At 49.0% G+C, this 121,896-nt stretch overlaps 26 protein-coding genes across 26 annotated transcripts; 15 read left to right on the top strand and 11 right to left on the bottom strand.

The window, feature by feature from the left end:
• Positions 1-45,349: 45,349 nt before the first annotated feature.
• Positions 45,350-46,637, top strand: HRG_00697 (glycosyl hydrolases family 18 domain-containing protein; the record flags this gene model as incomplete). The annotated part of the gene is made up of 2 exons (XM_044859168.1): positions 45,350-45,391; positions 45,555-46,637. The coding sequence occupies 2 exons, from the start codon at positions 45,350-45,352 to the stop codon at positions 46,635-46,637; spliced, it is 1,125 nt and encodes a 374-aa protein (XP_044725568.1).
• A 553-nt stretch (positions 46,638-47,190) lies between these two features.
• HRG_00698 (uncharacterized protein) lies at positions 47,191-48,375 on the bottom strand (the record flags this gene model as incomplete). The annotated part of the gene is made up of 1 exon (XM_044859169.1): positions 47,191-48,375. One exon carries the CDS (start codon positions 48,373-48,375, stop codon positions 47,191-47,193), a length of 1,185 nt encoding a protein of 394 aa, XP_044725569.1.
• A 901-nt stretch (positions 48,376-49,276) lies between these two features.
• On the top strand, positions 49,277-49,897 carry HRG_00699 (uncharacterized protein; the record flags this gene model as incomplete). Its single annotated transcript, XM_044859170.1, has 1 exon — positions 49,277-49,897. The coding sequence occupies one exon, from the start codon at positions 49,277-49,279 to the stop codon at positions 49,895-49,897; it is 621 nt and encodes a 206-aa protein (XP_044725570.1).
• A 132-nt stretch (positions 49,898-50,029) lies between these two features.
• Positions 50,030-50,897, bottom strand: HRG_00700 (nucleoside diphosphate kinase domain-containing protein; the record flags this gene model as incomplete). Its single annotated transcript, XM_044859171.1, has 7 exons — positions 50,030-50,295; positions 50,351-50,416; positions 50,473-50,517; positions 50,571-50,629; positions 50,684-50,727; positions 50,781-50,811; positions 50,875-50,897. The coding sequence occupies 7 exons, from the start codon at positions 50,895-50,897 to the stop codon at positions 50,030-50,032; spliced, it is 534 nt and encodes a 177-aa protein (XP_044725571.1).
• A 949-nt stretch (positions 50,898-51,846) lies between these two features.
• HRG_00701 (glycosyl hydrolases family 31 domain-containing protein) lies at positions 51,847-54,811 on the top strand (the record flags this gene model as incomplete). The annotated part of the gene is made up of 2 exons (XM_044859172.1): positions 51,847-51,931; positions 51,990-54,811. The coding sequence occupies 2 exons, from the start codon at positions 51,847-51,849 to the stop codon at positions 54,809-54,811; spliced, it is 2,907 nt and encodes a 968-aa protein (XP_044725572.1).
• A 2,710-nt stretch (positions 54,812-57,521) lies between these two features.
• HRG_00702 (mechanosensitive ion channel domain-containing protein) lies at positions 57,522-60,150 on the top strand (the record flags this gene model as incomplete). The annotated part of the gene is made up of 3 exons (XM_044859173.1): positions 57,522-59,668; positions 59,717-59,980; positions 60,060-60,150. The coding sequence occupies 3 exons, from the start codon at positions 57,522-57,524 to the stop codon at positions 60,148-60,150; spliced, it is 2,502 nt and encodes an 833-aa protein (XP_044725573.1).
• A 1,441-nt stretch (positions 60,151-61,591) lies between these two features.
• Positions 61,592-64,027, top strand: HRG_00703 (uncharacterized protein; the record flags this gene model as incomplete). Its single annotated transcript, XM_044859174.1, has 1 exon — positions 61,592-64,027. The coding sequence occupies one exon, from the start codon at positions 61,592-61,594 to the stop codon at positions 64,025-64,027; it is 2,436 nt and encodes an 811-aa protein (XP_044725574.1).
• Positions 64,028-64,502: 475 nt separating this feature from the next.
• HRG_00704 (DNA damage repair protein (Rad9)) lies at positions 64,503-67,960 on the top strand (the record flags this gene model as incomplete). Its single annotated transcript, XM_044859175.1, has 3 exons — positions 64,503-64,583; positions 64,651-64,806; positions 64,871-67,960. 3 exons carry the CDS (start codon positions 64,503-64,505, stop codon positions 67,958-67,960), a joined length of 3,327 nt encoding a protein of 1,108 aa, XP_044725575.1.
• A 2,270-nt stretch (positions 67,961-70,230) lies between these two features.
• HRG_00705 (PAP2 superfamily domain-containing protein) lies at positions 70,231-71,709 on the top strand (the record flags this gene model as incomplete). Its single annotated transcript, XM_044859176.1, has 3 exons — positions 70,231-70,617; positions 70,728-71,235; positions 71,342-71,709. The coding sequence occupies 3 exons, from the start codon at positions 70,231-70,233 to the stop codon at positions 71,707-71,709; spliced, it is 1,263 nt and encodes a 420-aa protein (XP_044725576.1).
• Positions 71,710-72,513: 804 nt separating this feature from the next.
• Positions 72,514-75,185, top strand: HRG_00706 (rab-GTPase-TBC domain-containing protein; the record flags this gene model as incomplete). The annotated part of the gene is made up of 5 exons (XM_044859177.1): positions 72,514-72,669; positions 72,724-74,074; positions 74,131-74,712; positions 74,809-75,029; positions 75,081-75,185. The coding sequence occupies 5 exons, from the start codon at positions 72,514-72,516 to the stop codon at positions 75,183-75,185; spliced, it is 2,415 nt and encodes an 804-aa protein (XP_044725577.1).
• A 665-nt stretch (positions 75,186-75,850) lies between these two features.
• On the bottom strand, positions 75,851-76,636 carry HRG_00707 (sec1-binding of mso1 domain-containing protein; the record flags this gene model as incomplete). The annotated part of the gene is made up of 1 exon (XM_044859178.1): positions 75,851-76,636. The coding sequence occupies one exon, from the start codon at positions 76,634-76,636 to the stop codon at positions 75,851-75,853; it is 786 nt and encodes a 261-aa protein (XP_044725578.1).
• Positions 76,637-78,095: 1,459 nt separating this feature from the next.
• HRG_00708 (uncharacterized protein) lies at positions 78,096-79,055 on the bottom strand (the record flags this gene model as incomplete). Its single annotated transcript, XM_044859179.1, has 2 exons — positions 78,096-78,555; positions 78,631-79,055. 2 exons carry the CDS (start codon positions 79,053-79,055, stop codon positions 78,096-78,098), a joined length of 885 nt encoding a protein of 294 aa, XP_044725579.1.
• A 992-nt stretch (positions 79,056-80,047) lies between these two features.
• Positions 80,048-82,046, top strand: HRG_00709 (biotin synthase-like protein; the record flags this gene model as incomplete). The annotated part of the gene is made up of 3 exons (XM_044859180.1): positions 80,048-80,375; positions 80,452-81,040; positions 81,107-82,046. The coding sequence occupies 3 exons, from the start codon at positions 80,048-80,050 to the stop codon at positions 82,044-82,046; spliced, it is 1,857 nt and encodes a 618-aa protein (XP_044725580.1).
• Positions 82,047-82,994: 948 nt separating this feature from the next.
• HRG_00710 (ribosomal l28e protein family domain-containing protein) lies at positions 82,995-84,022 on the bottom strand (the record flags this gene model as incomplete). Its single annotated transcript, XM_044859181.1, has 2 exons — positions 82,995-83,880; positions 83,961-84,022. 2 exons carry the CDS (start codon positions 84,020-84,022, stop codon positions 82,995-82,997), a joined length of 948 nt encoding a protein of 315 aa, XP_044725581.1.
• A 672-nt stretch (positions 84,023-84,694) lies between these two features.
• On the top strand, positions 84,695-85,260 carry HRG_00711 (vacuolar protein sorting 55 domain-containing protein; the record flags this gene model as incomplete). The annotated part of the gene is made up of 2 exons (XM_044859182.1): positions 84,695-84,953; positions 85,127-85,260. The coding sequence occupies 2 exons, from the start codon at positions 84,695-84,697 to the stop codon at positions 85,258-85,260; spliced, it is 393 nt and encodes a 130-aa protein (XP_044725582.1).
• Positions 85,261-85,638: 378 nt separating this feature from the next.
• On the bottom strand, positions 85,639-88,290 carry HRG_00712 (chorismate binding enzyme domain-containing protein; the record flags this gene model as incomplete). Its single annotated transcript, XM_044859183.1, has 2 exons — positions 85,639-87,686; positions 87,747-88,290. 2 exons carry the CDS (start codon positions 88,288-88,290, stop codon positions 85,639-85,641), a joined length of 2,592 nt encoding a protein of 863 aa, XP_044725583.1.
• A 622-nt stretch (positions 88,291-88,912) lies between these two features.
• On the bottom strand, positions 88,913-93,257 carry HRG_00713 (transport protein; the record flags this gene model as incomplete). Its single annotated transcript, XM_044859184.1, has 3 exons — positions 88,913-88,973; positions 89,016-93,030; positions 93,092-93,257. 3 exons carry the CDS (start codon positions 93,255-93,257, stop codon positions 88,913-88,915), a joined length of 4,242 nt encoding a protein of 1,413 aa, XP_044725584.1.
• Positions 93,258-93,871: 614 nt separating this feature from the next.
• On the bottom strand, positions 93,872-95,428 carry HRG_00714 (short chain dehydrogenase domain-containing protein; the record flags this gene model as incomplete). The annotated part of the gene is made up of 4 exons (XM_044859185.1): positions 93,872-94,336; positions 94,394-94,674; positions 94,723-95,043; positions 95,296-95,428. The coding sequence occupies 4 exons, from the start codon at positions 95,426-95,428 to the stop codon at positions 93,872-93,874; spliced, it is 1,200 nt and encodes a 399-aa protein (XP_044725585.1).
• A 2,085-nt stretch (positions 95,429-97,513) lies between these two features.
• HRG_00715 (sugar transporter domain-containing protein) lies at positions 97,514-99,694 on the bottom strand (the record flags this gene model as incomplete). Its single annotated transcript, XM_044859186.1, has 11 exons — positions 97,514-97,711; positions 97,770-97,810; positions 97,870-98,000; positions 98,064-98,113; positions 98,175-98,411; positions 98,470-98,668; positions 98,722-98,787; positions 98,846-98,881; positions 98,948-99,028; positions 99,091-99,136; positions 99,187-99,694. 11 exons carry the CDS (start codon positions 99,692-99,694, stop codon positions 97,514-97,516), a joined length of 1,593 nt encoding a protein of 530 aa, XP_044725586.1.
• A 3,183-nt stretch (positions 99,695-102,877) lies between these two features.
• On the top strand, positions 102,878-103,388 carry HRG_00716 (asx-like domain-containing protein; the record flags this gene model as incomplete). The annotated part of the gene is made up of 2 exons (XM_044859187.1): positions 102,878-102,997; positions 103,053-103,388. The coding sequence occupies 2 exons, from the start codon at positions 102,878-102,880 to the stop codon at positions 103,386-103,388; spliced, it is 456 nt and encodes a 151-aa protein (XP_044725587.1).
• A 480-nt stretch (positions 103,389-103,868) lies between these two features.
• Positions 103,869-105,020, top strand: HRG_00717 (elongator subunit iki1 domain-containing protein; the record flags this gene model as incomplete). The annotated part of the gene is made up of 3 exons (XM_044859188.1): positions 103,869-104,024; positions 104,100-104,259; positions 104,323-105,020. 3 exons carry the CDS (start codon positions 103,869-103,871, stop codon positions 105,018-105,020), a joined length of 1,014 nt encoding a protein of 337 aa, XP_044725588.1.
• Positions 105,021-105,734: 714 nt separating this feature from the next.
• Positions 105,735-106,570, top strand: HRG_00718 (regulated-SNARE-like domain-containing protein; the record flags this gene model as incomplete). Its single annotated transcript, XM_044859189.1, has 3 exons — positions 105,735-105,768; positions 105,866-105,900; positions 105,989-106,570. 3 exons carry the CDS (start codon positions 105,735-105,737, stop codon positions 106,568-106,570), a joined length of 651 nt encoding a protein of 216 aa, XP_044725589.1.
• A 347-nt stretch (positions 106,571-106,917) lies between these two features.
• On the bottom strand, positions 106,918-108,017 carry HRG_00719 (uncharacterized protein; the record flags this gene model as incomplete). Its single annotated transcript, XM_044859190.1, has 2 exons — positions 106,918-107,711; positions 107,798-108,017. 2 exons carry the CDS (start codon positions 108,015-108,017, stop codon positions 106,918-106,920), a joined length of 1,014 nt encoding a protein of 337 aa, XP_044725590.1.
• A 987-nt stretch (positions 108,018-109,004) lies between these two features.
• Positions 109,005-111,129, bottom strand: HRG_00720 (cleft lip and palate transmembrane protein 1 (CLPTM1) domain-containing protein; the record flags this gene model as incomplete). The annotated part of the gene is made up of 3 exons (XM_044859191.1): positions 109,005-110,161; positions 110,227-111,007; positions 111,061-111,129. 3 exons carry the CDS (start codon positions 111,127-111,129, stop codon positions 109,005-109,007), a joined length of 2,007 nt encoding a protein of 668 aa, XP_044725591.1.
• Positions 111,130-112,520: 1,391 nt separating this feature from the next.
• HRG_00721 (uncharacterized protein) lies at positions 112,521-112,971 on the top strand (the record flags this gene model as incomplete). The annotated part of the gene is made up of 4 exons (XM_044859192.1): positions 112,521-112,535; positions 112,614-112,675; positions 112,744-112,815; positions 112,899-112,971. 4 exons carry the CDS (start codon positions 112,521-112,523, stop codon positions 112,969-112,971), a joined length of 222 nt encoding a protein of 73 aa, XP_044725592.1.
• A 4,242-nt stretch (positions 112,972-117,213) lies between these two features.
• Positions 117,214-119,142, top strand: HRG_00722 (uncharacterized protein; the record flags this gene model as incomplete). The annotated part of the gene is made up of 1 exon (XM_044859193.1): positions 117,214-119,142. The coding sequence occupies one exon, from the start codon at positions 117,214-117,216 to the stop codon at positions 119,140-119,142; it is 1,929 nt and encodes a 642-aa protein (XP_044725593.1).
• Between the last annotated feature and the right edge of the window lie 2,754 nt (positions 119,143-121,896).

Consider the following 121,896-nt stretch of genomic DNA (forward strand, 5'->3'; position numbering starts at 1 on the left):
TAGGAGCGCCGGTCCTATTTATATACAAACTAAGGGGCGGGATATAGTTTTATTATAACTATAGGGCCCTAAACGTAATTATAAGGCTAGACCGCTACCCCTTACCCTTAATCTTAGATACGCTCTATAACCTTTTAAAGGCGAAGTAGTTTATAAAGCTAGATATAAAATAGGCGTTCTATAAGGTATAGATCTTAGAGGGTAACGAGTAAAAGACAGCGTTCTATATACGCTATAGCTTATTTAAGTAGCTTATAACGCCCTTTAGCCTCTTAAGAGCGCCCGCTACCTTCTAGCGTTATATTAATAACGTACTTTAAGACTTCCTCGATAAGTTCGCCTCTATATATATAGATAATATCCTTATCTATACGAGCGGCTCCTACGAGGACTATATATAGAAAGTATAGAGGGTCCTAGAGCGCCTCTAACTTTATAGGCTCTACCTTAACTTAGATAAGTGCGAATTTAGGGTTAAGAGGGTTAAGTACCTAGGCTTTATTATCTACGTAAGCGTAGGTATATAGGTAAACCCTATAAAGATCTAGGCGATTTAGGACTAAGCTACCTTAACTACGTAGATAAGCGTATAAAGCTTTCTTAGGTTCGCGAACTATTATAGGATATTTATTAGGGGCTTCTCTTATATTATAATACCTTTAAACGAGATTACTAAGAAGCGGACCGCTTTTTACTAAGGGCCTATATAAGAAAGAGCGTTCTATACGCTTAAGGACTTATTCTCTTAAGCCCTAGTACTACTCTAGTAGGACTTCGACTAGTCTATATTAGTTAAAGCGGACTATAGTAGCTAGGCACTTAAAGGAACGCTCTCCTAGGAGGTAGATAGGCGGAAGTAACCGGTAGCATTCTACTCCTATAAGCTAACCCTAGCGGAGTAGAATTACGTTATTTACGATAAAGAGATACTAGTAATTATTAGCTACCTTAAGTAATAGTAAGCGGAGCTCCGAAGCTATAAGAGCTTCGAGGTTCTTATAGACTATAAGAACCTCGAGTACTTTATAACTTACTAGCACCTCTCGGAGTAGTAAGCCCGCTAGGCGGAGTATCTCTTACGCTTTAACTTCTCGATTAAGTACCGCCCTAGGCGGGACTCTATAGTCCTAGACGCGCTTTCCTAGAGGGATTAAGACTAGCTAATAAGAGCAGATATTAAGGCCTAGGATCTATAGCTTATCTTATAGGAAGTACTATAGACTTATATAAGAGCTTCCTTAGTAGAGGAAGATATAGTACTAGTAAATAAGCTTCCCCCTACGCCCTTACCTCGGTCTAGCGAGGAGGGATAGACCGGCCTAGGGGCGCGCGCGGCGAGAGTATTCTAAGATAAGGCCCTTTAACGCTTATAGGATAGGATAGCGGCTCTAGACCGTACCTACGAGGGCGTACGCCGCGCCGTTAAGTCCGGCGCTCGACGCCTAGATCCGAAGCTAAAGCTAAAGGTATAGGTAGCTAACTACTATATCGACCTATAGGGGTATCTACGCTAGTAAGGGAGACTATAGGTACCGGGCGTACTATATACTATAGAAGCTAAGGAGAAGGAGGGACCGCCGGAGCTAAATAAATAAAACGAGCTTTAAGGGAGGCTAGTCTAACTTATCTATAACTCTAGCATCGTAGGTTACCTAGGTAAATAAGGCATAGTAGTAGGCCTTACGAGGGACTTTTACTAGCCCCTCCTATAGTACTATGTTCGTCGCTTCCTCCGTAACTACGATATCTACGGCCGTACGAAGATCTAGAGGGCGTAGCTTAAGGGGCTACTTAAGTAGCTTCCGGTACCCGACCGGTTCTATACGTATATATAGATAGACTTTATAATAGACCTCCTACTTATAGAGGGCGGCAACCGCTATATATAGGTAATTAAGGATTAACTTAATAAGTCTATAGTATTAGAGCTAATACTATTTATAGATATAGAGTCCTATATAGAGCGCTTCTTATAGTACTAGGCCCGCTTATATAGCTAGCTAGCCTTTATTATAAGCAATAAGGGATCGAATTAGACTAGCTACTTTTAGTAGTACCTATACTAGCTACTTTAGATTATATAGTTACTTAGTATAGTATATTACCTATAGACCGATAGAGGGCCTAAGAGGGTTAACTAAGAAGTATAGGCTTACCTACGGGCTATCGTAGCCTATAACTAAGTAGACTAAGACCGGTAGCTCCCCGTGGCCTAACTTATATTAAATAGTAAACTATATACCTTTATTAAGATAGCCCTTTTCTTTATAACGTATAGCTTCGAACTACCCTTACTAATTCCCTTTACTATAGATATAGTAGTAAAGTAGTATAGTAATTTATTACTAAAAGGCCGCGCCTCTATATTTATACGAAAGCTATAAGAGACTATAGATTATTACTAATCCGTGATAGCCGCCGTAGCGTAAGATTAAGAGCGGTACGCTAATAAGACTAGGGCCCTAGTAAATAGGTTCGCGGTAAGAGATAAGGTATAGCTAGACCTCCGTAACTATAGGTCGGCACGACTAAAGAAGAAGCTTAACTAGCTATACGCGAAGTTTACGGTATAGAGGGTTATTAGCCCGTAGGTTATAGAGCTCGATAGTCTCTTAACGGGGGTTTATAATAAGATTAATATAGACCTCCTTTATAGAGCCTCCTTTAACCCGCTACCTAGATAAGAAGTAGCGGACGCTTAACCGCCTATAATCGAGGTAGAGGGAGAGGACGAGTTTAAGGTTAAAGAGATATAGGCCGCGCGCTAGAAAAAGGTCGGTAGGGGGAAACGCTAGGAGGTCCTCGTTAAGTAGCGCGGGTATCTTAACCCTACGTAAGAACCTATACGTAAGTTTACGGGAACTATAGCCCTTAATAAGTTTAAAGCCTTATTTAGAATAATAAACGAGAATAATAAACTAGTAGACTACCGATAATAGCCTAAGCTAAGACTATAAAGTAAGTAAAGTAGAATAGGTAGTTATAATAACGCGAGCGTAATTATATAAGCGGAGATAAAAATAGCGTTTATTTTAAGGCAGAGCCCCTAAACTACCTAGACCTACTCTTTATCCTTATCGTTATCTTTATCCTTATCCTCGTCGTCCTCCTCTACCTTATTAGCGGCGGCGGCGCTCTCTAGGGCGCTTAAGCGGCCTTTTAGGCCCGCGAGCTAGTCGGCGGCAGCGGCGGCTCCGGGGGCTCTAAGGGCGGGGGGGGCCCGGCTAGCAGTAGCAGCGGGGGTGGCGGCGGGCACGGCTAAGGGGACCGCCGATAGGGCGACGGAGGTAGTATCCTTAGTACTAGGAGAGTTAGTAGCGGAAGCAAAAGAGCTAGATAAGAGGAACTTACTTAGTTAGGGACGAGGCCCTAGCGCTCGAGGGCGCGGAGATTACGGTAGGCGGCGGCGGCGGCGCTTCTTAGTAGCCCCCCGTGCCTACCTATGCGCGCCGGCCTTCTAAGCCGACGCCGCAGCGAGTAGGACGGGAGGCGCCGCCTTATAGGCGCGGCCGGCACGCGCGTACTAGTAATAACTGCCGCCACGGCGGCGCCCGACTTAGTCGGCGTAGGGGAGCTCCTACGACGCGTACCGTATATAGGGGGCCGCGCGGGCGGCTCCGGCCTATACTTAGCGTTTATACTTTAAGAAGTTAGCGGAAAATAGCTACTACGCTCGCTAAGTAGCGGACTTACGGGGGTAGTAGTAGCGGAGGCGGGGGTAGAGGGGCCGGGCGTTACGGCCGGCGGCGGGGACGGCGTCGTTACCCGGAAGGGCGACGTAAGGGCGGCTAGCGCAGTAGAGGCAAAGGCGGCGGCGGTGGGCGCGGTCGCGGGGGCGCGGGTAGGAGCGGGGGCGCGGGTAGGAGCAGCGGCAGCGGCGGAGCCGTCGTCGGCCGTGCCTAGCACGGCGTCGACGAACGACTCCGTATACTCCGAGAAGGAGGAAGCAGGGGAGGGGGAGGCAGATATATCTATCGCGGAAGTTAGTATTATAGATTACGGCCTCCCGCTCTATAGGGCGGAGAACTTACTAGTTAAAGTTATTATTATTAGGGCTATTATTACTACTATAGCTATTACTATAAGTATATATTAATAAAGCGGCCTATATAGCTAGGAACGAACTAATGCCTTAGGTAAAGCAGAACTTACCTATTACTACTACTACTATAGTTAAAGAAAGAGGAGAAGGAAAGGAAGGAGGAAGGGGGGGATGCCGCCTTATATACCCCTAGGTAGAGGAGGCTGCCTAAGGCCGAGGGGACGGGCAACTTAAGGCTTACGTAGGTCCGGGCCGGCCGCCGGCTACCTAGGGGCGTATATAATAGGTTGCGCCCTTATTTAAACGGCTAGCCGGCTAATAAGTATAGAGCCCGGTTCCGGCTACCTAGGCTAATAGGCGCGGGGATAATAGGGCTAGTAGGGCTAGCACGATTAACGGAAAAGGGTAGGGTAGAGCTAGCGGCACGGGCCCTATAGTACGGAAGCTATTAATAGGGCAACGCCGCGCCGCGCTTAAGGGAGGGTATTATATAAGAGTCTTTAACTATTATAGGTTATAGGCTTAGGCTACGGCCTAAGCCGTATAGTTACGTACGGAGGGCCGGATCCTATATATATATATACGGGCTAGCCGCGTATAGGAGAGCTCTATATAGCTTATTAATATTATCCTATAAATAGCACCTACGCGCACGCTTCTACCTACTCTATAATAATATCTAAGTATTTATATAGGATATTATTAATTATCTATTAAAAGGTAGCTGGTATATTTATAAGTCTAAATAGTATTACTAGATATTTAAATAGTTTAAATTTCGTTTAAAGGCTATTATCTATTTATATCCCCTTTTTATATATATTAAGTTATAAGCGCCTTTAAGGTTAAGGGCTATAAACTATTTTTTACTATATAGTCGATCTTATAGTTTTAATATAAGCGGTAATAGTATTTAGTCTTTTATTATAATATTATTTAAGCGTTTATAGTTAATAACTAGTTATAGCTTATTATTTTTCTTTAAAATAAATATAACTAGATAGCCTATTTCGGATATTAATATTTATATATATCCTTTTTATAGATTCTTATTAAGGTAGTCGCGTAGTATTTATAGTTACTTTTCGTTTAAGTTATAGATCTTATAGAACGTTAGCGTTACTTTATTCTTATAATAAATTTTATAGTCTTATTAGCTATATTTAAGTAACCCTATCTTAAGTTCTTCTTTAAGGAGTTTATTATATTTTTAGTATTCCTAAGGGATATTCTTTATTCTATTTTATAGGCTTTATTCTTTCTCTTAAAAGCTAGTTTCTCTTAACTTAAGCTCTTTATTAATTTATTTAAGGTCTTTCCTTAAAGTAATAATAACTCTTTAAATCTTTATATTATATCCTTTATTCTATTTATATTAGATACTAAGTTATATAGCTATATTAGTTAGTATATAGGTCTTATTAATCGATTTTATTATATCCGTTAGTTTAATTACTATTTTTATTTATATTGCTAAAGCCTATAATAATTTACTTAAATACTTATCCCTTTTATCTTATTTAGTAGCTAAATTATTATAAAATTTTACTTTCTTTTAAATCTATTAGTCCTAGAAACTTATATCCTTATTTTAATATAGCTAGCTAGTTTTCTAGTTAATTAATAGGTTGCTCTCCTATAGCTATAAAAGTCCTAATATAAGATTATATTCTTTAATATCTATAATATCGAAGTCGACTTATTTATTATAGCCTTAGATATTAATATTAAGGTAATTAATCTCTATATTAATAATTCTATTATTATAGTTAAAGGCCTCTCTTTTAATATTTATAAGTTTATATAGATCTTTTTTATATCTTTATATAAGTCGGTAATAATTAATAACTCTAAGTAAAATATAATTACTTATTATACTATAGTCTAAAAGTATATATATATAATATCCCGCGATTTAGATATTTAATACTATTTAGTTACTATAGCTTACCGTTACTATATATAGGGTCCTTAGATCTTATTATATCGTGCTAGTTTATAGCCTTTTTATAGATAGCGTACCTTATTATTTACCTAGTCCTTATTTATTTTATTTAAGTATTCTTCTTTAATTTATTATTAATATCGTTTCTTTATATTTTCGTCGCGTAGTATTATATTAAGGCTTAAGAGACTAATTTCTTATAGCTAATTAAAGATTTCTTATTTCTTAACGCTATATTATTTATATTATACTACTTTATAGTTAATTATATACTATACTTTATAATTTTATTTATTTTTATACTAAAGGTTAAGTTTTTATTTTATATCTTTCTATTTTTTATATAGTATTTTTATATCGATTTTTCCTTAGTTAAATATAGCTTATAGCCTTTATATATATTACTAATAATCTTTTAGTATACTATTATATTATTTATACTATACTTATACTTTTTTATATTTATAAACTCTATAGTTTAAGTATATATATTTATTATAATCTTTTTTATTATATTTAACTTATTATATAAGTCTTTAAAAGATTAAGGGTTTAGATACCTTAAAGTAAGTAGCGTTATGCTATTCCTTTATTTTAGCGTATTTATAGATTTTATATATCTTTAAAAGATATCTTATTAATAAGCTATAATTATTATAGTATTTAAGTAGTATACTATAATTAGGTTCTAATAATATAACTTAGTTATTTAGGTAGCGTTAATCGATTTTCTAGTAGTTTAGTTTTATACTTAGGTAGGGTTTTAAAAGCACTTATCCCTTAAACCTAACTAAGAAAGTATTATATTATACTTTTATCTAAAAGTATATTATATAATCTAGGTAAACGTATAATATCTATAAAATATACTTATAGTACTTATAAGTAAGTAGTATTCGTAGATCGTCTTTAAATTCTCCTTATAGTTACTATTCTTATTATAAAGCTATAAAGGTATTAATTATAGTAATAGCTATAGTATAGTCTCCTTTATATAATACTAGTTAATATTAAATTAATATAGCTTATTAGTTTTCTATAAGAATCTAAGGTATTTATTAGGTTTTAATTTTAAGTATTTCTTTAAATTCTTTAAAGTATAGAGCGTATTCTTTAATTATAGTATTTTCCCTTAATAGTAAGGGTAGTAGTATAAGTTTATTCTTATCTTCCGTTTCTCTAAGTATTTCTTATTTTTTAAAGCTTATATCGTCGATACTTTATTATTCCTTTTTAGGTTACTATCTAAGTTTTATAAGTATAAGAGCTATATCTATATCTTCTTTATTATATTATTTATAGACTACCTATTATTATTATCGATTTTTATTTTATATATCTTCCTAGAATTATTTACTATTCTTCTTAATTTAGTCTTAAGAGACTCCTTTAAGATAAGGGTATTTTAGTTTTATAAATTTAACTTATTTTTATATTTTAAGATCCCTTTATTATATTATTATAAGGGTCTTTTTTAGTAGCTTTATAAACTATCTAGTACTATTCTTATCGCTTAAGTATACTATATATTTATTATTATAGTATATAGTCTAACTAAGGAGTTTATACTTTAGTTCCTATTTATTAGTAGTATTTAGGTATTTCTTACCTTTTAGAGCTAGTACTTAGTAGGTTTTCTTCTCTTTATAAGGTTATCTATATTCTTTAAAGTAATATCTAAGTTTCTTATAGTTAAAATACTTTCCTTTACTTTTTTATATTATATTTAGATCTATCCTACCTAGGTTAGTTATATAAGTATAGGTAATAGGAGTTTCCTACTTCCTTTTATAGTTAGTATATTAGTTAAAGTTATTTTTATAAGAAAGGTTTTAGTTTCCTCTTCTTTATTTCTTTTCTTAGCGTCGTATATACTATCTATCGTCGATTTATACTACTATAGTAATATAGTTTAAGAGGCTATTAAGTCGATCTTCTTTATAAAGTTCGTCCTTAACTTCTTCCTTAAGTCTATTATAGAATCGCGATATAAAGGGTTCGTCGTCCTATTTAAGTTTTAAAGTAACTTAATAGAATTTAATAGTATAGTTTAATACTAAGGTCCTTTATTAAAGTTCTTAAAGTTTTTATTTAGCTTCTTATTTTTTATTAGTTATTCTAAATACCTTAGTAATAGCTTCTTTAAATCCTTAGAAACTAGTAAAGACTTTATTTATTTCGCTATTTCGTTATACTAATAGTTATTAAGATAGTCCTTTATAATAGGTCTAAACTAAGCGAGTGCCGTTCTAAATAAATAATTTCCTATATAGAGTACCTTTTCGACTAGGTTCGAAAGTTTCGTTAAGTAAAACTAGTAGTAGGCCTTAAGTTAAGTAAGAAAGTCTTAAAGAGTACTATAAGTACTATTAAATAGTCTTAGCTACTTTAGTTTAACTACTTCTCTAAGGTCCCTAACTTATTTATTACCTCTTTTATTTCTAAGTAACTATACCTTTTATCGAAGGGTAATAATCTCGCGTATTATATCCTAAGGCAATATAGTAGCTTTAGAGTTAGTTAATTTAGTTTACTATATAGGTATATTAATAGTTATAATATTACTTAGAGTAACGCGGTATTATACTAAATAAGAGCTTTTAACGTATAACGACCGATATTATTCTTAAGGGATAAACCTATTAAGGGGTTTATATTAGTATATATAATAGGGCGTAGTCTAAGTAATAATAAGTATATTACGTTAGTAATAAGTTAAAGGTTATAGACTATAGACTATAACTAAGTAATTAAAATTAAAGATAGAATCGTAATAAAGATCTATATTATATTAAAAGCTATCGAGCTATCTATTTAAAGGAGTAAAAGTAGGTAGCTATATATACCTATAGAGACTATCCTTAGATTATAGTCCTAGCTATAATCCCTTTTATAGCTTACTATAGCTTACTAGTAAGCTATACTCTTAAGTAGTAATTTATTTATATAAGGCTTACTTAGCTTATATATACTCTAGGTAAGCTAAGCCTAAGTAACTTCTTATCCTAACTATTATTCTAAGCCGCTTTATTATATAAACGTAGCTAGCTCTCTTTTAGCCCGCTAACTATAGTCGTAATAAAATATTAGCTTTAAAGGTAGCTAAAAATAGCTATTCTATATATAAGGATATTATAAGAATATACCCTTATATTCTTATTTTACTATTATAAAGAAATAATAGGTATAAGGAGGCTCTATAAAATAAGCTAGTAAAAAGAGGCTCTATAATATAGTTTAAAGGGATAACCCTTAAGGATAAAAGACTTTTACTAGATATCTATACCTTCCTTTAAGAAAAGTAAGTTAAGATAAGCCTATCTTAATAAATAAAAATATATATAAAATATATAAGATAAGTATAAGTAAAATAGATACCTTATTACCTATTTTAGCTTAGCGGTTCTAAAGATATCTATAATATAAGAATAGGTAGGGCATAGAATATTCTAGTTAAATCTACTACTTATACTAAAACCTATAGTCTTATATTAACTATTACGTTATAATTAGACTACCTATTAAGTTAAGAAGATATACTATAAATAAAGCTTTTTAAGTACTATAGAATATACTAGAAAGCTAAATAATTAGTCTACTAGTATATAAGCAATAGTCTATAAAAGAAAAAGGATTTCCCTAGGAGTAGTAGATAGAATAAGTAAGTTTATAAGTATCTTTTATAATACTATTCTTTTAATATATTATTTAGCCCTTTATATACTTATTATAAATTACGGACGAAATCCTACCCTATATTACTTTAACCGATCCTTTTACTTACGTTATTAATTACCTAATCCTACGCTTATTATTTATACCTTTTAATAGATATAAAGAGAGTAAAATAAAGGGTATATTATACTATTATAAAGTAAGTAAAAGTATAGGCTTAGGTATAGTTTATTAAAAGAAGGTTAATAATTTATAAAGGGGAAAAAGAAGAGAAGTATAGGCCTAGCCTATATAAGTATAGAGGCCGCTTATATATAAACTTAGCTTAGACCTTAGTCTAGGCCTATATAGGGTAAAAGCCTTTATAAGTAGTAAGAAGGTTATATTAAATTAGAAAATACTCTTAAAATAAGTAAATATAGTTAAGTTTACTATCGATAAGGAGATTATATTAATAAACTAAGGTAATGCTTTTATATATAAAATTACTAAGAAGGGCGATAGCGGACCTATTACTAACGTTATACTTAAGCTATATCTTAAAGGTAATATTAAGAAAACTAAGAAGAAAGTTACTTAGCTTACTACTTATATAAGTAACTTAATTCCTATTACTATAGTATTATTTAACTACCTTATTATAAAGAATAAGCTAAATAAGTTAAATATAATTAAGGATTACTTAATACTTAAGATATAGTTTTATAATAGGGCTTTTATTAACTATAATATAGTAGACTTAAAGCCTAAAGCTATTATTTAGTTTAAGCGTAAAAGGTATTATATCCTTAATAGCTTATATTTATAAGATAGCTTAAGGATAGTCTTTTTTAATATTTTATTTAATAAGTTATAGTACTTATCTTAAGTAAAATTCTAACTATAAAGGGATTAAACGATTATTAAGTATTACTAAAATATATTAAGTAGATAGATAAATAAATTTCTTAGCTTTATATAAGACGTCTTATAAGGCTATAGTTAAAGAATAGTAATTTTATTAAACCGTATTTCTAAATAATAAAAGCGCTCTTAAGTAAGTCTTTTATAATAATACTATTATATAGTAAATAGCTAGAATAATAGCGCTATACTTACTCTTTATTAAATTAAATTAAGTTTTAATATATAAATTACTTCTTAGTATTAATATTAAGTATAAGGCCCTAAGCCTCTTATTTAAATTAACCTTTTATAGCTTTAAAATAATACTCTTAGCCTTTTATACTACTATTCTTAAGGTCTTAAGAGCTTATAAGGTTTTTTTTTATATTATTACTTATATATAGCCTTTAAAGCTATAACGAGGCTAATAAGGGCTTAGGCCCTTATTAATAGTCTTAGCTAGCTATAAAGCCTAGGGGCTTATATACTAGCTAGAAAGAGCTTTTATTAAGAATTATTAGTTAGCTTCCTTAAAGATTTCTTTTTACTTAGCTAGGTATAAAAAAGCTAGTAGGTTCTTAATAGAAAAGGCTCTTAGGTATATTATATAGATCTTCTTAATATAGTTTATTATATAGCCCTTTAAGAGAGCTATTAAGCTCGTAAGCTTTAAAAGCTACTACTTAAGAGTCTTTTTTTCTTAAAAAGTAATTAGCTTTATAATACTAATAGATTCTATTATAGCTATATATATAGTAGTTAGTAGCTTTATCTTATAAAGGTATTCTTTATAGTAACTCTTATAGTTACCTAAGGTAATAGAAAAAGCTCTTTACTATATAGAGGTTAGCTTAAAGAAAAGGGAAGCTCCCTTTATAAATTCTATTACCCTAAGATAAAAAAGGGGCTTAAAAGGGTCCTACTTATTAAAGAAGACTAAATTATAGATAGTTTTATCTATATAAGCTTATAGCTCCTTTACCTACTTATCTTAATCTTAGGGCTTTATAAGAATCGTCCTATTAACTATAAAGGCAGTAAAGTCTTTTTTAATATTATTATAAAAGAAGGTAGAAAAGTTAATTAAAAATCGGCTTTTTTAGTAAGAAGGGTAAAAGAAAGCTATAAGGGATATAAGAAAAGTACCTTTTATAATAGCTAGAAGGTATAGGAATTCTATTCCTCCTAGGCTTATAACTCTTATAAAGAAAGATATAAGAAGTATATATAAAATATATAAAGGTAAAATTAAAAGTAAGGGGTTAAATAAGTAAGGTAGAGATATTTAATTTTTATAAGGGTAGTAATTATAGTAAGAGAGTAATTATTATATTGCCTTAATTCTCTTTCTTTCTTTTATTTAACGCCCTTTTTATACCTATTTAGTATCTTAATTAATAAAAAAGATCTTACTTAAAGAAGCTATTAATATCCTCTTAATATAAAGGAATATATATTATAGTATAATTAGTTAGGTAGTAAAGATAGCTAGAGGTACTATACTATATATATTATATTCTCCTTATTATAAGACTAAAGCTTATAAGAAAAGGAATTTTTCCTTTTTACTTAAAGTAATAAGCGGTTTATAACTTATAAGTAAGGTAAGTATAATTCCCTATTAATACCCTACTAATATATTAGTACTATATACTTAAGCGCTTTATTAGCTTATACTTCTTAGTAGCGCTCTTATAATTATCTCCCCTCTTATATAAATATCTTAACTATATCTTTAATATATATTACTTTTATTATACTATATATATTTAGTTAGGAAGAAAGGTAGTTTTAGTTATATATTGCGCGTATACGCCTATATAAGTATATATTAATATAAAAGTCTTTAACTATTATAAGTTATAAGCTTAAGCTATAGCTTAAGCTATATAGTTATATATAAAGGGCTAGATCCTATATATATATATATAGGCTAGCCGCGTATAAAAGAGCTCTATATAGCTTATTAATATTATCTTATAGATAGTACCTATATATATACCTTTGCTTACTTTATAATAATATAAGCTATTAACTAATAGATTTAATAAATATCTCTTTAAAGAGGGTACTACTTTCTTAAGAGAGTACTCTACCTCTCCCTAAATAAATAAGAAGTATTATAGCTATCTTAAAAGCGATTAAAAGTATAATAGCTAGTAAAAAGGATACGGTTCTTACTATACTAAGGGAGCTATTTACGAGACTAGCTTTAACCCTTATAACCTCTATAACGCTAATTATAGTAGCGATACTATTAATATAAAAGCTACTCCCTTAGCTAACTTAAGATAATAAGCTAAAGTCCTTTTACTTCTTTCTTAGCCGGCTATAAATAAAGTTTATAACTAATAAGAAATAAGGCTTAAATAGCTATCGCGATATAGTATAGTATTTACTTTTCTATATACTACCGGAGCCCTAGATATAGCGGATCTCTAGATTTTAAGATAAGGGCGGCCCTAAGGGTAAACGCGACCTATAAGACTTCTTTTAATACCTTATATATACGTTCGGTAACGTATAAGAGTAAGAGAAGGTATAAGATAGGCTATAGACCCTTAAGTAAAGAAATAGATAAACCTTTAGCGAATTCCTCCTTAATTTTAAAGAAACGCTCTTATAGGTAGCGGGGACTATAGTATAAGAAGATAGCGCGAAGCTTATATAGCTATAGAATTTAATTATACTAGCCTTATAAGAGCTACTTATCCCTATAATTATACTTATTAATTATAGCGAGTATATAAGCTAGTTAATAAAAGTAGTATAAGGCTATAAGTAAACGCTATATTTTTAAAAGCTCTATAAATATACGCTATATAGTAGTAATAGGATTACTACCCCTTTATAAGATAAATAACTAGATATCGATATAAATAAAGATACATTAATATCGGCTACTTATATAAACTAAGCTAAACGCGGTAAGAAGACGCTATTAACTACCCCTTATACCGCCCTATATTTTAAGTAGCGGGCAAAGTAAGTAATAAGCAAGGAAATTAAAAAAAGGAAAGATAATAGCCGCTACTTATATTATAGTATATTTATATACTTTATATTTAAATGCCCCTTCCTTTTAGCTAAGCGGCCTATAATAGTTTAAGTAATAAAGATAAAACCGCTCCTTACCTTAGATATTAAAGAGGACTCGCCCCCTTAGGCCTAGAGGAAAAAGAGTAGCTCTAGAGTAAAGATAGGCTTTAGAGCCTTAATTACTAGTACTAGTAAAAGAGAAGAAGGAGTTATCTACTTATATAAAAGTAAAGCTTACTTTAATATAGGTTATAATTAATAACTTCTTACTAGTCGCTGCCTTTATAGATAAGGGCTATTAGTACTACGCTATAGTTAATAAGGCGCTCGCGTAAGAGATATAAGTACTAGTAAAAAGGATCGCCCTAAGGTAAATATTAAAAGGTATAAGCAATAAGTATAGAATTAGGTAATTAATAACGTAAGCAGAAAGATCGGTTAAAGGAGTATAGGGTAGAATTTCGTCCGGAATTTATAACGAGCATATAAGGGGCTAAATAATATATTAAAAGAATAGCGTTGCAAAGGATACTTATAAACTTACTTATTCTATCTACTACTCCTAGGGAAATCCTTAGTCTTTTATAGGCTATTGCTCGCCTACTAGTAGACTAATTAGTTAGCTTTCTAGTATATTCTATAGTGCTTAAAAAGCTCTATCTATAGTATGTCTTCCTAACTTAGTATATAGTCTAATTATTACGTAATAGTTAACGTAAGACTATAGGTTCTAGTATAAGTAGTAGATTTAACTAGAATATTCTATGCCCTACCTATTCTCGTATCGCGGATATCTTCGGAACCGCTAGGCTAAAATAGGCAATAGGGTACCCGTTTTACTTATAATTAACTTATACATTATATATATATTTTATTTTATTAGGATAGGCTTATCTTAACCCGCCTTTCTTAAAGGAAGGTATAGATATCTAGTAGAGGTCTTTATCTTTAAGGGTTATTCCCTTAGACTATATTATAGAGCCTCTTTTTACTAGCTTATTCTATAGAGCCTCCCTATTCCTATTATTTCTTTATAATAGTAAAATAGGAATATAAGGGTATTTTCTTATAGTAAATAAAAAGCGCCTTAAGCGCGATAGAAAGTATTGTAATTAAGGGTATTATATAGCTAGCTATAAAGGTTAATAGCTACTATAAGCTTATTATAGCTTATATAATCCCTTAACTAAAGTTCCTCTTAATTCTTAGGAAACCCTAGTTATTATATATAAAGTTATACTTAATTTTATACTAAAAGAAGCTATAGTTTAGGCCTATATAATAATAGGTTTACTATAATAATAGTTCTATAGGTATAAGACTAAGCGTATAAGCTTTACGCTTAGTATAAAAAGTCCTTCCCTTTATTTTTATAAGAACTATATAATAATTAAAGTAAGAGGAATATTATATAGCGGTAGATATAGCGGTCTATATAGTTAGCTTAGCGGATATTAATAAGGCCCATTAAATAAAGAAGCTTAAGTCGCTTACTAAGCTATAGTAGTAAATATTAAAGCGCTTTTATAATCTTCTTTTACTATTTAAGTCCTAGGAAGTAAATAAGCTTAACCTATATAAGCTAAGGGTAGACTATAAGGTCGTACTCTATATTAATAAGAAGGGGTAGGAACTACTTATACTATTTAGGCCGCTATATAGTATATTATATATAGAGCTATTAGTACTAAAAAAGATACTAAGGGACTTTTTAGATAAGGGCTTTATTTAAGTAAGTAGTTTAATAGTAACTACGGTATATACCTAAAGATATACCTACGCTAACGGTAATAGTAGTAGCTAGATACTAAAGGACGAGGGGGTCTAAGGGGAACGAAGGAAAAGAGAAAGTACTAGGTAGGGTAAGGTAAAGGTAAAGAGGGCTAAAAAGGTATATTAGTAAAAGAGGATATATAAGAAGATAAAAGGAAGAAGATAATACTAATAAAAGAAGATAAAAGGAAGAAGATAATACTAATAGAAGAAGATAAAATAAAGAAGATAATACTAATAGAAGAAGATAAAATAAAGAAGATAATATTAATACTATTTACTAGCTAAGAAGGAAAAGAGACTTTTTTTATAGACTAAATTTTCCTTCCTTCTTCCTTAGACGAATAGGGGCTAACGTTAGCTACCTAGCTTATAATATACCCCCTTTTTAGTACCCTTTCTTACTAAAACGTAAGCTTTAAAATACTAAATAATAAATATAAGAAAAATAGTTATACTTAGTAGCTCTTAAAATACTATTAGTAAAATAGCTTAAGTTAGTATTAAAATTTACTTTTTATATATATTATATTTAATTATACTTATATAAAAGCTTAAAGCTAACTTAAGTATTTTATTAGTAATTTTTACTACTTTACTTAGTAAGCCTTAATACTTTAAAAAGTATTAAATTAATATTAAATAAAAATAACTTTAGTTATATACTTTTATTAAAAAACTTCTTATAAAACCTATATACGCCTATAGTAGGTATATATCGCGACTAAAACACGAACTAATACTAAGAATTAATTTAGCGGTATTAATTACCCTTAGTAATAATACTATACTAAGGCTAAAGGGTAGGTAAACGTAGTAATAGTTATCGATATACTAAGCTTAATTAAAGCGTATAGCGTAAAGAGATACTACTTAAATTTATATACCTTAATAAGGCGAGTTAATAAACCTAAAGTAGTAATATAATACTAGCCTAGGCGCTAAGTAACCTTATAGAAAAAGCAGTATACGATAAACTCGCGGGCTTTATCTTAAGTATATAGTTTAGTAAGGTATAGGTAGTAGTCGAATAGCTCTTTAAGGTAAAGAGCCGCGCTAGTAGCGCGTTATTAGCGGTACTCTACGTAGATAAGAGCTTTAAGATAATAATCTAAGAAGTAATTAAGGAGGTAGTTAAAGAAGAACTCCGCCTAGGTATTACTTTAGGCCTAAGGGGCCCTAAGCGAACCTAGGCCGCGGTCGTAGCTAAGACTAAGGGACCGACTTAATATAAAGCTATAGTAAAATAGGTCTTACCGCACTATAAACGTAAGATTATTATAGTCCTTACTAAGGCGCCGCTTAAAATCCTAAGCCGCGAACTAAAGGATATAGTAAAAGCGGTAAATATAGCTTTAAAAGCTATAAGCGCTATAGTAGCGAGGCGCCCTTAAAGTAAAGATATTATAGTTATATTTAATACCGCGGTAAGAGCCTACTAAAAGGACTAAGGCTAGGTTAAGGTTATATTTAGACTAGAGGCTATAAATACCTACTATATATATATAGTAGTTGCTAAGAATATCCCTTTAAGGGTAGCGATAGTAAATAAGGAGTAATTACTTTATAAGATTATAAAGGCGAATAAAGTTAAGGTCTTTTAGGCTTAAGCGCTATATTTTTAATCTAAGATATTAATAGCGATAACTATACTTATTAAGGTTAGTAGCCTAAAGGAGGCTAATAGGCTCTATAACCTAGGCTTAGTCCTTAAAGTATAAATCTTTTAATATAAACCCTACGATAAATCGGTCTAACTATAGAAGTACTATAATTATTATAAGTATAGCTATATTACTAGATAGTATATATTAATATAACTCTATAGCTAATATAAGAGTATAGTATATAATAAAGGTAAGGATAAATATAAAGCTAAGAAGAGCGAAATCCCTTTTAACTATATCTTATACTAAGGGGACTACTTATTATAGACCTAGACTTACCTTATAATAAATAAAGCTTAGGAAAAGGTAAGGGAAAACTATCTATAACGACCTTAATAGTTCGTAAATACTTAAACGTACGCTAAGTAATAGGTGCTCCCTACTATCGAAACCTAGGGCGTTCTTAAATTAACCGCGGTTTAAAAGTAAGGACTAAGTAGACCGCGCTAAGATAAGAGGTTAAGCTTAAGATACCCGCCGGCTAGTAAGGCTAGGGAGGCTAAACTAAGTATAAACGATATTTATAAGTATAGTAAATAAAGAAGCGTTAAGAGATAAAGCGCCTCCCTTTTTATATAAGAGTATTGCTATTTATATAATAGTATATTACTATTTATATACTCGACTTATTTTTAAGATATATACTAAAGCTAGCCCGCCCCGCTTATTTATACCGCGCGTGCTTAGTAAGTATATATACCGCTTAAATGCCTACACCCGCGCCTACGCCCGCCTATATATATAACCTATATATATATACTAAATTTAAAGCTATTATTAGCGCTATAATACTTAGTAAGAGATATAATAAAGGCGTTAGTTCCTTAGGTAGACTTACCTTAGGGATCTTAATATAAAAATCACTTATAAAGTAATTAACCTACTTACTATATAATATAGGTTTGCCTTTACCGCGATGCCTTTACTAACGCGGGAGCTATAGCTATTACGGCCTTATTTAAAAAGTATAATATTCTCTAATAATAGTAGCTTAAGAAGCCGTTAGTAAAGACCCCCCCCCTTTTTAGGTAAATTTAATACTAATTACTACTATTAGGACCTTAAGGAGCTATTACTACGAATCCGCGACCCCGACGTTATTACTATTATACGCGGCCGGCCCTATAATAATAAGCTACCTATACTAAGCTCCCTTATAGCGAGGGTATTATAGATAGTATTATAGACGGTATTATAAACGGTATTATAATTATAGCCGGCTATAAGGGTATCCTAGCTACCTAATTTAAGTTAGGCTAGCTTAAGGCGGCTTAACGTAAGCGTTAGAAGGCGCCGGGGGCGCGACGAGAGTAATAAACTTAGCTATAGCCCGCGGTCTCTCGCAGCGTTATAATAAGGATTATTAGCTCGATAAAATATAAGGGGAAGGGGATTAAGAGGAGGACGCGGTAGGAGGGGCGCGCCGCCGGCTTCGTTAGGGCAGCCGGCTTCGTTAGGCGTTAGAGGGATTATTAAGTAGGATATAATTAAGGCGGCAACGCCGCCGCCGCCTATATAGCCGTAAGGCCTAAGGAGGAGCTAGGTTAATTAATAGGCCGATTATTATAACTTCGAGCTTAAGGCCCGGAAATACGTTATTTAAGCGAATTAAGAGGTATACGTTATATAGCCTTTATTGCCTCTTATATATATATAGGTTATATATATATATAGGCGGGCGTAGGCGCGGGTATAGGCATTTAAGTAATATAGGTACTTACTAAGCGCGCGCGATATAAATAGGTAGGGCGGGCTAGCTTTAGTATATATCTTAAAAATAGGTCGAGTATATAAATAGTAATATACTATTATATAAATAGTAATACTTACTTTTTATTACTTTACTTAATAAGCCTTAATACTTTAAAAAGTATTAAATTAATATAAATTATAATAAAGTAAGCTAGGTAGTAAATAAGCTTTTTATAGTATATACTACTAATAAAGTAGTTAAAGACTATTATAAAGTAAGTAGAGGCGTAGGCTTAAGTACGGTCTATTAAAAGAAGGTTAATAATTTATAAAAGGGAAAAGGAAGAAAAGTATAGGCCTAGCCTATATAGGCGCGGAGGCCGCTTATATATAGACTTAGCCTAGACCTTAGTCTAGGCCTATATAGGGTAAAAGCCCTTATATTATACCCTTACCTAGCTTTTAAAGAGGCGCGCCTTTAAATAATACTTAATACTACGCTTAAGGGGATAGAACCCTCGCATAGACTATATACGCTTAGTCGCGGAAAAAACATTAGTAAATAATATATAATACCCTCCTAAGCAAGCTTCTTAGATAGACTATATTATTAGTAGGGGCCGCGTATTAAGAGTCGGGCTTTAGTACTTTTAGCTAAGGAGTAAAGGTATATAGAACGGCGTATAGCTAGCTTCGGTAAGCTTATAGTATCCCGCTCTCCTTATATCGGCGTACGGTAATAGCTCTTAGTACTATAACGTAAGTATAAGAATATACCCTTATATTCCTATTTTACTATTATAAAGAAATAATAGGTATAGGGAGGCCTTATAAGATAAGCTAGTAAAAAAAGGCTCTATAATATAGTCTAAGGGAATAACCCTTAAAGATATAGACCTCTACTAGATATCTATACCTTCCTTTAAGAAAAGCGGGTTAGGATAAGCTTATCCTTATAAATAAAAATATATATAAAATATATAAGTTAATTATAAGTAGAACGGATACCCTATTACCTATTTTAGCCTAGTAGTTCCGAAGATATCCGCGATACGAGAATAGGTAGGGTATAGAATATTCTAGTTAAATCTACTACTTATACTAGAACCTATAGTCTTACGTTAACTATTACGCTATAATTAGACTACTTACTAAGTTAGGAAGATATACTATAGATAGAGCTTTTTAAGCACTATAGAATATACTAGAAAGCTAACTAATTAGTCTATTAGTAGGCGAGCAATAGTCTATAAAAGATAAAGGATTTCCCTAAGAGTAGTAGATAGAATAAGTAAGTTTATAAGTATCCTTTATAACGCTATTCTTTTAATATATTATTTAGCCCCTTATATACTTATTATAAATTCTGGACGAAATCCTACCCTATACTCCTTCGACCGATATTTCCGCTTACGTTATTAATTACCCGATTCTACGCTTATTACTTATACCTTTCTATAGTAAGGGACGGTACTTTAATATATAAGGCTCCGCTCCCTCTTATATAAGGTTATATAGGCACTCCCTTTCGCTATAGTTATATTATATTAGCGGCCTTCTTATATCTTAGCTGCCTTTTTAGTCGCTATAGGTATATATCCCGTCTATATAGTAGCTACTACTATATATAATAGGACGCTAATAAAGCCTATAAAGGCGTTACTAAGATTACTCGTTACTAGAGTCGCTATTATCGAACCTAACCTCTTTTCTATCTTAGCGCGTGCGCCCCTCTACTACTTAGAGTACGTTTACCCGCGCCTCCTAGCGCGGGCACTTTAAAAACTAGTAGGATTTACTACCGTAGCTTATATAGCGACCCTCTTATTACTACCTCTTTCTATCCTTAGTCCTTAAAGCAGAGATAGAGATATCTATAGTATTACTAGCGTTATCCTTTTTTTATATTATAAAAGAAGATAAAAAAAGAAACTTATTACTACTAAGCTTATAAAGAAGGTAAACGAGATTAATATATATATCTAGTAGTATAGACCTTTCGCTTAAATAGGTACGCTAATCTATATTTAAGCTTATAATAAGGTAATTATACTTTACTATATTAAGCTAGCTATATACGTTTACTTAATAAAGCACCTCTTTAAACTATATAAGGTAGGCCGGAATAGCTTTACTTTACTTTTAATAGAGTATTATAAGCTTATAGCCTACTAACTTAGCTATATTAGGTTCGCTATAATTAGTATAGAGCTTTATAAGGAGGTTAGCTAGTCCGTTTATATTAGTATACGTAAATAGTAAGAGATACTTTTATAAGTATAAAGATAAGCTCGCGTTATAAGGGAATATATACTATAGTATAATTAGTTAGGTAGTAGAGATAGCTAAAGGTACTACGCTATATATATTATATTTTCCTTATTATAAGACTAAAGCTTATAAGAAGAGGGATTTTTCCTCTTTTATTAAAATAGTAAGTAGTCTATAATATATAAGTAAGGTAAGTACGATTCCCTACTAATACCCTACCGATATATTAATACTATATACCTAGCTTATACCTCTTAGTAGCGCTCTTATAATTATCTCCCCTCCTATATAAACGTCTTAGCTATATCTTAAATATATATTACTTTCGCTATACTATATATATTTAGTTAGGAAGAGAGGTAGTTTTAGTTATATATTATATATATACGCCTATATAAGTATATATTAGTCTACGCTCTATAACGTTAATAGTTATTATACTAGTAGTTACCGCTAAGTAACCTTTATAGTATTGCTTATATATTAGCCGCGTAACTATAATATAAAGAGTATATATATATATATCTTACTTCTTTTATTTTCTTTTCTTTTTTAACTCTTCTACTTATAATTACTATAGAGTTTTATACTTTTTTTATTAATCCCTTATACCTTTTTTTATTACTTTTTATTACTTTTTATTAACGATAATACCTTCTATACTAAAGAAGATAAAGAACTATAACGCTGATTTCCTACGCTATATATAGGAGTAGGTAGCGGCGGGTTCGCCCTTAAAGTATAAGCGATCGGCTTAAAAGTCTTATAGTAACGCTAGTTCTCCCTTAATAAAGAAAGCTAAGAAAGGTATAAGGGAATCTTAGTCCTAAGAGACTTTTAGTCTAGGACCTAACGTTAGTAAAGGTTATACCCTTATTACCTTACTAAATACCTTAACTTTAACTATTAATAAGCTTACCTTTATAAGCTAGGAAACTTATAAGTTTATTACCCTTATTAGCGATACTAATACTAGTAAGGAGATCGTACTTAAGCGCTCTTAGGTAAGTACTAATAACTTAGCTACTTTATCTTAATAGGGCGGCTTTAGCTAATAAGAGATTATTGCCTAGGCCGCTCCTTAGAATAAGTAAGCTAATATTAACGACGAGGCCTAGCTAAATAAGGGCTAAGACTATCTTAATACTTAGCTAAATAAGGGCTAAGATAACGATAATAGTAATAATAGAGATAGCCGCGATCTAACTCCTCCTACCGATAAACCTAAGAATAGTAGCGCTAGAGATAAGGGTACCTAGGCAGCGGTATAAAGCGGTCTCGCTCCTATAAGGAAGCATACCTAATCTAAGGCTAAAGCCCGCCCGGTTAAGGCCTAAGAGGTTATCCTTTATAAGCTCTAGTATATATATTATTTTAGGACGGTCGTTAAAGAGTATAGTATAACCGAGCCTAAGCTTATTAAGGTGCTCTTAATTAGCTATATTTTCTTAGGGGTTTCCTCGACGCGCTATAAGTAGTACTATAGATATACCGCGACCTATAACTAAGTAAGTTTCCTCTTAACTTTAAATATTATAATTAATAAGCTAATCTTTCTTAAGGCCGCTACTCTTATATTTAATAACTAAGCTAATATAGTCGCTATTATTAAGTACCTACGCGAGCTTAATAAGCTAAAGACTAATAATAAAGATACTAAGGACGATAGCTTAAATATAGATATACTTATTTTTAAGGAGGCTAATTAGCGTTATCTCGCTATTATAGTATAGTATTTAGCTAAGGCTTTTAATACCGCTAAGACGGCTTATTATAAGTCCTTTAAGACTATAAGTATATAAAAGTCTATTATTATAAGTTTTATCTAACCTTTTTATTAGCGACCGCTTAATAATATATTAAGTTAAGTATACTAACTATAATATATTAATTAATAAGCGCCGCGAGCTTATTATTTACTTTAACCCCGCGCCCTTATTTAATATCGCTTATATAAGCCTAGAGTACTAAGCCTAGGAATCCTAGTTAAAACTCTACTTTATCGATCGTAATATAGGCTATACTTTATAGTAATACGCCTTACTATCTATTAAGGCTAAGGTAAGTACTATACTAATAAAGATAGGTCTTAACGTAAAGGATAAGGAAGGAGCGGAGGATAAGGTAGTTCTAGTATTTTTAAAGGTATTTAGTATAGCGGAGAGGGCGCCTTAATTAGTTCCCGCTACGCTAGTAAAGAAAAAAGGTAGTCGGAAGTAATAGATAAGTCTTATCTTTCTTTTATTTAGTTATAACTATCCTTTTCTCCTTTATTATTAAGGTCTTAATAAAGTTATAGTTTAGTTTTATTTTCCTTAATAATATTTAATATATAATATAGATAGTTTTCCCTTATTCTCTTATTTTACTATTTTATATATAGTTATAGGATATTTAAGCGTACCGATATATTAACGAGTTAGTAGCGATTTAGTAGGGATTTATTACCGATTTAATAGCGTCTCTCTATATTAGTAGGTTTCCCTACCTTACTTAATCTTATACCTCTTTTTCCTAGTTAAGCGAGTAGTATATTCTTTAATAAGGTCTTAGCTATTTACTATATCTTTAATATCGACTTATTAATTATACTTAGCTAGCTATCCTTTTTATTTAATAAGGAAAAAGGTATCGCTCTTAGATCTCTTTCAGTCTTTAATCTCTTAGACTTCCTATTTGCCTTTATTATCCTCTAAGTTTAATATTAGTAGGGTTTCGCTATCTTTATAGGTACCTTTTCTCTCCTTTTATAGCTCTAAGAGACTAATATAAAAAACGTTATAGAGGTATAAGTACTTTTTAAGGAGTATAAGATAATATACTTACTTTCTAATAGCTTATAAGACCTAAAACGGTCTAATATACTTAGGTAAGAGTTTTCTTTTTTTATCCTTAAAGTATAAGTTCTTTATTAATAGTATTATAAGGTCTCTTACTTTTAATATAAGTAGTTACTACCTTAAATTATAGTATTTTACTTATAATTTAATAGCCTTTCCTTAGTATTCCTTAAGCCTCTTTTATAGCTCCTATAGCTTAGTAACTCTTACTCTTACTTTAAGTACCCCCTTTTAAATAATATCGTCCTTAGTATTAATATAGAAGTTTAGTTAATAACCTATTAACGCTTCGTTAAGTAATAACCTAGTTATTACGTTCTTTATATTATTATATATAAATTAAGTAATATATAAGAGTAACGCTTAGTTAGTTTATTCTAAGTTAGTAAAGTATTTTAAGTAGTACTATATAGCTTAGTTTATTTATTTTATTTACTTATTAGTTTATAGGTAAAATACTATTAATAGCCTACGTTTTACTTATAAAATAAAATAAAGATCTAATTAAAACTTACTTATAAATAAGGACCCTTTATCTAAGATAATACCTTTTAAAGGTTTATATATTAATTTAACTTAGTAATAGAATAATTTTACTAGCTCTAAAGTTATTATTATCTTAGAGATAAGAAAGAAGAGGTAATACTTAGTATATTAGTCTATAATTACTAAGATCGTATTAGCGTTTTATTTATTATACTATACTTTAAGTAGACCTATAGTAAAGTCTATTAATAATTCTTCTTATAGTTATATAAGATATAATAATAATTATATAATACTATAAGAGCAATGCCTCTTAGATACTATACCTTAATATACTAAGTATAACTAAACGTATTTATTTATATCTTTTATTATTCTATCTTAGTAAAAGTTCCCCGCTAATAGTTCGCTAGTATATTAAGAGCTAAAGTATCCTATTAACGGATTATTATAAAAGAGCTATATTAGCTCTTACTATAAGGCTACTTTTAGAGGTACTATAATACGACCTTTCTATAATAGTAGTCTATCTAGGTATATTAACTAAAAACCCTTTCTTTTTAAGAAGTCTTTAGTCTCCTTTAGCCTATTAATTACTATATTAACCGACTAAGTACGTTTTAGTAACTCTAGTAATAGTTCTAGAACTTCTATTATATAAACCTTTATATAGTAGGCCGCTTCTTTAGCGGTCTTCCTTAAGAGTAACTATTTATAACTAGCTCTCTCTTTAGCTTAATCGGCTAATTATTTAGCTCTCGCGCCCGAATTATTATAGTTTCGCTATAGATAAGCTTATATATTTTCCTTATATAAAGGCGCTTTACTATACTTATATTAACTTAAGGTTAAGTATCTCTCTACTTATAAAAACGCTTTATTATTCCTTTATATAGATATAGTACTAATAGTAGCTAGCTTTACTTATAGCTTTAGTAATAGTTTTATAAATAAGGGCTTCTCGCCCTTATATCTAGGTATTCTTAATAGCGTATTTACTAAGTTTAATTTACTTATATAATACTTAACCGTTAAGTTAAATAGTACTAAGTATATATACTATCTTACTTACTTTTTATTTAAGGAGGTTTAGCGTATAAACGTTTAAAGGTTATAGTAGTCTAATAATACCTTTACTTTATATACTACCCCTTTAATATAATATTACTAGTATTTAAATAACTTAATAATAGTAAATAGTTCTTAGTCTAAAATACTATAATTAAGTTTAGCTTTAGTAAACTTCCTTAATTAAAATATAATTAGATAGTAACGCCCTTTATTATTAGGTTAAGAGATAATTCTTACTATTACGAATTACGATATATTTATTTCGATATAAATACGTTTTTCTAGATCGTAATATTAAAGGAGTAAGGCTCCTTAAAAAGTATCCTTAAGAGCTTAAAACGCTACCTATTTAGTAAGGTTTAGCTCTATACTCCCTAGCTTCTTCTTATTCTTTCTCCCTTTTAGTAGTATAGTTAAGGGCGCTATAACTCTAAAGTACCTATATATAAATCGTTAGTAAAAATTATAGAACCTAAGGAAAACCTAAATATTATAGTAGGTTATAGGTTTAGGCTATTAAGCTATTACCTTTACCTATTAAGGGTCTATCGATACCCTATTAATAGATAAAATAAACCTAAGGAACTTAACTAACTATTAATAAAAAGTATACTTCGATAGTTTTATATAAAGCTTTATAGCCCTTAGCCTTTCTATTACTTATCTTAAGTATTTAGTATATTCTTCTCTTATCTTAAAGTATATAAGGATATTATTAAGGTAGACTATATAGATTATATCTATAAGCCCCTTAAGCGCTTAATAAATATAGCTTTAAAATATAGCTAGTATATTAGTAAGTTTAAAGGGTATTACTAAGTATTTAAAATATTTATAATACGTTTAAAAAGTAGTCTTTTATTTATCTCCTTCTTAAATTTAAATACGTTAATATATATTTTATATATTAATCTTAGAAAAATACTTAGCTCTTTAATAGCGATTAATAATCTCTAAAATAAAGGGTAAAGGGTACCGATTCTTTTATATAACCTAATTAAGTCCTTAGTAGTCTATATATAGCTATAAGGTACTATCTTTTTTTAAAATAAAAAGGATAAGCGCCTTAGCTAGGCTCTTTAACTCTTAGATTATTTTCCTTTTTATCGCGTCTTAGATTTAGTCGCGTAATACTTAGAGTTCCCTTTATAATAAAAGGTAAATCGGTCTATAAAGGGGTTCTATATTAAAAATTAAATTAATTAAGTAATCTATTCCTTTTCTAGCTAGTAGTAAGTTAGATTTATTAGCTAAGAAAGTATCTTTAAACTAATAAAGAGTTAGTAGGATTTCGGCCTATTCTTCTTATAGAATCCCTTTATCTTTATCTTTATTTAATAGCGAGATTAGCTTAAGGTTAAGCGCTATTATATATACCCTTACTTTATTCTTATATTATTAAAGGAATCTATAAGGGTTTTATAGGGTTTTACTACCTAGTTAATACTTAAACTACTACTATTATTCCTATAAGATAATATAAATACGTTTATCTTTTAAGGTAGTAACTAATAAAAGGATTAATACCTAATTATTTAGCGTTAACTTATTAGTACTAATATAGAAATAAGTAATTATCTTCTTAATACCTCTTATATTTATTATTTAAAGCGGTACTAACTATATTCTATACTCCCTTACCTTATTATTATTAAGCCTTAATAACTTAAGGTATAATAGCGCTACTTATAGTAATCCCTACTATTAAGTAAAGTATATATTTATAAGGTCGATAGTACTATAAGTATCTAAGTATATAAGGACTTTAATAGGGTTTTACCTTAATATCGTTATAAGAGTTTTAAGTAACTATCCTATAGGTATTAAGTTTATTAAGGGAGAGGCGTTTACCTTAATATCTTACCTTTTCTTTATTTTATAGTATTAAGTCTAAGAGTCTTTACTAGGGTTTTTACTTTTAAAGAATTAGTATATTTTATAAATAAGTATCCCGGCTTATTATATTAAAAATATATAATTCTTAATTAAGTAAAAGATCCTCTTTCTTAATAACGTCCCTTAGTTTAGCCCTTAGTAGGTATATCGCTAGCTTACTAGTTATTAGTTAAATTAATAGTATTTCCTTAAAGATTCGGCCTAGCTTATTAGCCTCTTTAATTCCTTCCTTTATATATACTACCTTAGGGTATAGTACTACTTTTATTCTTAGTTCCTTTAAAGGTAAAAGTAGTATTAATATATTGCTTTTTATTAGTAGTAGTATCTTAATATCGTTTAGTAATTTATATAAGCTCTTTTTATTAGTAGGTATAAATAAGTATTAAGTAAAGGTTAATTTAGTCTTAAAGTTATAGCTTTAACTTAGCGAAAAATATAAGAGTATATACCTTTTTTAATAAGCATTTAAAATGCCTCTCTAAGGATTTAAGGTATAAGCTAAACTTTAAGGGGGACTAGCCTTCTTATTAGCGAGCCTCCTTTAATTATATTACTAATAGTATCTCCCTATTTATAGTATCCTTAATTAAGATAAGTATTTATTCTTTAAAGTATACTTAATCTATACTATATTTAGTTTAGTCGATCGGCGTTTATTCTTTAAGGTATTAGCGCTATCTCGCTTTATAGTCGCTATATATATAATCTACTATATAAAGGATCTTTATTTCGTTATAATAAAAACGTTTAAGCGCTACTCTAAAAGCGTCCTTTAAATTATTCTTAAGGTATATAAGTAAAAGCGGAATTTTAGGAAATTAAGGAATCACGTAAGACTATATAATAGAGGGGAAGAAGGAGTATAAGGTAGGATTTTCAACGGAATTTATTAGTAGTGTATTAGTATATAGAAGAGGTATTAAAGTTAATAATTCTCTATCTATCTACTAGCGGACATGCTGTCTTATATAGACAATTATAGCTGAACGGAAGAACCTTTCGGGACTAGATTTAGGCTGCCGTATAGCCCTAAGACTAGGGAATTCCGTGATACCTCGAGTAAATCTAGAAGTATCTTAGTTCTACTAATATTCGTATTTAAAGGAGGTTAGTCGTGCCGGTGTTCTTAAGAGGTCTTAGCTAGTATTCTAAGCTAGCTCTATTCCTTCAATTCCCGATTATACGATAACCGGCAACCCGTTTAATATATAATAATATATAAAATAACGAGCGACTCTTACTCTATAGGATAAGGTTTTATCTATAATTAATATACTACTTATTAGCTTATACAATCGGGAGAGTATATTATAGCTACTTTAACGGGGACGAGGGCATATACCTAAAGCACGCGTAGCACGTAGCAAAGGATTAGCAGAGCAATTAACTATATAATTATCTAATTACTTAGTCTATATATAGCTCTATAGGCTTTAGGTTATAAATACGAGTCTTAGAGATTTCTTTACTCTATGCCTCTTCGTTTCTATTAAAGTCGCGTAACTAGCGGCATCTACTTTAAAGGGGAAAACAAAAATTTAAATTAACTATAATTAAAGATAATACTTAATTAGATAATCGAGGTCTTTATAACGCCTTTAAGTATACTTAGAAGAAAGTTAGAGGGGGTGCTAGGGGTCTTATCCCTTTAACGGGCTAATATCTATAGGGGTATAATCTTACCTATTAAACTCCTCCCTAGCGACTTTCCGACCTAAGATACTAACGGAAAGGGCGCGATAATAATAGGCAAGGCTCTCTTCCTAAGCACGTAAGTAAGTAAATAAACCGTCGACGGAACTTTTCTCCTTTACTATAATCCTTTCCCTTCGTATCCTTTATTCCTCCCTTTACCTACGAGCTACTTATTTAGCTCTTTCCTATCTTTACTCGCGCACTTCCTTCTTTAGATAATTATCTACTACCCCCTATATACGCTCCTAAGTATTCGCGCTTATTATTCTTAGGGGCGTTAGGGAAATAAAGTAGTTAGCGTCTTTACTAGTCTATAGCTTTAGGTACGGCTAGATTAAATAAGCTATAGAGTCTTATAGGCTAATCGTTATCGCGTTACTAGTAGTCCTACGTAAATATATAGAATTATAGTCGTTAATATCCTAGCGGTAGTTCTAATATATTCCTAGGTTTTTAACTCCTTTAACTTAAGAGGGTTTAAAGCCTAGTATAAACCTTATAGGGACTATAGTTAGAGAAGCTATTACTATACTTTGTTTCTAGGGAGTAATAGGGCGTACTATAGGCGTTATTAAAGTCTTCGGCCTTAGGTTAATTAACTAAGCGCCTAGTAATTTTAGGGTCTTAGGGCGAGTAAGTAGCCGGGCTATCTACCTTTCTTCCTTACTAGCTCCTTATTAGGTTATTAGCGGGGGAGCGGTTACGAGTCTTTTGCTCCTTTATACGTTTAAAGGAGCTATTAATAGTAGGCGAGGAGTAGGCCTAATTAGCTATATATTAAAGGGGGAGAATAAAGGCGTCGTTTCTATATAGATAAAGGGACTAGTAGGGGCGCTTAGCTCTCTCCTTTATAGGCTCTAGGGCAGGGATCCTATCTCGAGGTTACTTAAGGAAAGGCTACTTAGTTTAGATAAGGAGCTTAATTTAGTTAATGCTTAAGGTAACGAAGGACTAGGTCTATTCTCGATTCCTATCGGCGTAATTAGATAGTTAGGGGTCTTTTTAGGGAGAAGTTTCGTAAAGAAACCGCGCATAGCTTAAGCAATTAGGTTAGGTTGCTCTATAAGGGCAGCTAGCGTAGATAGCTCCTTTCTCGCTTTCCTCGCTATATAAGCTAGTTCTATATCTCTTTAAAGCGGTAGTTTCTATCCGGTAGGCCTATCTAGGAGGTTAACTACCTCTAGGACTTCCTAGAGGTCTTATTCTTCCTAGTCTCCTAAGATAATACGGTTATATTAGTAAATCCGCTTACTCCTAGGAATCCTCGTAAGAAAGACTCCGCTAAAAGTTATTAGACCTTAATTAAATAGTATCTTTTATAGTTATCTAACCCCGCTATTAAACTACTAGGAAACTCTACCGCCCTATAATATCGCTTATATATAATTAAGCTCGTTCGCCGCGATAGCTTAGATTCCGTATATTAGCCTATCGACGTAGCCTTTTATACTTATCCTCTCGTCTAGCTTAAAGAAATACTAGTCTCGGTATAAGATCTTATCTATTTATAAGGCTTCTTACGTTACTTTATACCTTTACTCTAAAATTACTTTAACTTTTAGGCATCGCTATTTAATTATCTTAAGGCGTAGCCCGACTATACCTTTAACTTAGTATTAGATTATTATTAAGGCTAAGTAGCTATATTCCTACCCTTCTTACTAAGCGGTATAAGGGACTAGTATATAGGTAAAGTTATAAGGAACTTAGAGGATATAAAGAAACTACCGCTATACTTATAGGAACGTATAGAGTCTAGCGTATCGTCCCTCTTTCTAAGCATTAAAAACGACTAGGTTTCCTTCTCTATAGTCCTAGAGGAACGCCCCTTAGTAGAGTCCCCCTTTATTTATACCTACTAAAAAGTTAATAACTTTAGTCGTATACCTTTATTTATACGTAAAGTAACTAAGGTTAAAGGTAGGAGCGGTAAACTTAATTAGATGCTCCCTATTATTTAAGTATTTATAGTACTTCTTATATCTATCTTTTATATCTTTAATAGGTTCCCTTTAGTAGTTAGTATAAACCGATAGCGGGTAAGGTAAGGGGTATACTACGTTCTTAATACCTCTTATTAAGATTTTAATTATCGCGCTAAGGCCGAAGCTTATAGCCTATCGTTTATCGATAGCTTTATAAAGAAAGTTATATATATCGACGATATACTCTTCTTAGCGGGCCTTATTCTTAGCGAATCCGTTTATCTTTTTAACGCCCTTATATATTATCCGAGCGTCTTTAAGGGTAATATCCCGCCGCTTAATAGGGCCTATTAGTATTAAGTACTAACGATCTCTATAAACGTACTAAGGAGGTTGCTTCTGCCTATAAACGTCTTATTAGTCTTAGTCTATAAACCTTTCCTTATCTTTAGCGTAGAAGCGCCCTTCGCTGCCTTTTACTTTAACTTCGCCGTAGTAAGTAGGCAAAATAAAGCTCCTACTCTTAAATAGTAGTGCGCTAAAGAAGATAGCGGTATCCTTAGGGAGGTCTATAGCCGGGCCTAGGATACTATTTAGGTTCGCCGCTATATCTTAGGAAAGGGTAGAGTAAGCGAAAGAGAGGGAGAAGCTAAGATTAGATAGTTAGGGTAAGTAGTTTTAAGTTATAACGCTAAGAGGCTAAGAGGGTATTATATATATATATAGGAGTTATATTAGTAGAGGGGATTATTATAAGTAGGGAAGCGTACGGAGTATATATATATATATATACGTATAAAAGGAAGAAGAAGGAAGGAAGAAGGAGGGTATAGCGAGAGGAATAAATAGTTATTAAAGCGCGCGGTTATTAGTTGCTTTAGCTAGCCTCTATAGCGGTAAAGTCTTAAGTATATTTAGCGGTTACGCCTAAATAGCTTCTTTTACCGGTTATCGATTAAGGAGCTATCTAATCCCCGCCCTTTTTTTTCCTCTTTACTCTCTCTATTCCTCTTCTCCCTCTTCTCTCCTCTATCTTCTTTATTTCTTTAGACCGCTACCTTTTATCTTCTCCTTTTACGATTACCTCTTCTTCCTTATTATATCTCGTAAGACCGCTAAACTTAAAACTAAAGAGCTATTAGATATTATTAACCTTTCTTTAACTACTCTTCTACGACCTTCCCTCGTTACTACTACTCTTTTTACTTAAAATTATTATACTAAGGTCTTTCCTCTTTATATAGAGTACTTTTAAGTAATAACTATCTAACTTATTTAATCTCGCTTAGCTCGTTCTAACTATCTTCTTTTATAGATCTATAGTTACTTCGAGACTTAGGTCTATAGTAGAAATAATATCGGTTACTAAGGGTTTCTAATTTATATAGAAATCGCCTTTTAGTTATAGGTTCCGTTAAAAGCTCCCGATATCGTTAGGGTTAAAGCGCGCGGTTGCTCCCCTCTCTCTTACTTTCTCGAGAGCACGCTAGGTCGGTATAATTAAATCGTTTTCTATGCCCTTTATTATAGACGTTAGCTAGTAACCTATATCCCTATAGAAATCGCTTATCTACGCGGATACTTCTTTTCTTAGCTTAGTTTAAGGCGATAAGAATACTCTTAAGTAGTCTTAATTACTTTATATAAAACTTATAATCCTTACCTTTATTAAAGGTATATATAAACTTATTAGATAACTATAACTTCCGCTTATAAGTATATTATATTTCCTTTTTATAAGTATATTTCTCTTCTAGGCACTACTAGCGGTTCTTACGCTAACTATATCTAAGATTCGACTAAGGCGCTTATTTATAAATAGCGGCACTTCCCTAGATACTATAGGGCTACTTACGACCTTAATAAATTCGCTAACTATATATACGGTTATAATTTCCGCACCGACCTTAAGACTAATAAGTTTTATAATAAGTATATTAGTAACGAGACCGCCCTTTATCTTCTTCGTAATATCCCTAATCCCTTTAGTCTTACTAAGGATTTAAAGGAAGGGGAGGAAATTAACCTTACGCTTATCTTACCTAGAAAGAGATTATATAAGTTTAACGAGCTCTCTCTTAAGTAATAATTAAATAGTCTTTAAGTTCGCTTTATAGTAGTCTATAATAGGTTTACCGGGAGTAGGTAGCCTCGTTTAGTCGCTATCTTTAGCGGTAAAAGTTTTTCTCTTAAGGTAATACGCGTTTAATTCGGTAAGTCGAAAATATATTAAAATTTATCTTATAGGCGCGTTTATTTTCGCTATAGCGGGTCTCCCCCTTTATAATAAAGAATAAACGTCCCTATCTATAAAGTAAAAACTCCTATTCTTAAGGGAGGTAGGTAGTAAGAATATTAGTTTTCTTATTTTATTATTTAATTATATCTCTATTTACCTTCTTTAAGGTAGTAGAGGGTAGGCTATTATTAAGGAAGGGTAGGAAGTATTATCTTTATCTACTTAAGGAGCCTTAAGTAGAAAATTTAAAACGATAAGGTAGTAGGTAAGGCACTTATAAATATCTTAGCTACTATAGTTATCCTTTAATTAGATAGTTAGATAGTATCCTAGTTACTAGTTAGGTTCTAGTATACTTCTTACGATAGTCGTAGATTTTTATCTTTACTACCTTTTCCTCCCTAGCTCCTTTTTACCTCCTCCTTTTCTCGTTAGATTAGCGTCTTTAGGGCTCTAGTATAAAGATCCTTTTTTACTTTACTAAGTTATAGTAGCTAAACCTCGATCGTATGCCTTAGGCCTTTCTTAGGTATTTATAGTCGCTCTTCTTCCTCTTTCTAGCTTTAATCCTTCTAAGGTTCGTTAGGGAGTTATTGCGACTATAGCACTATCTAATCTAAGGCTTCTTTGCTTAGTAGGAGTAGTAAATTATCTACTTTATCCGTTATTTCTTCCTTCCTCCTCTTATCGAGAGTAATCTTATCCTAGAGCAACTAATCGTCCCTAGTAAAGCACTACTAACCTTCCTTATCCTTTTTAAACTTCTTTAAATACTCTCCTAAGATTATCTTATTAAGCACGATTCTATCTAAAGTCTTAATCCTATACGCCCTAGACTACTCTAAGCGCAATACTACTTAAAAGGGACCGTTCTACCTTATCTAATACTTAGCTTACCTTCCTAGATTATTTAATTATCTTACGTCGAATAGTAAAACGAGGTCTCTAGGTTATAAGCTTTCTTTCTTTATCGTATACTTATTAGCTTTATCTATCCTCTTTATTAATCGATTCCGATATCTTATTACTCTTTTCTTAGCTTCTTTTATATCTTTCTCTTTCCTTTCTAAAACTTATACTCGTACTTTAAATAATTCTTCTTTTATCTTTACTTCGTCCTAGTCGATTAGTCGCTAAGTTAGGTATTCTACCTTAAGAAGTAGTACCGGTTCCTATCTATATAGTAGGTAGAAAGCTAATATTCTATAAGACTCTTTAACTATTATTTAGTCTATAAGGATTGCCTAGTTAAGGTATTTAATTTACTTACCCTTTTTCTCTGCTATTTTTATAAGCGCTATTATTAACCTTTAGTACCCTTATTCTACTACCGCGTTCGCCTTTAGATTATATACTAAAGTTTAAATAACTTTAACGCCTATATCCTCTAAGATATACTTAAAGTCTTTTTTTATTTCGGGCCCTCTATTAATTATAGCGTATAGTATTACGCCGTACCTATAAATAATAAAGAGTATAAATTTAGTTATAGCTCCTATAGTAATTTCTTTAACTAGGGTTACTTCTACCTATCTAGTAAGGTCGTCTTATACTTCTATAAGGTATAAATACCTATAATTAGATAGTATATACTAGCTATTAAAGTAAATCTTACTTATAGGGTAGCTAGGCGCGGTTACGGTTATAACTTCCTAGGGTCTCTTAGTCGTAAAGTATTAGTATTCTTTATAGGAAGAGATTACGCCGTAAATATCGTTCTAAAAGCTAGCCTACTAATACCTATCTTTTACGAACGTATATATAACTTATTATCCTTTATGCCCTATTTATACGTAGTACTTTATAATAATCCTTTTCCGTTCTTTTAAGTCGTCTACGACTAGTATAGGTCCCCTTTCTTCCTTCCTAGGGAGTCGCTAAAGCTTTTAATCTTTAACGTAGAAACTTAGACTCTTTAGACGTAGCTTCCTATAGTCTTATTTAGAAAGGCCCTCTAGCCGTTTTAACGTTTAAAGGAAGTTCGTAATTATCCTCGATTCCTTTAAGTAGTCCCCTTATAGCTTAGTCCCTTACACTATATTTAAGTAGAAGTCTATAAATTCTTTAATATCGCCTTCTATTTCCTTATTTAATATATTAGAAGGTCCTTTAGGCTTTCTTAAGAGTCTATCGGCTATACTATTCTTCTTACCTTCGACGTATTATATAGTAAAGTTAAAGAGGAAAATATAGCTTATCTAGCGAGTTACTATAGCTTTAGGGATGTCTTTAAGGGCACCTTTTAGTTAATTAACTAAGACTTATATATTAGTTTCTAGGATAAAATATACGCCGTATAAGTATATTCTTAGTCTCCTAAGCGCACTTAATATAGCCTTATACTCCCTCTTTATCGTATCGTATTTAGTTTCTACTAGTAACTACGTTTTACTTTCGAACCTTATAGGGCGCCTCTTTCCGTCGACGATTTATATTAAGACTACCCCCTAGCTAAGCAGATTTTACTTATTTATCTCCCTATTCCTAATAGACTTCTTTCTTTAATAGGTCTATAAGGGGTTTTACTAAGATAGCGAACTATCTAATCTAGATTTAATAGTATCCTACGATACTAAGGAAAGCTCTAATATATATTATATTAAGGTATCTTATTTATTCCTTAATTTTAATAACTTTAGCTTTTATAGGGCACCTTCTATTTATTCTATAGATATAACTAATAACTTCGGTCGCTTACTAGTAGAATTTCGATTTAGCCCCTATAATTATATAACTAAAGAGTTCGACGTTAACTAGGACTTTATTGAGGTTAATAAGGTATTTAAAGATAAATCTCCTTACTCTTAGCGCTACCTCTTTATTATTATATATTATATCGGGCCCCTTAATACCTATATTATCGAGGAAATTCCTATAGATATTCGGTATAAGGTCTTATAGGATTCTTTATATTATCCTTATAAATTAGCTAACTAAGTTCGTAGCCCTTTAAGGGAGTATATATATATATAAGAAGCTAATAGGTATCGCGAATATCGTTAAGTTACGGCTTTTAATATTAAGAGGGATCTAATTATAGCCTAAAAAAAGGTCTAAGAGGGAAAGGATCTTATATATCGAGAAGTAGTCGCTAAACTTATCTATATTCGGCGGTAGGTTTATATCTCTTATTATAACGGTATTTATACGTATAGCGGAATTAATTAAGCGTAGTCCTCTATCTTTCTTTACTACTAGGAAAAAGGGGTTCCTATAGGGCCCGTGCCCTTCTTTAAGGACTCCTATTTTTAGTCTAATTTTAAGGATATCGATAACTTTCTACTCTATTACTTTTAGGATTAGGATTAAGGCTACTTACTATACCTTATATTCTATTATCTTAATAACCTATAGTAGGGCTATAGCTAGGTCGACTTTGCCTCTTTCTATAAAGTCCTAGGATAACGCTGCTTCCCTATTAAATAGAATACTATCGAAGATCTAGATTTCTACCTTTATAAGAAAGCCCTTAAATTATTTATAGATTACTTTAAGTCTTTCTTACGTTAGCCGCTTTCCTTTCTATATACTTAAGAATTTTCCTATTAAGTGTTCTAGGTAAGGTCTAGGCTATATCTTATCTTTAACGGTATTCTATTTAGTCTTCTTTTAGTTAAGGTCCCCTTTTAGCGTCGAGCCGTTTAATAAAGTATCGTTAATAGGGTTAATCTTATCTGCTTTTCTTTTAAAGAGAGTATTAACTCTTAGATTATATAATTTAATAGGTCGTTTCTTCCTTATCTTAACTTTAACTTTCTAGATCTTTTAGAACTTCTTTCTAGCTTTAATAATATTTTTCTTAAATTCTCTTATAGCCTCTATAACTATAACTTTAATAATCTCTTTTACTATCTTAGATCCGATAGCTAGAATCGCCTTATCTCCTTTATCTATAATTAATTACTATTATACTAGTGCTATTAAGGGCTTATTTATACTAGCGTAGGCTAGGTTAGGGACTTAGTTAGCACCCCCTCTATAACTAAGGATCTTACCTCTTAGTAAGAGAATCTCGGCCGTCTAAGTATCTATAAGGGTTTCTCTCCGTAATTATTAAGTAGCTCTTAGGTTATCTTCTTTAACTTCTATTACTAAAGCCTAAAAAAAAATTCTTAGGAGCTAGGTAGCTATTTCTTATATAGCCTCCTTAAGCTTTAGTCTTTCGTATATGTCTTTATTAACTATTAAGGTTATAGCCTAAAAGGATTTTACTATATTAACCTCGTTTAAAAGCTCCTATTTAATAGCTCCTACCGCTAGCGTAACTACCTAGATAGTGCCGATCTAATATTTAACCTATATATCCCCGTTCCTTAAGGAATAATTAAATAATATATACGCGGCTCTAATAAATAGTATACCTAAGATAAAGGGGACTAAGACTCTGTCTAGCGTAATATAAAGACGGATTAGTATCTAGGCCGTTCCTAGATAGAGATTAGTCTCTACCTCCCTAACTATATCTATAGGGGACCCGGTATACGCCGTTATTAATACTCTTATTAGTAGGATTTTAAGCCCGTATATATTTATATATCTTTTAATAATAAGGTTTCCTTTAGACCTAGTATCGATTAGGGCGCTTAGAACTTTAGCTTTCTAGCTACCGAGCTATACTTAAATATAGGGTAGGTCTTATATATACTTAAGTAAGCGGAAAGGTATAAGGACCGTGTTTATACGTATTATAGGAATCGCTATAAGGTCCTCTAAAGTTATCTCCTAGTATCTTATTAAGAGTGCTACTTCCTATATAATAAATTTATCTTTCTTTAGTCTTATTACCTCTAGAGTTTATTAATTAGATAGTCCTTAGGCTAGTTATATTACGCTAATCGTATTAGTTATAAACCTAACTTCCTTTAGTACTTATTAGACTTTAAGGCACTTATAATCCGATTCTTTATAAGTAAGGTAAGTAAGCTTAATTAGTTCGACCTAGTATTCTTCGTCTTATTCTTCGACTTATATTAAAGCTACCGCGAGTTTTCCTTATAGATATTTAAGGAGGAGTAAACTACTCTTTATATTATTTTCGGCTACTTTTATAACTATTATCGTAGCTCTATAAGGTCTTATATTACTCTCTACTTTCTCTAGGGTCTAGAATTTAGTATTTTCTATACCTTAGGCTATATCTATATATCTTATACTAAGTCTCTTACCTAGTTAGGGAATAAAGTCGATTAGGTAATTTAAAGGGATTAGGATTCTTTTATATATAATTTCTCTAATAATTTTATCCGTAAGTCTATTAAACTTCTTATCTAGATCTACTCTATATCTATAGTATATAGGGATAATCTTTAGGCTAGTTTTTACTATTCTTATTATCTCGATTTCCTCTATATCCTCTTTAACTCTTTATCTTTTCCCCTTATAGGCATTAATCCCTATCGTAGTCGTATAGATTATCTAATTATATATATCGCTTTATTATATATTATCCGTAATTATAATAACTAATATCCTTCCTACTTCTTTTCTTATATCGCTTACTTCTAGATTCCTTAGCTTCTACTTATATAGGCTTTTATATCTCTAGAACTAGTCTAAGAAACTAGATTCTCTTTTACTAGTAGCCTAATTTAAGTAAGATAGTATAACTATAGCTTTAACCTATTTTATAAGTAGTAATATAAAGGAGTCTAGCTATGTATCTACCTAGTATACGATAAGCCTTTAAATATATATACCTATTTAAGAAAACTTATTAATAAGTACTAGGGGAATTACGCTTTTATTATCTTTTCTTCTAAGGTAAAGAGTCCCGTTTACTACTTTATATATTATAAATCCGATCTCGTAGTCCTAAGAGTATACCTTATACTTATCGGGGTAGTATCCTTCTTTACCGTAATAGAAGTATCTCCTAGGCCGGTTAAAAGCATTAACCTAAAGCTATATATATTAATTAAATAGGTAGTAAAATCCGATAGTATTTACGCTACCTCCTCGTCTATAACTTAAAGAGTAGCCTCTACTACTAATACGTCTCTATTCCTTATTAAGCTAGTTAAATATCTACTCTTACTAGTAAGTAAGGTTAATCTTTATATCTTTAAAGGCTTTTATTAAGTTTAAGATCTCCTTTACGGGCTATTTAGGTTTCTTATTTATTTTCTTTAGCTCTTCGGGAAGTTTTTCTTTACCCTTATCGGATTTAGCTTCCTTTATTACTTCGTTAATTTCCCTAAAGAGCTAGTCTTTCTTTAGGTTCTTAAGCTTCTAATTATAGACTTTAGATACTATATCTTATCGCTTAACGTCCTAGCGAGGTACTAAATAATTATTAATTATATAGATAAGGCTTTTATATAGGAGTTTTAAGATAACTTTAGATATCTTCCCGTTTCTCTCTATAACGTTAATAATAAGCTCCTTCGGTATTATACGGTAGATAAAGTATAACTAGACTATAGATTCTTCCTAGCCGTTAGGTTATACCTTACGCTATAAGTATAAGTAGAGACTAAGCTATTCCGTAACTGTAATAGTCTTAGCTTTTAGTATTATAATAGTCTAAGCGGTCGTTAGCAGTTTCTAGTTATTTAATATTATATATATAGTAGTATTAGAGGAGTCTCTTCTTTACTTCTTCCTAGGTAAGTCCGTCTATAAGAATTTTAATAATAAGGGCTTATATAAAGGAGATATAGACTTCGAGCTAGTCTATTTTATCCTTATTATAGATATAGTTAATATATATCTCTTATTCGAACTTCTTAAGGAATTTAGTTACGTTTTTACTATTAAATTTTCCGATAGGTAGGAGTTATAGTTAGCGGAGTCTTCTTATAAGGTTATCTTAGCTTTTAGCGAGTATATCCCTAAGTTTATTAGTAATCTTATTAATATCTACCTTAATTTTCTTTATATCGCTAGTAGTAGGATTAGATAATCCTTCTTAACGGCTAGTGTTTTTAGATATAGTATGCCTATAGATTACGAGGTTACGAAATTTAGAGTTAGAGTTTTCGGAGTTAAGGATATCTTATTATAACTATCTTATTACTTACTTTCTTATTTATTGTGGAGGTAGACGTTCTCATAAGCTACATATAGAGGAGAGCTAAGGTTAAGGTTATTAAGGTATCCCTCGTTAGTACCTATATTAGTATTATTAGTACGTATATAAGTAAGAGGTCTCGGTAGGGTTCTAGAACGGTCTAGATTACGCTATCGTCGTTATTTATGTCTTTTAAAGTATTATATAAGGATTATAGTTTCTTAACCGAGTCGCTAGTATTAAGGGTTATAGGGCTAATAATAGGAGCTCGGGGTTTTTTAGTATTAGCTTATTGCTTTTCCTTTACTACTAGCGAAGGTATTATCTAATTATTTATTTCCCGGTAAGTCTATCTTATTAGGTCCCTAACTCTAGCTATTAAGGTAGTTACTACTTTAATTATTAAATCCCTAGATTTTATTTTTTCTAAATAGTACCGTCGTCCTCTAGGTATTCTCGGCTTCGTAAAGCTACTCGTCGCTATATAAATAGAACGGAATAACGAGTTTACGCCCTAGAGACTAGTTTTAATAGGGATAAGGGTATATACCTAAAGCACGCGTAGCACGTAATAAAGGATTAGTAGAGTAATTAACTACGCAATTATCTAATTACTTAGTCTATATATAGCTCTATAGGCTTTAGGTTATAAATACGAGTCTTAGAGATTTCTTTACTCTATGCCTCTTCGTTTCTACTGGAGTCGCGTAACTAGCGGCATCTACTTTAAAGGGGAAAAATAAAAATTTAAATTAACTATAATTAAGGATAATGCTTAATTAGATAATCGAGGTCTTTATAACGCCTTTAAGTATACTTAGAAGAAAGTTAGAGGGGGGGGGGGGGGTGCTAGGGGTCTTATCCCTCTAACGGGCTAATGTCTATAGGGGTATAATCTTGCCCGTTAAACTGCTTTATTTATAGTAGGAACACCGTTCCTTATAATAATAGAAAGGGCCTATATAATAAGACTTATTATAAAGCTTCTATATAACCTTTAGAGGGAAGTCGTTAAGACCGCTTATTACCTATAGAACCGGACCCCTAGGGACCCTAAGGACCTTAGGGAACTAAACTAAGGAATAGACTAGAAATCCCCCCTTAAGCTCTTTACGGAAAAGAGGGCCTCGCTAGCCTACCTTTATGCCTACGGCTATAAGGTATACGCTATAACTGCCGATGCGTAGCTAAAAAGGAAGAAGAAAAGAAAGCTTAATCTTAGAGCCTTTATTAGTTACCTCGTTAGTTATAATTCTATAAATATCTTCCGGATCTAGATTCCTCTTCTATAAAAGGTTATTTCGACTAGGGATATAATTTTCGACGAATCTAGCTTCTTTAATAAAAAGAGGGATTAATAGCCCCTCTTACTCTCTTAACGTTAGCTAATTTAAAGATTTAAATCCTCTCTTCCTAATAGTCTTAAGAAGAGGTCTTAGATAAGAAATAAAAGAAGAAACTAACGTCAAGTAGTTAAAGATAACGCTAACTTGAGAAGGCTACTAGATTAGATAATCTAGATAAAGAAGGAGACTATAGGAAAGCGGTAGAGCTAGAATACGCCTACCTCCCTACGCCTCCTCTTATAGAATAAGAAGAAGATCTAAAAGTAGCTTTTTCGGTTAGTCTTCCCGTCTCGACCCCTAAGGGGGTAGGAAAGGTACCTCTCTTAAAGGATTACCCGGCTGCCTTTTATCCACTTCTGAAGCAAAGGAAGGTATAGGGCCCGATATAAAAGAAGACTAATTACTCCCTTATTTCGATCGTTTTTCCGACTTCTATCTAACGCCTATAGAAGACGGTTCCTACGGAGCATTTATAGTAGGCCGGCTTTTTAAGCCTCTATTAGTAAGAAAGGTATATAAAAGAGACCTCCTAGACCTACTAGTAAACTAAAAGTAACTAGAAAAACACCCCTTTAAAGACTAGTTTTTCTAGGCCTAGAAAGACTACCTAGCCTTATACGAGGAGATAGGGTCTTTTAAAGAGGTCCTTAAGGAAAAAGCAAGAGGAAAATAGGTCCTTAGCTATAAGTAAGTCTTTATCTATAAGACTAATAAATACGGCTTCCTTTAAAAGTATAAAGCCCGGCTAGTTATCTATAGGAATTAATAGGAAAAGGGGGATCTACCTACTAAGGCAACCACCCTAGTAGGGATGTCTTTTCGGACCCTTATAGCTATAGTAGCAGAATTCGACCTCGAGCTCGATTAGATAGATATAGTTAACGCCTTCGTTAACTGCCCTCTTAAGGAAGAAGAAGTTATCTATATACGACTTCCTCTTAGTTTCTAATAACTAGGAAAGGTTCTATAGCTTAGGAAAGCTTTATACGGACTACGAAGATTACCCCTTCTTTAGTAATAGCATTTAATAGGTTCCCTCGAAGCCCTAGGCTTTACGAAAGTCCCTTAGGAACCGTATATAATATAGAAGGGTAAAATCACGGTCTTTTTCTATATCGACGATATTATCTAGGCCTACCTAAAAGAGGAAGAAGCTGCTGCTAGGGAGGCTATATAAGGCCTATAATAAAGGTATAAGATAACTAGGCTAGGAGAGCTAAAGTAGTTCCTAGGGATACGAATCCTTAGGAATAGGTCCTAACGGACTATCTAGCTTACCTAGGACGCCTATATCGATAAGGTCGCTTATAAATTCCTCCTTACTTCCCTCGATAAGAAGCTTCCTACTACGCCTATATTAAACGAAGAGCTTTTACTTAATCCGCCCTTTTAAGCTAGGGAGTAAGAGAAATACTAATATTAATAAAAGGTAGGCTCCTTACTTTTTTTAGCTATTTCTACTAGACCGGATATCTCTTTTACGGTCTCCTAGCTAGCTAGGTATAACTAGAATCCTAGCCCTAGCATTAAGTAGTAGATAGAGCTATCCTTTATCTCTATTTAACGAGATTATATAGTCTATGCTTAGGAGGGTAGGAAAGGAAGAAATTAGCTACCGAAATCTTCCTCTATTCGAGCGATTCGTCCTTTAGATAATTCCTTAGATAGAAAGAGCTTATAGGGGTATATTATATCCCTTTTAAAGGAACTATTACTTAGAGAGCTTCGAAGTAAGCTACCGTTACGACTTCTAGTACGGAGGTAGAGCTACTAGCTCTTTTAGAAGCGTTAAAAGAAGCGATTTTCCTTAGCCGGCTACTAATATCGTTACGACTATAAATTCCGACCCTATTAGCTATAGAATACGATAATACGTAGACTATACGAATTCTTACGGAAAATAGTAAGTTATCGACCTAGCTACGGTATATCGATATCTACTAGCATTAGTTATACTAAGAGGTCTAAAGGGGACTTATTTCCGTCCGTTAGGTTCTAACGGTATTAATAAAAGCTAACGGTCTTACGAAGCCCCTACCGAAGTAGAAGCTAGCTATCTTTTTATAGTAAATTAGGCTAGAAGACGTTTAAGAGAAGCTATCCTTAGAAGCCCGCCTTAAGAGTCTATAAGAGGAGCTAATAGTACGTAGGAGGAAGGAGACGTCTATAGCTAAAGAGAGGAATTAGGACTTATCCTAAAGGAGGGCCCCTAGCTTAATTAGGACTTATTCTTCTTAAAGGCCCCCTTTTTAAGGACTTATCCTTAGAGAAGCCCCCATTTCTTATAGGACTTAATATCCTCCTTAAGGCCCCTATTCCTAAAGTAAGTCTAAAAGAGCCCGGGGCTAAAACCCGGATTTCTCGAGTAGGGGATAAGTATAGACTAAGACCTCCTCTATACGCTTACCGGCCTAGGTATTTAGCTTTACCCTTTCTATAAGGGCAGGCTATAGCTAAGGGGGTGTGTCGCGAAGCGTGGCTTAATTTCATAGTTCTTAGAGATATCTCTTAGCACGAGGGACCTAGGAAGCTAAAAAATAGGTTTTAAAGAAGGAGCTAAAAAGAAGTATAGAGAAGAGGGTAGGGGTATAAGGGGAAGTAGAAGTAGCGATAGCTTCCTATAAAGGTAGCAAGAGATAAGACGGATATACTAGCAACGGCTAGAAAGGAGGGGAAAAACCGGCAAAAAGCTTAGTAGTTAAAAGGATATTAGTAGCTTCTTTAAGTAAGATCTTCTTTATTAATTAAGATACTAGACGGGTATAAAGAGGGGCGTTAGATAGAAGAAAGAAGGATAATTAAGGCAATATAATAATTACTCCCCTACTATAATTGCTGCTCCCGTAAGAATTAAATATCTCTGCCCTACCTATCCGACCCCTTACTTCTACTTTCACCTTTATATATTTTATATATACTTTTTATATCTCTCTTCGCGAGAGTTATATACCTAGGAAGTTTACTAGCTATAATACTAAAGTTAGTTTAAATCTAGCTAAGGGTATAATTAGTTTTTAATTAAATTAATAAACTATACTAACCTACTTATTAATTAGCTAATTAGCGCTTTTAAAAGCGCTTATAAATATACTAATAGTCTAGCCCCGCTATAAGTAAGCCGGCCTAGACCTCGCTTACCTAGACCTAATAACGAATTCGTTAGGACCTCCCCTTAACCCTAGTCTAGGCCCCCTAACTAGGAAAATAAAAACCTAAGGCTAATACTAGTAACTTAATAAGTATAGCGTAAAGCTAGTACGATAACCTAACTACTAGCCTAGCTAAAGGCTAGTATTAATAAAAATAGCCCGCTAAGCCTTATAATAGAAAAATAAAGTAAAGCCTAGAAAGATATTATTATAAGATAAAGTTAAGGATAATTATATAATTAACTATTAACTAAAAAAAAAATGCTTATACTACCGATTAACGCTATATACCCCGCGTATATAAAGGAGTTACTTTCTAAGGTTACTTTATAGCGGGGCTAACGCGATTCCGACTAACTAAAAACGATACCTACGATAGCCGGCGTAAGATTCCTACGTATTGCAACCGCGACCCGGTATAAGGGCGGACTAGCTACGAAAGAGGGGAGGGTTTTCCTCTAGGCACTCTAGTTTTTCCCTCCTATTTAACGCTAAAGTTCTAGATACCTCTAGATAGGTCACTAGTATAATCTCAATAACAATAATAATATAGATATATAAAAAACCCGACTTTTAGTAGGAAAAGGGTGCTGGAACGGGGGTATGCTATAAGCTAGGTGGCTGACGTTATGGATCAGGCCCTTAGTTCCTCGCACATGGAGGGGCAGCACAGGGAGCTAGGCAGTTCTTGATAACAGCTCATGCAGGTGCAAGGTATCATGCGCCTGACAGATGCGCGGGCGGTACTTGAGCGCGCTTCTTTCTGTTACGATGGACTCTTGGCCCTCCAGCTGATGTTCGCCCCTCCATGCCAACTAAACCCCGTCATCACCACGAGCCTCATCCATCCATTCCGTCGCATCCTCCCGAAATCTCCCTCGCGCGCGCTCCTCATGCCCCCCCAAGCTCCCCCCTACCACGCCGCGACCCGCCGTCGACAGCAACCACCACCACAACCACCACCACCTCCCCCGAATCATCACCTACTACCAAACCCACCATGACCCTCACTCCGGCCAGCACATCTCCCTTCTCCCCCTCCTCACCCAGCCCGCCATCTCCCTGACGCACCTCATCCTGGCCGCCGTCCACATCAACGGCGACCCGCAGGCCCTCACCCTCAACGACCACCCCCCGGACCACCCGCGTTTCCAGACCCTCTGGGCCGAGCTGCGCCTCCTGCAGGCCGCCGGCATCAAGGTCCTCGCCATGCTCGGCGGCGCCGCCCGCGGGTCTTATGAGCGCCTCGACGTCTCCGCCGCTGCTCCCGACGACGATGCCCGCTTCGAGGCCTACTACGCCCCGCTGCGCGACCTCGTCCGCGAAAAGGGCCTCGACGGCCTCGACCTCGACGTCGAGGAAAACATGAGCTTGGCCGGCATCATCCGCCTCATTGATCGCCTGCGCAGCGACTTTGGCCCAGACTTCATCATAACCCTCGCCCCCGTCGCCATGGCCCTCCTCGATGCCGAGAAGAACCTGAGCGGCTTCGACTACGAGGCCCTCGAGGTCCTGCGCGGCAACGACATCGCCTGGTACAACACCCAGTTCTACTGCGGCTGGGGCGACCTCTCCAGCACCTACATGTACGATCTCATGCTCCAAAAGGGCTGGCCCGCCCACAAGATTGTCGTCGGCCTCGTCACAAACCCCGCCAACGGCAAGGGCTTTGTCCCCTGGCACATGCTGTCCGCCGTCCTCGCCGCCCTGAAGCGCCGTCAGCAGACCTTCGGCGGCGCCATGGGCTGGGAGTACTTCAACAGCCTGCCCGGCGACGCCCAGCGCCCGTGGGAGTGGGCCCAGCACATGTCATCTCTGCTGAGGAGCCATGCTCTTGCCGCGCCGCCACCTACTCAGCCTTCCGACCGTGCTGTCGCTGCTACCCCTGCTGAAGGGCACGAAATTGATCCAGACGAGACCGGCGGTGATCCCCTGCATGTGCCGGCGCCATTCGAGTACTATTCTGACGGTGGACACAACGACGACTGAATGCGAGCTTGCGCCCACTGCCGCTGTTGCTCTTGTACTGCCTTGCCGTCCCCTGATGCTGGTTCATGATGGATCACGTCGGGAAGGCCATTTCCCTTGATCCGGTCCCCCAACGTCACCTGCGCAACGCGTTTCCCTCGTCGTGTCCAGCCCCAATTGTACATAAGCCCAGCAGAGTCATGCCGTGCAAACGCCCAGCTAGGGGGTTCATTGCCTCCAATGAAACGTCCAAAGGTACATAAGACAAGCCATGGTCGAGTCTCACTCCTGGCTCGTGATGGCGCCGTGCTTGGGCGTCGGTACAGAGAGTCCGACGTCGACGCACAATAGAGGCCGCGTCACCGAGGTCGAAGCAGCCATGGCAAAGAGGGACACCTCGTGCGAGATCTATTCATGTAAAAACAGCAAACATGTCTAACATAAAGCCAGTCGAGTAAACATGGGTCAACTTCCTTCAATCATTTCCACCATTGCATTATCGGCTCAAACTCGGCCCCCATACAAATGCGTCGGCTGTAACACTACAAGTCCACCACAAGCGATCGCGAATCCATCAGAAGCAGACCATCCAGGGGTCGCAACGGGCCTCAACGGTGAAGTTGTAGTAGATGGGGTAGCTGCTCTGGACGGCAGCGATGATTGGGTTGAAGAAGAGGCTGTTGAACCGAGCGGTCTCGCACGTCGAGCAAGGGCCCGAGAGAAAGCCGTCATAGTGAGTCTTGTACGACAGATGGCCGACAACTTTGCCCGTGGCAGCATCAGTAGCATGCAGGGTGAAAACCTCAGGCATGACGACCCAGCTCTGGCTCGCAGGGGTGGTACCGTTGTTGCTAGGGATGGTGGGGTTCTGGTTGAACCAGAGGCTGTTGAGGCCGACGTCGCGCAGCGCCTTGATCAAGAGCAGCGTCATGTGGGTGTCCTCGTCGACCTGGATTCCGGCACAGTCCACGGCGATGGTGAACCCAACGCCCTGAATGGGGCCTCCCACACATTTGCCCGTGCTCTTGTCCCAAACAAAGTGGTTGATGAAGGCCTGCCAAGAATCGGGCCAGTTGATGAAGCGCGGGCTGACGGTGGCAGAGACAGAAAGGGTTCCGGCCTGGGGCGAGGCCGTCGGGGCAGGCTTGCCAGGGGACGTAAAGGGGATAGGGGTGGCAGGAATTTGGGAGAAGTAGGACGTGGTTGGAGCAGCGGATGCTGTGGTCAGAGACGACGTCTGCGAGCCCATGTCCTTGGGGCGAGGAGGGGGATGATTGTCGCGGTTGCAGACAAAAGCACTCCAGCAGACGGCGTCGTGGTTGACAGTCTTGTTGATGGCGGCACTAACAGGGCGACCGCGATAGGCCCAGCAGTTGAGCATCTGGCCGCCTTCCTTGGTGGTGACGGCACTTCCGGCCTTGAAGCCGTCCGGGGTGCCGTCCTCGATGTAGGCTGACCAGACATTGCCGTTGGGCATGGTGGCAGTGGCGCCCGTGGGGACCCAGGGATAGATGCCATCCTTGAAGGGGACCTGGACGGCCATGTCTGGAGCCTCGGGGTACGAGTAGGCGATTGGAGGCCAAGAAATCTCCTGGTACCAGTTCATCTGGCGAGAGGTGGACCAGTCAGGATGCTCCTTGTTGTCGCCGATTCCGCAGTCGCAGAGGATGATGTTTTCCTTGGGGAACTTGAGGGCAGAAACAGTGGCGGCGAGGCCAGCCACGGCGACCATGATGGCCGTGCGCTTGAAGGCAGCCATTCCGACGTCTTGATCGAGGCCTTGGCTTGCGGGATGCTTGTCGCTTGAAGTGGGAATGACTGAGTGGAGAGAAGAGAGAGGGAGGAGTGCAAAGAGAGCGGCTGGTTGCGGCAGGCAGCGGATGGAGGATGAGCTGCTGGAGCAGTAAATGGGAGAAAGGGGAGGAGAAGATGAGAGAGAAGAAAGTGAGGAAGAGAGGAGAGGAGGCGACTGTGGGCGATGGAGGACGAGCTGGGGCGCCTTCCAGCAAGCAGGCGAGGCAGTTACCTGACCGCAGGCCCGACCAGGTGACTTCCGATTGAGGAAGCTTGAGTCGACGCAGAGACAGCCCTCCTACCTTGCCCCCTTGGACACATCAGGCAAGATCCAAGGGGGGGAGACTCGACTCTGCCAGGTGCCAGAGAGTGGCCGCACCGGCGTCACTGACGACTCAACCCTTCCCCCCCTCCCCCACGTCACGTCGCCGACACCCAAGGAACAGGCATCTCTGGCCATGTCTAGGAGCCCTGAACGACACCAGGGCTCTCTGATGCGGGCCTCAGAGAGTCATCGACGTAAGGAAGTCGAACGGTATTGTCTGGCCTTTGTCCTTCCCTTCCCGCGTGCAGGAGCCTGCCGATGCCAGTGTCCCGTCCTGCACAGTAGATGTAAACAATGCATTGGAAGGCTATGAGGCTCCCAGTGATGCGCCGCATTGAAAATCCCCAGGCGGTGAAGATTGAGGAGAATGGCTCCTCGCTCCCGGGTAGCCAACTGTGTACCCAGGAGCTTAGCTAACCAAGGCTCACCACAATGGCAAGCTCATCTAATTATTTTGAGTCCATGACCGAGGCGCAACAGGACCACAAGTTCACTACGAACCAGTACTCAATCCTCCTCTCTCATCATCACCGTCGACGCCATGCTTCGCCGTACCCCACCCCTCTACACATGGCCTCGCCAACTGCGAGCGCAGCGCATAGCCCGCTCTGCACGGCATTCATCCTCGCAATCTCCTCCATCTCAAGCTTCGCGCATTGATCGCATCACCTCCAAGCTTCCCAAGCGCTTGCAAAAGTATACCACGCGTCTCCGCAACGCGCCAGGCTCCCACGTCGTGGCCTTTCTCATCCTGCACGAGCTCACAGCCATCGCCCCTCTCGTCGCCCTATTTGCCATCTTCCACTACACCACCTTCATGCCGGTTTCGTACGCGACCGAGCATTTGGGAGAAAACATCCAGAGCGGCATCACGAGGTTTGAGCGCTACTTTCGCCGAAAGGGCTGGTTTGGATTTGGCCAGGACTCGTCGATGGCTGAGTTTGAGCAGGCTGCTGAGAGCCAGGGCAAGTCTCACACGGAAACCGTCATGGAGCAGTGGAAACGGGGAGACCGCAAGTACGAGATCCTCCTGGAGGTGGCGCTGGCGTATGCCGTGACCAAGGCTTTGCTGCCGCTCCGAATAATTGGCAGTGTCTGGGCTACACCCTGGTTTGCGGGTGTACTCACGAGAATCAGGGGCTCCTTGACGCGCAAGTCCTGATTGACACGAGGTGGCTCAACAGAATTGAATGCTGGAGGTTTCTTGATTTTCATCTCTTTCCTGTCTTTTGTGAAAGCCACGCATCTTTTTGCGAGTGTCAGGGAGCATCGTCGCGATCCACCTGGGATGCGTTTAGAGCTTGTCAACGGGGAGTCCCTCGCAAGCCGCGGGCTCCTCAGTCTCGACCTTGACCCTCTTGTCCTTGAGGTCGTATACCCACTCCTTGCCGGAAGAGCGGTAGTTGATGAGCACCTCGCCCTTGAACCATTGCTTAATCTCCTTCTGAGCGCTCTCGACCGAGTCGGAGCCGTGGCAGACGTTGCGGCCCAGGTGAATGGCGAAGTCACCGCGGATGGTGCCGGGGGCCGAGGCCAGCGGGTCGGTAGCACCGAGCATGACTGGAGAACAAGTTTCAGTGGCCGAGTATCTTGTGCTGCGGGGAATCCAACTTACCACGGCCGGTCTTGACAACGTCAAGGCCCTCCCAAACCATGGCGCAGACGGGGCCGCTGGACATGACTGCAGAGTGTCAGGACAAGCTGTGCCGGTGGTGTATTGAGACGAAGCGAACTCACAGTCGACCAGGTCGTTGAAGAAAGGCTTCGTCTTCAAGTCTTGGTCTGCAAGTAGTTAGCATGAAGAGATGCTTTGAAGAGCAGGCAGGGGGACGAACAGTGCTCCTGCATGTGCTCTTTGGAGGGGTGGATCAGCTTCATGGCGACGAGCTTGAAGCTATGACAAGGTCAGTCCAAGCCGGCGAGGCAGAAGTAGAGACAGAACCCTTACCCGCGGTTCTCGAAGCGGGAGATGATGTTGCCGACGAGACCACGCTTAGGGCATACTGTCAGCGCATCTCTCCATGAGGTCCAGGGAGCATGCTTACTCGGACGCCATCGGGCTTGACGGCGATGAAGCTATCCACTCGTCGTTAGATTCCTTGGGAGGGGTAACATGGCGGGGTCGACAGGGCCACTCACGTCCGCTCGTTAATGTTAGACATGATGTAAGATTCGAGATGAGATTTCCGAGTGCGGGGAAATGGAAGCGAGGTTTGACTGAGCGGGAGAAGCTGGATGCAGAGGCAATTGATACGAGGAGAAGCAGAGGTGGAAGAGGAAATTATATGCAATTTGTGGTGCGGGCAGAGGGGTCTTGCTTGGAGGAGCCCCGCAGCGGGCAGCGGCTCGTTTGTGCCCAATGGGTGAATCTGTGGCGGTGTTTCACGAGCCACAGGAGCTGGACCTCTCTGCACATCAACAAGGTCGATGCGAGTTAAGTTGCTTGGTGCAGTGTGGCAGGATGAGCTCATGACTTACCTACGCGAAGCATGAAGAAGCATGATGTTATGCTGCGAGTTCTCTGACCTCTGCCGACTCCGATCCTGTATGACCTGTTCTGACACTTCTGTCTTGCATTCTGCGCTGGCCCGTCTGTCAAGCCTCGTCTCTAAGCTCTGCAACCCGCCAAGCGACCAAATATTTACATTTAGTCTTGGTGCAGTGTAGCTCTCGAAAAGGCAAGAAATACTTGCTGCATCGTCCAAAATACAGGATTCTGCGACGTTGGACGCAAGCTTCCAAGCAAGAGTGCCTGGTGCGATTGAAACCCAGAGGGGCAAATGCCCCGCCAAAGCTCTCTCGGGCCTGTTTGGGGCTAGGCTTGATCCGGAGCTGCTATGCAGGGCATCCAGGCAGATATCCTAAGTTACGTACCGAGCAAGTGGCAGGAGGTAATTAGGTACTTCGGAAGTTCGGATTAGGTAGGGGACAGCTTGACATCGGGACTGTCACCACCTTCACCCATCATCTATCCACAGCAAAACCCCCCTTCTCAAAGCCTGGGCACGCGTTGGAATCCACCCCGTGCTTCTCATGCTCAACCAAGTCCATTCAGCACTCGTCTATTGAGCTCAATTGTCCCTTGCGACGCTCCAGGAACGCGTCCTCGCCATGAGGTCCCTGTCCGGGCTGTCCCGGGACTGGACAGCGCTCCTCTGCTTCGTGGCGGCTTTGGTCTGCCTCTTGCAGCCCGCAGGTCCGACAGTTCCGAGGTCCTGGGATAAACTTACAATGCAGGCTGACATTACCCCTAGCATCCGTCAAGGAACATGACTTCAAAAAGTGCCATCAGTCTGGCTTCTGCCAGCGCAACCGAGCCTACGCCGACAACGCCGCAGCCCAACACCCGACTTGGAGCTCGCCCTACCGAGTCATTCCTGAATCCCCGTCCTTGAAGGACGGCCAGCTGCATGCCACGATCCTTAAGACGACCAACGCAAAGGGCGACACGGAACGATTCCCCGTCACTGTCTCATTTCTCAAGAGCGGGGCGGCACGAGTCACCATCGACGAGGAGAAGCGCCAAAAGGGAGACATTGCGCTCAGGAACAACAGTCCCGTGAGAAAGGAACGCTATAACGAAGCCGAAAACTGGGTCATCGTTGGCGGCCTGGACCTGGACAAGTCGGCGCAGGTAGCCTTCCAGGACAAGTCGCAAGTCAACGTCAAGTATGGCCCCGACTCCAAGCTCGAGGCCGTCGTCAAATTTGCGCCGTTCGAAATGGAATTCAGGCGGGACGGGAAAACACACATCAAGTTCAACGGCCGTGGTCTTCTCAACATGGAGCACTGGCGGCCCAAGGTGGAAAAGCCCGAGGGACAGGAGGGTGAAGTCGCCACCGGCGAAGACGAGAGCACCTGGTGGGAGGAGACTTTCGGTGGAAATACCGACTCCAAGCCTCGTGGTCCCGAGAGCCTTGCATTGGACATCTCTTTCCTGGGATACGAGCACGTCTTCGGCATCCCCGAGCACACCGGGCCCCTGTCGTTGAAGCAGACCCGGGGAGGCGAAGAGAACCATCAAGAACCCTACCGAATGTACAACTCGGACGTGTTCGAATATGTCCTCGACAGCCCCATGACGCTCTACGGCTCCATCCCTTTCATGCAAGCACACCGCAAGGAGTCGTCTGTCGGTGTCTTCTGGCTCAACGCCGCCGAGACATGGGTAGACATCATCAAGGGCAAGGACGGCGACAACCCTCTTCACCTTGGGCCCGGCGCCAAGACCAGCACGCACACCCACTGGATCTCCGAGAGCGGCGTCCTCGACGTCTTCGTCTTCATGGGCCCGACACCCCACGACCTTACCAAACTGTACGGCGAGCTCACTGGCTACACGGCCATGCCCCAGGAGTTCTCCATCGGTTATCACCAGTGCCGCTGGAACTACATCTCGGACGACGACGTGCGCGACGTCGACCGGAAGATGGACAAGTTCAAGATCCCGTACGACATCATCTGGCTGGACATTGAGTACACGGACGATAGAAAATACTTTACGTGGGAGCCGCACTCGTTTCCGGATCCGATTGGAACAGGCAAGCAGCTTGACAGCCACGGCCGCAAGCTGGTCGTCATCATTGATCCCCACATTAAGAAACTGGACGAATATCCAGTTAGCAAGCAGTTGACGTCTCAAGACCTCGCCGTCCATAACAAGGACAACGAGATTTACGAGGGGTGGTGCTGGCCCGGCTCCTCCAACTGGATCGACTGCTTCAACCCCAAGGCCAACGAGTGGTGGAAGACGTTGTACAAGTACGATTCATTCAAGGGCACCATGGAGAACACGTTTATCTGGAACGACATGAACGAGCCCTCGGTCTTCAATGGCCCCGAGACGACGATGCCCAAGGACAACATCCATTACGGACGCTGGGAGCATCGCGACGTGCACAATCTGAATGGCCTCACCTTTCACAACGCCACTTTTGAGGCCCTGATAACGCGCAAAAGGGGAGAGAAGCGCCGGCCGTTCGTCCTGACCCGCTCCTTCTACGCAGGCTCGCAGCGGCTCGGCGCCATGTGGACTGGCGACAACCAGGCATCCTGGGATCATCTCGCCGCGTCCATCCCGATGACCTTGAACCAGGGCATCTCGGGCTTTCCCTTTGCCGGCGCCGACGTCGGGGGCTTTTTCGGCAACCCCGAGAAGGACCTGATGGCTCGTTGGTATCAAGCTGGCGCCTTTTACCCCTTCTACAGGGGCCATGCGCACATTGATTCGCGTCGCCGGGAGCCGTACCTGCTCGGCGAACCGTACACTGGCATCGTGACGGCCGCCTTGCGACTGCGCTACTCGTTGCTGCCGTCGTGGTATACGGCCTTTTTCCACGCCAACCGGGACGGCAGCCCCATTGTTCGGCCCATGTTCTGGACGCACCCGTCGGAAGAAGACGGCTTCGCGATTGACAACCAGATGTTCGTCGGATCGACTGGTCTGCTAGTCAAGCCGATTGTGGAACAGGACAAGGAGTCGACGGACGTGTGGATCCCCGATAACGAGGTCTACTACGACTACGCAACCTACCAGGTGATGAAGACGCAAAAGGGCAAGCCTCTGACCGTGCAGGCCGCGATCCACCAAATCCCGCTCCTGATGCGTGGAGGGCACATCTTCCCGCGCCGTGACATTCCCCGGCGGTCCAGTGCCATGATGCGTTTCGACGACTACACGCTGGTCGTCTCGGTCTCCAAGAGCGGGGGAGCCGAGGGCGAGCTGTACACGGACGACGGCGACACGTTTGACCACGAAAAGGGGCAGTATATTTACCGCAAGTTTAGCTTGACCGGGAACACGCTGTCGTCGGTTGACGCCGAGGGTCGCGACATGAAGAAGGTCAAGGCGGGCACCTGGCTGAAGGCGATGCACGAGGTGTTTGTTGACAGGATCATCATTGTCGGAGCCCCGTCGGCGTGGGATCGAAAGGAAGTGCATATTGAATCCAAGGGCCAGAAGTGGGCCGTCAAGGCTGAATACCACGCCGCCGAGAAGGGGCGAGCTGCGTTTGTGGTGCTTGGCCGGGTGGGAGCTCGCATCGGACAGGACTGGAGCATCAAGCCCAGGGCCTGAGGCGAGGTGGACGCCAAAAGCCTGACGGGATTGGTAGAGGGATGATCGGGGACGGAACTGTTTTGTTGCGGTACTTGTGCGTAAGTTGTTGTAAGAGATGCTGCAGCTACGTTGTATGAAGAGCCTGACGCCTGGGACTGTGGGGACGAATGACTTGCTCCATTCACGCTACATGACATGGAGATACGGAAAGTGCCTCACAGGCTAATTAGGTCGAAGTAGACTTAAGCTCGAGGCTGCGTTGCATGGCGCACTCAGGGGGTAGGGATCGACAGGGCGGACTCGGGGGCTGCCACAAGCCTCCTTCAGCAGAGGTAACTTAGGAGGCTGCAAGTACGGGTGGTAAACTGTGAGAGAATGGGTTTTGGGGACCGAGTTATGTACATGCACGGGGCGAGTGCGCTGCACGCATCCAGTAGACGTCGCAGGCCACGGTGTGCCCTGCATCTACGGCGGCTGGGGAAACACGTCGGGCTGCAGGCAAGCAAGGAGGCGATTGGGACGATGCGGCTGATGATGAGCAGGCGCCGTGGGTGCGCAGAGCAGATTACGCCGGGGATAATGACGCCGTGTACCGGTAGTACGAGATATGCCGTGTATCTTCCAGATACGTAACAGGACGCAAGATGGATGCCGATCGGGGCGCGATCGACGACGGTGTGACCGGGGAGCATGGATTGCGTCTAGCCGCCGCGTGCCGCTACTGTAGGGGAACACGAGCTCGGCGGCAGCCGGCTACATATAGGAGGACGAGGCAAGCGCCCGGATACACAGGCACAGGCCAAGAATGCGTAGGCATTAGGGTTCGCTGAGGTCGAGGTCGACTTGAGATGACGGCCGGGAAGGACGAGGGAGACACGGGCCGGGATTGGTGTTTGGGCCAGGGCGGGCACGGCAAGCCAAAAGGCCCAGCCCTCGTGCAAACCTGGCGCAGAGACGAGGCGGCGTTTCATCGAGGCAGGGGTGGGCGGCAGCGAGCCCGAGTTTGGGTTTGCGATTGGCGACTCAGTGAGCCCGTGGTTTGCACAAGTACCAAATGAATGACGGTGGTATCTGATAAAAATAAAATAAAATAAAATGGCCGTCCGGCTGCGAATTTGCACGCAGGCGGCGGAATTGCAAATGCAGCACCGAATTGGGAGGGTGCATGTAAGACGGAGCTCCCCGAGAGTGTCACGGCTTGTTCCCGGCCGTGCCGGCTCCGGGCGATCTCGGCCCGATCCACACAGGGCGAGGCATAACATTGGGGCCGGCGGGAGGAACTGCACGGAGTACTCACTGTGTGAGCAATTAATTATTGCATTGTCGCAAAGGGCTGGGTGCATAAAATGCCGAGTTGTGCATGGCAGCAGGCTTGGCAAGGACTCGGTCAGCTATCTTGATTATGTACAAACGGTATCCGCATGGTACGGAGCATTCGTTTCATGTGTTTGCTGGCTGCAACGGTGAGAAGACGGGCCTTTGGGGCTTGCTTGCCCAACGGCGCCGCACCGTGCTCATTTGCCGATTGTTTCCTTGCCTGCGGTATCTCGCGTATCTCTGCCTGCTTGCCGGTAGGGTTAGGGGAGCACTGGTACGAGCTCTCGGAAGCTTCGGTAAGGAACCCCTGGGGCATGGACGTGCAGTGCCAACGAGCATCGGTGGCGTCACCGCGTCGAGATGTCCCTGTTTCCCAGGCACATGACGACGCCATTTCGGACGACAGGCGCAGCAGGGCCTGGAATATTCGATGATTCCATTTTTATTCTTATTTTTGGAAGCCAGTGGGAGAGCCTCGTTCTACATGGTCTCAGCGCCCTCCTTGACTCGTCGCCGTCTCCTTGTCACTCGTCACCGACTTTGGCCTGTGCTTTACTAGGTAGGTAGTACCCACCTGATAGTTACCTTAGCTACCTTAAGGTACCTAGGTACCGACCTAGGCATAGGTACTCCGTACAAACAGAGAAAACATCCACGCGGCAGCACAATGTGGGCGCCCTCCGTCTCCACCAAAAGTCACGGCGGTGGAGAGCCAGGGTAACAAGTCAACAAAGGACGGACGGAAATACACTGTACAGTAATTAGTGGCCCGGCGCTGTCTTGGTCTTGGTTGCTTGGTGGTGCTCGACCGCCATCTCGGCTTGTGTGCGAGCGAGGCAACAACCACACTGCTAGCTAGTCGGGAAGCTCCTGCCCAGCAACCCTGGAGTCTATCTCCCCCCATCTCTCCCTCTCTGGACCAGCCTATCTGTCCGTCAAGGTTTCAACGGACCTGAGCATCATTTCTTTCTCCCTCCCCTACCTCATCCCACCATCATCCATCTCGCCTTCTCTCCCCGGCCGAGGACGCTGGCCTTCTCATCATCGACATGGATGGCACGAGCCCCTAACCGTCATCCATCGCCATTCGCCTCACCTCCTCGTCGCAGAACCCTGCCGGGCATACCCACTTGCATTTCGTCATTGGCTCCCCACCGCGACCCGACGGCAAACACCAAGTCGTCGCCGTCCAACCACAAGAAATCTTTTGTTGCTCTCTTGCGCCCGGGGAGAAACTTACCGCCCTTGGACGTCGTCGTGTAAAGCAACAAGAAAAAAAATTCACGTCTCAGGTCCGATGAGTCCTCACGTCTTCCATTAATGTTTCACCACCCCAGCGTTCCATCGCTATCGGGCATTGCTACTCTCTACCCACGCATATACACTGTCTCGCCGACGGGTCTTTTTCGACATGGCTGGCTTGGCAGACGATGAGCCCGCTGCTTCTTCTCAGCAACCTCACCATCGACCCCAACAGCAGCCGCTATCGCCCCATCAGCAGCCGCCATCACCACATCAGCAGGACGAATTCGACGAGAAGCATTCGGCCCCCTCGCTCGAGACCTTCAACACCCAGGCCACCGCAAACGACCCCCACTGCAACGACAACCACTCGGGCCTGCGAGCCGAGGCCACCCGCCTCAATGACGATCTCGAGCTTCTCCGGGCCGAGCGCTTCGTCTCCAACCAGGAGCAGGAGCTGGCCTCCAAGTATAAGAATCGGATCCATAACCCCGAGCCCGAGGATGCCTTCAACCAGCCCGCTTCCAAGGACGTGACGGCCAAGCCGAAGAACGAGGATGCCGCCCTCTACAGGTTCTGGCTCTTCCTCAAAAAATTCCCCCGCTTCGTCCGCTACATCGTCTATCTCATCCCCGGCGCCGCCTTGCTCCTCATCCCCGTCCTCCTCGGCGCCTTCAGGTTCAGGCCCGACGAGAAGCTCGTGGGCGGCAATGGCGGCGTCGAGCTCCTGTGGTTTGGCATCTGGCTCGAGATTGTCTGGTGCTCGCTCTGGCTGTCCCGTCTCGTCACCAGCCTCATGCCGCACCTCTTCTACAGCCTCGCCCGCGTCGGCGGCTCGATAAACGCCAAGAAGTGGAAGGACATTGGCCAGCAGCTTGAGCTTCACACGGCCCTCTTTCTTTGGTTCCTCGCCATCCTCATCTCCTTCATGCCCACGAACGATGGCCATCGCGGGCCCGTCGACGACACCAAGGACGTCAACATGGGCTGGATCGACATTGTCAACAAAGTCATCATTGCTCTCTTCACCCTCGCCTCCCTCAACTTTGTCGAAAAGATTGTCATCCAGTGGATCGCCACCTCCTTTCACCAACGCACCTACTCGACCCGCATCGTCAACAACAAGGCAGATGTCCGCCAGCTCGTCCAGCTGTACGAATTCGCCAAGGCCAAGCTCGAGCACAGCGACAGCTTCTGGCAGAGGACCAACGCCCCCGGCGCCAGCGGCGCTCAGACGCCCTTGCAGTCGTTTCATGAGAACGCCCGCCAGGTCCTCGGCAAGGTCGGACAGGTCGCCAACAAGGTCGGCAACGACCTCATCGGCCGCAAGGTTGACACCAATGTGCCCCGTCAGGTCGTCTCGGAGCTCCTCCGCAGCACTCTAGCAGCCCATACCCTGGCCCGGCTGATATACAGAAGCGTGGTGCGCGACGATCGCGACACCGTCTATCCCGACGACTTGAAGCACGTCTTCGAGACACAGGATGAGGTGGACGCTGCCTTTAGTGTCTTCGACAAGGATCTTAATGGAGACATTTCCATTGAAGAGTTCGAGACCGTCTGCAACGAGATTCACCTGGAGAAAAAGGCTATTGCCGCTTCGCTCAAAGATCTGGACTCGGTCATTGAGAAGCTCGACAAGGTCTTTCTCGTCATCATCGTCGTCATTGCCGTCATTGTCTTCATCTCCATCTTGTCAGGCTCCGCCGCGGCTGGTCTCGCGTCGGCCGGGACCTCGTTCCTGGGTCTCGCGTGGATGCTGCAGGCCACGGCGCAGGAGTTTCTGCAGTCCGTCATCTTCGTCTTCATCAAGCATCCGTTCGACGTCGGCGACCGAGTCACCATTTACGGCTCCACGGGCGCCGACATGACGGGTGACGACTACTACGTGACGGAGATCTCGCTGCTCTACACCGAGTTTAAGAAGATGCAGGGCCACATTGTTCAGGCACCCAACTCTCTGCTCAACACGCTCTTCATCCTCAACCAGCGCCGGTCCAACGGCCTTGCCGATGTGCTGCCCCTGGAGATGCGGTTCGGCACGCCGGCCTGCCTGATTGACGAGCTCAAGGATCGCATGCTCGACTATTGCTTGAATAACAAGCGCGACTTCCAGCCCACCATCATCACGGAGATGACCAAGCTCGATCAGGTGCGCTCTTGCCACATGAACATGGTGTTTATGCACAAGAGCAACTTCCAGAACGAGCTCCTCCGTCTCAATCGCCACAACAAGTTTGTGACGGAACTCATGCACCAGATGACGCAGCTTGGCATCCAGGGTCCGCTCCGCGTGGACCCCGGCGGCAGTCGCGAGTATCCCATGTACTGGGCTGGCCCGACCCCGCCGCCAGTGTCTGGTAGGGAACAGCCACAGGACGACCACGGACCGGCGCCGCATGCCGTGCCGAATGCCGTGCCGCCCAACATGCGGATGCGCAGCGGAAGCGTGCGGAGTCAGCGCCTCCCCACGACGAACGAGGAGGCAATCCTCGGGTTCCAGGACGTGATTGAGAACCGGCGAGACCATACCCTGACGCATCGCATGGCGTCTATCAGGGAAAAGGAGCGTGGCCTCAAGAGCGAGGCCGAGGCCGATGTCCAGGCCACGGCGTCTGGCATTACTCGGTCAGTCTCTCGGGAGTCGTGGTCGCAGTCTCGGTCGCGGATTTTTGGACGCGCGCGCACCTGGACGCGAAGCCACCAGGATGAGCCAGTCTGACGTTCTTGGCATGCTTCCACCATTTTACGACTTGACGATTGTATTCACTTTTGACTTTGGCGAAATGACGCAGTAAGTCGGGGATGTAGTCGCCCCTTGTCTCGACATTGAATTTCCCTTTGCATGGTAAGCGGGTAGGTAGGTGGGAACATGAAAGGTCGCCGGTGAGCGCCGGCGTTGCAGCGAAAGAAAAAAAAGATGGCATTGTATAAAAGGTAGACTAGAAGGTGGACGAAGCATTCACCAAGACGAGCCAAATACACGGCGTTGGATGTAAAGGGCTTGATCCGAGAGGCTGACGTGACGGTAAGCCTTTCAGCTGGGCTGATTGCTCAGTCCCGAGCTGGATGACTGGACCATTGGTTCTTGCTTGGCCTCGAGGTTTAATGCAGTTGTTGAAGAAAGTTGAGATGGCGGTCCGAGCGACGAAGACGGCGACTTTGGTTCCAGGGGCGGCTGGATCGTCGTCAGCGCAAATAATGGCGACGCTTGTAAATTGGCCAGCGGGCCAAATGTCTGGCATTTATTTCAGCCGGCCTCAGCTGCTGGGCTGTCACATTCGCAGACGGGCCAGGGTGTGGCTAGTTGGCCGAGAATGCCATGCGGTGGCGTGTCTCTTCTGTCACTGCGGCGAGAGCCAGAAATAGATGCTGTCCGAGGCCCTTTGGTCATGGCGAGGCTCTGTCTGGCTTTTGCTGTCTTGGATGACGATAGGGTTGACGGCGCCAAGGCTTGGTGGTGGGCTGCTATAATTGGGGTGGGTTAGGGGGGTACATACGAGGTGGTGGGCTCGGGGTGGGCTCGGGGTGGACTCGGGGCGGGCCCGGGCTGTACCTTGCTACCGCAGCTGGCTAGCACCTCTCGATAGGGCGACGGAGGCGAGAGCTGTCAAACTCTCCCTCTCGACAACAACCCGCCCAGCGTCGTCGAGCCCGTCAGCCACACCATCAGCCAGTCGGAGACAATGTCTTTGGTTCCCTGTCATCCTCTACACTCCGAGTAATCATGGAGGATCCAGACCCCGCCGCTGTGCCGTCCGTCGGTCCAGCGTCCCCCCTCTTGGCACCACCCACACCCACGTCGGAGGGAACCGCACGGCTCTCAGCCGCGGTTTATTATGGCGGGGCAGGGCCGCTTGCTTTTCTGCGGGATACGACCTCTTTTCTACCCTCTTCTCCTGCAGCTCACCCTTGTCGACTTGGTTCCGTTTAGGCACGTCGTTTGCTTGGCTTTGAGCGTTGCCGTCGTGTCGAAAGGCTTCTCCACTCTGTTGCTTCTGGCCCCCCTCGTCCCCTCTCTCCTTTCCCCTCTCGTTTGTTGTTGATTGTGGACAGATCGACCAGGGACGAGAAAAGTAGCGATTTGTCCCTTTTGCGGCTGTGGTTGATCTTACGCCGGTGATGTCTTTTCAGCCTCGAGGCCAGCAAACGTGACCATCGGAAGCCCTTTGTTTGGACCGCAGCCACAGACAACTGCGGAAAAAGACAGGGATAGCATCCAACAGGGGATCCGGAGCTATGGTCGGGCTGCCCCCGGGCTGGGAGGCCGACTACGACGGCCGCCGCTGGTTCTACACCTACAGGCCGACGGGCCACGCCCAGTACAGCTTCCCCAGCGAGGGCGACGAGTTCCCTCACTTTGTCGACGCCTCGGCCCCGGCCCCCGACCTGGCCCCGGAGGAGCGCCACGAGTCGGAGCAGCAGGTCCGCCGGCAGTCCGAGGGCGGCGGCGGCGGCGGCGGCAACAAGCCCCAAGAGCCCGCCGGCCAACCGCGCATGTCGGCGACTGCGGCGCACCCCGTGAGCAACCTATGGGAGGCCGACTTCAAGATAGCGGCGCACGAGCTGCTCGCCGAGGTCTCGCCGCCGCCGCCGCCCGTCTTTGACCCTGTGGGCATCGTCGCTGAGATGCCGACGGAGCACACGCCCGTGTCGCGTATCGAGATGCACCCGGAGCCCGCTGAGTTGGGCGACAACTCGATCCTGGCCCCGGTCGAAAGGGTGGCGTCTCCTTCAGATCAGCAGCAGGGCCTTCATCAGCCATCGTCCGAGGCAGGGCAACAGCCATCCTACCAGCCATACACCCCTGACCCGGACAGCACGTATCTTCGGCCCGACAAGAGGAAAAGCCAAAGCGCGTTTTTGCAGCGCGACGTCTCGCTCATGCTGAGTCTCAAGCTGCCGGGGAACCTGGAGCCGAACACCGTGCCTCGAGTTCTTTCGCCGCCGCAAATGCCCCCGAAAGTGCCACCGCAACACGAGGCTCCACGGCAAGACGCTTTCCAGACCGAAAATGCGCCTTTGGCCACTGAGCCTGTGCGAAGCGACGGCCAAGGCATGTCTCTGCAACGACCTGCTCAGTCAACGACTCCTCCCGATTCTCAGTCGTCTTTCCAGCCGGGACACGAAAGGACGCAGAGCCAAGGCGCCCTGTCCAAGTTCCCCTCGGTCCTGAAGCCAGCCCGCGGCAGGATCGCCGTGACCCCTTCCCAGCAGCAATCACTCTCTTCTGAGAAGAGAAGCTCCGCTCCGAGTTCCGTGAGCTGGAAGACGACTTGGGAGGCAACCCCTCCTCCGCCCCTGACAGCTCCTCCGGCTTATGTGCCGTATCAAAAAGGACCGGATGACCAGACGGCTCCTCAGCCGCAGAAGGCGTGGCAGGCCGAAGAGCCTCTCCGACAAGCGGGCGTCGGCATAGCCAATCCTTCTCTGCGGCAGAGCTCGCCTTGCACTCCTCCCCGACGAGGACCGGGCTCGGCGCAGCAGCAGCCAGGCTCAACAGGCACAGCATCGCCGGAGCAGGGACTCCGCCGCGCATCCCCACGCAGTGTGCGAGATGTATCTCCGATTCGATCGGGATCCGCGAGCCTCTCATCTAGGCACCCGATCAGGACTCCGTCGCCCGTCGAGCCGTTCCCGCGCGGCTCGTCAAACGCATCGCCCTCCCAGGGCGCCAACGGAGCGAGCTACACGCCCGCGTCGGTGCATCATACTCCTGGTTCAGCGCCCCGGATGGCCACGCAGGATCGTACACAAGGAAATCGAGGGCCTACTGTACCAGACAAGATCCCTCTGGAACACATGGATGGGTCATATTTCCCTTCGCAGATGCTGGGACGTGGCGGGCAGAGTCAAGGCCGGCCAGACGCTTCCTCGTCGTCCCTGCCGCTCCGATATCCGCCTGAGGAGTATCCCATAGGCTTTCAGGTCAAGTCGAATCTTGCGCAGAGGCGCACAGGTTCGCCCGCGTCTCAGAAAGGTGTCCCAGGTGCTCAGCAGTCAAATCACCAGACGCCACTGTCGACACCGCACGACTCCGCCGCCTCCACGCCCAACTACAAGCTCGGCCGCATCGAGGAAGACGGCGAGCGGGGAGCGGTCGCCAAGGCAAAGATTGTGGCGCAAAACGCTGTTCCCATATCGGTGGCCTCGAGCACGCAGCCATCTCCTCCGGCACGTATATCAAGTTTGCAGGCTTACACTTTTTCGGTCTCAGCCGGAGTGCCCACGCAGGGAGATGCGAACTCACAGATGTCGGGGCAGACAGGCTCGCCGCCTCGAGAGCAGCACCCGGAGCACTCGAAGACGAGGATCCCGTCCGATAGCACACTGTCTTCGCAGGGAATGGGAATGCCGTCCATACGCCTGGTCCAATCTCGGGAAGGACCGCACGCGGTAGATTCTGGATCGTTCGGCCAGCCTTTGCAGTCGCATCCCATTGGCAAGACCCCGGTGTACATGGTTGAGCCTCTGCAGGGATTGCCCGCAGCTCCTGCTCCGGGGCCTGGGGCGAGCAAGCTGGCTGGGATGGATAAGGAGAAGAAGTGGACCAAGTGGTTCAAGAGCTCGAGGCTGTCGCGAAGCCAGAAGGAACAGGCGCACTTTGGCCAGATGTTGGGGGCTGGCAATGCGAACCAGCTGCCAACTCGGCCGGCGGATGGACAGATAGTTTAGTACATGTTGATTCTTACCTTATACACGCGCGTCGTTGCATATCAAGCAAGCAGGTAAATTATGTATGGGAGGCCGATTTCAAAATATGTACCTTGGGTAGGTCTGTAGATACTATTAATGCAGAATTAAGGCAGCTACAAGGCGTTGGGGTGCCGCCGACTAATTAAGGCGGCATCCAAGGATAGGCAAAAGCGTTTGTAGCCAGGGCAGCCAGTCTGGCATCCAGCAGCTAGTCGAGCAGCCGGGCGAGTAGTCAATCAAGCAACCACTGCGGCTTGAGGCGGCGCCAGGCCGATGAACTCTGGATGTGCTAGCGAAGAAAGCCTTCAATGGCAAAAACACGTGACAGCGTGTCGAGAACGCGCCAGCACGCAAGACGTGTCCCACCCCCGCCGAAATGAATCGCCGGCCTCGCTTCTCCCCCAACCTTTGCACAATTCACGCACAAATGGGGCGGCTCGAGTCCCCAGGCAAGATGGCGCTGGAAGCAGTCAACGAATCCCAGGACAGCCAGGCAATCTTTGACGCCCACCAGGCGCTGTTTGGCGTCGCATCGGTACGTACCCTCCAGGGAACCCTGGCTGCACAATCAATCGCCGGCTCACGGTGCTAACTCTCAAAAGATCAGCGGCTCGCTGGGCTCTGCGCGGTTAATTGCTGCCAATATCGACGTGTCAGAGGCAGTCGATGGACAAGCGGACCGGTCAACCAGTCGCCGCCTCGTCGTCGAGGGTGAAGAAGCAGCCGGGGTGGTGCCAGCGTGCATGCGTGACAGCCAGGTTCGTTTGCGTGTGGCTGGCTTTGCCTGGGCCAATCGGCATGCTGACAGGACGGCTTGGGTAGGGGAAAAAGAAATTCCAGGCAGAAGCGGGTGCATATGACGAGGCGACGACGGCCGCTGCTCGACACGAAATCAACAAACCGCTCGAACCCGACAATGGGCTTCATGCTGCCGACAACACGCGCCCTGTCCCTCTCCCGTTCACAGGTCAAATCGACGGGTTGTGGCCGCTAACCGCCACCGCGGCCGGAGCGACGGCAAAGATGGATACCTCGCAGCAGACGCCTACGCAGGTCAACGAGGACCGAGACTACCACATCTTCTACGGACCCTTGCCCTCGAGCCCTGCCAACAAGTCGACACAGCACAACACCGATGACGAGCCGCGGACCCTTAAGGAGGGCGACACGGGCGCCGTCAACTTTGGAAACCTCAGCGATCTTGCCCGCCCTTCGTCCCAGGTTTCCGAGGACGGCGGCTTCGATACTACGAGGGGTGGCTGGCGCGCCCACCAGCGTACCTCTCAGCTGCAATCTAACCCAGCACAAACCCCGTACAGGCCTCATGGCCTGCCTCCCGAGACGCCCGCGCTGCCCAAGAACCCCTTTGCCAAATCTGGCGTCTCGGCTCCGCTCGCGGGCAGCCAGCTCTTTGGTCAGACGCAGCAGCCGTCGTCGGCGGCCAAGATCAGTCCGACGTCGTCACGACCCTCGCCGAATGTTCTTCTCAACTCGATATCGCCCAATATCATGGAGACGTCGCCCCTCAAGAATCGCGCCAACGTGTCGTCACCAACCGATATTCGAACGTCGAGCCCGCAGCGACTAAACGAAGTTCCAGGGACCTTGGTTAAGGACAAGGCGGGACACGTCGCGTGCCAAGATAGCCCGGCGGGCGATACATCTTCCAAAGACGAGCTGATCCCCGAATCACCGACAGATCAAGCACTCAAGCAATTCGTTGGCCGCCAGCCGTTGGCACAGTATGAGCCGATGAAGCAGTCCCAAGAACGAAAGTCTAGTGGCGATGCTCAGATGGACCTGCATTCCGACAATGAATACGACGAGGCTTTCCAAAAGGCGGAGCGCCGCAAGCGGGCGGAAAGAAAACGAGCTCAAGCAGCCGAGGAGATGGAAAAAGTCAGCTTTGCGCGAGGCTCTCGGCGGGATTCTGCGGAGCAGCCGATTAAAAAGAAGCGGAGGATACACTCTGTTCAAAACGACACGGCAGACTCAACTGCCGTCATGGATAGACCCAAGAGCCAGGAACGCGCCGTTGCCCGAATCTCCCAAAAGACGTCTGCACCGGCACTCGAGACCCCTGCAGAATCAATCAAGGCGACTCCAGCGCAGAGCGCGGTATTACCCGAAACTGACCAGGACGAAGCGACTCCAGTCCAGAGGCGCATCACCCCTGAGCCGACGGAGGAGGAAATGATTCCAGCCACCAGCCCGGTGCCTTCGACCAAAGGCAGCCAAGACGGCGTGCCATGTCCTTCAGAACCGGAACTTCCGACCATGACAGGCGACGGTACCGACGAGCGAGAGCAAGTCGAGGTGACGAGGGAGACATCCTCATTTCCGCGGACTCGCCGACGGACGCAGAGAACATATGGCACTCGGACACGACAAGTCAGACGGAATCCGTTGCTAAGCTCTTCCACATCTGAGGTGCTTCCAGTCGAGCCTGGCGACAAGATGGAGCACGCCGCGTCGACCCTGGAAAGCCCTACTAGTACAACTTCAACCGCCAACCCCGGGGCCATGGCCCACGATGTTCCCGGTCAAGAAGCCGCAGGCGTGGAGGCTGAAGACCTGCAGCAAACGCGCCGCGAGACGCTTCCAAGCTCCAACATGGAGTCTTGTTGCGCGCCCGTCCCGGCTCGCTCGCGAGGACAAGACCCCGTCACACCACTCCAGACGCGCGCAAGCACTGGTGTCACGGCGCCGCCGTTGTCTAGCCTGACGACGCTGTCAGCATCTCCAGCGCCACTGGTCAATAAGACGCCGGGGACCCAGGAGTCTGGAGCGCTTCAAAGACCGGCGTCTCTCAACATGTCTCCGTCGACAAGTAGCAGAAAGCTACGGAGGCGCGCCACGCGGATTGCACCCAACTCGGAATCGCCGCTGCCGTTCTCAAGAGCGACGAGATTTGCAAGACGGTCCATGAAACTCGACCCAGATTCGATGGACGAGCTGCATCAGTCCCCACCGCCGTCTGCGCTGGAAAAGAACGCGTCCTACTTTAAATGCGGCAGATCGTTTCGTCAGAGCATCGGCTCTAGCCACCGAGGACGTCGCTTATTTGAGAACATGGCGTTTGCCTTGTCCTCTCAGTCAGACAAGCCGGAGCAGCAGCGGACCAAGCTGGAGTCGCAAATTGTCCAGGCCGGCGGCTCAATCCTCAAAGATGGCTTCCAGGAGCTGTTTGAGCCGTCGAGCATCATGTACTCGACCAGCACAGTACACGATGAGGGTGATGTGCTGAGGCTTCCAAGGGCAAGCTCGGGCTGCGGGTTCACGGCGCTTATTGCAGACGGGCACTCGCGGAAGCCCAAGTACATGCAAGCACTGGCACTCGGGCTGCCGTGCCTGAGCCAGCAATGGATCACGGCATGTCTCGGCAAGGGTGAGGTGGTGGACTGGGAGCCGTACTTGCTGTGCGCAGGCTCGTCGGCGGTGCTCGGCAACGCGATCCGGTCACGGACCCTGGTGCCGTACGTGGCAGCGGAGGCGAGGCTGGCTGAAGTGATTGAGCACAGACGGAAGCTGCTCGGGGGCCAGAGCATACTAGTGCTGTTTGATGCCAAGAAGGGGCGCAAGGAAACGAAGCAGCAGTACATGTTTCTCGTGCAAGCACTGGGGCCATGTGCCGTGTCCAGGACGTCGACGGCGCGGCAGGCGCGCGAGGTGCTACGCGAGCGCGAAAAGGCAGGGCGTCCGTTTGACTGGCTGTACATTGACAAGTCTTGCGGGAGCGCGGAATCGGTGCTGTCGGCGCCGACGCCGGCACGTGGCTCAGGGTCCAAGAAGCGGAGGAGGATGGGGGCCGAGGGGCCGAGGATGGGAGAGCTACGGGTGTTGACGGATGAGCTGGTGATTCAGAGCCTCATTCTCGGACGCATGGTGGAGGCGGGAGAGATGGAATTTTGAGGCGCAATGGTGTTTCAAGGCTGGTTACAGGGCTGGCTACGGGGCTGGTTGGTTGATGGGCGACTCGTAGGGCAGCGGCAGATGGGTGGGTGGATGGCTGGATGGATGGATGGTTGGGCGTTGGCAAAGCATGGCAAAAGGCTGCAAGGATGGGTTACAGTGAGGATGGCTTCTGGGATGCTCAAGGCATGGCGACTAGGATCCGGCCAGGCACAGACAGACAGACAGGCTTGCTCGAGAGGCGCATACCGGATACAGTAATTACGTACAGTACGTTACTTGTTTGCGACTCTACGGTAATTACAGCACGGGAGAGGTGGCGGCGTCGTCATGCATGTATGTCAGCCGGGCAGCACAGCATGACGTGACGTGGGTGACGCGGGTGACGCGGGTGACGCGGGTGACGCCAGGTGCATGCGCGTGGAGCTGCCGGCAAGTGGGCTCGGGCGCCGAGCGATGACGTTTGGGGGTGCGTGGACGCCAAGACGGAGCGGACGTGACCTGAAACGCTAGAAATGAGATTCTGCTGTCTGTAAGTGGTACGTACGGTACTTGGTAGCCTCTGCCAAGGCGGCCGGGCTTGGGCTTGGCATGCGAGCGACACATGAAGGATGAAGGGGGGTGCCAACACTCGAGGGGGGTGCCAACACGTGAGGAGGGGCGACACACGAGGAGGGGGATTCTTTGTCTCTCTCTGCTGTACCCGGAAAAGAGAAAGGGGCAGAAAGGAACAGGCCCGGCGTGGACAATGCAACCACCGGAGGCGGGGCGGGCCTGATTCCCCGCCGCCGTGGGCGCGCGGAAGGGCCGGAGCGGGTCGGCGGCAGGTCGACCAAGTCAAGCCGTTTCCACATTCCAACAGCCGTGTCTGCAAGCGAAAAAGTATACGCCGCTGCCGCCACGAGCCTTTTCTTTGCCTATTTCCATCCCTATTTCGACGGCATGTGGCATCGCATGGTTTACGGGCAACCGTCTCGTGGCAGCAATCCCGGCACCGGCTGCTCGGCACGGACGGGGCGGCCCCATATTTTCGTCGGCGGCGCCGGAGCCTTGGAAAGACCGAGCGGTACGTACCTGCCGCCCTAGGTAGGTACCCCCGGTGTGAGTGAGTGTGTGTGTGTGTGTGTGTGTGCGTGTGTGTGTCCGGCGGCGGCCTCTTGGCAGACGTAGCTTGGTGCGAGGACGAGGATAGGAGGACGAGGAGGGTCGCCCAAGCCAAGTGACAAAAAAGAAAAGAAACACGGGACAAAACTTGATTGCGGGCGTGGAGGGGGGGGGCAATGTTTTGTTTCCTGCTATTTCCCTCCCTTCCCTTACCCCGTCGGTATGTGCTGTCTGGCTCCGCTGTCTTGCCTTGGGGGTTTTTTTCTCCCCCGTTGCGACTCGAGCCGAGAGTTTTCGCGGATAAACTGTGCTCTGGCCGGACACTGGTCGGCAGAAACAAGTCGTCTCGTCGGCGTGGTAGCTGTGTCACCTGGTTTGTACAAACGTATAGAATATAACTACACGCTGGATAATCGAGCAGCCAAAACACCCCCTCGCGTATAAGTCTTGAACCCAACGCCGCCCGTCGACCCTCCACAAGCACCCGGACAAAGAATTCTTGCCCCCGCGGACTTTATCCTCGTCCCCTTGGCCCGGCCACGGATCCTTGCCCGCGGTGGGTGGAGAACAAGATGCCAAGATGCCGGTGTCCGGGTGAGGCTCCCCACATGCCTCGGCGTGCCGCCATCCATCCCTGCACTTACACCGCGCGCTGTCTCGGCTGCCGACGCCACAAACGTCGGGCCTTGCTCTTGTGTGCGTGTGCTCGAGCGCCCGGCGCGCATGCCAAGCTGATCCAGCTCGTTGGGTCTGATCAACGGCCCGTCACACCTACATGCCTTGCTCTCTTTACCCACTGTAGAACCGTCCGGACTCAAGCTTGGACGACTGGAGCTCTCCGCCCTTTCTCTCTTCCCGCTCCTCCCCCCCCCCCCTCCTCCTCTCCTCTTCGTCACTTCCCGGGGCCTCTTCTCGAGACATTGTCCTATATCAGGCGTCATCCCCCATGAGCCGTTCGACTTAGTCCCGTCCTCCCCCTTTGGTGAAGAGCAGCTTGCGCCCATTCCACGTGCTCCCTCCCCACGCGCACGACTCTCCTCCTCCTCCCTGACCTTGTCTCCGAACCGACCCCGACTCCGGCAACCTCTACCCACCCGTCCGTCCGTCAGGCAGCCCTCTAGACGCTTCGAGTCAGTGCTGCTGGCACCGTCCACTTCCTGCCCGGCATGGCCGTCGGCGCCTTCGCCGAGCCGCTCGTCGTCGTCGTGCTCCTCTTTGGCGGCGCCTGGGTCAACCGCAACAAGGACTACGACCTGTGCGTCTCGGCATATGTCGCCGACAAGACGCACAAGAGGAGCGATGAGCTTCTAGGCGGCGGCGACAGCAACAGACGCGACTCGCGCGAGAGCCAGGCCAGCTGGAGCGGCAGCTCGACGCCGACGCTCGCCCCTCACGAGGTGCCGACGCTGCGCCGCCGCAGGATCCGCTTCTTTGGCCGCGAGCGCTTCGTGACGACGCCCAACACGCTCGTCTTCCAGGACCGGTTTCTGAGCCGGGTGCTGGAAAAGTTTCCCTTTCTCGCCGAGGCCTGGTATTGGGCCCTGGTGTACTGGGTGAGTAAACACCACTCGTTTCCTTGGCTGTGCCTCCTGAGCCTCCTGGGCCTCGAATCGATGGCCTGACCCGTGGAATGCTGACGTCGAGGCTGTTTTCCGTCCATCAGATCTATCAACTCGGGCGAGCCTTTACCGCCCTGTCCCTGGTCGAGGGCACCGTCCACGTCGCCCGCCAGCACGCGCTGCAGCTCATCCACCTGGAGCAGCGGCTCAACATCTTTTACGAGGTGCCCGTGCAACGGTGGTTCCTGGCGCGACCGGACCTGATGCACTGGATCAACCGCGTCTACTCCTTCATCCACATCCCCGGCACCATCTTCTTCCTCGTCGCCCTCTACTACCTGACGACGACGGGCACGCGCCGCGCCGGCGCCGACAAGGTGGCCGCGGGGCCGGGGCTGTACGAGGCGCGCCGCCGCACCATGGCCATGTGCAACCTCGTCGCCTTTGTCGTCTTCACCCTGTGGCCGTGCATGCCGCCGCGGCTGCTGAGCGACCCGGACTACCAGGGGGATGATGCGGCCGAGGCCAAGAGCTATGGCTTTGTCGACACGGTCCACGGCAAGGACGGCGAGAGCAGTGTGTGGACGACGAATAGATTCTGCAATCAGTACGGTACGTGACCTCATTTGCTCGGGGTCGGGATGCCGAGACACGTCCACTCGAAGGCCTCGAGATAAGATGAAGGAGGAAAAAGAAAGGAATGCTGACAGCCTCGCAGCCGCCATGCCGTCGCTGCACTTTGGCTACTCGCTGCTCATTGGCCTGACGGTGGCAACGCTGCCGATATCCGGCCTGCGCGCCACGTCGTGGAAGCGCATGGGCATCGTCATGCTCGGCATGTCGTATCCGGCCCTGATCCTGACGGCCATTGTCGCGACGGCCAATCACTTCATCCTCGACGCCGTGGCGGGCGCCGTCGTGTGCGGCATCGCCTGGCACTCCAACGGCCTGCTGCTGAACCTGTGTGTCGTCGAGGACTACTTTCTGTGGCTGGTGCGCATCCACAGGCCCGTCAACCACGCGGACCCGGACACGGCCGTCGAGCCGGGGCTGCATGCCGGTCTGTTGCTTCACGAGAGCGTGTGATGATGGTGTTGATGTTTGGTCGGGGCTGGCGAGCTTGTCCAGGAAGAAGGCAAGGGGTACAAGGACTTGGCCATGCAGAATTGACGGCTGCAGGCACATGCATATATGCACGTGTGTGCGAGTTATTTATCATCCCATCGGCGCGGTTGCTGGAGTTTGATCCAGTTGTTGAAGCACTCCTTGGGTGTCGTGGTCGTGGGCGGACGCATCGCGAGGGATTGCATAATGAGGGTATTGGATTTAACCGATTCTCGTGACAGCGGCGGAGGCACAAAGTGCACAGTACTTGTCAAGCTGGTGAAATAATACCGCTACACCACGCAAAATAGGGGCACCCCACTGGAGGTGTTATTATTAACGCGTATTATAAGTCCCTTCTCTGCTCTGACAGTAATTACTGTAATAGTCGTCGGATGATGACGCCAGCATCTGACGCGCGGTGGCTCGATGCAGCCCGTACCGCTACTCGACCCCGGTGACAAACCGCAGGGCTCTCGGCGGTACAGATACACTGCCGGCCTTGCCCCTCCCCCAGAGCGCGTGGCGGGGCATCGTCGTCATGCTGCGGCGCCATCTCTCCGGCTCAGGCTCCCTCTGCACAGGCGCCATCACCCAGAGACCCGCCCAGCAAAGCAGCCCGAACCTCTGGATATACCCTCTGCCCGAAAGCTCATCACCCCCCGAAATCATCGTCCAACCATCTCCGCGGCGGCAGACCAGACAAACCGAAAGGCGTCATCCCCACCCCCGGTCGACCCGGCGCCCCCTCGTGTTCCTCGCCACCCGCCTCACAAGGCACGGGCAATGGCCTCGGGCTCTGCGTCCCGCGACTCTCCCGCGCGGCCTGCGTCGCCGTCGGCCAGCTTCTACGCCATGAGCGACGACGAAGAGGGCGGCTACAACACAATCACCCACGCAGAGTCGGGCAGGGGCGTCAAACTCCTCTTTTCCAAGAGCAAGGTGCGCATGCGCTCAGCGCTCACGGTAGCCCAGAGGCTAACACAGTGCTCGCAGGTCTATGTCCACCCGACCCCGTCCGCCAAAGACAACATCCCCGGCTACGTCGCCCTCTTGCAGCAGAAGCCCCCCAAGACCGGTCGCCCGACGTCGTCGTCCTCGCACGACTCCCACCAGTCGCCCGCCTCGTCGGACCTGCTCCTTGCCTGGATCCCCGAGTCGGCCCTGGGGGACTCGGCCGGCATCTACGTCAAGGTCGACCTCTGCGACGGGGACTCGCCCCCGAAGCAGTCCTACCTCGTCCCTCCCCCACCCACCGTCACCACCCACAGCGGCTCCGTCGGCGGCTATGCCTTTGCCATCCCCGTCAGCGCCGTCTACTCGCTCCTCGTGCGCCCTCCGAGCCTGGGCTGGTGGTATGGCTCCGTCATCATCAACTCGAGGGCCGGCGACTGCTTCCCCGCCCTCTTCTTCCACGACAACGAGTGCCAGAGCACCATCTTGCAGAAGAAGAAACTGACCCACGACACCTTTGACCCCTTTGGAGAGGCTGGCCAGATGTTCTGGGGCGCCGACGAGGTCTTGCGCTGGCTGCGTCGCTACGTAAAGATTGAGAGATCCGCCGCCGAGCCCAACATCTACCTCGTCGAACCCAGCCACGAGGACCTCGAGTCGTTTGGCGGTGCCAAGCCCGCGACCGCCCGCACAGGCCAACCCGGGGCGTCAGGAAGTCGGGATGCCGAAATGGACCCCTTTGTCAAGTTGATCAAGGAGACTGGCTGGAATATCTTGAATCAGTTCAGCAAGGTCACCACCTTGACTAGGAGGGCCGCCCAGGATCTTGCCGAAAACTCCAACATGCCGCCGCAGGTCAAGCGACTGCTGCGAAATCCCGAGGTCCAGACGCTGCAGGACGAATTCGACAGTGCTCGCATCTACCTCGCGCGATGGGCTATGGGCATCGCCGAGCAGAGCGAGAGAGACCGACGAGGCCGCATCTGGACCGTCCGCGACGTCGCCGAGCTCGAAGACACCGACGTTGGCGAGTTTGAGCTGCTTGAAGGCACCAGCTCCTTGTCGTTGGAGGAGAGACGCAAACCAGTGACGGCCGCCGAGTGGGCGACCTTCTTCGACTCGGAGACGGGCCGCCTGTCGCTGACGGTCGACGAGGTCAAGGAGCGCATCTTCCACGGCGGCCTGGACCCCGACGACGGTGTTCGCAAGGAGGCCTGGCTATTCCTGCTGGGCGTCTACGAGTGGTACGGCACCGCCGACGAGAGAAAGGCCCAGATCGCGTCCCTCCGAGACCAGTACTACCGGCTGAAGCTCACATGGTGGGAGCGGTTGGACGGCGAGGGCGGCGAGGGCGAGGCTGGCGAGTGGTGGCGCGAGCAAAAGGGCCGCATCGGTAAGTTGCTTGGCCACCGTCATCTGTGAGCTTGGCTGACCTGTCTGGATGTGCAGAAAAGGACGTGCACCGGACGGACCGCAACGTGCCCATCTTTCAAGGCGAAGACACGCCGCACCCGGACCCCAACTCGCCCTTTGCCGATGTGGGGACCAACGTGCATCTGGAGCAGATGAAGGAGATGTTGCTCACGTACAACGAGCACAACAAGGACCTCGGCTACGTCCAGGGCATGTCGGATCTGCTGGCGCCCATCTACGCCGTCATCCAGGACGACGCCATTGCCTTCTGGGGCTTTGAGCGCTTCATGGACCGCATGGAGCGCAACTTTCTGCGCGACCAGTCGGGCATGCGGGCGCAGCTGCTCGCGCTCGACCAGCTCGTCAACTTTATGGACCCCAAGCTGTGGAACCACCTGCAGCGCGCCGACAGCACAAACTTCTTCTTCTTCTTCCGCATGATTCTCGTCTGGTACAAGCGCGAATTTGCCTGGCTCGACGTGCTGCGCCTGTGGGAGGGCCTGTGGACCGACTACCTCAGCGCCGAGTTCCACCTGTTTGTCGCGCTGGCCATTTTGCAGAAGCACCGCGACGTCATCATGGAGCACCTCAAGGCGTTCGACGAGGTACTCAAGTACGGTGAGTCTTGGTCCAATCCGTCCTTTCACTTTTATAGAAGGCGTTCAGGCGTGGCGTGGGTAGGTGAGCTTGATCAACTAACACCATCCATGGCAGTCAACGAGCTTTCCAACACCATCGACCTTGAATCGACCCTGATTCGCGCCGAGGCCCTGTTCCGCAAGTTCCAGCGCCTCGTCGAGGCCATTGACAAGAAGCAAAACTTTCCTGCACCCCGGCCCGCAGACCCAGCTAGCCCGGGAAGCTCTTCGCTGCCTGCGCCTGCTCCGACATCCGATACAGCGCCCGGCACAACGCCCGGCGGCAGCAATAAGGCGGTGGGCGGCGGTCATGGTGGCGCCAAGGGCAAGGCGGCTGAGACGCCGCAGCAAAAAATCATCACGCCGGAGCTGCGCAAGCTGCTGAGCAGGAAGTTCGAGGTGCTACCGCGTAAGACGGTGGCGCAAAATGGCGATGGGATGCCGGCCTCGTGATCCTGGATGACGGCGTGAAGAGTGGCGCTGGACAGGTGACGAAGAGGTGAGAGGGATAAGGGTAGCTTGCGGTTGGTTGTGGGTTTACCCGCAATGGGAGTGTTCCTCTCGTGTACAACATGGATTGCTTGCGCTGGGTGTTTTGTCTGTAGCTTTTAGTTACCCCTAGGGCCTTGGATGAGGGATGGAGGAGGAGGGCTTGAAGAGGGAGGATGTAACAAGGAAAAGCCCTAAGGCAGGCAACGATGACGACGGAGATGCTTGTAACTGCCTGGTGATGCGATGAACAGCGTGAAAGAGCTTCTGCTGCCTTCATTACTGCAATTATTTGCCGTGGGCCGCGGCGTTCTGTAAACGAACTTCGCGTCACGCTTGGGAGATGGACGAGGATCTGAGCGCTTGTCCGGCATGACGGACCATTTCCCCATTGACGTGGTATAATGTATTTCACCTACCTCCCCTTGTCTCTTCTCTATTTAATCACACATGGGATCCGATCCAGTCGACGCCCAAAACGCCCAGCCACCCAAAGAGACCACACACGCAACCATTCACTCAAACGCCCTCTCTCAGAGCAGAGGGACAAAAGCATCGTAAACTGCAGCTGACTGCGTTGTCCGTTCCGCACATGATCTTGCCCCTTGGCGCCCCTTCTTCGTTCGGCATTATCTGTATCCTCTCGCACCGCCCGGCGGCAGGCCTTGTCTCCGCGGGCCGGCGGGTAGTCCCTGGCGAGCCCCCGGCCCCGGCCCCGGAGCCCCTCCTCCTCCCCATCGTCCCGAGCCCGGACCCGGACCGCCGCCGTTGTAATCGTCGCCGCCGCCGCCGGACCAGGGAGAGTTGGCAGCCGGCGGGGGAGGCTGGTAGGGACCCGGGCCGGCCTGGGCGGGGCTCGATGTGCGCGACGAGGGCCCGCCGCGGAGACGCTGGCGCAGGCGGTCCTGGGCCGAGCCGCCAGGCCCGGGCTGCGGGGTGGCCGGGGACGGACCGGCGTTCTGGTAGCTGCCGGCGCGCTGGCTGGGCAAGGGCCTGGCCATGACATCGTCGCGCCCGCCGCGAGACTGCGGGGCGCGAGAGCCAGCCCTCAGGCTCTGCGGCTGCAGATTCTGCTGCTGCTGGGCGGGACCGCTATCCCACAGGCTGCTCAGACCCCCGGGCTGCTGCTGCGGCATCTGCTGCTGCGAGGCGAGCCCGGCGCCGCCGTAGCGCGAGCCGACCTGCGACTGCTGGGCGTAGAGAGGCTGGGCGACGGGGGCGACGGGGGCCTTGGGGTCCGGGGGCAGCCAGGGCGGGAGGGGGCGGCCCTTGTCTGTGTAGTAGTTGCGGAGGACGCGGCAGACGTGGGTGTCGTCGTCGGTGTCGCCGTCGGCCTCGGAGGGGAGGAGGGTTGCGCGGAGAGAGGAGATTTGCGACGATGTCTTTGTGAGGAGGCTGGAGTACCACGACGCCATGGTGACTGTGGTTGTATTGAACTTGTTCGTCTTTTCTGTTGGGTCGCCGGGTCGGGGTTTTGTGGGCGTGACAAAGGGAAAGGGAGACGGGGAGAGGTTTCGTTTCGAGGCGATTCGGGATTGGCCGACTGGTGATCAGGCTCTCTTTCTGTTTCCTCCGCCTCTTCGTACTCTGTGCTGCTCGTGGCCGGCAGCGTCTCGTCTCTCTGCGTCAGCCTCGTCACGCCCCCTCGCAAGACCAGCGGCCGGGATTCGGGGCTGACGGGGATGCGGCTGCGTCTGTCCTCGCGTGGGGGGGGAGATGAGAGCACGCGGACGACGAGCAGGGGTTGATGGAGGAGGCGCGGTCGAGGGAGCCGTCGCAATTGGGACACGCAATGCGGGAGGGGGAGAGGGCGTGGGCGTGTTGCGGCGGGCCGGGCGAGGGGAGGGAGAAGCAGGAAGAGGCAGAAGCGGTCGACGGTCGGCCTTTGTTGGGTTCGTCAATGACGTGGAGCCAGCTTGCGGCGGTGGTGCGGTGGACAGGAAGCCCCCCAGAAGTGGGTGGGGGAGGGGGGGTCACTACTGGTTTGACTCGCGCGGGGCACCGAGGCCGGGGCACCGTGGCCTGGTGGTGGTTGCAATTGATTGATAAGGAGGGATATGGAGATGGAGTTTGAGTTGGAACTGCACTTCATTCTTCCTTGGCTGTATTTGGCGCATTTATCGGGCGAAAGGGTTTATTGATTTCCGCCCCGGCTGCGGAGGCAACCCTCGAGCCTCGATTCACTGTATTTACTAACAGGGTAATTAATTTCGGGATGTACGGAGAGAGTTTGGCCCTGCTACAGAATTATGTATATGGCCTGTGCGCGCTTAAAGGTTAGTACCGGTAGTAATTATCTTTCGCTTTCAGTCCGGCACAGAGCATGCTCTCGCGCCGAACTCAGAGGAGCTCAATTGGTACGTAGCTAGAGGTACTAGGTAATACCTTCGGCAACTTGACCTTTATGTAAGCTACCTAGCACGTCGCCACCTTTGGGTGCGCCCGTTAGCCAGAGCCGTGCGCTGAATAGTCAAGGCGTAGATGCAATGCCAGGTCGTAATCCTGTCCACAGCTCGTATAGTCAGATGAGAGCGAACCTGGTTGAGGACGCGCCTGGACCAAGACGAAGCTGTTGAACCGGGGCAACGGCGGGAATACAGGAGTCGAGGGTTGAGGACTTTGACGCCGTGGCTGTTGGTCACAAAGCAGGGGGAGCCGACTTTATTCCCTTTGTTGACATGGGACGTGATTGGTCGTCCAGCGCTTCCTGAGACGTGCGGGTTGATGTCTCGATAAAATGCCCCCATGATGAAGCTAACGGGGCTGCTGTTTGTTTGCAGTCTAGCTAGGCCGTCACCGTCATCATGAGGCCCATGACTCAGCTCCCCCACGCTCTTGTCCCGTCGTCACGCCTCCTCCTCGACGTCTCCATCATCATTTCCTCCCCAGCAGGCGCTGCAGAAACGTCGGCTTCCCGCCGTGAGGCGCCTGATCAACAGGCGGCGGCCTGACCTCGAGGCCGCGCACCCTCCACAGCAACCCGAGCAGGCTGGCCACGACCAGCAGCTCCGTTTCGTCGCCGTCGTCTTCTGGCACGAGCACGACGCCCTCGCTGCTGCGCATGGACAAGGACGCGCCCTGGCGAATGTGGTGGTAGATTGCCCTGATGGTCTTGGGCTCTGAGCATGGTTCCTCTTCGCCGCGTGTCTCCACCAGGGTGTATCGCAGCGGGCCGTCTTGACGCGGGTCAATCTGCCACTGCAAGCGCCTGGCGCCCCCGTGAGGCTTCAGGGTGAACAAGGGGTGGCGGGTAGTTCCGGCGCTCGACGTGGTGGGGAACGAGGCCGTGACATCAATGGCGTGGGTGGCCGTCAACTGGAAATCGGCAGTCGAGCTTGGAAGAGAGCTTTGAGCCGGCTCGATGGGTCAGCGTCCGAGGGTCCATGCTTGCTCCCTCATGGCCTCTCACATGGTGGCGCTCAAGCCTCGTTCGCCCGCCCCCCGGCACCTCCGCAGCGTCGCCGACACGTGGCCATGATCGCCAAGCGTGGCATCCACGACATAGCGTGCCTGGCCATGGTCTGCGTCGACGACGGGCCTTTCCATGGTGCCCAGCCTCGTCATGAACAGCTGGCTCCCCATGGGGGCATCGCCGATGACGTCGCTGCCGTCCATTCGGGCGTGACGGATGGCATGCTTGTACTCGGCGCTCACGTCGGCCCCGACTGCGAGGTGAAGGTCGGAGCTGCCGTGCGGGGGGATGTACAGGACGCGCGACAGGTGGGCCGGCGTGGCCGAGGGCTTTGGAGCGAGGCCACGGCCAAGCGCGCCTCGTTGCTGCTGCAGGGCCGAAGTCAAGGTCTCGTAGCCTTGGACGCCCGCAGATGCCGACATGGTGAATCAAGTTTGTGCGTGGTTGGGACAAAGCCGCCGAGCGGCCACCTTATACAGTACAGTCGACGACGTCGAGGCAGACGCCCGCCAAGCGAGGCCAAGCAAGGACTTTTGCACCACGATGCCATCTGACCAACCGACGACAGAGCTTCTTTGGACATCCCAAGAGCCGACAACAGCCCATTTTTCGGTCGCCGTTGGATGTGGAGCGTCCGGTACGTCCATGCTTACTATAAATACCTGGATCATAAAAGGGGCCCGCAAGACCAGCCGAGTTCGACGGGGTATTTAATTACTCCAGCTGTCTCCAGCTGTCAGTCCGCAAACGCCGAGGTCTAGCCCGGAGGCTACTAATTGGCCCGCACGCCATGCAAAGAAAAGAAACGCTTTTACCTGCTTGTAAAAAAAAAGGCATTTAATTACCGTTATACCGTTTGTTCTTTGTACCCGCCATTACTGTCGGGCTCCAGCGCCTCATCACAAGTTCATCGTCTTGCTCAATGCACGGATGGGGCCGAACGGGATTGGTCGGGATGAGGCAAGATCGTCCGGGCCGATGATGCTCGTATCCACCCATCGCTCTGCTCTCCTCCGCTCTCCGCCACTCTCCGCCGTGCCTCCATGATTCTATCGTGCGAGATGAAGAAACGACAGGCCGACGAAGCTTGCCGCCGGTACTTGATGTTGGCTGCCCGAGATCCACTGCTTTTTCTCGCCGTACTTTTTCCTTCCACCCGTGTACATACATGCATACAGTAGTACCTACAGTAATTACCTGGCCTACCTTGCCTTGCCTTGCCTGCTGTTCTTGGCTCTCCTCCCTCTCGCCCTCTCCCCGTCCTCACCGATACCTTTGCTTTCCTCCTCCTGGCCTCCTCCTCCTCCTCTTGGCCTCCCTCTTCTCCCATTCCCCTCTGCCGTCCGCGGCGACAACCAGCAGCCGTCTTCCCCAATGCGAGGGCGCGCGCCATGACCCGCCGCCGAAGACGACAATGATCCAGGCCCGGCTCAAGCATCACCGCCTGTCGCTGCAGCGCCTCGTGCCCCTGCGCCTGCGCTACATCTTCCTGCCCGCCCTGCTGTGGTGCCTCATCGGAAGCCTCTTCTTCTGCTCGCGACACCCGCGCCTCGTCGCCCTCGTTGCCACGCACCGCCAGCTTTTCTTTGGCGCCGCCGTTGATGCCCCGCCCGTCCATCGCATGCCGCTCGCAGCCGCCCGCGACCCCTTGCCGCCTCGAATTGCCTGCTTCGGCCCCCGTGATAGGCTTCTCTCCGACAGCCCCGATGACGACCTGCATCACTCGGACCTGCGTGGCGTCGGTACGGCTACCCCCAATGCCACGCCATGTGTCGTGCCACGAACCTTGTTCCTGTGCTAACTCGCTATATCACCCAGAATATCCGCTACCCTTCCTCGGCTCCCAGCGCGAGCTTGGCATCGCCTCGACGTGGATGACGGCCGATGGCCGCTACGGTCCCTATGGCTTTGGCCAAGACTCCCCAAACTATCGTCGCTCAAAAGTCGACTGGCAAAGGCTCGACTGGGGCCTCCTGCAGGATAGCTGCATGTGGCGAAACGCTGCTCGATTTCCCCGCGTCGCCCCCTCGGTGCTCTTCAACAGGAGCCCCAGGTTCACGTGGAGGAACCAGACGTCCCTGTCAAGCCCGACCATGGCTTGGCACAACTTCAATGCCACGCGACGCACCGCCCTCGTCCTACGTGCCTATGCCAACTATGACTACAAGCCCGAGGACCTGTGGAACATCCGCTCTCTGGCCGTCGAGGCGGCCCTGCGCACCGGTGGTGAGTATGCCCTGGTGCTGCTCGTCCATGTTCAGGATCGCGAGCGCAATATTTTCCAGTCAAAGGCCAACTACGACGCTGCCTTTGATGCGGCCGCCATCCCGCCCGAGCTGCAGTCCGTCGCCGTTCTTTGGGACGACCACTTGCTGGAATCGTGGTATGCCGCCGTTGGGGAGCACAGGTGAGCACCCTCGCCGGCGCTCAACCTTCTGGCCGACTTGGGACTAACGCGACTTGCGCGACGCAGAACAATGTGGGCCGTGAACCAGCCTCTCCAGCTCTTTGCGCTGCACTACCCGGAGTTTGACCATTACTGGCAACTCGAGCTCGACCAACGATTTATGGGAGACGCCGGCGAGTACCTCGACGCCGTCTCGTCCTTTGCGCGAAATGAGCCCCGCAAGCAGGCGCTCGAGCGCGCGACATATGCCTTCAACGAAGATATATACGGCACATACCAGAACTTTACCGACCGCGTCAACGTGGCCAACAAAGGCATGTCGCGGGCTTGGGGCCCGGTCAAGATTCCGGATATCCAGCCGATTGGGCCGGAACCGCCAGTCGCTCTTCCCGACGACGACGACTTTGCTTGGGGCGTCGGCGAGGAGGCCGACGTGGTGGTGACGAGCTTTTGCGCCGATGTCATGCAGACGGGGTGGACCTTTCGGGGATACATCGAGGGCTTCAGACTCGGGGACCAGACGCCGCGCTGGTTCTGTCCGCCGGCCATTATGCGCGCCAGCAGGGCCCTTCTCCTCGCCGTGCACCAGGCGCAGCACGACAAGGGACTCAGCCTGCCGAGCGAAGCGGTGCTGCCGACGTGGGCGCTCTGGCACGGCCTCAAGCTGAGCTACCCGCCGCAGCCGGCGTACATGCGGCCGCACGAGGCGCACCTCGAGGACTTCGGGGACGACTGGACGCGCGACGCGGCGCACCGGCTCAACACGACGGTGACGCCCTGGTTCGGCAACGCCACCGAGGACTCGCCCGACGGGCTGTCGCACGGCGACCCGCAGCGCTATGCCGACCGCGGCCTCTCCTGGTGGTGGACGGCCGAGTACCCGCGCACAATCGTCGACGCCTGGCTGGCGGGCGACGCTGCAAACGGCAAGATGCCGGGCATGCTGGCCGTGCGCAACGGCGAGGTCTATGCCCCCAACATGGCGATGCACCCCGTCAAGTCCTAGGCGGCAGCGTTTGTTTTGATTTTTGTACTGTACATGCGATCCGATCACTGGTGACGGGACATAGGAGCGTGGCTTTTGTGTTTTGCATATATCCTGCCAATGGCGACGACGACGTCGTTGGAAATGGGCACGTCTCCGAGACAAGTAACGTCGCGACTGGCACACCGAGAAACAACGCGGAACATACAATAGGAGATTTGCCTCTTTTGAATACATACCTAAATAGTGCTTTCTGGCACGTGCCGGCAGGGGTACTGCTGAGCTTGCAAACTCTGCTGCATGTGCAGTAGGTAGACGGTGCAGTAGGTAGACGGCGCTTTATAGAGTAGTATTACTATTTGCCCAAGACTAAATCTCTATTCGGCCAAGAGTCTCTTAGAGTCCCCCCTTTTAACTGGCCGCGTTGCGCCTTAATCATCAAAGAAAAATCTTAATTATACGTCGCGCTCAATTCGCGCGGAGGATAAGCCTATATAGTAAGGGGCCCCTCCCTAAGGGGGACCCCTCCCCTATTGGCTCGGGCGCTCGAGTACGCTATTATTTCGTAGTCAGGGCTATCCAGAGAATATTTTGGGGCATTTACTATTAAGGAAAATATAAAAGATAGTATATATGAGATATTAGAGGGCGATATTATAGTACCCCGCCTTTTAGCTTGTATTGGCCGAATAGAGATTTGGTCTTGGGCAAATAGTAATACTCATAGTAATAATACTCGGTCTGACTACCTATAGTGTCAAGTCAAGACAGAGGGGAGGGGCATAGCCAAGTACAGACAAGGCAGGAACCTGGAAAACAGGGGCATTGCCCACCCCTATCTGAATTACGTAGTAGCAAGTACGTAGCGGTAACTATAGCCCAGCGTCTCGTTTCCGGCACACACTCGAGCTACCAACGAGACGGCCCTCGCTCCCCAAACTGCGCAAGCACCGTCACACCCCTTTCCCCTTACCACTCCAGCTCGTTCTTCAGCGTCAGCTTGGCGCGCTCGCGTTCGCCCTCGCCCTCGGCCTGCTTGGTGCGCTTGCTGGTCGCCTTGACGGCCTTGCCACGCTTGCGCTTGGCGCCGGCCTTCTCCGTCTCTTGCTCGCTGTCGGCCTCGTCTTCGTCCTCCTGGTCCTCGTCGCTCTCCAGCCAGTCCTGGAGCTCTTCGAGGTCCTCGTCACTCTCGTCCAGGTCGGACACGTACTCGACGACCTTTTCGGCGTCTTCCTCCTCTTCCTCCAGCTCTTCCTCGTCTTCTTCGTCGATGCCCTGGTCCATGTCCTCGTCTCTCATGCCCTCGCCCTCGCGCTCCATGGCGTTGAGCACCTTTTTCCAGATGGTCTCGCTCACGTTGAGGGGCTGGTCGCCGTAAGCGCCGCGGCGGAGCCTCTCGACAAGCTCCCGCTCAATGGTGCGCTCGAGCTTGGCGGCAGCCTCGGCCTTGCGCTCGCGGGCGCGCTCGCGGGTCTTGATCTTGGGCGCGAGCTTGGGCACGAGGCGCTCGCCCAGACGCTCCTCCTCGGCGGCGAGCCTGCGCATGCGGATCTGGACCTGGGTGAGGCGGGTGAGACGCTGCTTGCACTTGTGGACGAGGAACTTGGGCCAGTAGATGAGGCGCTCGTCAATCTGCTCGAGCGCCTGCGAGTAGTTGTTGGACAGCTTGATGCGCTCCCACATCTTGGAGGGCAGGTGGGCGCGCTCGACCGTCTTCATGTACAGGTACAGCGTCTGCTTGGTCGGGTGCTGGCGCACCGTGGCGTAGCGCGAGTTGGCCAGCGGGCACGACTGGCGGTTGCAGAGACCCGTGACGTTGTACTCATTGCGGCAGAAATTTTGCTGCTTTTCCGTTCTGATGGGGCGCGCGAGGTCGTCAGCACCCTGGCGGGGGGGAGAGCGAGGGGAGACGGGGGAAGATGGGCGGCCGCATACTTTAACTTGAAGGAGCAGAATTGCTGGTTGATGATTTGCCAGACAATCTCGTCCGAGGCCATTGTGGCGGCCTACGAATCGTCGACGATTCCAGTTGCACCAAAGAAGCCGGCGAGTGTCGTGATGGGGGACAGGTTTGGCGGGCAAGAATATGGCGGTGCTTCAATGGTCAAGCGAGTATCTCCGAACGCTGCACACTGCAATCAAAAGGACGCTTGCTTCCTGTTGCCGTCTGCGGAGAAGAGGGGGGACGAAACGTCCGGTCGAGATGCTTGGTTCAGCAGGCTTTTTTTTTTGCACGGCGGTTTCTTGTCCTCTCACCTTTTTTTTTGGCGCCCGTCTGATAGGCGGACAGCTTCCCGCCAGGACCTTCACCGCCCTCTCCACCTCTGCCCCACCAAGGCATCGGTGACGGAACAACGACGAGTCCGACAGCCCGCCCGTTTCCGGCAACGTAACAGACGGTCCCTTCCACGGTTTGTACATAGGTACAAGTTCCCCTCCAGAGCCGGCCAAGGAGCTCTCTAGTCGCAAGCCTCCAGCCTTGCGCCTCGCGAGCCGCGGCCACCACCCGACGACAACCAACCAACGACGGCGCCCTCCCACTCTCCCTCTCGCCTCATCGACCTCCCCGCAACGTCCCGGGGCCCACCGCCTCCATCGAAACCACCCACCAGGCCTCTCTCCCCCCCGACATCTCTCCGGCCCCCCCGGAGGCCCAGACACGCGTCACGATGCCCGCGGCCGGCCTCAAGACCATCATCGCCCTGTCCTTTGTCCTCGCCGTCGGCTTCCTCCTCGTCATCCTCTCGTGCGCCCTCTTCAAGGTCTACTACCCGCTGCTCGTCGTCGCCACCTTTGTCGTCGCCCCGCTGCCCAACTGGATCTGCAGCCGCTGCGCCAACCCGGATGACTTTGTCGAGAGCTCGGGCGGCGCCGCCGTCCTCGACCTCGGCCGCTTCTTTACCGGCTTCTTTGTCGTCATGGGCATTGGTGCGTGCCCCTGCTCTTGTCCTGCAGTTTGATATAGCCGCTCGCTCGCTCTCTACCTCCTCCCTGCCTCCATACAAACGGCTGTTCCATCTCGACTCTTGCTTTCTTGGAGTTATCTATAGCTTCGTAAATACCTCTCAAGCCGTATTCATAACTGACACCCTTCAACCCAGCGCTGCCCGTCGTCCTCGCCCATTCCGACCTCATCAGGGTCGAGGCCATGATCATGTCCATAGTCGGCGGCCTGTTGATCTACGGGACCATCATCAGCTTCAGCATGTTTTTTCACGAGGAGCAAGAGTTTTGAAGCGCCGCCGCCCTTTGCGCAACGATTTCATACCCTTTTTCCGGATCGAAAACATCGTAATCGCGGGGAGAAGGAGAGGGAGGCTCCGGGAGAGGCGGACGGACAAAGGGAGGGCCAGTGTGTTTTGCTGCGGTGTATGGGCATTCGAGCGGCATTGTACGGCTTTCTATCTTGTAGTTTTGTCGTCAAATTGGTATTCATTCATTGAGTGAAACAGCATAAACTAGCGATCTAGTCCTCATGGGTGCTATCTTCAAATGAGTGGATGGTTTGGACCGCCTTCACTTGTGCCATCTTCCCGTCCACCATTCAAGTGCTGAAGGTTTTGCCTTTACCCGCCCCCAATAAACACACTCCGAACCGCCACCCGGCCGCTCCTCAAGCCACGTCCCTCAGCACGCCCAGCGGCCCACACAGCTTGGTGAACATCTCGTCGCGCTCGCCCTCGGGCGTGCTCAGCGTCGTCACGGCGCCGCCGGCCCCGATACGCCAGACCTCGCCGCCGGGCCCCGTCTCGTCGTCCCACCGGAACAGCGTGCGGATCGTGACGCTCCAGTCGCCGCGGCCCTGCGCGTCGAGGTAGCCGATGACGCCCGAGTAGACGCCGCGCTCCGCCGTCTCCAGCCCCGCCAGCAGCTCGCAGCTGCGCTTCTTGGGCGCCCCCGTCATGCTGCCCGGTGGCAGCGCAGACGCCAGCACGTGCATGCCCGTCAGGGGCGCGAGGCCGTCCCGCTCGCCGCTGCCGGCCCCCATCTTCCCCGCCGGCAGCCGGCCCTCGACGGCGGTGACCATCTGGAAGACGCTGGCGTATTCCTCGACGCGCAGCAGGTCCGGCACCGTGACGCTGCCGGCTCCGCACACGCCGTGCAGGTCGTGGCGCACCAGGTCGACAATCATCAGGTTCTCTGCCTCCTCCTTGGGCACGTGCAGGATCTTCTCCGCCTCGGCCAGCGTCGATACCGCCTCCGACTTGCGCACCGTGCCCTTCATCGGCCGCATCGAGCACAGCCCCTGCCCGTCGTGCTTGAGGAAGCGCTCCGGCGAGCTGCTGATGAGCGTCGCGCCCCCCATGCGGATGAAGCAGCCAAAAGGCGCGGGCTGTCTGCGCCGGAGCGTGCGGTACAGATCCCACGGCGTCCCGTGGCCCGAGGCTTCCTCCGGCGACGAGTCTGCTTGCGTGCCGGGCTGAGACGGCGGAGCGGCGTCGATGTCGCCGTTGACGGACCGCAGTCGCAGGTAGTCTGGGACATCGTTGCCCGGCAGCCGGGTCATGGTCGTCTGGGCCGTGAGACACAGCTCGTACGACTCGCCGTCCCTGATGGCGTCCTGGCATCGGCTCACGTCCCGCTCGTACACGTCCGGGTCGGGGACGGCAAAGCGCAAGCGGCCACTGTTCTTTCGAACGTCAACCAGCAACGCTTCGTTGGACCGCACCGGCATGGCGATGCTGCCGCCACTGCTGCTGCTCCTGCTGCTAGATCCGCCACGCCTCCACATGTAAGAGTTTTGAAGAATCTCCGCCACGCCGTCGATCCAGGAAGCGTCCGAGTCGGCCGTAGTCAGGGCCTGGACGTAGGCTACGCCGGCCTTGTGATCGAGCACGATGCTCTTGGAGATCCAGGCCATGCAAATGTCGGGTCGCCGGTGTCCGCGGTCTTTGGAGACGAGTCCGGAGCTCAAGGTGCTGAGACCCATTTCGTAGGTGACAAAGCCCATCAGGCCGCCTTTGAAGGCACACGGCTGTGCCTCGTCCTCGGGCGTCGTCCTCGACCGCGAAAACTCGGAAAGGACGTGCCAGGGGCTCCAGGGGTCAAACGTGTCCTCGCCCAGATGGATCCGCTGGCACTCTTCCTGCCCTCGGTCCAGGGTCGCTGGCGCGCGCAGGGTCATGTAGTCGTCTCCGACGCGGTACTCAATGCGGAGGGCTTGATCCACGTCGAGGGCAATAATGGAATTTCTTGCCAACGGGTCGCCGTTGATGGTGCTCGATGAGTCCAATATGATTGTGTCCGAGGCGCCGAGTCCGAGAAGCTCGGCGACGTCGGCAGTGTCGACGCCGCCGGGCAGCTTCATCGTCTTGCACGCGTAACCGGGCCGGATGCCCGACCTCGCCAGGCCCAACTGCATGTCCCTCCACCACCGGTAGGCCGAGAGGTGGTCCCCCGCGTTGAGGCCGGGGAGCGAGCGGTTCGAGGGGTCGAGGCTGTCAACGCATTCGACCGAGTAGTCGACTTGGCGGTCGACGGCCTCGTTCCACTTGAGGGCCTGGCGGAACCAGTTCCTGATGACGTGGTGCGCTGCCGGCTCGGTGCAGACGGATTCGGGGTGGTACTGGACGCCCCAGAGCGGGCGGCTCGCGTGCCGCACGGCCATGAGGATGCGCTCGTCGCTTTCGGCCTCGTCGTCGCTCCGTTCAAGGGCCCATGCTAGAGGCAGGAGGTCCGGGGCGACGGCAGGAGAGGACCAGCGAGCGGCATGCCAGTCACTATCGGGTATGGCGTCCTGGCCGACGTCTGCGCAGAGGCTATGGTAGAGCGTGGCCCTGAAGGGCGGAACCCCGTCAAAGATGTCGGCGGGCGGCCCACGCACATGGTCGATGTCGCGCACCATGCCGTGCAGGCCCCTCCTCAGCCTGCGTATGCCGCCGCCAAAGTGCTCGACCAGGCTCTGGAAGCCGAGGCAGATGCCCAGGACCGGGACGGCGCGGGCGGGCGGCAAGCTCCAGAGCAGCTTGAAGGCGCCGACGTCGGCATCGCGCAGGGCAGAGCCGGGTCCGGGCCCGCAGACGACGGCGTCGAAGCCCGGCAGGCGGTCGAGCAGGTCGCGTGGCGTCCAGTCGGGGCTGGGGTCCGAGTCGAGGGTGCGCAGGTCCATGTGCAGGACGTGCACCTGGACGTGGCTGCCGAGCGCATCCTTGAGCAGCGACACGACGTTGTTGGTGAAGGAGTCGTAGGCGTCGAGGAAGAGGATCCGCCGCTCTGCCTGCAGATGCACAGGCGGCTCGGCGCCGTTGGTCCGATGCACCGCCATCTGCTCCTTGGCCGTCTACAGCTGGCTGCCGGCCTGCGTGAAGGAAGGAAGGAAGTGAAGGAAGCAAGGAATTGATGAAGGAATGGGCCAACAAGCAGTCTGCTTCCCCAATTGCCCTTTTCTCTTCCCTCGCCAGCTGGGGAGACCGTCCAGAGGCGAGGAATGCGGAAAGACGGCAGTGGCGGATGCAGGGCCGCGAACAGCCGGCGCCTCCCCTTGCAAGCCCCATCGTGCACCGTCGCCCCTAAGGTAAGGGTAAGTTACGACTAAGTTAGTCTGGCACGCACAAGCCTGGAGCTATAACTTAACTATCCCTCTTGGAGACGCGACAAGCTTATTCCCCGGTAATTGCGGTTTACTCAGGTTAATTACACACAATTCGCAGGGCCGCATGCACTGCACCCACCCTCTTGACAATTGTGGCTCATGCTCCCTTACACCGTATGTACAGTACACATATATATCGACCCCTTGCCAACCAAGACATTGCTTGCATTGCCCGAATCCAAGGGCCTCTGCCTCGAGACATGCCTTCACCTGCCGCCTCCTCCGCCTGTTCCTCCTCGTCGTCAGCGTCGTCAGCGTCGTCACCATTGGCTCATCCATTCAAGACCGTCACTGCCTAGTCTCGATCCTTGACCGTCAGCGTCCACGGCCTCCTCGAGTGCCACATGCGCCGCTGCCTGACCCCCAACGCCGCATCCATCATCCGCTGAGTGTCTGACCGCTGCCGCGCCGCCCCGTCCTTGGACCCCTCTGCGAATGTCTGCACCTCCTCCACCGAGGCCGTCAGCTCAAACTCGCCCCTGCACAGAGCCGTCACTCCCATGCTGAAGCTCGTGGCGCTGTTCCCCGGTAGCTCGGGCAGCAGCTGCTGCAGCGTCCCGTTCCACGCAAACTTGCGTGTGTGGTCCAGCGCCACGTTCATCGGCCGGTGGCAGAGGGCTGGGATCAGCCTGACAAGGGGGAATATCGACTTGCTCGTCCTGTTCCTGATGTCCACCCGCAACGCCATGAAGTCGTCCACGTAAGCCACCTTTCGAGCGCCACCGTCGGGCTCGCTCGGGTCCTCTACCCTTATGTTAATGTCCACCTCGTCCACCTTGATCGCCTCAATCATTCGAGACGTGAGCCGGATGTTGCGAAGCTCCACCGCGCCACTCCGCTTGGGCACCGACGTCGTCCGCCACGTTGCCTTGACGTTGTCCAAAATCTTCTCCCGGTACCAGAAAGCCTCTCGATTGGCCCGTTCCATTTCCGGCGAGATCTTACTGGTGCTCACGACGAACTGCCTGTTTCGGGACGGGTTCAAGCTCGGAATCGACTCGTGTGCTTCTTCCAGGTAGATCCTCCTGACGGGTATGGCAACGCGGCTTGTCTTGCCTGGAAGCACGTACTCGTCCACCACCAGACCGTCCTCGCCCTCTAGGCGGACGGCCATGTGGCTCGGCCAAGCGTTGCGCAGGTCCATGCATACAAGACAATATTCGTCTTCCTTTCCTCGAGTGCTCCCGCCCAGTCTCTCCCAGAGGGGCTGCGGGATCTTGCCGTGCATCGGCAGTGCGTCCACCCGCGTCAGCTCGACGCTGGCGTTGACCGTCACCGTAAGGTCCAGGCAGACTTGACGAGTGTAAAACTGCTCCGTCACCTCGTCGCGGGGAACCCCGAGATACGTGTAGTCGGCCTGGATCGTCGCGTGCGTCAGACCGGGTTTGCCCAGTATCTCAAACTCAAACGTCGCCTCTCCGCCAGGCGCAATGTTGCGGCCCTGATCGCTGCGTGGAAGTCGCAGTGCTTGTCTCCTGGTGAGAATCAGCTCGTACTCGTACAGCTCTGCCGGCGTGGCATCCCGCTTGCCGAGGGCTTCCTGCAACGGGGCCTGCGTCGAATCCTTGAACGAGAAAAGAATAAAGTCCACCGGAGTCGCCGACGTATTTTGTATTGTCACCGAAAACACCTGCCTCTCTCCTTCCAAGATCATAACTGAGGATTGCGGAAGAGTCGTCGACTTGACCACCACGAGCGGCTGTGCCTGGATCACGTTCAGGCTCAGCCTCTTGGGCGCAAAGGCTTCCTCTGTCGGCTTGGTCGTGTTGTCGCCGTCTTCCAGAGCAATCATGCCTTTGGCCTTGATCTTGTCTTGCATCGACGGCGTCCAAGCTTTCGTGAAGATGGGGAACCGTCTTTCCCGGCAACCACGGACCTTGACCATCGCGCCCGTGACGGTGATGGACCCGGCCTCCCGCGGCCGCCCTTTGAGTCGTATTATTTGGCTTCGATACGGACCCAGGAAAGCGCTTTCCGTCAAGGCTTCGAAATCCACCCCCTCGGTGCACAGGCGTATGCTCTCGATTTCCACCTCAATGTCGTACGTATTCTGCAGTGTAACCCGAAAGGTGGCCAGCTCACCAGCCACCAGGTTCTGCGCCGCCACCTCATCAGGTTCCTTCAGGAACGGGTTGTAGATGAACGGGTTGACGTCCTGCGAAGCCCGGCCAGCCGTGGCTCCGGGGAGGACGCTGCGGGCGTGGGGTATCGGGGTTCGTGTATTTGGGAGAGGCTCCAGCACGACGCTCCTAACGAGGAACTCATCCCAATACTCCGCCGTCAGGTGACCCATGCCTATCCTCTGGGCCAGGCTCGCCGTCCGGGAAACGTTGGTCGTCAAGCGGACCTGCTCGTCTCGGTGGATCATCGGCGCGGCATCCTCCCGTCGCGGGCCCGGTGCTATTCCCGACCCTCCGGTGCGCAGCAGGTCGCTGGAAAACTTGAGCACTCCGTTGAAGTCCGGCAGTGCCTCGGAAAAGTTGATGCAGGCCCGCAGAATATTGAGTTTGATGCTGGTGAAGCCGAAGAATCTCGTCGACGATTGGTCAAGTATCCTAGCAACGGCCGCCTCGTCAGAGTCATCAAGAGTCCCGGGTGAAACTCCGTCCTTCTTCTCGTGCGTCTCGAAGCCGACGATGCCGTACGACTTGCACAATAGCTCTAGAAATGCCTCGAGCCCATGTTCAATATCCCCCTCCCCGAGATCCAGCGCCACGCCGCCACTGTTCCCATCGCCGCCTGGTGCCAGTGATACCAGCCCTGCAGCAGGGTGGACGCCCGCTTCCGCCGCCCCCCGCGTTCGCGCTTCCACAAGGCCCCCGATGAGGACGGATACTAGCTCTCGAATAACCATGGCCTTCTTTCGATGATAGCCTAGCGAACCCAGCACAGACGCCATGCCGCTCAAGACCGACGCGCGATCAGCAGGAGTCAGCAGTTCCGCGGCGGATGAGGGGAAGGCCCTGAACAAAAAGTTGACAATGTGCTGCCTCGGGGGAGAGATATTTAACCGAGGTGACGTCGTCAGGCGTTCAGGGGTGTGTGTGCTGCAGACGATGATGTCCAGCGCCCGCTGATCCAGCCGTCCTCCGCAAAGATGCATCGCCGTGAGGATCTTGGAGAATCGAATGGTCGCTTCTGACAGTGGAAGCGGCGGTAGGTGTTCGGCCGAGATTCTCGAGTATAGACCGACAATTCTCTCCAGGAGCTCGGGTATTATATTTTGGAGATCTCGACGATACTTGGGCTCGGTCGAATCAGCAACCTCCGGATCTGATTTGAGCGCCGGCAGGCTGGCGGATCGCTCCCGAGAAGGCATGAGTATCGCCGGGACCTGAAATTCCAGCTTGGACCAGGCCAGAAGAAAGAGGTTCACGAGGATGAGCTCCAGAGCCTTGCCATGCCAGATGTGGTCGTTGACCGATCGCGCAGTGGCGGCGGCCTCGGCCAGTTCTTTGAGTGAGTCGCTCCACCGGCCAGCCTGGAGATACATGGAGCCAATGACGACCGAGGTCCGTCCTTTGCCTTTGAGCCGCCAGCGGTCGTTGGCGCCTCCCGGTCCGAAGCCCTGGACAGTTACGCGGTCGCGAGACTTGTCGGCGTCTGACCTGACGCTCTTGTGCTCGGGACTGGAGTGAACGCTGCCGGAGACGCTGTGCCCGTCGTCGGGGCTCATGGCAATGTTTGACAGACTGCTCTTGACTGGCGTCGAGGGCCGTGCCGGCATCGAGCTGCTTGAGCTGAGTGGGGGACGGGACGCCATAGGCGGCATCGATAACCGGCTATGGCGAGTGTTGTCCAAGCCGGCAGCGGAGCTCGGGCGCGAACTGTGGTGCGGGAGGGAGAACTGAGAGTTGCGCCTCGAAATCCCGTTTTCAAGCGCGCCGCCTGCCCCGAAAGCCCTGCCGTTGGCATAGACTGAGTTTCCAGGATGGCCGGGAGACTCGATGAGGGTCATGGCCTCGAAGGATCTCGCCAGCGTCGTCATTTCGGCCAGCAGCATCGACGAGATGTTGCACATGACGGTCTTCATTGTAGTTCGTTTGCAGTCCTCGACGGGCGGAACATCTATGATGCCCTCGGGCATCGGTATGCCAGTGTTTGTTGGAGGGACGTAGTCGAAGACGATGGCCTGGTGGACCAAGGCTTTGGGGTAGACATCGCGCACATCTTCGAGCTCCTGATACAGGGCCCTGATGTTCTTCTCCGTGATCGTCGTGGCCGCCCCGCTCGCAGAGTGTCTCTTGCTAAAGGAAGCATCCTGGAGCTCGGTGCCGTCTGCCACGGCGATGACGGCCAGGGGCTCCCGGTATAAGTCGAAGGGCGAGAGGGAGAGGTGGGACGGCGGAGGCACGTGGGTGATGAGGTCGTACAGCATCGCACCGTCTGGGTATGCCAATGGAGAGAACATGTCTGTTGCATAAAGGTCAGCTTGACAACTGGTAGCGTGGACTGAGGCCAAGCGGTCTCTCACTTCTGTTGGGACGGCCATCGGGGCTGATGTCTCGCAGTTGGACGACATGCTCGGCACGCAGCCTGTCGGCAAACGAGGCAAACTTGTCGGCTCTCAGCTTGCCGAGTGGCAGAAGTAGAGCCTTCACCCTCGCGGGAGCGATGGGCAGCAAAGGATCCAGGCTCATCCTAGCGGTTGCTGTATTCTCATCTTTGTCCAGCGCGTCGACAGTTTGCTCAGGGCATGTCCATCGGTCGGCCTCTCCTTGGCTGATTACTTTGTCCGCGGGAAGTGATGATGGCGCATGCTCGCTTCCGGGCTGCTGTTGGAGCTCGACCACTGGGGAAAGGGAAGCTTGCAGTGTTATTGCTGGGCTTTGTGTCTCAGCAAGATGCAGCAGCCACAGCCTGACAGCTTGATGGATGGTTGGAGGCTGGAGGCTGGAGGCTGGAGAGTACAGCGGGTGGGGCCTCGAGCTCCTCGGCAGCATGTTTTTACGTGCCGAGCCGAGGGGCCACGGAGGTCCTGGCACAAGCTATCGCAACGGCTGAATTCATCAATTGAAATGCCCACGGACCAGCGTCATTTCTCGACACAAGCGCCACTGCTATGAGAACTGCATACCTGTACAAGACTACGTCGAGTGAAGAAAGACCCGCCAGCCTCCAGCGTTCAATTGACATGAGGGTATAAACACGTTCAAACATGAATCTAGCAGCCCGTTTACCCTGAATATGGCATAGATGGCGTAAACTCGACACTCTCGTGAGCGCATGGGCGCACGTATCCCTTGGCCGCTTCTCAGCCTGTGGAAGGCGACGGCTCAAGCACAAGTGACTGCTCCTGTTCCTGGTTGGCCCTCGCCTCTTCCTCGAGCACGCTGTCGAATATGTCGACGGCCAGGCTCGCATCCACAAAGTCCTCCATCTCCTCCGTCACCGTCTTGAGCTTTTCCTGGACGGCAATGGCCCCCTCTGCGCCGACAATGTGCCTCGACGGGGGATTTTCGTGTCCTCCGATGGCCGTCAGCGCGTGGACCGTCTCCATGACCAGCTTGTCTGCCGCGCCGGGGGGCAGCCTTGGGTATCGATAAAAGACGTCGCCGTGCCCCATTTCTGGCTCAAGCGAGGTGCTGGCGGGCGTCGAGGGCATGGCGTCCGAATCCGTGGTCTCGGGGATGGCCGTGTCGGGGTCGGTGTTGAGGACGCTGATGAGCATGTCGCGGATGTTGGGCGCGTTGTTGAAGATGTCGGCGTAGGCGGGGATCTGGGGCGCGAAGATGAGGCGGTTGGTGAGGGACTGAATCTCTTTGTTTGGCTGGACAATTGTGACCTTTATGTTGAAGGGCGCAATCTCGTAGGCGAGCGAGTCGCAGAAGCCCTCGAGGGCCCAGGTGGCGGCCGTGTACATGGACATGCCGGGGGTGCCTATGTGGCCGCCGATGCTGGACAGGATGATGATGTGGCCGGTGTGTTGGGAGCGCAGGGTGGGGAGGGCGGCCTTGATGAAGTTGACTTGGGTGAAGAAGATGGATTCGAACTGGTCTCGGACAAGGTTCTGGGTGGCTGGCGTGGTGGAGAGCTCCTCGACGGTCCCGACAACCGCTGGCGCCGTCAGTCAGCGACACAGGACGAGGAAGCCATGGGCAATACCTTCTGATCGGCAGCACAGCAAAATGTCGATCCTGCCAAAGACCTGGACCGCCTCGGCGACGGCGGCGCCGCACGAGCTCATATGGCCATCGCAGCGGATGCCGCGGATGCGGTCCTTCCAGCCGTCGCGGTCCTTGCGCGCGCTCTTGCACTCGTCGATGAGGTCGCGAAACTCGGCACTGCGCTCGTCGTGCTCGATTTCGTGGGGTGGCAGGCAGGCGACGACATAGTCGCCGTGGGAGAGCAGACAGCGGATCAGGCGCACGGCGAGCGGCGACAGCGCAGCCGTGAGGAGCCAGGTGCGCGGCGAGTTGTGGGTGGCTTTTGGTTGCGGCGAGGAGCTGTCAGCGTCGGCCATGGTGACGACGCCGCCACCCTGCACGGGGGCATTGTCTCCAAGCAGGCGAGGGGAGAAGGGGAAGAAGGTTCGAATGCAAGAATGCAATGGCAGTCAGCCGGCATGCAGCTGCAAAGCTTGTAGCAGCCTTGGCCGTCGCCGGAAGAAAGACGCTGCAACGGCTTTGCCGGTCGAATATGACGCTGCAAAGACAGAAAGACGACGGACGGACGTACGGAATGAGGGGGCCGGCCCCGAGTGGTGGTGGCGGGTAGTGGTGCTGCTGCCGCTGCTTTGCCCAGCCGAGGTCGGCGGGTCAGCGCCAGCGCCAGCAGCGACCGTTCTGGTTTTGCTGCTGCGCGACGCCATGCAGTGCGGGTGGTTCTGGAGAGTAGCATGCGAGGTACCTCGTGTACCCGACAGCGTCGTCGTCCATGAAGAAGAGAAAGGGAGAAAGGGACTGTACAATGAGCTGGACTGCGATGCGAGTACGCATGAAAGCGCTTGTTTGGAGGAAGGCGCTTACAATTGGCAGAGGAGAGAGAGAGGCGGAGTGAAGGTCCGCGTCGGGAGACAGCTTGGCCGACTTATACGTAGGTATTACACTTGCTCGTCCCAAGCAATGGAAGCAAGGAACCCGTCAGAATACCTGCTCCTGCCCAACCGAGCCTTGTCTCCTCTTCTCGCCCTGTTACCAGGTCCTGTTGCCAGGTGCACGGATTTCTTAACAAGTGCCGGGGGATGCCTGTGGTCCGGCAACGTCCTCGCGACAATCAACCCCAAATGCCGACCGTCCATGAGCCAGGGCGGCCCCGGGCTTCTCCCCTCCCCCGGGCCTGTTGGCGTGGAGCTTGCGTGATGAGTGCTTCCAATAGGGTCAGCTGTCCAAGGCCTCTTCAATGCAATGAGGACAGTGTCGTGCGGCACCTTGACGACTGTGTGTGTCTCGTTAGGTGATAGGTTTGCATTGACGATAATGCCGGCCGTCCACATTGAGCTATCCCTGCCTCTGGCTGTTGTCCCCCACGAACCCCGGAGAGCGCCCCCCCGCCTTCGAACTCCCATTTGCGGGCCAGCTCCAGCCCCCACCGTCATCAATGCTCCATCGCTCTCCAGCACTTCACCGACTCGTCCGCTCGCGGACCCGGCCCGGGTGGCGCGTCCGGCCGGCTGACTTATTCGGAAGAGGGGCGAATTGTCAGCAGACGACTTCGGCGCTTGGGCTGCATGAAACCCAGATTCTTGGCTCACGCATGCATGCGTGAGCAGCGAACTGCACCGATGCGAGATCCACCAAGTTAGGTATCTGCCATGCGCGTCGGCTGTTTTGCCGGTTGGCCAAGTAATTACCGTAAGTAGGTATACCGGTGTTGTATTAAGCTTGCATCTACTGTACGGACGCCTTCCCCAGGTATTAATTAAGGCATCAGTCAGGCTTGGTTGCTTCTGCTTGGATACCCTCTCTATCTACGTTATCCGCACCTACCGAGTACATGGACAACCCTCGGCATCCAATCTACTGTACCCTCGGTGGGATACCGAAATGGCTACGTACTAGTACCAGCCAAGGTGCCTTGATCCTATGGCTGGAGATGTGTATTTAATGTCCGCCACGGCCACGCAAGCCTGTACCGTAGCTACCATCGACGCCCCACGGGGCCAGGCAACGACCTGAATCCTACGGTACGAGTCGCAATCCGATCCATCAGGAGCACTGGGGCTGTCTGTCGTTGGGCCAGCCACATGGCGGACCCCAGACCCCGCGCCGCGGATTATAGCTTCAATACGGATCCGGTACCCACCCCATCTATGCAATCACATCTGCCAACTCGTGGTAGCGTCTGCTCAGCTTCGTCTGCAAGATTCAACCTCGATTGCCGAGATAAGCAAGAAATGTTTCAATGCCGTCGTCGGAAATTGCGCAAGAGACATCATGATTCATCTTGCCATTCGGTAGAGCCTCCTCAGCTTCCTCCCCGCGGCCAACTGTCATGTCATCAACTGCCCAAGAATCCCGCCCAGCATGCTTTCCGCCAGTTCGTCCTCCGCTCCCTCCCTCTCATATTCTGAAATCCCATCTCATGGCCGGTTCTGGAAGTCGGCAAGAGGTCATGCTTAATTGGTGATATCGTTTAATCCCTGGGTCGCTGATGTGTGTTGGCCGCACATTCGTGATCGTGGCATGACATCCAAGCCTGCCCAGGACCGCTTCCCCATCTTCACCCGTCGGCTTCCTCTCGGCATCGGTCACATATGGCCATGCCACAAAGCATGTCTGCCCTACCCTCCCCGCCGCCACCGCAATCTGCATGCTTGGCCGTCACTATTCTCACCCGAAGCCCGGGTTGGTGCTCCCTTTGACATGTGTTTTCGCCTACTCGTCATTATCCAAAACCACGGTCCACGCGTCGCCCAGACAGCGTTCAAGCTCATCCCCGCAGCCAGCAGCCAAGCTCAAGTCTTCCCGGAACGCTCTACCTGCACGCTCGTCGATTGCCCATACTCTGGTTCGTTGTCCACTTGCTTTCGCGGTTCCGTCAAGCCAAACAGCTCGTCCATTTTTTCCAGGCTGATGCCTTTGGTTTCAGGGACGCAAAACCAGACGAAGATGCCCATGAGTACGTCAAACGAACCAAACATGAAGAACATGCCCTGCCAGTTCTTGTCAGCGGGGATCCGCTAGTTTTGCGACAGACCAAATTTCACGTACATATCCCGCTTTGCCCATGGTGTTTTGCATGGTCAGCACAGCTGCGAAATGTGTTAGCACTCATATCGTGCAAACTGCAGACTCCAACAAAGTGACTCACTTCGAGCCATGACAAAGTTAAAGAGCCATTGGACTGCCGCAGCAAGTGCCACGTTCATCGCACGCAGTCTAGCAGTCGGGATTTCGCTGACGAGGATCCAGCAAGCCGGGCCCCATCCAAACTGGAAAGCACTGTCCCTTTCATCAGCCCCATCCCACTCCTTCACAAGGGAGGCAAAGAGGGTTTTCACGTACGCCGCCCACAGGTATATGCAGGCGATGGCCACATATCCAAACGCCGTCACCTGTTGCGGTACTTGATCAACATAAGGGCCCTCAACATGGATGATGGATGCCGTGACGCACCGGTTCCCCTGTCACCGGCGGCTGTACTCTGCCGTAGATACCAATTATGAAGAGAACGATGGCCTGCGCTGCGCTTGTCCACAGCAAGCTCCACCGCCGGCCCAATGAGTCGGCAACGAAGACGAGGAAGATGGCACAGGCTGCCGTCTTGGCGACGCCATAGACTCCGGTAGCAAAAAGCGACGAGTCGGTTCCATTCATGCCCAGGTTTTGGAAGATTTGCGGGGCGTAGTAGTTCTGTGGTTGGTCATGCGGTCAGTGCTCAAGCACGGAGGAGCCCGACGGAAGCTCTCACGATGGAGTTTACGCCAGTCATTTGCTGGCATATCATGAGAATGACTGAGATGATGGCGCGGTTGCGGTTGCCCGGAACCAGTGCCATTTCCTTGAGGAGCGTCATGGCCGTCGCGTCTCCCGTCAACCGTCTCTCCGCCTCGAGCTGATCGGCCATTTCCTGGATTTCGTTGGAGACGTATTCCGAGTCGGCCGGGAGCCTGTCGGCAGTTAGTGCACGGTTGCCTTTGACGACAGGCCTCGCTGTGGCTACCCTCTAAGGTTGACGAGGATCTTGGTGGTCTGTTCCCAATCATCCTGTCGGGCACACCATCGGGGGCTTGATGGCGGGTTAGCAGGCGACTGCTCGGGCACACAGGAGCGGATGGAGGACATGCCTTTCAGGGGATAGAAACATTCCTAAGATGAGGAAACTGCGAATTCTCATCAGTGCCGATTCACTCCTGGGCACACAAGGCATGGCTGAGGCCTAAACGCACATGGCAGGGAGCGCCTGGAGAGAGAGGGGCACGATATAGACGGCAGGAGCGGGCACGTGCAAGAGGCAGCCGTAGTTGACCCTTGGGTGAGGCAAGCGTCAGCGAATCGATGCCTGCTCATCGACATGACCTGAAGCGCGTACCAAAACGCCACCATGATGCCAAAGACGATGAAGAGCTGATAGAATGCTGGCGAGCCGAGTCAGGACTGGACTGGACCATTTTCGACCATGGCTTACAGGTCAGGCCACCGCGGATGCCTCTCGGGGCGCACTCGGAGACATAGACGGGGGTCAAGGTCGAGGCCGCTCCAACGCCGAGGCCAGCGACAAACCTGCCGACATACATCAATGCCAGCGTGCCGTTAACCGCCGATGCCGCCTGCATCACGACGCCAACGGTTGTGAGCGCTCCGGTGGCCATCAGACAGCGTCGTCGACCGTACTTGTCTGTCAGCCAGGACGTGACAAGGCAGGCAGCAAAGCATCCGGCCTGGAGCGTCGAGACAATGTTCTGGTCCAGGTTGGACTTGGCCGCCTTGGACTTGTGCAGAGTGCCGAATTTCTCCTGGGCGGGCTTCATGGCCAGGACTCCGCCGATGGCTCCCGTGTCCCATCCGAAGAGCATGCCGCCAAAGCAGGAGGCGCACACCAGGGCAAAGACCCTCCAGCCGTATATCTCGTCAGGGTCGTGGCGCATCGCATCGTTGCGAACGATGGACCGCAAGACCTTGACCAGCACAGCCATTCTCTCCTTGGGCTAGGAGGAGTATCAACTCGACGCGGGCGTTCAAGGCGGACGGGGGATATGCCGAGTCTGGTGGGCGCTCTGCCCGGCCTCTGGACAGCTGCAGAAGGTGGGAGAGGGAAAGCACCTCGGATCGACTGAGGTGGCGCCGGCTACAAATATCACACGCCAAGCACACCCTTGTCACCCCACAGCCGTAGGGAGTAAGCGGGAAAAGGTGCGGAGATCTCATCGTGTCCCTGGACCAATGCGACAGCGGCGGCACTCGGTCATTTGCTAGCGAAGCCATCCCGGAAATCGAGTGTGCATTGGCGCGGCGTCGTCTAATGCACATTGGCGAATCTGACGTGCCTTGGCCTCGCTGCCCAGGCACTTCAGGGCAGCGGACTAGCCTCTGTGGCTGGATCAAAGGTGCGTTGTCGTCGGTCCTTTTTGCAAATGGTGCCACAGACCAAGCACGAGGCCCAACTTCGGCTGCGCAAGAGGAGAAAACAGCCAGGCCACGCTCCTCTCATTAGATTCAAGGCGTGGCTTTGGATGACATTCACGATAGGGGCACAGACGGCTCGCCCGAACCCTTACCTGACGACGGCCAAGTTCGGCAGGGACTTGTCGGCCGAAAGCTCGACAGCTGGTTTGTGTAACAACTTCTCCTTGCGGCGTTGATACCTACCTACCCAGACCTACCGGTGAGGGTCACATGCAGGGTCACTTGACGGGCTACCTTAGTCTCACGCAAGCAGGGAAAACGGCAGAACCTGAGAACACACTTACCTACGCAATCTTCTTCAATTGGCCCACAGAGAGCCTCTCCTTTGCAGCCCTCAGCCCTCTTTCGCACCATCTTGGTGCCTGTGCCGCATTAGGCAAGCCGCAGATCCCGGCTCTGGCAACTATCGGCTGGCCTTCGCGCGGCGAATCTCTATTGTTAAACTTTTCTTTTTACCTAACACCACACACCTCGACGCATTGACTGATACGCTTATATATTATCGGATTCTGGAATGGAGACTCGTCCCAGGTAGACTCAACATTCGCGCCATGCGCCCGGGTCCACACGGGTCGCCTTGTCAACAACATCGCGAGCGGGGTTTATCCTGTGGATACGTCCAAAGCAGCCATCGCGCTCATGCAGGCGGCCCGCGCGGGCTGGCATGTGTACGACTTTGAACTTGTGAAGTGGGTGGGTGAGGGACGCGACCTGGCCCTGCGCTGGAAGCTCAACGGCGTCGTTGGAGCTGATTTCCAGAAACCGACGTAGGATGAGTGGCTTCTGTCTTTGCTTTGGTCGGGCTTGCGCACCTGGTGTTGCACCTATCGCGCGAGCCATGCTTACCTGAATTGGTCTGACGCATGAGGATGGGACACCGAAAGAAGGCGCCAACGTCACTTATGGCGGCACCGACTTCCTGCAGCTCGATCGGTGCACTGGCTTGATCGAGCAAGCCCACATCGTATAGGACTCGATCGGCCTGTTGTATGACCTTGGTAATAGGCAAGTGACGCTGTAAAAGCTGAGGTCAGAACATGGTGGTTGTGAGGAGTGAATGTCGCTACCCTGAATCGGTTCATACATAAGTCGCGGCATTGCTAAAATGCTTGTCTAGTAGAACATCCAACTCTAAGTAGTTGCTCCTACTCGGTTGAATAGATTTAAGGAAAGGAGTATAGCGTTAAGCCAGGTGGCCGAGCAGATGGTTGCCTGACAAAAGGCTGCGATGGTTAGTGGGGCTTGCGCGTCTTTTCCAAAGTTGTTGCAGGTGTAATTAATTAGCTGCTTGCTTATCAGTCTTTCATGGCACCTGCACTATGCGATATCTCAGCCATGTCTCGATGATATATGCTCTTGCAACACTATTAGTTTCTGACCGACCGACTATGTTTTTAACCTCGTTTTGCTTCTCTCGAAGCTCTGTAAATTTGCTCATAATGACCGCCTAAACAGGAAACTGGACGTCTATAGGAACATCTGATTTGGGTGAAGACCTTTTTGGGCCGCTTCGTTGGTAGAGCTCACGAGTACAAGCATGACAGCACAATGCAGTGGGTTTACTAGAGGCGCACTTCAAGGACCTCTGGCTTCCCAGTAAAATAGAATCACATACCTATGTAGACTCTGCTACGGCGCTTAAAGATTGATTGCCCGCCCGGCAGTGTGCTGTTGTAAACTAACAAGTTTAATTGGCAGCTGGGCGGCATCGATGATCAAGTATCGTCCAAGTTCCAGGCCTTTCCCCTTTAGGCATTACAGCCCCCCGCTTTAAGTACTAACATGCCTTGGTCATTTAAAACGGGCCTCAAGCTTCTTGAAGGCGCGAACTTGAGGGAGCATAGGAAGTGACTGTCGTGAAAATGGCTGGAAATAATCTCTTGCCCCGCCTTCTTCTTCGTTGGCATACAACTTGCATGCAGGAAGCACCAGATTCTTATCGATCGACCGCAGCGCGCACGGTCCGACCGCGGTCCGAAGATAACGAAATAGCAGCTTACGGGCTTTCCTCCGCCGCTGAGAAAGGGTTATTCCCGTGACGTTATCTACATAGACAAAGGTTGAGAAACTAGAGCCGATCGGCTGACTAGGGTAATTGAATAACAACAATAGTATACCGTTGACGTTGATTTATTATAGGGGGCTGGGGGTTTTTTCCTCTAAGGGGGAAGCCCGGTAGGTAGCCTGAAAGTAAGACACTGGAGCGATCCGCTAACAGCACCTGACCTTAGCCACTTAGTCCGCCGTTTGCGCAGCGACCGACCCGTCGGCACTTCCACCTGCTATTGCTATTGCGCCCATTATACCGCCCAGCCAGCAGCGTTTGCCGCCCGAGAGGCCAGCAAATTGTCGCTCAAAAGACAGGCATTCATTCGCCATGTGAACAAGACTCGGACCTCCTCTGGACCGCGGCGCCCTTTCCACTTGCTGGCGAATATAAATTTGCCCGGCCTTGTCTTGACGCAAGGAAACGCCGTCTTGTTTCCTGCAACCCGCCACGAGAACCTCAATCACCTGGAGCCGTGGTTCAGGAATACCAGAAAGGTTTCAGAAGGCACAGGATCTCCTTCGTCTGCTTGGCCTCTTTGTTCTCTCTGCGCCTCCCTGCGCCCGTTGTCACCCCCCTTTTTTCTGGCTGTCGCCACTTAGGATATATTGCAGCTGCACTCATTGTCACGCCTGCCTTGGTCATCATGTCGAAACCCCTGGCTTCGCGCGCGTCGAAGAAAAAGGCCGGCCCCAGAAAGTCGAGGGGGGGTTCAAGGAAGCTTCTGACCAGCAGCAAATCGCCCCTGGCCGAGGCCGACCTCAGGGTGAGTCGAGATGCTTTTTAGCGACATGATGAGCCGTCGACTAACCTCGCGCCAGGCTATCTTATCGAACCCCTTGACATGGAGTGTCCTCGACGACAGGGACCGAGACGAGATTCTCGCGCTCTTCCCGGACAAGCAACACATGATTGATGCCGACTCGGCCTCGGCCCGACCCAACTTTGCCTCCCTCATGAGCGACGACAGCGTTCGCAACGACTGCGCGGCCTACACAGAGAACATGGCCGAGGGCCGGCACGACGAGGGCTGGCTCTGGGACGCGTGGACGGCGCATGAGAGGAGAAAGGCGGGCGACTTTGACGACTTTCTCGACGCCAAGTTTGCGCAAGACTGGGGCGTCGAGCGAGGGGCCGAGGCCTCGCCAGGGATTTGAAAGGAGCGTAAGACGTTTCCGGCCCTTTGCCTTTTCACCTCCTTGTTCTTTTCGCCTCGCGGTCTGTTGGAGCAGATGGAGGCAGCGTCGGTTCCGAGCCTTGTTTTGGGTATTCAGTGAATCTGTTGCCTGGATTGGGTGGTGCTCATCACCCGGGTCAGCTCATGGCTGCGTCATAATCTGCATTGTTATCATGGCCTGCCGCTCTTGCAATGGCAATCTTTCAAGGCGAGAAGTAGTTGCATTTTGCGACTCAGTTCAAAAATGGCCAGATTGAGCTCACTCCCGGCACCTGAAGCAGGGCTCACGGCACAGTGCACGATGCACGGTGAGTGGCGGGGCCAAGTTATTTACCCGCCATCTTCCTTCATTGACCAGGAAAACCGCAGCTGTCAAGCTTGAGACGAATGGATTAAATCAGACGCACTGAGAGGGAGCATCGAGGCATCGCAGGCTATACAAGAGACCACCTGCGACGCCATGGCGTCCGCCGGCTCGCACGCCCGCTCTCACAGCCTCCTGCTGCTCCAAAAGATGCTCAACCTGCGCGACGCCGCCAGTCCGCTGACGCTCGTCCTCGACACCCTCGAGCAGACGGCTCGCCCGCTGCTCCTCGAGCTGTATACACGCGCAAAGGTACGGCCCAAGAGCCATGGATCATGGTCGGGAGGTGAATGGCCGGGGCTGGGAAGCTAATGTGTCTTTGCACAGATCTCCAAGACCAAGGTCATCCTCGTCTCCCTTACGACAGTCAAGAAGCCCCGTGGTGTCCACGTCCTTGTCAGGGCGGCCGGGCGGGACCTCAAGGCGGTCAGACAGGAACTCATGGCTCACTATCCCGCCGCGCATGGCAAGCCGAAACCCGCAGAGAGTGAGCCCTGCACGATGCGCCTGGCACCGCACCCACACGCATGAGAGCTCACACACACCGCAGGAGCCGTCGTCGTCGTCGACTCGCTCAACAGCATGGCGACTGCCGACGCCGGGTTCCTGGCAGCCTTTCTCTCGAGCATCCTCACCCCGGCCGTGTCTATCGTGGCCGTCTACCACGCCGACGTGCCCGTCATCCTGCCCAAGGCCTCCAACGAGTACGAGCCCGCGCCGCTGACTATACTCTGCCACCTTGCCACGGCAATCCTGCGGCTGTCCAGCTTGCAGCAGGAGGTCGAGCGGCAGCGGGCCCGCAATCGAGCCCTGCAGGAACCCGAATGGGGGCTCAAGGAGGAGCGCGAGGGCGTCATCATCGGCCTCCGAGGCAGCGTTGAGAGCGAGGGAGGGAGAGGGCTCGTCATCGACATGGAGCTGCGGAGACGGAGCGGGCGCACCGTGTCGGAAAAGTTCATTCTCACTCCCGGGAGCAGCTCGACCGGGCCAGGCCGTGTCTCCCTCCTGACGGACCACGCCATGTTCGCGGCGTCGACGGGCGGCGGCGGGGCGGACGGCGACGAGGGAGAGGAAGGGCCCGAGAGCACCTTTGACCTGGGCCTAACGGAGAAGCAGCGCAAGGACAGGGAGGGCATCGTGCTGCCGTACTTTGACGCACAGACGGACATTGGCGCGGGCGAGGGCGGAAGGATCTTGTACGACATGGGACGCGAGGACGACTTTGACGACGAAGAAGACGAGATATGAGCATGTTGGGGCCGGCTTGGCGGTGAGTCGTCAACTTGTCTTTGCCGGGACAAGAAGCCATGGGCACTTTGATATTCTAACCCCGACCCCCAAATCCGGCATGCACCCGATACACGCCGCGACGGAAGGCCACAGACAGACGCCTTTGGACTCGGGGATTTTTGCCCTGTGGTCTGGAGCCTGCTCTTCATGACAGGCACTCCGGCTTACACGAAGCCGTTGAGCAGCAAACAGAGCCATGGAATGACTGTAAAGATGCACTTGATGAAGCCGCCCGTAATTCGAAGCCGCCCGCCAATGAGAGTAGTCGCATTCCCTTACACGGTGGGAAATACGTACCGGTCTGTAGCGCAACAGCCGCCACCACCTCCCTAATAACAGAGACATCCATCAATCCTCCCCCACCAAGACGCATCTCGAGTCCCCAAACTACGCCACCTCAACTTCAACCGCCCCGATTCCGTTTCCCCGTTCCAATTGCGGCCCTGCAAACCCGTCTTCCCGTCGCACCATCGAGCGAGAGGGCAAAGGGGGTCTGCTACACGCCCTCACGCACCGGGCGCTTAGGCGGCTGCCCTCGGCAAAGACTCCGTCGTCTGCTTGCTGCTTGGACACGTAGTCGGAAAAAGCCCGACGGCGCGCAGCATCTCGGGCTGCGTCGTCTCTTGCAAGACTCGTCCCCCGCTGGCATCGGACAACGACATATTGCCCAGCATGATTCTTTCGACGCAAATATCCAGGCTAGATGGTGCGGGACGTCCCTTTGCCTGGGCACTTCAACCCTTTCTTCCCCAGTTGGAACGTGACGGCGATTCCCTTTCACTTTTGCTGACTTGGACCACTAGGCCTCATGCTCTGCGCCTCGGTCGACGATGAACAGGTCCGTCCTCACATTTCCCCCCTACCCCCGCCCAACCACCGCATGGCTCTCTCTCTCGCGCGCGCGCTCACCACATGTCCATGTCTAGTCCGAGGCCGCCGCCCTCAGGGAGGTCAAGCAGCAGATCCGCCAAGTCCTGCGCAAGCTCACGCGCAACTCGGAGTCGCAGGCGTCCATCGAGACGGGCGCCTACACGATCCACTACCTCGTCGAGGCCGACGTCATCTTCCTCTGCATCTGCGAGCGTTCCTACCCGCGCAAGCTCGCATTCACCTATCTCGCCGACCTCGCCCGCGAGTTCTCCACGACGCACCCGCCCGCCCAGGTCCACTCGCCGTCCCTGCGGCCCTACGCCTTCATGGACTTTGACAACTTCATCGCCAAGACGCGCACCCCCTACGCCGACGCCCGCGCCGCCCAGAACCTCGACAAGCTCAACGACGAGCTGCGCGACGTCACAAAGGTCATGACCAAGAACATCGAGGACCTGCTCTACCGCGGCGACAGCCTCGAGCGCATGGGCGAGATTAGCAGCCGCCTGCGCGACGACAGCAAAAAGTACCGTCGCGCCGCCGTCCGCATCAACTGGGAGCTGCTGCTCAAGCAGTACGGGCCCTTTGCCGGACTCGGTCTCTTCGTCTTGCTCTTCATCTACATGCGCTTTTTCTGACCGGGGGACGTGGGCACGGCGAGGCGCGGGCGAGGCGTATGATCGTTTTCTTGCAATACTCTATGTAAAACTATGCGACCATGTTTGGTGCTCGTCGACTCGTAATCTTTTCCCAGTACTCGCACCTATGATGCGTCGTCGTCAAGCTTCGTTACATTGTATATGGTTTTCCCCAGCTAGGCGGTAGCGCACTGCGATTTGCCCTCCCGACGTCTGCACAGCCTTCTCCATGACTCCCAAACTCCAGTGTCGCTGGATCAAAAATGTAGCTAGTTAAGCCGCTCTGTCATGTGGCGTTTCTCTCCTCTCATCTCTGCTCGTCTTGTGCTGGTAATATTAATGGCGCTTTACATGATCTGGCAACTATTCGAGGATGGCAGGGACACGGGCAGCGTGGCGGGCAACGTGGCGGCCGTATGCTGCCACTCGAGGTGCTCCTGGAGAGCGGCCAGGTCGTCGCACTCGTTTGCGGGGCGGTACACGTCCTCGTCGTCGTCCTCGTCCTGTGGCAACTGGGCTTCTTCCTCGCAAAAGGGACAGAGCAGCCTTGCCTGCCAGTCGCCGTGCAGCGGGGCCATGTGGTTGGCGATGGCAACGGGCGCCGACACGACCTGTTTCTCCAGCGCCCCGGACGCGGTGGTTCCTGGTGCTTGCCAACAGGGATACGCCGCCGTCGCTGTTGCGCTCGGGGAGTTGGTCGCTCCTGGGTGGGCGGGTCGGGGCATGGGCACGTCCTCGAGGTCCTCCCAGACGATGTGCCCGTCGCAAAAGTCGCATATAAAGGCAATGTCCTGCTCGCCGAAGCGCTCAAAGCCCCCGATGGCGGCGCACGTCCGCAGCTCCTCCAACAGTCTCCTCCAAAGGCCATCGTCGGCCGCGACGCCATTGCGCCTTGTGGGCTCGCGGCGCTGGATGCGGCGGACGAGGAAGGCGCCGAGGCACCGCTGCGACGACTCCTGGTCGGACGTGAAGATGCGCTGGGCGGCGCGACACTGGGCGCGATGCAGGTCCTTTTGCAGCGTATGCGTTTCGCGGGTCCAAACAGGGTTGATGGGCCCGCCTGATCGAGCCCAGTCCTTGAGGGTGAGGGTATGATTATGGAACCGGGCGCGCAGCGCCCTCAGCTCCTCGATGGATTCGTCTGCGCCCCACAATGTCAGCATGTCTGCACAACCCAGCGGAGACGCGTATGGACCAATCCAAGAAGCCCCCCGGCGAAGGACGTACGTTTGCGGTCGTGCTCGTAGTAAGACGATCCGTGAACGAGCGGCGAGAGCTCTTGAAAGTCCTTCCTGGCCTCGTCGAGGGCCTCGTCGAGGGCGCGCAGCTGCTCGTGCTCGTCAAGGCCCCAGTGGCGCTTGTCGGCCAAACCGAGGATACGGCGGCCTTCGGAAATGAGGTTTGCGATATCGGCCAGCAGCGTCCCCACGGAGTCGAAGCCGCTCATTGCGGCCGCCAGCGATGGGGAGCACAACGGTGTTGGCGGCGGCGGCGGGCGGGTGATGGCAGCGACAGCGGCTCGGCGGAGCCTGCAAAGGCCGGCGAGGCACGCACGCCGCCAGAGAAGACGAGGCGGTGGTGGTGATTGGCGACGATGCTGGTGATGTTGATGATGGCGGAGGGGCAGAGGAGAGGGAGCACCGGCGACGGCGCTTGAGGAGCACCCCTTGGGTGCACATGAGGGACGTAAAGGGACGACGACAATAAGGCTGAGGCTGAGCGGCGGCGGAGAGATTTCCGTCGTCGACGGGCTCTCTCTCTTGTGAGTGTCAAGGCAGATTGGGTACTTTGATGTAACTTAACTATTTGATTGCGAACTTGGGGGGAGGCAGTGGAGGCAAGTGGGTAGCCGAGCCCCGTTCTTGAGGCTAAGGTAGGTACTTGGTAATGACACTGTGTACAAAGTACCAGCACAGTCGCGACCTCGGGATCCGTAGCGCAGCTCTCATCAGTTTTGGGTCTCCGCCACGTTTGCTCATAACGACAGTTGTTGGGCCTACTGTGCATATTGCATGCGGCTCCTTTCATCTTGGTTTCTCGGGCCCGTACCAGACGTCGTCGACGTCGAGTTCTCCATCAAGGCTCGACCCAACCGTCCCTGGGGTCATCGCCCAGCCTCCTCTCTACCCATGTAAATCCCTCTGGGACGGCAACGTAGGGTTCTTCCTGCGGTGAATTGCCCGAGGCATGTCCATGCATGTCATATTAGGCACCCAAGAGTCATCTGAGTGGTTGGTGACGCGGTCTCACCCTGTTGGGCGGCCCGCATTCCGTCGCCCGTCTCCCTCGGCCGGAGCATGCAAGCCTGGCTGCCTTATACATCGTGCACAAGGCGTTCTGGTTATGCACACATCCATCTAGTACAGGTGCGGATGCAAACGACAGGCATTGACACTGCAGGCTTCTTGTACACTCGCTCAGGCAGCCCGCTGCCTCACCTTCGCTTGCTTGCCTGCCCGGCATCGCGCCCCGTCGCCTTGCCTTCCGCCTCGTTGGCCGCCTCGGCCGCTGGCTTCTTTGCCTCTGCCTTTTCCTCCTCCTTGGCCTTGAGCGCACCCGCGGCACCGACCCCCTTGTCCTCCTCGCCGCCCTGGCCAAACTCGTTGACGCGTGTGTGGTCGATCCTGTACGCCCACCGCTGGTACAGATAGACAAAGAAGATGACGTCGTCACGGAGCGTCGCCAGCCGGTGCAGGATGGGCATCTTGACGGTAAAGGCAAACAGGTCGTCGATGAAGGTGTTAAGGAACTTGTACATCATGGCCTTGGCCGGCATGTGCGCCACGCTCTTGAGCCGGTAGTTGATGTATAGCGACGGCACCATCATGAGGAAGCCGTACGTGTACACCGACCCCACGAGCGTCGTGATGATGAACGAGTACCACGACTTGTGCGTCTCGTAGAAGAGCGAGTAGATTCCGTAGCCAATCAGCAACGGCACCGCGCCCACGTACATGTAGCGGAAGGCAATCTCGTCGTACTCCTTGGTCTTCTCCTCCGTCTCCGTCAGCTGGTGCTTGTCTTCGAAGACGATCCGGTACGGGAGTAGCGACCCGGCCGTCGCCGGCCGCACCCTGACGTTGACCACGGTCGTGATTTTCCAGAACTCGATGACAATACCCACGATCTGCGTGCCCAGGATCATCCAGCTCGTGTTTTGCGAGTTGTCCAGCAGGTACAGGAAGATGATGGTCTGCATCAAGACGTTGGCCAGGATCGACCGCACCGAGATGCCAATGTTGTCCTTCTTCTTGCGGTAGTGAGCAATGTCGGAGCCAAAGGCTAGAGTCTCGAGGATGAGATGCGCCACCGTCACAACGGCCGTGATGCCGAGCAGAATGGGGTTGGTATCAATGAAAATCTCCTTGACCATTTCAATCTCTGTGCCGTCGCCGCCGCCGGGCAGCGAGGCCCCGAATGCCGCTTGGCGGGCGTTTTCCTTGGAATTGGACTCGATGGAGGCCAGCATCTGGAACTGCCAAAAGGCTATGTTCTTGAGGTCAATATGCAGGGGAAGTTCTTTGACCGTGTCGTTGAGGACAGTCATGTGGCTTGTCAACTGCCAGAAGGTGTTGACAAACAAAAGGGGATCTGCGAAGAGGCCTCTAGGTCAGCATAGACGCAGCAAGATGGAACGAGAGCCAGATGATACGTACAGTACCAGCCGTTTTCACCGGTGCCGTCTCGGGCGCCCGTGGCCTCGAGGCGCAGGAACTGCTTGATGGCCGGGTGCAGTTGGGACAGGTCCTTGACGCCCGTGGCCGGAACAAAGGCGAAGCTGGCATTAGGATGGTAGTGGCTGGTGATGATGGGGCCGGCAGACGCTGGCCCCTCCGGCTCTTCTGTCGCAGGGTCCGGACGACCCTCGAGCAGGTTCCGTGTCTTGGCGACCTTTTTCTTGGCGAGATACTGGGTAAGAGGGTAGGTAAAGTGATAGGCTGTGGCAGGGTCGAAGCCCGGCTCCTTGGGATCCACGACGCTCCCGGCGAGCCCAATGTAGAAGTGCCCCCATAGCGTGCCATTATTCTGGACGGCCTTGGGGACGGTAAAGGTGGTGTCGATGGAGCGGGTGTCCGACTTGTTGTCCATGTGAAAGTCCTTTTCCTGCAGCACGACATATTCGGCCGGGGTCTGCGAGATGGGGATCGGGTTGAAGGACGGCGAGAGGGTGACGACGATGTCGACGTGGCTATCCTGGGCCCAGATGGGCGCAATCTTCTTGGGGATCGGCCGGCGTTGGGCGCCCTCGTTGAGCATCTTGGGGCGCAGCTGGTAGGGCGGGATGCCTTCCATGTTGGCGGCGACGGTGACTTTCTCGCCGGTATCGGGATTGGTGACGACGGTTCCCTTCTGGTCCTTTTGCGACATGTAAGAGAGGCCATAGTTGATGCCAAAGTAGACGGCGGCGCCGAGAGCCAGCTTGGTCATGCTGAAGCCCTGCGACGGCGGTTAGACAAGCCGCAGACGGGGCTCGACGAGGCTCGACTTACAGATGTTTGCCGCCCCTGCGGTTGCTGCTGGGGCTGGCCCGCGACGATGGCGCCGGACGACGAAGGCATCGCGACGAGTGGGAGAGGCCCTGAAGAAGTGCTTGCTCGTCACGTCGCCGGCGGACGTCGTGGCTTTTGCTGGAGCAATGCACAATCGTCAATCGTGCAAACACGAAGTAAGGTACGTATACAAAGTACAAAGTATCGGTACTGTAGATTCTGGACCCCCTTGCAGAATCCACGAAGCCCGGAACGGATTTACTTGGAGGAAGGACTCGCTCGGAACATCGTAATCCCGGCAAGTCTACCAACTGGCACCAGCAACCTCACGTCCTGCAACTTCAATGTTGGGCCTTGATCCATGGGTGGATGAATCTGTTCAGGAATGATCCCGTCGGCGTTTCGCATCGGTGCCTTGAGCTTGGATGAAGGGCTGAGACTACAAGGCAGCACTCGGCTCGCGAATCTCGGCGACAGGCGACGCCCGGGAGAGAGTATGAGATCATTGAGATGTGCGCCATTTTCGCTTGCCTCGAGATTAGACTCTCTTGCGGATATTGGAGTGTCATTGAGCGAGCTGAAACTGCTTTGGACCCTACGGTTTTTTTGAGTATGTTTCCGGGGAAACGCCGGTGATGATTCCAGCGAGAACGCTTCATTGAGAACATCTATGTTGGTGAATAGCCCTTATCCTTCTGAGGCCTTTGGCATCTTGTGATCGAGTCCGGCTATCGAACAAATCAGTCTCAAATCGGGTGCTTCAGTCTGATGGGGAGTTTGTCCGCTTCAGCTACAGCTGGCCCATCATCGTCTTGCCCGTATTTTGATTGCTCTCCTCGACCGCATAGGCCGACCTGTGCGAGCGCATGGCATCATCGCCACGCAGGCGGAACCATTCGGTTAGAATGCCAATAAAACCTTTGTGTAACCCGTAACTCGGAAGTACGAGACAAGGGCCCATGCAGATGTCACGTCACGTATCGACAGCTGGCTCATCATGACTGGCGGGCAGCATCAAGAACCTGAAGCGTACAGTCGTACGTTGACAGCACGGCCACATATCTACGGCAGATGACGCACGTGAGGAAGCGAATGGATGAGTAGAGGAGATGCGACGCCGTGATTGCATCGCACGTCGATTTCAAGAGTAGTTGCACGGACCAAACCACCCCGCCCTGTCGAAAAAGGCGCGTCGCCTGGATGCGTTGCAATGCACGACAACGACTGCCTCTAGCCTGGCTCCCGTGTTGCAGTTCCCGAGGGCGCCGGGATCTTGGAAAGACAGCCCGTCTGTACCGGCGATGACGTGAGGGTATGTGAGCTTTTCGTAGATACATAAGACGAGTCCCTCTACTAATGAGTCCTGTTGGATTGCAACCTCGAGCATTGATTGACACTCAGTTTCAAGGATGTGATACAGTGTTCCCGACTCCCACAGCTCACACAACCCACCGGACACCATGGGTGACCGAAAGGTGAGTTTACTTCGAGAAAAGCATACTTCTTCGTACACTGCGTCCCGAATATACGTAAGCGCTGACCACAACTCCAAGAAAATCTACTATACCTTCAAGGGCGTCGAGGAGTGGGAGCAGAATAACAAAAAAGTGGACGAGTGAGCTGCGCGTGGGCTCCAGCAACGGCTTTTGGCTCAGTAGCCACTAACTAAGTATTCACATGTAGGATTGTGAAAGCGGACACCGATGCCGAACACTGGGCTTGCAACAAAGCACTTCCTCCCACTTGTTATCCCCCGTGAGTTCTGGACAAGCTTGAAGCTGACAGTGGTGTCGAGCATGCACGTACCGGGCACCTGGCTAACCTTTCAACTTGTCTAGGGCCATGAGCATCGAGGCCATCGACAAGCTGAAGCAGCTCGACGGCGTCGTGGTGGGTGAGATTGACGAATGATACGAGACATGCGAGAGGCTGGGGGTCTGCCGACGGGCATCAAACAAACTTTGTATGGCTGGCTCTCGAGTTCCCTCATGAATCGACCGATAGTGTCATGTCATGCCACATATCTTAATCCGTATGGGCTGCGACCACGCCTACTACATGTCAATTCTACTGCCCCTGCCTACGGAGTCCATGTATGAAGATCCGCTCCGTGCTATGCAGGAGGCCGTTGAACATTGCCATTCTCCAGCTGGCCTGTCGCCCTGCTTCATCATGTAACTTGCGTATATCGTCCCTCCATCCGTCGCATGTCTCCCTGCCTCACTGGCGTCAAAGAAGGGTTTTTTCCCGCCGAGCTTTGTATACAGTAGATAAAGATGGCGGCTCCTGTTTTATTAAACTAGGAGCCAAGCTTCTCGTATCGGGCCTTCTATGAAGAACTTGGCACGGCACTAAGGACACTTGTCATCAAATAGGAAAGGTTGCAGCTGGGAGTCATGCTCATTCTAGCCAGACCCTCCGAAGAAGCTAATGACGTGGGTCTTCCCAAATACAATAGGGCGCATGGCGGGGACTATGTGGATATAGAGTTATAGACGTGGTATCCGTAACTTGGTCACCAGCCCACACGTGGAAAGTTGCTGCTGTGACTGGTGAGTATGGGCCGGACGGCCGGACGGGGCAAAACCTGAAATTTGTTAATGCTGCCTCCTCTTTCTCGCGGAAAACTAGCGAGTTGAGTGTGAGTTGCAAAGGTTCAACGAGTTGGAACCGATATGACCAGGAAAAGACGCTCATGCCAGGCACTCCGTGGGAGCTTGGGAGGCCTTTGTAATATCACGTCGGGACAAAACGCCAACAAGAATCGCACTCCAGTGGAACCATCGAAGAGTGCAAGTCATGTTTGATTGATCGCCCCATACTCATGCAGCTTTCCAGCTTGACCGTCCGGTGAGCGCCCAGGTACTTGGTGGCTCCGCTATCCCAGTTCGAACCCAGACAATACCAATGATATAACTTTGATTAAGGGCCCAATTATCTATACACCTCCTTTTATTAACTGTACACCAAAAAGTGGATCAACTGTGGCTGGGTCAGGCGCAGTGCCGATGCCGCTAATTTTGGTGCGCCCATTCCCGGCCGGCCAGCTGGCCAGTTCGTGATGCTTGCGTAACAACATCCTGTAACCGTAACTATCAGCAATACCATCAAAACTGAAGCTATTCGCACCGCGTTTTCTGCCCTTACGAGCCCGAATCATGGAGTCGCTTACGAAGACACTATTCCCGACCTTCCAGGCCGCGATGGAAGCCGCCGATACCGTTGCTGAGGCTGAGGCTACGCCCTACACATTCGAACATCGAAGCGGGATAACGCTGGCCAACGCAAGTCTGCACTTGTTCGTTGTATCAAGGCCGGCCCCTACGAAAATCGGAAGGATAAAGCTGCTCATATCTCTCGTCGTCGCCTCAATACAGCAACCCAGAAAACAGACTGTGAATTTCGCCTCTCGTTGAAGGAAAACGCGGTTACTGGACTATCTCTTATCTTCACGATGTTCACAATCATCGCCTTGTTGATGACCCGATGGTCTTTCCGAAGTACCGGGCGCTTGTTATCCAGAAGTATCGCGACGACATTATCCGGAAGTTTAATAACAATACCCGGCCGACCGATATTGCTGGCGAGCTTCGTGACCTGGTTCACGACGATCCTCGTTTAGCCGGTATCACGGCTCAAGACGTGAGTAACGCCTTGGCTAGGCACCGTCAGGAAGAACTAGCTGGCCGTACGCCTCTTCAGTTTCTCTACGGCCGGCTAGATAAGTCCGACTTCTTTCATCGAGATAGTCGTGATCCCCAGGGCCGGCTAACTGGGCTATTTCTCGCGCCTCGTGCTACCTTCCATCGATGGCGTCAGCATCACGATGTCCTCGTCCTCGACTGTACCTACAAGACGAACCGATTCAATATGCCGTTATTGAATATCTGCGCGGCCACTCGAGATAACAAAACGTTCTCTATTGCCTCTATCTTCTTGAACGGCGAGACCGAGTCCCATTACTATTGGGCTATCTCGTTGCTGCTAGTCCTTTGCGAGAAGGAGTCGATCCCATTTCAAGGGTCACTGTCACGGACCGAGATACTGCGTTGCTTAAGGCGTTAGATAGCTTTCGCGAGCTTCAAAACAGTACTAACCTTCTCTGCACGTGGCATATTAACCAGAATGTCGTTGCGAAATGCAAGCAATTTTTCCCTAAGGCATCAAAAATCGGCAATCGAGTCGTACGGGCCCCGGCATTCCAAGCGTTTCTACAAGAGTGGAACGAGATCGTCAAGTCACAAGATGTGAATAGCTTCAACGAACGTTTACGCCAATTTGAGACACCAGGCCGCCACCCGCTTGCAGCTATACAATACTGTTGCAATACGTGGCTAACGCCTTGGAAGGAGAAGTTTGTATCTTGTTTCGTTAATCAATATCGCCACTTCGGGCGTACAACGACCTCGATCGTCGAGGACTTCACTCTCATATGAAGAAGTTCCTTTGGTCCTGTACGGGCGATTTGACGACCGTTTTCCAACGATTCGAACGCTTCTGGGGCCATCAGGCTGCTCAGATCACAGCGATAGAGAATCGAAACCTCCACAAGATATCAACGTTCTCCTACAGGCGCCGTATATGCCGATCCGCGAGCGAGTATCGTCATATGCGTTAAAGCTACTAATAGATGAGCATCGCAAGATCCTCTAGACCCCGAAGTCAACGGGCCAAACCGCCGCCAGGTCAATGTCCTTGTAATTGGGCTACTAGTCGAGGGCTACCGTGCTGCCATCGAATCTTCGAGTCTATCAACACCAATACCTCCCTTACACTCGACGACTTCGACCCATTTTGGTATATTCCGATCGATACAAGCGCTCAGGGCACAAGCCCTACTCGGGCACCATACGAGCCACAAGTTATCAGGGCTAAGGGCCGCCCCAAGGGCTCACTCAACCTCGAAGAGTCACGGCGGTCAAGATCAACGCGGCGGGATCCGTCACATCACGAGATCGCTGAACGGCATGAGCGGGCTGAGGCTATACGACTGCCTCCTCCTCAACGGCACCAGCGGCGATGACGGGTACGGTAACGGCCGCGATGACTTCAACGGAACGAGGGCTGCGGCACATCGAGGAAAACGGCGATACGTACGAGGCAGGCACACGGATGCAACGGGCGTATCAACAAGCCGGGCGTCAAACGCCAGTCTCTGATGATGACGATCAGCCGGTACGGCGGGAGACCCAAGACTGCATCTTCGTCGCTGGCCTCACGGACGATGCCGCCCTTGAGGATGTATGGGATCAATTGGAATCACAGTTAGATGAAGCGGATCAGGCACGTAGTGCACTCGAAGAAGGAGGCCTGTTGTAAACACCAAAGAATAGTCTCATCAGCATAGAAAGCGCAGTACGAATAGCTTCAATTTTGGGTGCCTTATCGTTGAAGGAGAACTGTTACTACCTGGCTCTACTTATCGTAGAGAATGTGTGCATACAAATTGGCGGTATCGGCCCTCTTCGGCCGTCAGCCACAGTTAATCCACTTTTTGGGTGTACAGTTAATGAAAGTGGGTGGATAGATAACTTGGGCCTTGATTAAGTCTTTGATTTTGTGCACATTCTTTGACGAGTCGTTGCCTGTTCACTGTGGATTCAAGTATACTTTAACTGCCGGGCTCTATACACGTTCCGGTAGACATGGTTACCGGCGCCGGCTGCAAACAGTCCTGTGCCGCCTAGTCTGCGGCCCGGTCTGGGCCTGGGTGACGGTGTCGGCGTGAGATTGCAGATGGAGAGAGCCCTAGTTACTGAACACAGCTGACGAGGTGTGCTGGTCCGCCTCGTGGGATGGCGGCAGCAACTGGCTTCAGCGGTGGGTTGATTCTGACGCTATTGTGAGGTTGTTTCCACTTGAAGAATTACTCCTCGCAAGCCTAGTAGAAGAGGGGCTGGAGATGATATCATCGAGGTCCAGGTTGTTCCCATTGCTAGGTTACCCGCCGGCCAAGGACGGACCTTTCCGTGTCGTCGTGGGCATCTATATCACCGCACAAGGTGCATATCCATAAATTAGCACGAGGCGTATATGGAGAAGTCAGCTTGTAGATATATATATACGTCCGCAAAGAAATCCCTCTTGTCAGGGAACTCACCAGATTCGTTCGTTATCCATACACTCCTTTATTGTTTGTTTGATTCCATAACCATGATTGCCTCGTACGCGACCCTCGTTGGCACCCTCGCCACCCTGCAGGCCGTGTCGGCCCAGCAATTCAAAAGCAACGATGTCCTCCAGCGGCTTGAGAATCGCCTCGAGATTGGCGACGAGTGCCACTCACCCCAGGACACCTACGTCCTCAGCAAGGCCGGCCAGCCGACGATCCCCCCCTGCATCGCCGAGCAGGGCATCTCGAGCGCCTGCGAGGCGCTGACGCAAGCCCTGATCCCGCAGTCGGACCCCAAGAAGGCCGCTGCGAACTACAAGGCCTACCAGCAGTGCCTGACGGGCCCCGGCAGCTCCTACAGAGAGGAGATCATGGGCTGCCTGGCGTGCAAGGTGCAGCACAACAAGCTATCCAAGGCCCAGCACGACTACTATGTTAAAAAATGGACCGCCGGTCTCAATGCGTTTGCCGCTGACGCCCAGCCTCAGACTTACGTGTGGAATTATGTGCAGGGCGGCATCGACTGGGTCGAGTACAAGAAGCTCCCCACGCCAAACCCGAGTGACAAGGTGTCAGTCAAGCCCGTTGCCGAGTACTATCCGCAGGCGCCCAAGGTTCAGGGCCTCGGCACCTTCACCCATGAGAACCGCACGTATCCGGAGGCGGCGCTGCGGGAGCAAGGATTGCTGCCGCAGGAGCCAGTTCAGCGCCTTGACCCGGTCGGCATGCTCATCGACGCCCAGGTGAAGGCCGCCCCCGCCGCCGTCAATGCCCAGTCGGAGTCCGTGGTCCAGCCCACGACGCTCGTCCGCCTGGCTTCGGGCTCCAAGCTCTCGGCCAGCACGGGCACTGTCGCCAGGAGCTCCGAGCTCTCTGCCGTCTCCAGCACCGCGGCTCCGGCTGGCACGAGCTCCAAGTCCGCTGTCGTCTCCGGCTCCGTGCTTCCGGTCGTCCCCGGCTCCGTGCTTCCGGTCGTCTCCAGCTCCAGGCTTTCCGTCTTCTCTAACCACACCAGCGCCGTCGCTCCCCTTTCCGACTCGGCCGCCACTACCTCTCACACCGGGGCTACCGGACCCACCCCTGTCGCCGCGTCCCAAACCCAGTCTGCCGTCGCCGTTGCCGATATCAATGTCGCCGCCGCAACCAGCGCCTCGAGCAACGCCGAAGTCCTCGTCCAGAGCTGCTACCGAGATACCACCATCTTGGTCAAATTCGGGCCCGGCCTACACTTTAGCGTCGTCGACGTCGCCGGCACCATCCACGCCGTCGCCGGCGCCGAGCTCCGCCGCATCCCTGCGAGCCAGGCCGCCCGTCGCGGGCTCCCCGACCTCTCCGGCTGCGAGACGTGCAAGCAGACGGTCAGCCTCGGCAGCGCCGCGCGCAGCAGCGCCGTGACCAACCACCCCGCCGGACGCGTCGGCCAGCAAGTTTGCGCTGTGTTTGGCGACAAGTCCCTCCCCGAGCAGGTTCGTCGGGAAAAGGCCCAGGATATTGTGCATGTTGCCGGCGAGATTACGGTGAGCGCGGCTGCGCATGTCTCTGCCAATGTTGGTGTTGCTGCGACTTTCAAGGATACGCCCGCTCGCCCGGGCCGGAAGCAGGCCGCCGTTGACGAGATCAAGACCCAGGGCTCTGCCAGCCAGAAGCAGGCTGTTGCTGGCGAGGTCCTGGCCCAGACCGAGGCCCGGGTCGAGGCCAAGCTCGAGGCCAAGGTCCCTGCCAATCAGAAGGAGGCTGTCGTTGGCCAGGCTCAGACCCAGGTCGAGGCTCAGGTCGAGGCCAAGGGCCCTGCCAGCCAGAAGCAGGCTGCCGCTGATGAGTCCAAGGCCAAGGTCTCTGTCAGCCAGAAGGAGGCTGTCGTTGGCCAGATCCAGACCCAGGCCCAGGCCAAGGCCCAGCTCGAGGCCAAGCTTCAGGCCCCGGCCCCGGCTCAGGTCTCTGCCGATAACGCCGCTGCCGACTCTTGCTAGAAGGCCAGCAGATCGCCGCTCTCTGCTGCGAAATGGCCATGCTTGGCTCGCTCTCGGTCCATAAGGGACTATGATGGGATTACAGTGTTGGGCCAAGAGTCAAGGCGGCAAGGGGTGGTTTTGGGGGACAGCCAAGTGTAATTTGACCCGTTTATGCCACGCTCGTTATGTTATTGGTTCGCATGCGGTGGGTGCATGGTCGATGCCTTGGTTGCTTGGTTTTTTCCCATGGTAAAAAGATGTGGGAATCCTTTCACTTCTGATATGCCGGGCAAGAAGCCATTCCTGCCTTCAGCATAGTGTTTACTCATACATACAGCTACCCTGGATAAACATTGAAACACTTGTGTCACATTTCATCATCACGTCTCATGTGTGACATGGAGCCAATGCATTAGTCAGGCCGAGTCTAATATTTTCACCCTTGGAATCTTGGATAGGGTCCCGGCCTTATCAACTTAAGACGATATATACGTAGCGACACTCACGTATCATGGCAGGCCGAGGGCAGCAATAAACCGACATAGCTAACTTTGGTTCGCGGAATTAGGCGGACGGTTTATCTATAGTCTCGAGGACACGGTAGGCTTCGTCGAAAAAGTGCTTCACGACCTCTGAATAGTAGAGATGAGAACTTTTATCTACCGCTAAGTCCGCGGAGGCTTAACCGCAGTACAGCATACGTAACGGGCGCGCCTTATCCAAGGCGGATAGCGACAGGCTGGCGCTTACGAGGGAAGCGCTTTCCAAGTAGGAGGACAGTGACAGCCCGTTTAGCCAGAGGTACGCTTCTCGATCGATACCGCAGCCGTTAGCTACCTAGATACTAACCTCGTCTAGTGTAAAAATCACAAAGGCATCTTAAGCGGAATATCAAACGCCGATACAGAAACGGCTACTAAAGCATCCTCGATGTTAACTAAGACGAGGCGTGACGTTGCCGAAGAGGTATATACGGCACTACGGAGCGGCAAGCTAGGCTTCTATGTTAAAGGCAGCAATCAGGCACATAAGCCACGAAGCATTCGCGAAGGAGCACTGGGTCGGCAGTATTGCCACAGCGATGCTATGGCCAGGGATAATGTAGACGTCGGGCTCACATCGACGACAAATCGTCAAGCTTATAGGCTTAGCTACAGCAAGCCGCCAGATATTGTTATGGCGGGCGGGAAGCTTGAGGCGAGTGACCCCAGAAGCCGCGGCGGAGTATTACGATGCCGCCTGGTGGGTCAGCCCCAAGAGGACACGACGCTATGGACACAATATATATACCTATACGCCTTTTTCATATCATCTTTCTCGTAAGCGACCGATCTTACGAGACTCCTAGTTATAAGCGTTCGCTAAGAACCAGGCTACGGATTTAAACTACGTTAGACTTTAAAAGTAGGCGCCCGTGGCTACTTATAGGCCGCTTAATTTTTTTAGTCCAGTCTATAGGTAGAAATAGGTTTTAAGATAAAAGACTATATTTACCTATAGGTTATTAATATATACTTTAGGTAAAGCTAGGTACCTAGACTAGCCTAAAATAACTTAATAGATTCTTATTTAAAGTAACGTTTAGTTAAGCGAATTTATAAGATTAAAGAACTAAAAGTCTAATACTAATTAATTATACTAATTATCTCTTTATTTCTAACTTAGAGCTAAGATATTTTTAGCCTCTTTTACTCTTAACTTTCTACCCTTATACTTCCCGCTAGCTAAGATAAGCTTAAGCCTATCTATAGTTATTATAGGCTCTTTTATACCTAATAATTATAGTAATTCTTTAAATATTTTATCCTTATTAGCCTTATTATTTAAGGGGACTTTATAAGTCTTTTTAATTATTTAAGGCTATTTATAGTCGGAATTATCTTTATTTTCGCTCTATTACAGAGTAAGTAAAGGCGTAGGCTTAGGTACGGTCCGTTAAAAGAGGGTTAATAATCTATAAAGGGGAAAAGGAAGAGAAGTATAAGCCTAGCCTATATAGGCATAAAGGCTACTTATATATAGACTTAGCCTAGACCCTAGTCTAGGCCTATATAGGGCAAAAGCCCTTATATTATACCCCTACCTAGCTTTTAAAGAGGCGCGCCTCTAAATAATACCTAATACCGCGCCTAAGGGGACGGAACCCTCGCGCGGACTACGTACGCCTAGTCGCGGAAAAAACGTTAGTAAATAACGTATAATACCCTCCTAAGTAAGCTTCTCGGATAGACTATATTATTAATAGGGGCCGCGCCCTAAGAGTCGGGCTTTAGCACTTCTAGCTAAGGAGCAGAGGCACGTAGAACGGCGCGTAGCTAGCTTCGGTAAGCTTATAGTATCCCGCCCCCCTTATATCGGCGCACGGTAATAGCTCCTAGTACTATAATATAGGGGACGGTACTCCGGTATATAAGGCTCTACTCCCTCCCGTACGGGGCTATACGGGCACTCCCTTTCGCTATAGTTATATTATATTAGCGGCCTTCCTATATCTTAGCCGCCCTTTCGGTCGCTATAGGCATACGTCCCATCTATATAGTAGCTACTACCGTACGCGAGGGGACGCCGATAAAGCCCGTAGAGGCGTTACTAAGATTACTCGTTACTAGAGTCGCTATCGTCGAACTTAACCTCCTTTCTATCCTAGCGCGTACGCCCCTCTATTACTTAGAGTACGTTTACCCGCGCCTCCTAGCGCGGGTACTTTAAAAACTAATAGGATTTACTACTATAGCCTATATAGCGACCCTCCTATCGCTACCTCTTTCTATC

This window comes from Hirsutella rhossiliensis (genome assembly GCF_020360975.1).
Source record: "Hirsutella rhossiliensis strain HR02 chromosome Unknown scaffold00001, whole genome shotgun sequence".
In the NCBI taxonomy this organism is placed as follows: Eukaryota; Fungi; Ascomycota; class Sordariomycetes; order Hypocreales; family Ophiocordycipitaceae; genus Hirsutella; species Hirsutella rhossiliensis.